General features: G+C 38.6%; 11 protein-coding genes, 1 long non-coding RNA gene, 3 other non-coding genes and 5 pseudogenes across 22 annotated transcripts in view; 12 read left to right on the plus strand and 8 right to left on the minus strand.

Moving 5' to 3' along the window:
• Positions 1-3,596: 3,596 nt before the first annotated feature.
• Positions 3,597-3,703, minus strand: LOC147944509 (small nucleolar RNA R71). The gene has a single exon (XR_015558707.1). It is a non-coding gene; the product is annotated as a small nucleolar RNA R71 (small nucleolar RNA).
• Positions 3,704-22,319: 18,616 nt separating this feature from the next.
• Positions 22,320-24,074, minus strand: LOC147944510 (uncharacterized). The gene has a single exon (XM_087512617.1). It carries the CDS (start codon positions 24,072-24,074, stop codon positions 22,320-22,322), a length of 1,755 nt encoding a protein of 584 aa, XP_087368743.1.
• Positions 24,075-28,651: 4,577 nt separating this feature from the next.
• LOC147944511 (uncharacterized) lies at positions 28,652-30,835 on the plus strand. Its single transcript, XM_087512618.1, has one exon. The coding sequence runs from the start codon at positions 28,652-28,654 to the stop codon at positions 30,833-30,835; it is 2,184 nt and encodes a 727-aa protein (XP_087368744.1).
• A 7,601-nt stretch (positions 30,836-38,436) lies between these two features.
• LOC109133041 (defensin-like protein 266) lies at positions 38,437-38,930 on the plus strand. Its single transcript, XM_019245572.2, has 2 exons — positions 38,437-38,501; positions 38,654-38,930. Exons 1-2 carry the CDS (start codon positions 38,444-38,446, stop codon positions 38,848-38,850), a joined length of 255 nt encoding a protein of 84 aa, XP_019101117.1. The 5' UTR covers positions 38,437-38,443; the 3' UTR covers positions 38,851-38,930.
• Positions 38,931-41,924: 2,994 nt separating this feature from the next.
• On the plus strand, positions 41,925-45,886 carry LOC147944512 (uncharacterized). The gene is made up of 2 exons (XR_015557604.1): positions 41,925-42,238; positions 42,443-45,886. It is a non-coding gene; the product is annotated as an uncharacterized LOC147944512 (long non-coding RNA).
• A 69-nt stretch (positions 45,887-45,955) lies between these two features.
• LOC104787519 (uncharacterized) lies at positions 45,956-48,129 on the plus strand. 5 transcript variants are annotated; one of them, XR_015557601.1, is made up of 6 exons: positions 45,956-46,461; positions 46,723-46,836; positions 46,941-47,138; positions 47,215-47,300; positions 47,400-47,534; positions 47,898-48,129. XR_015557601.1 is itself a non-coding variant. In XM_087450939.1 (4 exons), the coding sequence occupies exons 1-3, from the start codon at positions 46,290-46,292 to the stop codon at positions 47,121-47,123; spliced, it is 378 nt and encodes a 125-aa protein (XP_087307065.1). In that variant the 5' UTR covers positions 45,956-46,289; the 3' UTR covers positions 47,124-47,138; positions 47,400-48,129. The 5 variants fall into 5 exon arrangements, 1 of the variants encoding a protein (XP_087307065.1); XR_767952.3 differs by having other exon boundaries at positions 47,032-47,138; XR_015557602.1 differs by lacking the exon at positions 47,215-47,300.
• Positions 48,130-48,864: 735 nt separating this feature from the next.
• LOC104787520 (uncharacterized) lies at positions 48,865-55,961 on the plus strand (annotated as a pseudogene). The gene is made up of 11 exons (XR_015598091.1): positions 48,865-49,652; positions 49,791-50,655; positions 50,762-51,009; positions 51,665-52,046; positions 52,131-52,264; positions 52,410-52,432; positions 52,655-52,680; positions 52,779-53,020; positions 53,111-53,198; positions 53,287-53,457; positions 55,441-55,961. The product of XR_015598091.1 is annotated as an uncharacterized LOC104787520 (transcript).
• A 375-nt stretch (positions 55,962-56,336) lies between these two features.
• On the plus strand, positions 56,337-56,855 carry LOC104789543 (uncharacterized protein At4g04775-like). Its single transcript, XM_010515223.1, has 2 exons — positions 56,337-56,510; positions 56,577-56,855. The coding sequence occupies exons 1-2, from the start codon at positions 56,337-56,339 to the stop codon at positions 56,853-56,855; spliced, it is 453 nt and encodes a 150-aa protein (XP_010513525.1).
• Positions 56,856-57,667: 812 nt separating this feature from the next.
• Positions 57,668-58,186, plus strand: LOC147944513 (uncharacterized protein At4g04775-like; annotated as a pseudogene).
• Positions 58,187-70,229: 12,043 nt separating this feature from the next.
• On the plus strand, positions 70,230-70,703 carry LOC104787521 (defensin-like protein 266). Its single transcript, XM_019245567.2, has 2 exons — positions 70,230-70,294; positions 70,430-70,703. The coding sequence occupies exons 1-2, from the start codon at positions 70,237-70,239 to the stop codon at positions 70,624-70,626; spliced, it is 255 nt and encodes an 84-aa protein (XP_019101112.1). The 5' UTR covers positions 70,230-70,236; the 3' UTR covers positions 70,627-70,703.
• An 18,368-nt stretch (positions 70,704-89,071) lies between these two features.
• On the plus strand, positions 89,072-89,561 carry LOC109133038 (defensin-like protein 266). The gene is made up of 2 exons (XM_019245569.2): positions 89,072-89,140; positions 89,293-89,561. The coding sequence occupies exons 1-2, from the start codon at positions 89,083-89,085 to the stop codon at positions 89,487-89,489; spliced, it is 255 nt and encodes an 84-aa protein (XP_019101114.2). The 5' UTR covers positions 89,072-89,082; the 3' UTR covers positions 89,490-89,561.
• A 12,310-nt stretch (positions 89,562-101,871) lies between these two features.
• LOC147944514 (small nucleolar RNA R71) lies at positions 101,872-101,978 on the minus strand. Its single transcript, XR_015558673.1, has one exon. It is a non-coding gene; the product is annotated as a small nucleolar RNA R71 (small nucleolar RNA).
• A 1,228-nt stretch (positions 101,979-103,206) lies between these two features.
• On the minus strand, positions 103,207-104,259 carry LOC147944515 (uncharacterized; annotated as a pseudogene).
• A 2,165-nt stretch (positions 104,260-106,424) lies between these two features.
• Positions 106,425-107,576, minus strand: LOC147944516 (uncharacterized; annotated as a pseudogene).
• A 299-nt stretch (positions 107,577-107,875) lies between these two features.
• LOC147944517 (uncharacterized) lies at positions 107,876-111,050 on the minus strand. Its single transcript, XM_087512619.1, has 9 exons — positions 110,755-111,050; positions 110,234-110,417; positions 109,949-110,023; positions 109,581-109,756; positions 109,132-109,323; positions 108,771-109,046; positions 108,605-108,681; positions 108,128-108,476; positions 107,876-108,041 (listed from the first exon to the last, which is right to left on the minus strand). The coding sequence occupies exons 1-9, from the start codon at positions 111,048-111,050 to the stop codon at positions 107,876-107,878; spliced, it is 1,791 nt and encodes a 596-aa protein (XP_087368745.1).
• A 3,010-nt stretch (positions 111,051-114,060) lies between these two features.
• LOC147944518 (small nucleolar RNA R71) lies at positions 114,061-114,167 on the minus strand. The gene has a single exon (XR_015558677.1). It is a non-coding gene; the product is annotated as a small nucleolar RNA R71 (small nucleolar RNA).
• Positions 114,168-132,567: 18,400 nt separating this feature from the next.
• On the plus strand, positions 132,568-135,105 carry LOC104787523 (receptor-like protein CLAVATA2 pseudogene; annotated as a pseudogene). The gene has a single exon (XR_015557605.1). The product of XR_015557605.1 is annotated as a receptor-like protein CLAVATA2 pseudogene (transcript).
• A 656-nt stretch (positions 135,106-135,761) lies between these two features.
• Positions 135,762-138,632, plus strand: LOC104787525 (protein TRIGALACTOSYLDIACYLGLYCEROL 3, chloroplastic). The gene is made up of 10 exons (XM_010513130.3): positions 135,762-136,213; positions 136,431-136,562; positions 136,917-137,012; positions 137,089-137,166; positions 137,257-137,318; positions 137,432-137,507; positions 137,600-137,707; positions 137,864-138,039; positions 138,127-138,211; positions 138,303-138,632. Exons 1-10 carry the CDS (start codon positions 136,028-136,030, stop codon positions 138,339-138,341), a joined length of 1,038 nt encoding a protein of 345 aa, XP_010511432.1. The 5' UTR covers positions 135,762-136,027; the 3' UTR covers positions 138,342-138,632.
• On the minus strand, positions 138,612-139,815 carry LOC104787524 (ycf20-like protein). Its single transcript, XM_010513129.3, has 2 exons — positions 139,360-139,815; positions 138,612-139,217 (listed from the first exon to the last, which is right to left on the minus strand). The coding sequence occupies exons 1-2, from the start codon at positions 139,497-139,499 to the stop codon at positions 138,755-138,757; spliced, it is 603 nt and encodes a 200-aa protein (XP_010511431.1). The 5' UTR covers positions 139,500-139,815; the 3' UTR covers positions 138,612-138,754.
• A 1,134-nt stretch (positions 139,816-140,949) lies between these two features.
• The window catches only part of LOC104787526 (protein MICRORCHIDIA 3-like), a 3,790-nt gene continuing 2,361 nt past the window's right edge, over positions 140,950-142,378 (plus strand). Inside the window, exons 1-2 of one of the 2 annotated variants that reach the window (XM_010513134.3) lie at positions 140,950-142,118; positions 142,377-142,378. The exon at positions 142,377-142,378 is cut by the window's right edge and continues 74 nt beyond it. In XM_010513134.3, the coding sequence (XP_010511436.2) occupies positions 141,908-142,118; positions 142,377-142,378 (213 nt within the window). In that variant the 5' untranslated portion in view covers positions 140,950-141,907. The remainder of the gene's footprint in view (positions 142,119-142,376) is intronic. The other variant, XM_010513133.3, reaches the window with a different exon arrangement.

Below are 142,378 nucleotides of genomic sequence, written 5' to 3' on the forward strand. Positions count from 1 at the left end.
GGTGGATCGATGGAATGATTAGTATGCTCAACAAATGAGAAGGTCTTCACAGTGAGGCTTGATCGACGGTCTGAGCGTTTGTTCGTCCTCCCCTGGTGGTTTCAGGAGAAGCCTCGTTTGCCTTTGTCAGATTCGGCGACGTCCTCATCTCTTAGGTGTAGCTTCTTGGATCTGTGGCCATGGGTTATTGTTGTCTCCTGGTTGAGGAAGCTGACTTTCCCGTGTTTATCTTGTACCATCTAGCTAGGGTTAGGTGTGTAGTGTTGTAGAAGTGGTTGAAGTTTGGCCCTTGTTTGGGGAGTCTTGTGGTTTGGTTTGAGTCTCGATCTTGGGTTTTTTCATTGCGGTAGGAGCGGTCATTAATGGGTTTTGTGGTTGCAAGTTGATGGTTTTAATTCCGTAGCTAGTAGTTCCACGGTATGACTTTGAAAAATAATATATCAGCTTGACCCTTCCCTTCGTTTGCTTCCGTTCATGTGCTTCTCGTTGTTTTGAAGCCGCTTATGTTGTTTGGTTGTGATTGCGTTTTATCTGCCTAACCATTGTCTTGTCCATCACCCTTGGTCTACTTTTCCAGCCTTTGATTCCCTTAAGGTTGTTTCCTTTCTAAGTTTAGGCTTCGGTTTGTTTAGAAGTTATGCTAGTCTTAGGTGTTTGCAATGGGCTCTTCTCTGGTTTGTTTGTTCGTTGTGGTTGATAGCTTCTTCGTTCCATCTTCATGCTCTTTTGAGTTTGGTTGTATCGAGAGGTTAGGCTGCGCTCCTTGTCCTTTTTTTGCAGATCTGGTGAGATATGACTGCATTTTGGTAAGGCTTCTACACAAACGATTCTGGACGTTATTTTCATCATCGTCGCATTCGGAAGCGTTTCGAGTCTTTGCTTGCCGGGTTATGAAGTCTTTGGTTTTGCTATAAGAGATTGGTTCTCTTCATGATAGGAGGTGGTTGTTCTTAGCTTGGGATTGGTTGTGGGCATCCTTGGTAGTTGATGTTCATATATTTTACCCTGTTTTCCCTTAGTTTATTCACATCTTTTGCATCTTTTGCTATCCATTTTGACCATTATTGTGTAGCTTTAGGACCAATCATGCATTAGAGTTTAGTTGCATTGCATTTGCATCTTTTCATGCATAAACAGATGATTTTGGAGCTTAAGGAGCATGGAAGCAATGCTGAGGAGAAGTGAAGCAATCATGAAGGGAAAGCAAGAGAGTTAAGGCTGAAACAACAAGGTCCGGAGTCCAACTCGACCGCACACTCGACCAGACACTCGACCGTGTGCTGAGGAGGACTCGACCGAGTGGAGAATGCACGAGAGAAGCTAGCTCGACCTGCCACTCGACCGAGCACAGGTCAAGTTGACCGAGCCGTTGACTATTTTGTCTTTTAGTATTTTTAGGGCTTCCACTCCCTCTCCTATATAAAGCCTTGTACCTGCAGCCACCAAAAGAGTCCAGCTTTTTAGATATTCTCTGAACCTAGTTTTTACCCATCTGGGAATTATTCCTTTTACACTTTTTTTTTTCTTAGATCTTGTACTTGTTCTTAAGGAGAAAAAGACTAAATTCTTCAATATTGTTGGTTTCATAACTTTCTTAATATTGAGAATACGAGTTTGATTCTTTCTCCAATATTGTAGATCTTTGTTTCATCTTTCTAATGATGCAAGTTTTGTATTTTTCTGGGTTTTTGACTTTGTTCATCATGTGTTCTTGTGAGTAGTTCTCTAGGATCTTGAGGATGGGTTATGCTGGATTGATCTTGTGGTTTGTTTGATTTGGTCAAGCTTGATTGTTGTAGATCTCTTCTAGGCTAGATGTTCTTAATGCTGATCCTATATCTGAGAAGGTAGTCTTTGATTTCAAGCATCTTAGCATCACACCAATGTTTAAGGAGCATAGATAAGGCTAGATCTAGAGCTTACCATTAGGCTTGCTAAGAGATTAGAGGTCTTGTTTGGTTTGAGATGTATTGCTTAATGCCTGCTTGTGTAGATTCTTTACTTTGTGAGAACAAGTCTAGAGATGCATAGGTTTGATTGTTTCTTGCCATGAGAGTGGATGAAACTTGTCTTAGAATAATATGTCTAGAGATTAGCTCAAAGTTTGCTTGAGATTTGTTGACCAAGTTAGATAACCACAATGATTAGTTCAGCCCATGAATCCCTCCTCAGGACCTTCTTTGTTTATTGATTTTTAAGTCTTAATCCTGTTTCTAGCTTGTTGTTTGATTCGTTCTTGTGTTGCTCTGTTTTTCTAGCATTGCTCTATTTCCCAGATTTAACCAGCTCGACCCTGCATTCGATCTACACTCGATCGAGTGCTTGCTCGAGTTCATCCCCAGAACTCTTGTTTATGATTTGTAGTTGTCCTGTCTTATTTCTTGTTTCATTCTGGTTGCATTTCTGTTGCATTTACTTAGTGTCCTGTTCATTACTTGTCTTGCATTAGTTCATTAGCATAGTTTCTATTTCTGTTTTTATTTCATAACTGCTGCAATCATTCTGTTCCATTTGCATTTAGCTCTTAGTTCTTGTAGTTTTACTTTCTGCATTTTACATTTTCATAATAGGATTGTTAGTGACAAACATCCTTTACATTTGGCTTGACTTAGTCTCATATGCATGTCTTAATTGTTCACAAACACTCAGATAGGATTGACACCTCTTATACTGCAACTGCATAAGGGGAATTGAAACACCTTACCATCCATCCATTCATATCTCATTGCATACATTCATCATCATTCACCACCACAAACAAAATCTTGTTTCAATTTGGCGCCGTTGCCCATTTGAGTGTGTTTTTGTGACATTTAGGATCCATATTAGTCTAAGATTAAGTTCGTTTATACACTTGTGAAGTTGCTGGACTCGAATCTTCTGTTGCTGGGTTGTCTTGAGTTTCAGGTACCCACTCGACCAACCACTCGACCACCACTCGACCGAGCAGTGATCGAGCACTTGATCGAGTCAGAAGCCGTGTACATTTGGACACCACTTCCCAGTCGACTCAACCACCCACACGAGCCTGAGCTCAATTGTGAACCTGTTCGAGTCTGTACTCGCGTTTGTTGATGCACACAAGGTCTAAGGGGAAAGACAATCTTCATAGGCCTATTGACAACATCCATAGACTGCAAAAGGGTTTGGGAAACCAGAGAAGAAGGGTAGTTCAAGTTCAGCAAGAAGATCAAGTGATCATGGAGCAACAAGCTAACCATGAGCAGAGACCTAGGCACATTGGTGCTGGAGATGCACCCAACACCCACAACCAAAGAGCTGGTATTGTGCCTCCAACAGTAGCAAACAACAATTTTGAGATCAAGAGTGGATTGATCTCCATGATTCAAGCCAACAAGTTTCATGGGTTGCCAATGGAGGATCCACTAGATCATCTTGATGAGTTTGACAGAATTTGTGGTCTTACAAAGATTAATGGAGTAAGTGAAGATGGATTCAAGTTGAGGCTCTTCCCATTCTCACTTGGAGACAAAGCTCACCTTTGGGAGAAGACTCTTCCTACTGGAGCAATAACCACATGGGATGCTTGCAAGAAGGCTTTCTTGGCTAAGTTCTTCTCAAATGCTAGGACTGCTAGATTGAGAAATGAAATTTCTGGGTTTGCTCAAAGGAACAATGAGAGCTTTTGTGAAGCTTGGGAGAGGTTTAAAGGGTTCCAGACTCAGTGTCCTCACCATGGCTTCAGCAATGAGTCACTCCTTCGCACCTTGTATAGAGGAGTGCTTCCCAAGATCAGGATGCTTCTTGACACAGCTTCTAATGGCAACTTCCTCAACAAGAATGTGGAAGAAGGATGGGAATTAGTTGAGAATCTTGCTCAGTCTGATGGAAATTATAATGAGGACTATGACAGGACTATAAGGAGTTCCTTAACTGATCAAGAGGACAAGTACAAGAAGGACTTGAAGATGGTCAATGAGAAGCTTGACAAGATCCTTCTTAGCCAACAAAAGTCAATCCACTTCATTGGTGAAGAAGAGGCTCCAGTTCAAGAGGGGGAGACTGAATTTGCTGAGTTGTGCTACATGCAAAACCATGGAGGATTCAAGGGCTACAACCAAGGAGGTTTCAAGAACAACAATCTCTCTTATAGGAGTACCAATGTAGCCAACCCTCAAGACCAAGTCTATCCACCCCAACAGCCTCAACAACAAAAAAACTATGTCCCCAAACAACAACATCAAGTGTTCCAGCCTCAGTTGTGTCCCCCACCAGGGTTTCAGACTAACCAAGGCCAAGAACAAGACTTAAGAGCTATGATGCAACAGTTGTTGATTGGGTAAACACAAGGCAAGATTGAGGAAGCCAAACAGTTTGCTGAGTTGAACCAAAGGATCACATCACAGTACAATGACCTTAACATGAAGTTTGAGGGTCTTAACTCTAGAGTGAAGTATATGGAGAGTAACATTGCCTCTACTTCAGCTCCAAAACCCAGCCAACTCCCTGGAAAAGCTGTTCAAAATCAAAAGGAGTTTACTGCAAAAGCCATCCATATCTCTGATGGGGAAGTCACTGAGGACAGTGAAGTCCAAGTTTGGGGGAATTCATCAGTTACTGAAGCCCCAAGTAACGTTTGTGCAAAGCAACTGGAGCTCGCAAGCGAACTCGACCAGGGACTCGGCCAGCCACTCGAACGAGTGCATGCTCGAGTGGTCGATCGAGCTGGAGACTCCGAAGCTGTCAAGCCTGCTAAGTACATTCCTCCTGCTTACAAGCCTCCACTACCATTCCCAGGGCGTTTCAAAGCACAGAAGATTAAGGAACTAAGGGAGATCATTGAGAAAAAAGAAATGTTGGCTAAGCAACAAGAGGAAGTAAGGGTTTTGAAGGAAGAAGCTGTGGTTGAGAAAAAAGAGGAAGTGTTAGCCATACAAGAGGTCATCATTGCTTACCAAGAAGAGGAGAGAGGACCTGCCTTGGAACAGTATGAACCATATCCTCTCTATAGGGATTTTCTGCTTGATTTGTCAGAGAAGAAGGCACAAGCTCAAGATGAGAAGGATCTTGAGAACCTTGGAGGAGTGATCATCCCAATTAAGCTTAAGGATCTAGGACCATTCTATCTGCCTTGCACAATCAGCTACCTTCACTACAACCAATGCCTTTGTGATTTACTTCAACTAGTGTGATGCCATACTCCATAGCTCAAAAGCTTGGGAGAACTGATTTCAAATCCACCAACCTCCATGTATGCCTAGCTGATGGGTCAAACAGAGAAGTAGTTGGAAGGTTGGAGAATGTCCCAATCAAGATAGGGAAGGCAAGGGTTCATACAAATTTTGTGGTATTGGAGAAGGACAAAGAACCTGAAGATCCTATCATCCTTGGGAGGCCATTCTTAGCCACTGTTGGAGCAGTCATTGATGTCAAGGAAAGTCTTGTGACCTTGAACATTGCTGAGGGTATAGTTATGATCGTTCAACATCTATAACCCAACCAACCTTCCTACAATTGATGATCAGCCTTTTACTATCAAGGACAAAGGTGGTCAAGAAGGTCTAAGTGATAAGGCAACTCCAAAGGCTGAGCTAGCACTTCAAGAAGATTCTGTGGAAAAGCTTAAGAGGTCAGTTCAAGAGTTGACTAGTATGGTTGAGGATCTCCAAGTCAAGCTGAACAAGAGGTCTTTGAGGAAAGCAAGACCAAGGCTCAAAATCAAGAAGAAATATAGTTTGTGTGTTAAGGGTGAGGTTATCAAGGATCAACTTCACAGTGACCAAGAGGCTCCAGGGAGGATTTCATCACCTCCTTGGTATCTAGACCAAGTCTAAGAAGGAAACCAAAGTCAAGCTAAGTGACTCTAAACAAGCTCACTAGGGAGGAAGTCCCTAAGGTATCCTTTGTAAATATAGTTTAGTTTCCTTGTAGTTTTGATGTGTTTTCTTTTATGTTTGTGTTGGACAGGCCTTTTAATATAAGTGTAGATGGGTAAGGAGAGATTTGGACTTGGAGAAGGAGAAACGCAAGCCCACTCGACCAGCCCACGAGAGGTACTTGACCGAGTTGGAAAGGAACTAAGGCCCATTTGATCTTCAAATCGCTAGAACGATCGAGTGGAGGGAAGAACAAGAAGAAAATTTTGAATTTTCAAACTTTGGTCAAGGGAGCTCAAGCACGTGCTGGTCGAGTGTGGGGTCGAGTGGCAGCAAAAAGCAGGTCAAAGATTCCCAATTCAAATTTGAATGGTATGGAACTCTCCACCCTTGTCTCCTTGTTCCCTTAGCTTCTTTATATAGAGCTTGCACGAGATTATACCTCTCACACTCTCTCATTTGCTCAGAACAACTAAATTCAAGTTTTAAAATCTCTCTCAAAGTTCATCTTTTGCTCAAGCTTTGTTCTTTCAAGTTTTTGGGTCACTAACCTATTAACTTTGAGCTTTGAGTCTATTTCCTTCAGTTTTTTTTGAAAAATATCTTCAAAGATCACCAGGAAGTCTTAACAAACCGCTGCAAGCTCCATGGAACGTCGTGATGATGGCCTTGAATCAAGAGGAGAATCTGGGAGAACCACTCGATGCCCCACTCGGTCATGCACTCGACCTTGTGGTGGTTCGAGCAGCCGGTCGAGCCAGATGCCGTGTCCAAGGAGAGAGTCAGTTGAGGAAGATTCTGAGAGGACTGAAAGAGAGGAGGAAAGGGAGCCAACTCTCAATGAGTTTATGAGGAGACACAAGGCCAAAGGGAAGACGCCAGCAGTTGAGGTTGAGCAAGAGGAGAGTGAAAATGAGAGTGAGGAAGAAAGTGAAGAAGAAGAGTTAATGGATGATGGAGAGGCAGAATCTTGTGGGTTGTCAAAGAGGCAGCTTTATGATGCTTTCATGAGAATGGAGTTCCTGGGGACTAGGTATCCACACAAGGAAACCATGGAGAAGCTAGCCGTTGATGAAGATGTGGAGTATCTCTTTGAGAAGAGCAACCTAACCAAGTTCATGGAGCTTTGCATGGAGGGCTACAAAGAAGAAAGTTGTGAGTTCCTAGCCACTGTCAAGCTGACCACATATGCAAGGAAAGATGCTGAGTTTGGAGCTGGTCACATTGCTTTCACAATCAAGGGGAAGAGGTATGATCTTTCAATGAAGAAGTTAGCAAATGTGTTTGGATTTGAGGTTGGGAGCAATAGGAGTTTGATGATTCCAAGAGAAGAACTCTATGCTGTGTGGGAAACCATTGGGGACAACAAGCTCTACTCATCCTCCAATTCCAAGAGCTCAAGGATAAGGAGCCCAGTGCTAAGGTACTTCCACAAAGCTCTTGCCAACACCTTCTTTGCTAGGAAGGAAACTGGGAACATCAATGAGGGGGAGCTAAAGATGATTGACTTGGCTCTCAATGGAATCATCTTTCAAGCAAGAAATGGTACCATCATTCTTGGGAGCACTGTGGAGACTGACTTAGCAATGATGCTCATTGACTACATGGTTCACTTGAGAAGTTGGGTAGGCAAGTTGGAGAACAAAGGGTCAAGAGGAGCACTAACCATTGGAGGCATCATTACTCCAATCCTATAAGCTGCTAAGGTTCCACTAAGAGGAGAAAGGGTCTCACCAAGATGGATTGACTCAAGCTACCTCACCTCTACTCTCATCCTAGCCAAAGAGATGCATCAAAGGAATCACATCTTCAACTTTGAGCTTCCAACACTTGGGAAAAAGCAATTCATCTTGCCTAACCAAGAGCTCACCACCATTCAAGAAGGAGCCAACATTGACTTTTGGCCAGCTGAGGAGCACTTGTTTGATGGAGTAGTTCAAGCTAGAGTTGAGGAAACTGGGAATGCACAAGTAGCTGATGGGGAGGAGCAGTTCTATTTTGAAGACTATGAGCCCAATCCAAGGGATTGTAGAGGAGTGAGGGAGAATACCAAGAGGTTGACTCTTTTGCAAAAATGGAATAAGTGGCATGGGAAGAGGTTTGATAAGCTGAAGAAGAAGGTGACCAACATGGCTAAGTCTATCAAGAGCTTAAAGAAGGAGATTACTGAGTTGAAGAGTGGAAATTCTTCACCTACACCATCAAGCCTTTTGAGGAGAAGTAGCTCAACTAGAGCACTTTCAAGAGTTGCGAATCCTGTGGAACCAGCTAGGGCTTCAATGTATGAGCCAAATCAGAGGAAAAGGAGCTCAAGTACCCGAGAACAACAATTTTCGAGGCACTCGACCGGGTCACTCGAGCACGCACTCGACCGAGCACCCCCAATGCACTCGGCCGAGTTCCAGCCTAGATCACCCTATGGCTTCCCACCTCCAGCTGCTTATCCAGGTTATCCAAGTTACCCTCCCATCCCACCTCAATACTTCATGGATCCAGCCTCTACCAGCAGTTTTACCAGCAACAAGGGCAAAATTTTGACACACGCGGTCCAGCTCGACCCCCCCACTCGGACACGCACTCGACCGAGTCATGGTGGATCGCCATCGTCGAGCTGCCCCAAACTCCCTCTCCAAGTCACCAACAAGACCCCAACTACTCCTATGACAGCATGCAGATGGATGTGGACAACTTCTTCCAAAATCCCTAAGGTACCACCATCACCTTCACTTGTAAATATCATTGCATTTCATATTTGTGTTTTGTTTTTAGTCTTGAATCCTCTTACAAATTTCTTTCACACAGAGGACTGTGTAATTTAAGTTTGGGGGAGGGTTTGAGATAGCATTTGACATTGTGTTTTGTGTTCTTATTTCAAATTTTTAGCATCCTCATATTAGTATTTGCATAAGCATCTAAGGCATAGAAAAACCATAAGAATTTGAAAAATTTTAAAAAAATCTTTATAAAAAAAGAGTGTTCATGTAGTTTGCATTGTATTTTAGGATCTTGTTTAGCATGTTTCATGTAGGATTGTATAATATTTTCATTAGGGATCTATGATGAGTATTTCCTTGTTAGCTTGCTTATTCACTAGACTAGAATCAATGCCCAAGTTAATAGTACTTTGATGCTAGTTGAGTGGTCAGAAGCATAAGATTGAACCAAGTCTTGAATTTCTGCATTGCATTTGGTCTAAATTGAAGCATGTTGAGATTTGAAACCATTTCCTACTTATAAGAACTTAATATTGACTTATAATTATCAATATGTGCATTGCTTTAAACTCATGGATACCATATACATACTTGGATCATCTTTCTCCTTTTTACCACTCTTGTTGATCCAAGTAGCTGATTTCCTCGTTAAGAATCAGTTCCCCTACCCCTAAACCAGCCTTTCTTTCAAGCCATGTTTATTCTTGTGTGTGTGAGGCCTATTTTTGGGATTGAGCTTGGTAGAAAGTGTTAGGTTTGAACTGACAAGAGTAAGACCTTGTGTAGTTCTAGTTTGCATTTTTCAAACTAGATAGGACTAGGTGGTTCACTTGTTGGGTTTGGGACTTGGCTGTTATGAAAAGAAAAGAAAGAAAAGAGAAAGAAAAAGGGTAGAGTCTTTAAGAGGAGATTGTGTTTAAGCAAAGTCTAGTGAAAGGATAGGAAGTAAAATATTGTTCAAAATGGTTCTAGCTAAAGAAAGAAAAAGAAAGAAAAGAAAAGTCTAGCAAAATGCTTATATGTCTTAAGGCTAAGAAGGAAAGAGAACATAGCAAATAAGTAAGAATCCCCCATCCCACTAGAAAGATCAAATAAGAAACATCTCCTAAGACTTGAAAACTAAAAGAGAAAAGGGTGAAAGAGAAAAGAAGAAGTTAAAGGGTAGCACTAGGATCATTTGGGTTTAGATTGCTAGGATAAACACTTTGGGTGCCTTTGGGTAGACAAGGTTTTATTCTTGTATGTGTCTAGGTGTTCTTACCTTTAGCATTCTTCTAAAGCTCAATCCATTTTCATGAGAGAACCTTGATATTGATAAGCCCTACTCTAAAAAGAGACCATCATTGTCTCAAAACCTTTATCTCCAAGCCAAATGAGTTTAAGCATTGCATAGAATTGATTCATGTTCTTGATTAATGAATGTTAAAGGAAATGGTTGATTTGAATGCATGTGGATATCTTAGGCTCAAATCAATAAAGGTAGTGATATGCTTGTCTAAAGTCTTTAAGTACAACTCATTCAACTTGCATCTTAGTATTAATAACTTGGACATTGATTCTAGATGGTCTATTTGCAAGCTTTAGGAGCTGAGATCCCACTTTCAAACCTCACTTACCTTCTTAAGTCTTGCTTATTTGCTTGAGGGCAAGCAAAGACTAAGTTTGGGGGTGTTGATGTTCATATATTTTCCCCTGTTTTTCCTTAGTTTATTCACATCTTTTGTATCTTTTGCTATCCATTTTGACCATTATTGTGTAGCTTTAGGACCAATCATGCATTAGAGTTTAGCTGCATTATATTTGCATCTTTTCATGCATAAACAGGTGATTTTGGAGCTTAAGGAGCATGGAAGCAATGTTGAGGAGAAGTGAAGCAATCATGAAGGAAAAACAAGAGAGTTAAGGCTGAAACAACAAGGTCCAGAGTCCAACTCGACCGCACACTCGACCAGACACTCGACCGTGTGCTGAGGAGGACTCGACCGAGTGGAGAATGCACGAGAGAAGCTAGCTCGACCTGCCACTCGACCGAGCACAGGTCGAGTTGACCGAGCCGTTGACTATTTTGTCTTTTAGTATTTTTAGGGCTTCCACTCCCTCTCCTATATAAAGCCTTGTACCTGCAGCTACTAAAAGAGTCCAGCTTTTTAGATATTCTCTAAACCTAGTTTTTATCCTTTTGGGAATTATTCCTTTTACACTTTTATTTTTCTTAGATCTTGTACTTGTTCTTAAGGAGAAAAAGACTAAATTCTTCAATATTGTTGGTTTCATAACTTTCTTAATATTGAGAATTCGAGTTTGATTCTTTCTCCAATATTGTAGATCTTTGTTTCATCTTTCTAATGATGCAAGTTTCGTATTTTTCTGGGTTTGACTTTGTTCATCATTTGTTCTTGTGAGTAGTTCTCTAGGATCTTGAGGATGGGTTAGGCTGGATTGATCTTGTGGTTTGTTTGATTTGGTCAAGCTTGATTGTTGTAGATCTCTTCGGCTAGATGTTCTTAATGCTGATCCTATATCTGAGAAGGTAGGGTTTGATTTTAAGCATCTTAGCATCACACCAATGTTTAAGGAGCATAGATAAGGCTAGATTTAGAGCTTACCATTAGGTTTGCTAAGAGATTAGAGGTCTTGTTTGGTTTGAGATGTATTGCTTAATGCCTGCTTGTGTAGATTCTTTACTTTGTGAGAACAAGTCTAGAGATGCATAGGTTTGATTGTTTCTTGCCATGAGAGTGGATGAAACTTGTCTTAGAATAATATGTCTAGAGATTAGCTCAAAGTTTGCTTGAGATTTGTTGACCAAGTTAGATAACCACAATGATTAGTTCAGCCCATGAATCCCTCCTCAAGACTTTCTTTGTTTATTGATTTTTAAGTCTTAATCCTGTTTCTAGCTTGTTGTTTGATTCGTTCTTGTGTTGCTCTGTTTTTCTAGCATTGCTCTATTTCCCAGATTTAACCAGCTCGACCCTGCACTCGATCTACACTCGATCGAGTGCTTGCTCGAGTTCATCCCTAGAACTCGTGTTTATGATTTGTAGTTGTCCTGTCTTATTTCTTGTTTCATTCTGGTTGCATTTCTGTTGCATTTACTTAGTGTCCTGTTCATTACTTGTCTTGCATTAGTTCATTAGCATAGTTTCTATTTCTGTTTTTATTTCATAACTGCTGCAATCATTCTGTTCCATTTGCATTTAGCTCTTAGTTCTTGTAGTTTTACTTTCTGCATTTTACATTTTCATAATAGGATTGTTAGTGACAAACATCCTTTACATTTGGCTTGACTTAGTCTCATATGCATGTCTTAATTGTTCACAAACACTCAGATAGGATTGACACCTCTTATACTGCAACTGCATAAGGGGAATTGAAACACCTTACCATCCATCCATTCATATCTCATTGCATACATTCATCATCATTCACCACCACAAACAAAATCTTGTTTCAGTAGTTCTCATCCAAGTGTTTGAGGAGAAAAGTTTTTTCTTGCATCCTAAGACTAGTGTATCGTGTAAGGGTTTATGCCTAATTCTTTGTTTTAAGGGTTCATCCTCTGTTTTGGGTTTAATTTCTCTACTTTGTAATTTCTACCTTGGTTTCGTTTTATGTCTCCAGGAACTTCTATTTGTTCGCCGGCTAGTTTCTCTCTTTTGGGCTTTAGACTCTTGGGATATTCTTGTTTTCCGCTAGCTAAGTTGTAATTCACCATGTATCCTTCCAAGTTTTATAATATCAATTGACAAAAAAAAAAAAAACATAAATCTAATAATCGTATCTTGCATATTTCTTTTAGATTTTACTTTTTAGTTTTTCTTAAGTCTGATCTGAATTTCACACTTTATCTTGCAACTAAGATATGGACCCATATGGCAATCATCACTTCTCTCTTTTCACTCGCTAGTCATCTCATACGAACATTAGACACTAGTGACAATCATCAATTTGCTTGCATACATTTTTTTAGCTAAAAAGGTTCTTGTAAAAATATATTATGTTCAAGCTGTATAAATCCTCCACCATGGCTAAGACCATGTTTGTACCGTGACGATCAAAGTTATTAATAAAGATACAGATATATATATACATTATAGAAATCCATTAAATCGAAGAAGATTTTACAAATTCATGATACAAAGAAAATAGGGTTTATATGATTCATCGAAGTATCAAATCATAACGCAACAAATTCAAAATCCTAGATCGCTGTAGAAACTGAGGTTTCTCACAAGGAATTTGTTTAGAAGGGAAATAAATTCAATAACAATCTCTTGAAGGACTTAGATCAAAGTAAGCAAGAAGAGAAGAAATGAGATCTCTTGAGGAACAAGTTTGGTATTGCTCAAGAACAAAGAGGAATTTAGGGTTTTTAATTAATGATTGGATCCTCTTACAATGAGAGGATTGCCCTCTATTTATAGGTATTCAAGGATCTACAGAATATATTCGAATATACTGGATATATTGACTTTCCTAACTGGATGGCGAGTTAATAAGGAAAGTCTCTCCTTTCTCGCTAGGTCAGCCGCTGGGCGAGTTGAAGTGCCGAATTCGTCTCCTCGTCCATGGGCCTTTCAGTGTTACTGGGCCTTCAGAGATGAAGTCCAAACCTAGGCCGAATTCCCGGTTTAGATAACCGGTTCTTTAACGGGTCTAGATCGGTATGTTGGGGGTGCTAATTCCCGCACCAACAATTAGTCCCCCCTCAGTTCGGTACATTCAGAAGTTAATTCGAATGACCGGACTTTAAGAGAGAATATCCGATTTAGTCCGTAAAAAGATCCGAATCTAGATATTTCTGGATTGTCGCGCCGCTTCGCCCTCCTCTAGTCAGGCGACACGTGTTCGATACGTCACATCTGTCAACTCGGAAGCCGAAACGTCGCGTAGGTTACGGTAGGCAATTATGACTCCGCGTAGGGTTGCCGCCCACTCCCGTCTATAAATACTCGGTATCCACCGAGTGTTTTCACTTTTTGCCGCTTCGTCAAAAAGGTTATCACTTTGTTCTCTCTCTCTTCGCCTTTCATTACGTTGTTATTCATCAGTTTTCCTACACTCTTCGGCGATCTGCATTATTTTTCACCTCGGTCATGGTTTCTTCATCGGCAACCACAAGCGAACCGTTGATCCGCAAGAACGCCAGCAGGAAATCTCCGAACGTTGTCAGTTCGGTCTGAGGCGAGATGTCGAATAGACCAGAAGAAGCCGAATGCTCTTCAAGGCGCAGATCCAACGAGATTCCGATCCCATTTTTGATTGACGAAGATGATCGTGAAGGTCACGGAAACGCTACACCAGATTCCGATCTCCCCCCTGACAACCTAGGTGGCAGATCGGCCGAACTTGCTCCTGACAACGTTATGATCAACGACCTCTCACCTCTTCGAGATCACCGAGGTGACATCGGGGGCGAAAAGACGACGAGTACTAGTAAGTCAGTTGGCGATTTGTTGAACTCGTGTGGCCTGGCCAATTCTATTGTTCATGTTATTATTCCCGGAGAGCACCAGCGTCTGTGGACTCCGCCTCTCGGGTATATTTGCCTGTATGAGGGATTCTTTTCCCAATGCCGGTTGTTCTTCCCTCTTCCTAACTTGCTCACCCAATACGCCCATCGCCGAAAAATTCCGATATGTCAACTCACCCCGGGAAGTATCTGCAACTTCGTCGCCGCCCTCACTCTCGCGGCCGAAGCTCAGGTGTTCCTCGAAGTCGAATGCTTCGAGCAGTTGACGAACTTCAAGAACAGCCAGGGCAGCAAATTGTGGATGGTTAATGCAAAGCCAGCTCATAACTTCCTTCCGGGAGAAAAAGTTAGTAACTTCAAAAAGTTGAGGGCTCGCTACTTCTTCGTCCGAGTCTACAAACGCTCTTTTGAAAATCCGAAACGCGGTCGCCGAAGAGTGTGGAACGATTCGCCGGGTATCACCTCGTTCCTTATTCTGTTAAATCGGACAATATCGTGCTGACCTGATTTCGTATTTTCATATGTTTTGCAGATCGCCCTTCCTCAGCTTGGAGATTATCTTCCAGATTCAAACGCATCAAGAACACTCTCCTCGGTGTAGCAGACCGTAGCTGGGCTCAAATCTCACGACGCCGCATGGAAGCAGCGATGGGTAAGGCAAGAACGCAGTTCGCCAGTTTTGCAAGCTCACTGGGTCAAACTTCCGAGGTCCCGCCAACCACAATTGTCGCTGCCGAGATGCTTCGTTCCGTGGACCGAAACGATGAACCAACCGTCAACCCCGAGCCAGAGCAGACGGAGAATGAATTCATCGATGTCGAAGATGAGGACGAGCTCCCGGCTGCTGACGAAGAAGACGAAAACGTGGCTCCCAATGACTCACCTCTTCCTCCACCGACTGAGCTGATCGTCTCAGTGCAGATTGCTGCTGAACCCGATGACGGTTCAAAGAAGAAGAAGTCCAAGAAGGACAAAAACAAAGAAAAGGGTAAAGGAAAAGCCTCCGCCCAAGGAAAAGGTCAGAAACGCTCCGTGGAAGAGGCTGGTCTCGAATCATATGACCGCTTCCGAGTTGAACGCGCGGCTGGTCGAACCGACCAATTTCGTTATGACTATTTCGGGGAGACGCCTCTTGTGTGCAACAGAGAAGCCTCCGCGGAGTTATGCAGGCAACTTGCGCTATCTTCGGTCATGATGCCGCCAGTCGATAAGCTCGAGTTCAAAGACCAATTCGCCTAGGCCGCCCAGTCCGCCCTTCAGGTTTGAATCGCACCGCTCTCTTTATTACTGACTTGAAAAACCTGATTCTCATTTCACCTCGTTCCGAAATGCAGACCGCCGCCTATATGTCGGTGCTCACTTTGATGTACGATAGGCGTGTTAAATCAATGACCCTGGCAGAGGCCGAATTCGAGAAGATGAAGGAATGCTTGGAAAATCTTCGCGAAGCGAATAAGTCAAAGAACGAGAGGATCAAAGAGCTAAAGGATCTCCTTGCGAAGAAAGAGCATGACTGTGAAAACCTGGAAGGCAGGGTTGCGGAGCTGGAATCGCATGGGAAAGTTCTGGAGGAAGAAAAGGCCAAACTGTCAAAGCAGTTCGATGATCTCGGGGTGAAATTCGAGTCCGAGATGAGGCGACTTCGCCTAGATCGCCAGGCCAAGGTAGAAGGCACCACGAAGAAAGCGCAGCACCGTCTCGACAAAGTGAAGGACTATCTGCATGATCAGGAGATGGCCCGTCCGAAAGAGGATGTCCTCAACCAGGCGAACGGATTTGGGGAGATTATGGACTACCTTCTGAAGAATGGTGCATCCATCCCGGACAATCTCGTTGCCGAAATCAAGAAAAAGCGGGAGGTCGCCCAAACCGAAGTGGAGGCGCTGGATCTCGTAGAGTTTGAGGAAGGCGATCTCGACATGTCTCCCGATCAGCTCGGCTTTGGACTGCTTCAATCCGGGGATGTGGCTCTGGACTCCGTTCCACATCCGTACGGCTCCAATGTTGGGCTTTTCCAGGCCGGTCTACCCGAAAATGTCCCCTAAGAACATTTCCTGTTGTCTTTTTTTTTTTCTTTTTTTTTGTATTGTCCTTTTCAAGATCCTGTGACATTGCTGCCTATTCGGCGGCCGACTTCTGTTTTTTGGAAATTTTCCTTTGTTTCGCATGGAATATCGCCTTTTTTATCCATCAGAAGAAATGGTAATTTTCTAACATCAAAATTGGAAATATTTCGTCTAGGATTAGTATAAATATGATTGCTCCATGTATGACTTTACCGTAGCTTCGACGAAATAACTCCAAGATGCCGAGTTCTGTTGGCAGCACCGCGTCCTTAGCCGAGGTTAAGAGCGATGTCCCGACGTTTTCAAACGCGGAAGCCATTGAGCAGGGGATGCAGTTCTACCCACATATCCGAGCTCCCTGGATGTTAATGTTTCGTGTTAGTCCGGAAAAGAGGCTGGAATTAGAGACCTTTTTCTCCCGCATTGAAGAGCGCCATTCCGAGTACCGCGAGCGATTAGCTGCAATAGAGCAGTCGCGAAGTGAACTGCTTTTCAAACTTAAGTTGCTTGAATCTCACCCAAGGTTCTGGATCGGGAATGGTCTGGACAGAGTGGCGGATTTGCCGCAGTGCTTGATCGATTACTGCAACTAGTGCTATCAGTCGGAGAACTCGACTCCCAACGAGCCAAGTTTTTCTTTGAGCAGCGAGTTCATGCCTTCCAAGGTGAAGACGTTTTATGTGAGCAATCGCGCCAACAATATCGAGGCTGCTGCTGCTCATGCCTTCGTTCGTCAGGTAACAAACTTTGGCTACGTCAATGCAAATTTATTATAGCAACTTGTTTATTGACCAATGATTTTGTGCGTAGATTGAATCTGTGCATCGCGAACAATGCCACAAGCTGTATTATCACCGCATGAAGGCGAATGAGATCGACGACCGTCTGGCGACACTGGATGCCGAGATCAGCTCCTTAAGGGCGAAGAGAGGGAAATCCATCGCTCGTATGGACGAGGCCGAGCAGAAGATCAGAGCATTGGAGTCGCATCCTGCAGATTGGGAGAAAACGGGACTTCAACTCCTATGGCCCATGCCAAAGCGTCTTCAAGCTGACACCAGGAAGGTCGCCGCCGGTCTTGATCTTTGACGGATGACGTGCTTTTGGCGATCCGATCCTTTCGTTATATTTTATTTCTTAATTTTCGGTCGAATTTATCTTGTGATGACAATTCAGCCATGCAATAAAGCTTCTTTTTTGTTTTAATTGGAAATTCAAACGAGGCGAGACGTCTCTTGGCTTACACTGAATAATCCTTTGTGATGCCTCGGCTTACTTTCTTTGCCCCATTTCGGAAGATGGAAAAGCGAAATTTACAACTTTGGGTCCGGCTTACATTCGTCCGATCTGGAACTTACGAAACAATTCAAAAGAATTCTCTAAGTTCGGTTTATCTCTCGTCAAGGAGTTATCGAGACAATTCTGAAAGAATTCTCTGGGCTCGATGTGTCTCGCATTGGAGACTTAGAATCGAAACAATTCCAACGGAATTCTCTAAGTCCGATTTATCTCCCGCTGGAGAGTAGGTCGATCACCTGGCCGAGATGTCGAGTAGTTCGGTTCCGAACTGGGTAGACGTAGTCGTCTTTTTTTTTTTTTTTTTTTTTTGTACTCATTCCCGAGGCGTAACCGCTGCATTAAATACAGACGCGGTTTCACACTGCAATTTGATTGGCGGAAGAGTCTCGGGACGCAGCGCGTATCTGCCCACGATCTGATTGGTGCGAGATTTTCGGGACGCAGCATTTATCTCCCCCGTCCCCGCCTATAAATAGGTGAAGAGAAGGTTTGCTGAGCATCTCTCATCCAAACTTCCATAAGATCAACTGCAAAGTATGCCTACCACGACACGATCTGCATGGTTAAGGCGAGCTCGAGAGCTGACTGCTGCCGGAGTTAGCGGATTCGACCCGGAAGCGTCAAATATCGCCCTTCCCATAGAAGAGGCGATTCCGCCTCCATCCCACGAACTCGCCGTGGGGACTGAAGAGGATCCCTTACAAAGGGAGATACGCATCTACCGAGCTCGTTGTCAGCGGATGAGTTCGTATATCAAGGCGTTTCGTCTGAAAAGCGATCTCGTCTGTCAGCTCTGCCGCTTGGAAGGAACCATCGCGGTTCTCGACGAGCTCATTGCCGGAGGCCTCTATTTGGCGGGCTGGCGCATGACCCGACTACTCGCCGATCGCGATCGATGTGATGAGGAGGTCGTCAGGACCTTGTTACCCGATCTGCCGGAGGGTGATTACGAGCCGCTGGGTGAATCGGAGAATCTGCATGTTGTGGAAATCCCGATCTACAGGGGCCGCATAGAGAGGTTACGCCGGTACATCCTCCACCTGGAGGCCACGGATCGTTATTTTCGAGAGAGTCATACCGTGGAGGGTCCGCTTGCGTTCCTGGAGGAGATGGCGAACAGGGGGGCAGAGGTGCCAGCAGGCCGGCTAGAAGGGCTGAGGCGGGAGTGTCAACACTGGCGGGCATATCTGGAAGGTATAGCTGTCGAGGAGCCGTTGGAGTCTGACCTCTCGAGCTCTGCGCCTGTGAATCACCGAGGAGGTTGAGATCACAGGAGGGAGATCGCACTTCGCATCTGCTCCCCGGGACTAGAGAGACCTATCGTAGCATTAGATCGCCACCCCCTTTTTTATTGCTTGTAGTTCCTTCTCTTTGTTTTATGCTCCATCTTTCTTAGGCGATACGCCGATGTCGAATACTCTTTGTATGTGGCGAGATGGCAGGAATGAAATGGAATAACAAGTTCTTTTAGGATAAAAGGAATCTTATTATTTTTTCTAGCTGTGCCCTTGAAATCTCGTGAAAGAAACCAAGGGCTGCCTACGTACCCGAAATCCGGGATCAAGCCAGTCGTAGTTCGTAGTGTACATACCAAATTCTAAGCCAAAGGTCTAATAGTAGTAACGTTTGAGGTGAGCCGCATTCCAAGAATTTTTGATCTGCTTGCCTTCCATGGTCAGGAGCTCGTACACTCCTGGGCGAATTACCTTGGAGATGAGATACGGCCCCTCCCAGCGAGCACCGAGTTTGCCAGCGTTGATCTCCTTTGTATTCTCGTACACTTCACGTAATACCAGGTCGCCCTCATTGAACCTACGCTGGCAGACAGCTTTGTTGTAGTATTTAGATGCAGCGTTTTGGTAGTTCTGGATCCGGATGAGAGCTTGATCGCGCAGCTCCTCGGCGAAATCGATGTTATCTAGCATCATGCTGTCGTTGAGCTCGGAATCGTTGACTAGCATAGCGCGGCGCAAAGTAGGCACTCCGGCCTCGGCTGGAGCCAGAGCTTCGATGCCGTATGCTAACGAAAACGGGGATTGCCCCGTGGCCCTGCGAGGGGTAGTCCGGTAGGACCACAGCACGCCGTCGAGTTGGTCTGCCCACGCTCTTTTCTTGAGTCGAGACGCTTTTTCAGCCCGTCTATGATGGTTTTGTTGGTCGCCTCGGCTTGGCCGTTTCCCTGAGGATATCGGGGGGTCGAGGTGCTCAAGCGTATTCCCCATTTGCCTAAGAAGCGTCTGGTGATCATCGAGGTGAACTGTGTCCCGTTATCGGTGACGATCTCGTAAGAGAGCCCATGACGACAGATAATGTTTTTCCAAATGAAATTGGTGACGTCGAGCGATTGTATCTTGCTGAACGACTCCGCTTCCACCCATTTAGTGAAATAATCGGTCAGGACCAAGAGGAATTTCTTTGACCTCGATGGGGGTAATGGGCCGACGAGATCCATCGCCCAACGCATAAAGGGGTACGGTGCGGTGACTGTGTTTAGCAGCTCGGGAGGGACATGTTTCATCTGCCCGTGGCGTTGGCAAGGCTCGCATTTCGCTGAAAATGCCTCACAATCGGCGACCATGGTTGGCCAGTAATGACCATCCTTCTTGATTTTCAGCGCGAGTGCACGCCCTCCGTTGTGGTTTCCTCCATCGCCTTCGTGGACCTCCGTCATTATTCGTTCTACTTCCTCTCGGTCGACGCAGGTGAGAAGGACTCCGGACGAACTGTGTCGGAATAGGCTGCCTCCCATCATGGCGTAGTGTGCGCATCGAGCTTTCAAACTGCGAGCTTGCCAGCGATCCTCTGGGACCTTGCCGTCCTTGATGTATTTCTTTATTTCGAGCTGCCAATCATCTGGTGGTTGTACCGCTTCCACGGGCTCCTGAACGGGTGGATCAACTTTCATTGGGTCCACGGCGGTGCTGATGGCGTATGTCATCTCGGAGTGGTCGATGCTAGGAGCTTCGATACACTCGATCGGGATTGTCCGTCGTAGACTCGGGTCGGGACAATTTGCCAGGGCGGCGAGAGCGTCTGCTGACGCGTTCTCGCTCCTCGGAACTTTGGTTAACTCGAACGAGGCGAACTGTGCGGAGATAGTCCGGAGTAACTGGCGATATGCCTCCATGCACCCGTTCTTCGCGTCGTACTCCCCGCTAAACTGGCTAACCACTAGCTGGGAGTCGGAGAACACTTGGATGTTAGTTACCCCCAGGCCTTGAGCTAATCGTAGTCCAGCTAGGACGGCTTCGTACTCAGTCTCGTTGTTTGATGCCTTGAAGCCAAGTTTTATTGCTTGCTCGAGGACTTCGCCCGTCGGAGATCGGAGTATAATCCCGACGCCAGATCCTTGGTTGGAGGAGGAGCCGTCAGTGAATAAAGTCTAGGGTTCCTCCTTTGGTATGGTCTCTTCGAGGTCGGGGGACAGTTCGGTGATGAAGTCCGCAAGCACTTGCGACTTTAGGCTCGGGCGAGAACGATATTCGATATCGTACTCGCTTAGTTCAATCGCCCACTTCGCCATTCGCCCAGATTGAAGGGGACTATGAAGGACCGTTCGGAGTGGCTGGTCGGTTAACACGACAATGGAGTGCGACTGGAAGTAAGGTCGTAGCTTCCATGCGGCGACGATCAAGGCGAGGGCGAGCTTTTCCAAGGTTGGGTAGCGCGTCTCCGCGTCATTGAGGGCCTTGCTTGTGTAGAATATTGGGCGCTGATCACCGCGGTCATCTCGGACTAGCACCCCACTTACCGCCGAGCTGGACACCGAGACGTAGAGGTATAGTGTTTCGCCCTCCTCGGGCTTCACGAGCACTGGCTGATTGGTCAGGTACTGCTTAAGCTGTCCGAAGGCAGCTTCACAGGCATCGTCCCAATGAAGCTGATAAAATGGGAGACACTTGTCCGTCGACCGGGCGATGAAACGGTTCAGCGCGGCAACCCGACCTGTTAAGCGCTGTACCTCTTGTTTATTGGTTGGCGATGGAAGTCCCAGCACTGCTTCGATCTGTTTTGGATTCACCTCGATTCCGCGCTCTGTGACGATATATCCTAAGAATTCGCCCGAGGTAACCCCGAAAGTGCACTTGGTGGGATTCAACTTCATCTGGAATCGGTCCAGGATGTCGAAGCATTCGGCGAGGTGCTGGATGTGTTGGTCTGCTATAAGGGATTTGACCAGCATGTCGTCAATGTAGACTTCCATCGTTTTCCCTAACAGGTCAGCGAACATCGTGTTGACCAGGCACTGGTAGGTCGCCCCTGCGTTTTTCAGGCCGAATGGCATCACCTTGTAGCAGTAGTTTCCTCTATCCGTGATGAATGCGGTTTTCTCGCGATCGGCTGGGCTCATCGCGATCTGGTTATATCCAGAGAATGCGTCCATGAATGAGAGGAGTTGGTTGCCCGCTGTGGCCTCCACGAGTCGATCAATATGAGGTAACGGGAAGCAGTCCTTGGGACATGCCTTATTGAGGTCGGTGAAGTCAACACAAACTCGCCATTTGCCGTTCTTTTTCTTGACCACCACCGGATTGGCTAGCCAGTCGGGGTACTGTACCTCCATTATCTGATCGGCCTTCAAGAGTCGCTCGACTTCGTCCTGCACCGCTTTTGCTCGATCGTTGCCGAGACGTCGTCGTTTCTGCCGAACTGGTTTGAAGGTGGGATCGATATTCAGTTTATGGCATGTGACTGAAGGATCGATGCCTACCATATCCTTAGTGGACCAGGCGAACGTTGAGGATCGCGATTTCAGAAACGCTACTAGTTCGGTCTTGAGTTTTTCATCGAGCTCAGCCCCGATCCCGACCGTCCGAGAGGGGTCTACTCCGTTGATGTTGACTTGTATGATCTGGCACCCCGTGGCCTTTAGCCGATCTCGCTCTGGTTTGTGAGGATCAACGATGTGATCCTCAGCCTGTAATTGCTAGGCGTCGTCCTTCCGCCTTTGCTTCTTCTCGAGGATGGAGCAGGTCCTGGCCATCTTCTGGTCGCCATACAGCATATCAATTCCCGCGGCCGTTGGGAATTTCAGGCAGAGATGGTAGGTGGAAGGAACTGCTTGCATAGAGTAGATCCAGGGCGAACCTAAGATGGCATTGTAGATTGGTGGGGCGTCTATGACCACGAACTTTGTCTTGCGCGCTACGCCACCGGCTTGGACTTGTAGTTTCACGTCGCCCATCGATCTTTTAGCGACGCCGTCGTACCCGGTCAGCGTTCTGCCTCCTGGTTTGACTTGCTCTGGTGTGACGCCCATTTTCTCCAGTGTTTGCGAGAACAGGACGTTAACCGTGCTACCGGTGTCCACTAAGACGCGTTCTACGTCGAACTCGCCCATTCTGACTTCCACCACTAGGGGGTCGTTATGAGGGTGGTGGATCCCCTTGGCGTCTTCTGCCGTGAACGCGATGGGGTCTGTGCTTAGCGCCTCTTCTTCGGAAATTGCCTGGACATTGCAGATCTGACGCGCTCGCTTTTTCAGGGCTCGTACGGAATCTGGGCATTCATCGGTCTGACCGATGATCATAGAGATACGACCCCGAGGTGCCGCCTGATCGCTCTGCTGTCCCTTTTGACGCTTGGACGGCGTCTGGAGGACTTCCACTGGCGCCGGCGCCTGTTGCTCAGCGGGGGGTGGTTGCTGCGGAGTATCTGGTGCGTTATCGGATTGTTTGGTGCCCTTCTGACCTCGGCCAGGGTTGGATCGCCCGAACCTTCCTCCTCGACCTCTACCGCCGCGGCCACCGCGAGAAGCCTTCGGCTGATAGACAGCTTTGATTTCACCAGATAGGTACTTCTCATATAAGTAATTGGATAGGTGCTTGCATTCAGCCGTTGAATGGCCGCCGAACATATGGAAATCGCAGTACAGCTCTTCTTGTGCATCGGAAGAAGCGGTGTTCTGTCCTTCGTCTTCGGATATCGCGTTGACTACTCCGCGCTTGGGGTCCCTCAGGTCGTGATGCTTCCGAGGTTCCTGATAGGTTTCCCGATTTTTTTCTTTGGCCACGGCCGGGCGAGGAGGAGGGAGCTTGTTAGCTCGCTTCTCCTCGTCTTCCTCCACATAAGCGACGCGAGATCCTCGGTGAAGGGCTTCGTCCAGGTCGGTGGCTTCCCTGATATTGAGATCTACGTGCAGTCGGGATCCGGGAATGAGTCCCTTCTTGAAAGCAGCGATTGCGACGTCCTCAGCGACCGTTATGGTGGCGTATTTTTCCTTGAATCGGGTGAGGTACTTTCGCAGGGGTTCGTCGGGCTCTTGGACTATTTCCCATAGTTCGGCGCTGGAAGCGTTGCGTTCTATGAACACCCGATAATTTCGCAGGAAGGCTGTCGACAGTTGTTCGAAACAGTCGATAGTGCCCGGAGGGATATGGGAAAACCATATTAGAGCGTTCCCGATCAAACTGTCGACGAACAGTTGGCATTGGCCGGCGTCCTTCTGCTCCTCGGTGAACCTAGCTTTTGCGATGGTAGCCATGAACGAGGTCAAGTGCTGCATTGGATCCTTCGTTCCATCGTAAGTTGGGACCCTTATCTTTACGTTTGGGACGTATGTTCCTAAGATGCGCTGAGTGAATGGAGACCGCTGCGTTGCCTCGAACATTCTGTCGATCTCAGGTGCTGAGCTCACAGCTCGGTGGAGGAGGGACCCCATAGCTTTGATCCTGAGGTCCATCTCCTCCAGCTCGGGGCAGGAGGGTGTGGCCGGATTTCTCTGAGAGGATTGCCCCAGCTGAGGCTGCGTCCCTGATGCCAGTACGGATGGCACGTGCTAGTTCGGGAATCGGAAAGTCGAAGACGGCGGGTCGCTGAACAGGCGGCGGTTTAGAGGATCGTTCCCCGAACCTCCTGTGGTGGTGCCTCGTTCTGTTGACGTGGCGGGGGTGCGCTGTGTCCCATCGCGTCCAGCCGTTGATTTGTTGCGGAGATAGCCTGGAAGAGGTCCCTGGATACCGTCCCGAACACGTGACGGAGGTCGTCCATTGTGACGAACTGGGATGGTTGGGCGACTCGCGCAGGCGATCTCTGTCCATCGATAGTTCCATTGACTGGTGGTGCCTCGTCGGACTCCTGATCCCCCTGGCGGGATATCTCAACTTCCTCCACTTCGTCGGCAAGTGTTGCGGACTCATCTGCTGGGTTGGCCGAAGTTCGGCGGATACCCGTCCGCACGTAGACGCGCGTGGTGGGTGCGGCGACAGGTGGGTCCGCGGCGACGTCCTGAGAGTTGATCTCTCGGTTGGTTGGGTCGTCTTGTCGTGGGGCAGTTGCGTTGGCACCGTTGTTGAGGATTGAAGACATGGTGTTGGCTCTTGCTTTTGATGAGATCTAGAAGAGAAGTGTTTTGTAGAACTTAGTCCCCCTCCTTCTAGCGCCAATTGTAGAAACTGAGGTTTCTCAAAAGGAATTTGTTTAGAAGGGAAACAAATTCAATAACAATCTCTTGAAGGACTTAGATCAAAGTAAGCAAGAAGAGAAGAAATGAGATCTCTTGAGGAACAAGTTTGGTATTGCTCAAGAACAAAGAGGAATTTAGGGTTTTTAATTAATGATTAGATACTCTTACAATGAGAGGATTGCCCTCTATTTATAGGTATTCAAGGATCTACAGAATATATTCGAATATACTGGATATATTGACTTTCCTAACTGGATGGCGAGTTAATAAGGAAAGTCTTTCCTTTCTCGCTAGGTCAGCCGCTGGGCGAGTTGAAGTGCCGAATTCGTCTCCTCGTCCATGGGCCTTTCAGTGTTACTGGGCCTTCAGAGATGAAGTCCAAACCTAGGCCGAATTCCCGGTTTAGATAACCGGTTCTTTAACAGGTCTAGATCGGTATGTTGGAAGTGCTAATTCCCGCACCAACAATCGCGATTCTTGCAGAAGAAGAAAGTGGAAACTCTCGGATCACCGTAATACTATCGATTCAATGACTTCATAAGTAAATAACCTATCAACATAAGGCCATAGGAGAAGCTGGGGATAATCATCATCAGCTCTTTCAGTCTCATCAAGTGTGAAAAGACGGTTGCTTATAGAGGAAGAAAGCGCAGATTGGTTGATGAAGAGCAAGAGGATCATGATGCTGATTATGAAGCTGATTCCATATGTATTCACCATTGTTGAAGAAAAGCTGGGGGTTTAGGGTTTTAATCGCTGTTCGAATTGGAGAAAGGTTTTTGAAGATTTAGTTTGTAATTTGTGAGGTCGTTTATGTGGATATACTCATATATATATAGACAATGGAGTTCTTAGTTTGTTCTCCTATTTTAATTAGGATAAAAAAAAATTATATGTATAAATTTGATTTGGAGTGGGATTAATTAGTTTATCTTTACCTGATTTGGACTGTTTCAAATTTGACATCAGCTGCATTCTCAAAGCGTATCTAACTAACTCTTTACATTCAATTTCGAAACCATGTTGTTTCGAAACCATGATGTTATTCTGATATCTCTTTCTTTATCAGAAACTAAATTTAAAGTAACTAAATTTGAAGTTTTTTATAGTCAATCCTTTTAAAATATATAACACTTAGAACAAAAAGAGTTTTTTTAAAAAAACACAAACATTTAATTAAATCAAAAATAACTGTTGTTTTACTGGAACAATAATTAGTTTTTAGATTATAGATTTGTGTTTTTAGTTTTTGGATTTTACAAAAATAAACAAAAAATAAATAAATAAAAAGTGCCATAACAGTTTTTTTCAGTAGAACAAAAAAAAAATCCTATAGTAGTGGCCCTAATTTTTTTTTTTTTTAAGTTTTTGTTGCACCAGTCAGACTCTTTATAATATACTAGATAAGGACCGTCCGATATACGGGTTAAAAATTTTGTTAATAAAATTAAATTTATTCAATAATCTTTTCTTTATAAAGGTGAGTATTTACATTTTTTCTAGAAACAGCCATTAATTTTTGTGGTAGGTTTTGAATTTTTTACATTTTTATTTTTTAAATTTTTAATAAATTTAGAATTGACATGAGTCAACATCTAAATGATACAGCTGACACGTATCACGATCTTGTTAATGAGTAATTTTGATATCAAACTTTATATAACAGACGAGAAAACAATCAGACAACCGATTCTTTAGCTAAATCGGTTCTCCTCCCCACCCCGGTTTGTAACAATTGATTTAATGAAATTTCCGGTTTGACAAAAAAAACAGTTATTTATTATTACTTATGTATAGATTTCCTTTTTATGATAGGTTCAGTACTTTTAATAAGACACTAGGGGATAACCCGTGCTACAGCACGGGATTAAAAAAAATTTTTACTAATTTTTTTTTTTAATTTTCTTTTTTCTTGTCTGAGTTAGGTATTTCAACTTATTTTCGAAGTTTATATAGTGTTTAAAAATAAATAGTTATGGTTATACACTAATTCAGTCTCTTTATATAATCTTATACTATGCATAATATAGCTGCTTACAAAATCAGACAGACAAAAAGTATATTGAATAGTAGCTATGTAAGAGGGTATATATTCGACAATATCGGATCGTAGGTTCGTAATAGATTACGCACAAAGCAATATTGGACTATAGTTTTGTTGGTTTGTGTTCTAAGATTCTAATTAATAATAATAATTTGTGTTTATGAATGTTTAATATCCAAAGTAAACAATAAGAAAAAAAAAAAAAAAAGAATAGTAACAGTAGAAATGACTCATATTGATGTGAGCGCCGGATAGGAAGCTGACCAACACACGCCGGACACGACCGAGACGCCTGACCAGGACGCACCGGACGCGGCCAAGACGCCTACTTTGAACGCGGCCAAGGCACCAATAGTTCTCCCGGAAGCCACGACTCGATCAAGGAGCTCAGCTGATGAGGACATCGAACCACCAAGCCATATTATCCAAGCTCCATATGTGCCAAGCGGACCAATGACTAGGACCAGGAGCAAAAGCATAGAAAATAAGTTCAACATCTTTCTGGAGCAGCTGGAACATGAAGGACTGATCCCCCTTGATCAGTTTGAAGCCATTCGCCTAACCCCATCGGAGAGCTCCCAACTAAAGGCCGTCTTCAACGAAATACCTCCGACGATTCAGGACGAGCCAGGAGATGAGCCATATATCAAATTAAAGCTTTCTGAGTCTAGTTTTCGTAGAACCAACGAGCGTCGAGATAACTGCTATAAATCTCCAGATATGGACCGAACAGTAAACACATGTCCAGTGGACTCTCTAATAAGCAATAAGGTTAAATGGGCTTTATTCACCCCCAAACTTGAAGCCCACTTAAGCACGTGTTATTTGGCACTAGAAGACATCTAGAAGGCTCTCTCACTCGTCCAGAATATCCCGAGATCGAAGAAGAATCATGTCATGAAGTCAAGATATCAAATTTGCCTTAATCGACACCCTTGATATTCTCCTTTCTACACAACGTCTCTTTCCTTTATTTTTCTGATTTTGTTCTGGTTTTCCTTGTTCTTCTCTTTGCAGGATTTATGTGTTTTTCCTTAGAATAAGTTATGAACCTGGCTATATAATGCCTTGAGTTGTAGTTCTTTTTTTTCGACCTTTTGATTAATAAAAATTGCTTGTTTCTGTTTCACAAAAGAAACCATTGCTCTCTAATTCGTGAGTGTGTCTGAATTCTTGAGTGTTCTAAGAAGTATCAGTAGACTTTTACATCTATTGTGGTTCTTATCAATCCACCATTCATCTCCACTTTATCTGGGTTAGTTAGAGAGATCCTTAGACCAGCTAACGACTCATCCTTGTTTGGGTTCAAGATCATTTTGTAGCCAAAGCTCATATCATTTTGGTATCAGAGCTTTAAAAGCTCCTAATTTATCAGGTGATTTTGTTCCTTTCGTTTAATTTTTTTTTTCCAGTTTCATTATTTAAAAAAAAAAAAAACCATTTCATCTGTTTTATTATCACAGTTTTATAAAACTCAAAAACAAAAAAAAAAATCTGTTTTCGTTCTTGTAGGAACCCAAAAAAATTGCGGTTGCTTTTTTTATTTTAACAAATTCATATACAAAAACAAAAAAAAAACAAAAAAAAAACAATCAGAAAACAAATATTAAAAAAATCTGTCTGCAGCACTCGTTCGAAATCTGTTTTGTGTTACTTTGTTGCCTTTATTTGCTCTGGTCTTTTTCACTTGTTAGAATTTCATAGAATTTTTTTTTTTTAACATAAACGATTTGTGGTACAAAGACATATTTCTTTGTGTTCTCTCTTACCAAAGAATTTGATACTTTGCATCTTAATTCTTTCAGGTGGGATGGGTGACAACACCGGTGATCCTAACGCTGCTATGATGCAGTTACTACAAGCCATGCAACAACAACTCACTACCATGGAACAACGCTTAAACCAAATCGAACAACCTCGTGCAAACCATAACCAAAGACGAGAGAATGGTGTCGTTCATGAAGATGGTCAAGAGACTGACTTCAGTGATGATGGAGGACCACAAAACAACCGTCGACGACGTCAAGCTCAACGACATAACCAAGAAATGGCAGAGGAAGAAGACCATACGAGGTCTAATTCTATGGATATGAAGCTCAAGGCTCCTACGTTTGCTGGAAGGGTAGATCCTGAAGCTTATCTTGAGTGGGAGCAGAGAATGGAGCACATCTTTGCTTACTACAAGTACACTGACCAAAAGAAGCTAGCCTTAGCCGTAGCTCAACTTACCAATCACGCTTTGTCTTGGTGGGATCGTGAAGTTAATGATAGGAGGAGAAGTGATGCCCCTCAAGTAACCACATGGAGGGAAATGAAGCAGCTGATGAAGAAGAGATATGTTCCCATCTACTACCACCGAGACCTTCAAAAGAAGTTCCGGAAGTTGATTCAAGGAACAAGGAGTGTGGAAGAGTATTTCGAAGAATTTGAGCACTTAAGGAATAGGCTGGAGCTTGACGATGATGCCGAGACCACCATGGCTCAGTTTCTTGATGGATTACAAGAAAAGATCTCTCACAAAGTAGAAATGCATCCTTATCACGACCTGCAGGACATTCTACACCACGCTATACAAGCCGAACAACACATCAAGAAGAAGATGACAACCATGGGGAGAACTAAAACTACTCAAAATTGGGATCAAGGTCGTGCCAAGACTCCTTTTGCATCCACCTCTCAAGTCAGACCCTCGGATAAAGAAAAAGCTGTGGCTATTGACAATCGGTTCAAGTCTAAGCCAACCGAATCCACCCAAAGTAAGTTCCCTAGCCCTAACAATTCAAGAACTCGTGATATAACATGTTTTAAGTGCAAGGGAAGAGGACATATGGCTAAAGATTGCCCCAACCCAAGAGTTATGATTCTCACGGATGCGGGAGAATACGTGTCACAAGACGAAGCAGATCTCACCAAGGATGATGTTGTAGTTGAAGAGGTCGATTGTGAACCTGAATATGGAGAATCCCTGGTCATAAGGCGTGTCTTGAACCTCACGGTTCATCCAGATGAGCTAGCTCAAAGGGAAAATATTTTCCATACCCGCTGTACCATCCAAGAAAAGGTATGTAATCTTATTATCGATGGTGGATCATGTACTAATGTTGCTAGTGAGTATATGGTTTCAAAACTCAGCCTTGGACGGACTAAACATCCTCATCCATATAAACTAAGATGGCTTAATGACAAGGCTGAACTGCGAATCACGGATCAAGTACAAGTACCATTCAAAGTGGGAAAGTATATGGATCAAGTCTTGTGTGATGTGGTTCCTATGCAAGCTTGTCACCTTCTACTTGGTAGACCGTGGCAATTTGATAAGGATACCATGCACCATGGGCGTAGTAACATGTATTCTTTTGTCCATGATAAGAAGAAATACAATCTAACTCCTCTCACACCGAACCAAGTGCATGAAATTCAAGTTAAGATGCTTAAAGAGAAGGGTTCTCCTTCTAAGAGTAATTTTCTGATCAAGCCTAGCTACATAGCTAAGACACTCACTTGTAATGAACCGGTATTACTAATGATGTTTAAGGAAGTTTTGAGCGCAGGTTTTAGTGCTTTGGAACAAGATCTCCCTAAAGAGGTGAAGGATCTTTTGAACCGGTTTGCTGAGACATTTCCAGATGAAATTCCAGCTGGTCTACCTCCTATAAGAGGAATTGAACATCAAATAGATCTGGTTCCGGGTGCCCCATTGCCCAATAGAGCCGCTTATCGCGTTAACCCGGAGGAAGCTAAGGAATTGGAGAAACAAGTGAAGGATCTTTTAGACAAAGGCTATGTGAGGGAAAGCCTAAGTCCATGTGCTGTACCGGTCCTTTTGGTGCCAAAGAAAAATGGAACTTGGAGGATGTGTGTAGATTGTCGAGCTATCAACAACATTACCATCAAATACCGACATCCAATCCCAAGGTTAGATGATATGCTTGATGAATTATCTGGATCTAATTGTTTTCAAAGATTGATCTTAGGAGTGGCTATCATCAAGTAAGAATGAAGGAAGGTGATGAGTGGAAAACGGCTTTTAAGACCAAGCAAGGTCTCTATGAGTGGCTAGTCATGCCATTTGGGCTTACAAACGCACCAAGCACCTTCATGAGGCTTATGAACCAAGTTCTAAGGCCTTATATCAGTAAGTTTGTAGTGGTATACTTTGATGATATACTTATTTATAGTCATACATTTGATGATCACCTAATTCATTTAGAACAAGTTATTAAAACGCTTCAAAAGGAAGGTCTTTATGCCAACCTTAAGAAGTGCACCTTTTGTACTAATGAACTTGTCTTCTTAGGTTTTATAGTGAGTTCACAGGGACTGAGAGTGGACGAAGAGAAAGTCAAAGCTATACAAGAATGGCCGACACCAACCAACATTAGTCAAGTGAGAAGTTTCCATGGCTTGGCTAGTTTCTATAGGAGATTTGTGAAGGATTTCAGCACTCTTGCTGCACCCCTAACTGCTGTGATCAAAAAGGACGTGGAGTTTAAGTGGGGAGAATTCCAGGAGCAAGCATTCAAAGCACTCAAAGATCGGTTATCGAATGCACCAGTTTTAGCTTTACCAGACTTCACTAAAACTTTTGAGATTGAGTGTGATGCATCAGGTTTAGGTATTGGAGCTGTGCTTACTCAAGGAGGCAAGCCAATAGCTTATTTCAGCGAAAAACTCAATGGAGCAACACTCAACTATCCCACGTATGACAAAGAGTTGTATGCCTTGGTCCGCGCCATGGAGACTTGGCAACACTATCTACTCGCTAAGGGGTGTGTGATTCACACGGATCATGAGACCTTAAAGCATCTACGAGGGCAAACAAACCTAAAGAAAAGGCATGCAAAGTGGCTTGATTTCATAGAGACGTTTCCTTATGTCATTAAATACAAGAAGGGAAAAGACAATATCGTAGCCGATGCGCTTTCAAGACGACATGCTCTCATCTCTACAATGGATGCAAAGGTTCTTGGTTTTGAATTGATTATACCTTTATATGAGGCTGATCCTAACTTTGCAGAGAGCTATAAGAATCCAGGCAAGGGAGGTCACACATCATTCTACATTCACAATGGCTATCTCTTCAAAGATAAACGACTATGTATCCCGCAATATTCTTTAAGAGATCTTATAGTCCGAGAAGCTCATGCAGGAGGCTTGATGGGACACTTTGGAGTGGAGAAGACTTTGGCCATGCTTAAAGAACATTTCTTCTGGCCTCACCTTAAGAAATCTGTGGAGACTTTCATTTCAAGGTGTATCACTTGCAAGAAAGCAAAGTCTAAAGTCCAACCCCCACGGTTTGTATCTTCCCTTACCGATTCCTACTTCTCCTTGGGTTGATATTTCCATGGATTTTGTGCTAGGTTTACCCAAAATCAGACACAAGGATTCAATATTTGTGGTGGTGGACCGTTTTTCCAAAATGGCTCACTTTATACCGTGTGCTAAGACCAACGATGCAACCCAAACAGCAGACCTCTTCTTTAAAGAAGTTGTAAAATTGCATGGAGTGCCATAGACTATTGTTTCCGACAGGGACACCAAGTTTCTCGGCCACTTTTGGAGGACCTTATGGAAGAAATTAGGCACCAAGCTACTATTCTCAACCACGTGCCACCCCCAAACTGATGGCCAAACCGAAGTCGTCAACCGCACGCTTGGAACACTTCTGAGAGCAACAATAGGGAAAAATCTTAAAACTTGGCTTGAGGCTTTACCTTTTGTTGAATTTGCTTATAATAGAGCTATCCATAGTGCAACACTAATGTCTCCTTTTCAGGTTGTCTATGGGTTCAATCCCAATACACCTTTGGATTTAACACCACTTCCACAAAAAGACTTTTTAGCCTTAGATGGCGAGAAAAAGGCCGAGGAAATCAAGAAGCTCCATTTAAAAGTTAAGGAGAGACTTGAGAAAACCAATGAGCAACGAGTTAGAGCAGCCAACAAGAGCAGGAAAAAGTTACTTTTGAAGTCGGAGAATGGGTGTGGCTACACATGAGACCAGAGAGATTTCCCAATCAAAGGAGCTCTAAACTTTCACCCCGTGGAGATGGACCATTCAAAATTTTGGAGAAGATTAATGACAACGCCTACAAGCTGGATCTTCCAGGTGAGTTCAAAGTGTCAAATACGTTCAATGTCTCTGATTTGGCTCATTTTGATGCAGGAGAAAACATTTCAAGGTCGAAACCTCATGAAGAGGGAGGGAGTGATGAGGACATCAAACCACCAAGCCATATTATCCAAGCTCCATATGTGCCAAGCGGACCAATGACTTGGACCAGGAGCAAAAGCATAGAAAAGAAGTTCAACATCTTTCTGGAGAAGCTGGAACATGAAGGACTGATCCCCCTTGATCAGTTTGAAGCCATTCGCCTAACCCCATCGGAGAGCTCCCAACTAAAGGCCGTCTTCAACGAAATACCTCCGACGATTCAGGACGAGCCAGGAGATGAGCCATATATCAAATTAAAGCTTCTGAGTCTAGTTTCCGGAGAACCAACGAGCGTCGAGATAACTGCTATAAATCTCCAGATATGGACCGAACAGTAAACACATGTCCAGTGGACTCTCTAATAAGAAATAAGGTTAAATGGGTTTTATTCACCCCCAAACTTGAAGCCCACTTAAGCACGTGTTATTTGGCACTAGAAGACATCTAGAAGGCTCTCTCACTCGTCCAGAATATCCCGAGATCGAAGAAGAATCATGTCATGAAGTCAAGATATCAAATTTGCCTTAATCGGCACCCTTGATATTCTCCTTTCTACACAACGTCTCTTTCCTTTATTTTTCTGATTTTGTTCTGGTTTTCCTTGTTCTTCTCTTTGCAGGATTTATGTGTTTTTCCTTAGAATAAGTTATGAACCTGGCTATATAATGCCTTGAGTTGTAGTTCTTTTTTTCGACCTTTTGATTAATAAAAATTGCTTGTTTCAGTTTCACAAAAGAAACCATTGCTCTCTAATTCGTGAGTGTGTCCGAATTCTTGAGTGTTCTAAGAAGTATCAGTAGACTTTCACATCTATTGTGGTTCTTATCAATCCACCATTCATCTCCACCTTATCTGGGTTAGTTAGAGAGGTCCTTAGACCAGCTAACGACTCATCCTTGTTTGGGTTCAAGATCATTTTGTAGCCAAAGCTCATATCATCAGCAACGGCAACCAAGCAGCGGATCAACCTCTTCGTACAATCGTTCATGCAACAACAGCCGGCCAATGAAGAGCTTGAAGGTTCAGTTCGCGTAGCCTTCACTCTTACCCACCAGTGAAGGTAAACAAAGTCACTAAGGTGAGGAATTGTACTCTTTTTCCTCACTCCGGGTTTTTTCCATTGGATTTACCGGAGGAGGTTTTAACGAGGCAAGGAGCCTAGTGCAAAACTTCTAAGGTCAAGTCGCTTCCCACGTCAAGGCCAAAGGCGGTTATCTTTCTTTCCTTTGGTTTTTGGTTTAATTTGAACTTGGAATATTCTCTTTTGAACGTTGAGAGTGTTTTGTGGCTAAGATTGTTAGTCAAAGGAGGCGACGTGTTCTATTTGCAAAGAGAACACGTCAAAGGACGATGTGCGGACCAAGATGAGTCCGCGTGTCCTTAAGCCCTTCCTTAACCTAGCTATTTAAACCCCTCTTAGCTCTCTTGTAGTTCTTTAGATTTGAATGAAAATAAAACTTTTCTCTAAGAGAGATTCTTTGATCTTGTCTCCTTCCTTTCATTAGTTCAATTCGGGATTGTCTAAGGGAAAGAACCCTAGCTAACTTCGAACCGGGTTCGTTGCTAGCTAGCTACCGTATCAAGAGGAGAGCCAAACCTCTTGTGTCGTCACTCAATCCACATCTTCTTTCATTGTTTCATTTCATCTCGCAACCTCCATCGCATCTTACCGCAACCACTCTTAGTCGCTTCCGCATCCGTTCTATCCATACCGCATCCGTCCGACCCGATCGTGGCCTCACGACCATTCTTTCGATCGGCTCGTTTGAATCACCTCATATTCACTTTCCTTCGTTTGTTTCGTCTCTAGTTTCGATTCCTCAAGCCTTGTCCGAGGAAAGTTTCGCGCATCTCGTTCTGTCTGAAGACGCTTCCTTCGACCGTTCCGCATCCACGACCTTCGATCACATCAGCTTGGTATCAGAGCTTCAAAAGCTCTGCAAGGTTGTTTCGTTCTAAAACTTGTTCCTTTTGTTTAAAGCTTCGATCTTTAGCTTGTTTGTTAGTCTATTAAGCTTAAAATCGTTTCGCTTGTTCCGATTAGGTTTTTGGTTTAATTTGGTGCATGTGTTGTGTTGTTAAGTGTTTGTCTAAGTTGTTTAGCGTTTGTTTTGTTCATCCTTTTCATCTTAGTGTTCATCCGTGTTCTTGCATAGTTACTTTTAGATCGATAAAGCTAGCATCTTGTTGCATAAACGTGTTTTTACTTTTGGTCATAAAGCATTTCTTGTCGCGTAGTACTTTTGCTTTACTGCTTTTGTTTAGTCATAGGTTTGAATTTGGTGAGCTGTTCTCAATCATTTGGTGACGAGATAAATATCTTTGTGTGGTCCTCGAACGTTTGATACTCACGCGTTTAAGTTTTTGTTTTTGTCTTGCGAGGTTTAAATTCAAACTCAAGTCGCACCTCAACGCTACACGTCACCACAGCTGATACGTACAATGGCCGATGAACCACCTCCAGCACCACCAGAGATAGGAGTCACTCTCGCAGCTCTACGCGAGTTCATGACAACAAACGTATTTGCTTGAAACCCTTGAGCTGCACACAAGTTCAAGAAATGCAAAGTAGGTTGTCTAAAGACTCGGACGATAAAAAGACTTTTTAATTCAGTATGGTGATGTTAGGAAGTCCATTAGAGACTCTAACAAACTGTTACTGATGGTCTTTCGAGAATCATTGCTTTCAGGTCTCGAAGGATCGATAGACGCCTTACTGTAGGTGATACGTGACATCCTTAGGCGTTTACTGTAGGTGATACGCCAAGCATTTTTGTATGGTTTTAGATCTTTCAAAGGAGTGTAAGAAAGGGGCAGAGCCATCATTTTGTGTAACGAAGTAAAAATGTATTCTTTTAGTATAATATTCCAATAGGAAGTTCTCAATATATTTATAGTGAAATTATGTAGATTTAGGTTATCACTTAGAAGTTAAGATTTGATATGTCAAATATACGCAAAATATATTTACTTGCTTGATTCGTTACAACTGCGAAATGAATATTCCTTTGAAAAATTGATCGTAAAAGATTAGAGAATAATTATAATCTCAAAAATCAAGGAATTAAGTAAAATCTGGTAACTTGAATATTCGTTTTCTACGATTTTAACTGAATCATAAAACTTTCCTTTTAAAAGAATATTTGTTATGATCTGTTTCGGTAATTAAGCAATTATCCGAATTTTTGGTAATTAAAATTTATAGTTAGCCTTTAAATACATTAAACGAAAATGAAATCAGAGTGTTTGCCTATAACGAATAACTCTGTTTGGGATCTTAAATAACTAATCTTGAATGAAAAAATATACTGGATCCGTGAATGATTAATCTGGAGTACAAACAGATCCGCGGTTTTTTTTTCTTTTTGTTGTCGGATATTTTAGGATCCGCGTCCCGACTCATAATTTTTTAAGTGATCGGTCGAGGGTGTAATGGTCATTTGTCTTAAACGAAACTATAGGTTAATTAGATTAAATTTTGTGATTCTCTAATCATTTTTAATGAAAAACCTACCAAAACCAAGTCATGGTCCATTTTTGAGTCTAGGGAGTACACTTGCTTTAATAATATAGATGTTCTCAATTTCTTTATGCTGATAGATAAATTTTTCCTATTTGCTTTTGGATTAGTTTTTTTTTGTTTGGTAAATATTTTTTTTTAACTTTTTTCTAGCAATTAACTTAGACATGAATCAAAATTTATTAATTTAGACATTTGACACATGTCGTGATTATGTTAAACAGTAATCTGGACACGTATAAAAATCTTAGATATTTGATTGACATGTGTCACGATCTTGTTAACTAGTAATTTTAATATCAAACTTTATATAATAAGATACTAATTGTTGACAAAGTTACCAACAATTACTAAATTGTTAATTGTTGACCAACACCGTATAATTACATCTATGAATTGACTATCATCATTATAGTATTTTTGACATTGAATTTGACTCACTTCATTTGTGATGATTGAATTTGACTCATTTCATTTGTGATATAGTGTGCTTTAAGTTGTGTTGTTTGCATATTCATTTTTCTAGTCAAGTACACCAACGTACCACGTTATTACTGATGACATTTAAACTGTTTACGAGATTCATGCGCAGGCGAAATTGTTCCAAAAACTTCCACACTTAACAAAATTAAGAAGCATGCATCTTTTTTAATCTTTAACAGCGACTAAAAACCCCAAATAAAATTATCACTAGCTACGTGATATTAACTTCTAGACCATGTTCTGTTTTGTGCTCTTCAACGAACTTGATGTCATAGTTTCTTATCACTTCCACAGCCGCTGTCTTCATCAGTCAGCAAGAACGTTAACTTTTTCCCCAAGCTGGACCAACGTTAAACGCCAAGACCTTATCCTTATATGAAGGTTCATGTCTTAACCTTTCCACTCATCCACTGTATGAAATCCATCTTCCACGTCATCTCCTCAAACAAATTTCCTCATCGAGTACTCTTTTCCCACTTGGAAGCACGTCTGGCTTTGCCAGTGACTTGCGGTTAAATGGAGCTGGTGGGTATAACCTTAGCGTCTAACACACAGCACCGTCTAAATATCTTCGGGATCAAACCTCAGCATCTTCCTGTTAATATATATCTTTTCGGATCTTGTTACGTTTATTGCTTCAGGCTTCTTGGACAGTGGCCAGAAGAACCAACTGAGAGCTGAACTGGTTGTGTCTCTTTTTTTTTTTTTTTGTTAAAAGGCTTAACTGGTCTTGTCTCTTGCCGCTATCAAGTAACCCAAAATAGTGTCTCTGACGAATTTATCGCTATTCGGTTTCATGTGCTTATATTTAGTCGTGTCCAGAGTCATGTAGTATGTCAAAACGTCGATGTCCTCTTCTCTTGAGTGATGATGACTCCCATGACAGCAAAAAGAATCGTAAGAGTTTTTTAAAGAGCGATTTAGGTTTAGAATCGGAGAAAAACGAACGATAAAGATAAGTAAAATCTTACACATTAAGTGCCTTCTTTATATTAATTAATTAATTATGTAATTTTTGTCACCGTTCGTTTTTATAGGATATATATATATATGTATATTTTAAACAATTAAAAACATAAATTTCCGAATTATACATGATTAATGGGAATATCTTAATTGATATTATCAAACGTTAATCGGAGATTTTTTTCTTTCAAAAGTCAAAGCTATATATAGAGAGTTGATGTCAAAATACAGTATATGAAAATCTTCCAAATCTTCTGCATTAAACTTGTCGATGCAATATCTTATACATATCATAAGTTTATACGTTTGTATAATGAGAATCAATATTTGTTTCAATTGGCAACAAATCAGCTTATTTCACACGTACAATATATATATATACATCTGTGTAATGAGAACAAGTATTATCATCAGAAATGGAGAAAATGGTGTTCATGAAAGTTGTTTTTTTTGCCTTGTTGTTGTCCTTCTCATGTGAGTCCATCTTTCAACTTTAAATTTAATTCCATTGTCTTTTTAATCTTTAACGATTAATTGTAATGATTCACAGTTGCCGATCTTGAAGATTCATACTATCTTATGTGTATATATGTCTTAATGTCTTCTTTTTTATAATGATTATATAGGTTTGATGGAGGGAGAAGCAAGAGTTAGTGGAAAAATGAAAGATGTAACAATACAACGTGGAGGATCTTGCAACAACGACAATACTTGTCACGATACATGTCCGGGATGTAAGAACACACAATGTATTTTCAGCCAGTGCGTTTGTTCTCAATGTAACACTCCACGAACAAGTTTACGTGCTGAATCTCATATGTAAACTTATTTGATTATTTCTATTATTTACCCAAATTTGTGATGACAAGATAATAATAATAAACATTTTTGTTTTTATGTGAGTATTTTTCTCATCGTATAAGTCAACCTTTACAAAAATCAATTAACCATAGACCTCTTATAAAATGTAGAAGTAATGTGAAGTGAACTTAGTGCAGTGGCAGGAGGTAAGTCCATTTGTAGAAGGCACCATCACATCCGGGATTGAGTCCTGACTCCTACGAATGTAGGAATCTGGCTAATGGGCCGGCTAGTTGTGCCCCAATGGTTGACAAAAAACAAAAAAAAATGTAGAAGTAATAAACCCTTGCATCTCTTAAAAGTATAAGACAATCTTATAAAACATCAGACAATTATCATAAATACCATTTAAATGAGTGTTTTTTTCCGAAAATATAATTTTCCCTTTTTTGATATAAAGTCCAAAAATTTTGGTTCGTTTAAAATTGTAAATTAATGTTTGGACGTGATTATCATTATTATTTTGTAATGGATATGTTACATATCATATGTACTTTGTTTAAGCAAAATGGAAAAATAAGCGTTTGATCAAATTAAAAACAAAAAGAAAACAAAAAAAACCCAACCTTGGAAGCAATAGGCGGAGTACCGTGCATTGTACGGGTTTGTTTTGTTTTATTTTAACATTGATATTTTTATAAAATTATTGGTTTTTGTTTGTTTTGTAATTAATTACTAGAGAGTTTCCCGCACACTTGTGCGGGCAAAAACCTTTTTAAAATAAGTGTTATTTAATTTTTTTTTGGTAAAATACATTACTAATTAAATTCATTTATATATTTTTGTGGGTAAATATATTTTCACAAAATAGTTCAACTAATTTAACAAACCAAAAAGTAAATTAATTATAAAACTAAAAAGAATTCCAACAAAAATGTAAATGGAAAAGAATTGTCCAAAAAAGACGCTATGTTTTAATCTTCAATAATAAAAAACGGAAATAATTTTTCTAATATAAACATAAAGTAATATAGTTAGGGGAGTTACCCGCGAGCATTCGCGACCAAATGTAATTAACAAAAATAATTTAAAATATTTGTAGGTTAGCATCAGATAACTTACCATTCGTGGACATTATATTGGGGTATGACTGCAATAAATATAGGTTAAAATATATGCTAAAATCAGTTTAATAAATATTAATATTTTAAAATTATAACTACAGTTAGAAATTCAATTAATGAAAATAGTAAAGGATATCAATAACATCCCACCATAGATAAACAATCAAAATCACATAATAGTAAATCCGATTCATTAGAATCTAATGTTGTGACTGAGCTGAGCGCCTTTATATTGATAACAATTTTAAAAATAGAAAGTTTCTCGAAAAAAATATTTATAATAGATTATAGTATTTATTTTTCATTTTTTTAAATGGTAAAATGGGATATGAATATTTGATTTCCAATTTTTTTCTAATTTTTGTTTTAAAAAAAATAATCCATGTTTATTTTCAATAGTTCTTTTTTTCTAATTTGTTTTCTTTGATCCTCCTCCTAATTATAATCGTCAGGATCTTCTATCATATTTAAAGTCTTTGCTCATCCTTTTAGTGATGGAGTATCTAGCCGAAAAAACATTTATTTTTACCGGAGATTTGTAGCAACCTTATGAGATTTTTTTCGGAATTATAGAAAATTGTGACATATCTTCAACTTAGATAAATATTTGTAGTATATCCTCTTGAATTTTTTTAGTTCCTTCTATCGAAGTCAAACTTTCATAATTATATGTAGAAATTTAATATTTTCAAACATAGAAATTTTTCTCGAAACAAATATTTACAATATATTATAATCTTTATTTTTTATTTTTTTAAATTTTAAATGGGATATGAATATTTTGGCTTCTTTAGTTAATATGAAATTTGGCAACCAAAGGCCTCGATAGTTCTACTATTTTCTTATCTGCTTTCTTCCCAACTGGAAATGTAGATTGTATACATTCGATAAACCTCCACACATTTGTTAATAGAGACATTTGAAAATTTCCTTGGGATGTAATCATCACTTTCCACTTTGTAAATGTAGAAAAGTATATAATGTGTAGGGTTGTAATCGTGCAACCAACGTTCTACGATCAATTATATAAGCTTGATCGGCTGATAGTTCCATATTTTAGTTTGTTTACATATTTTACTTATTACTGATTTTTTTGAAATATTTTCAAAACATGGGTATGAAGATGATATGCTATATGGTCAACTTAATTATAAGTCAACAGAGTAACTTATTTTTGATCCGAAAAGAAAAACGTCAAGTCTGGTTTAGGAGGAAACTTATAATTGTAGTGAACAACACGCAAATTAACATTTCTTTCTAGACAAAGACGACTTCTTAAACCAAGCCAACGGGGTGACACAGAACCATGTTATAATTTTGAGAGAAGAGAATAACAAAACAGAGTAAGAGACCTTTGTCTCTTTTAGAAGATAAGAACAAATATTAACTTTGATCAACTAAAACTTGTTACATACATCAACAACAAAATTGTTTTATATAGAAACAAACAGACACTACATCATAATAAGATGTGTCTCTAAGTACTTGTGACTCTTGGATGAAACATCACAAACCAAAACATTGCGACTCTAAAACACAATTATCAACCAACACTCCCCCTTAATAGAGTTTCCCGCTAACTCCAATCTTGCTTTAACGTTCTTCAAACCTTGTTGTGCTTAATGAACTTCTCTGTTTCCAGGGAATTAATGACATCTCTTCTCCTTCTGGTTAGAGCTGACTCTTTTTCTTTCAAACAGGTTGTTGCACCGTGTGAATTTCTTTCTCAAAAACATCACACTTTTTTTGATAAGAAGCCTTCTTTTGTTTCGTACAAATAGACGACTTCTCACGTTGGAACCCTTGGTTGTTTTTTTTCACTTTTTTTTGTTACCTGCAATCCTTCTCCAAGTATCCTTCAAACTTTCACCATGTGAGTTTCGTCACGTGTTTTCCGTGATCTTCATCGGCTGATCTTGCAACCTTGTTCCACTCCTTTTTCTCTAAGTGAACTCTTTTCTTATTGCCTTTTGCAACTGGTTGCTTCTACCTTTTCTCTCTTATGTAAGCAGCTCCTTTCTTGCTTGATGGCTTTCTTTGGTCACCATCACATTCACGTCTCTTTGACGTCGCATGCGTGAAACGTTTTCATGTCTTCTTCGGTTATCTTATCAACCGGTTTATGCTCCATTTTTCTCTGAGGTAAGCATCCTCATTTTGTGCTTGTGCTTGGTGTCTTCCATTGATCACCATAAAATGCTCCATTTTCCTTTGAGGTAGCATCCTCGTTTAGTGCTTGGTGTCTCCTTTTAATCAGCATAAAGTGCTCCATTTTTTTTTTCTAAGGTAAGCATCTTTTTTTGCTCCATTTTTTTTATGAGATAAGCATCCTCCTTTTTTGTTTGGTATCACTCTTTGAACACCATCACGTCTCCTTTGTTGAGTGGTCTTGCTCTGTTCATCCAACAGGCAGCTTCTCCGTGTTAACGTCTTTCTTTCAAACTCAACACCACTTTTTGCTAATTCGTTATATTCGTTTTCTTCAAACAGTGGCTTCTCCGTCTGGTTCCGTTGAAGAAATCTTCTGATTCTCAACTTCATCGAGTGATGTCTTCTTTGCATCCTCGTGATATACCAAGACAACAAAGTTTCAGAACTCTCCATTCACAATTTCATCTCCACATCTATGGTCTCCATTGCCTTTTTGAGAAGATTTTCTATCTCCTTCATCCCTTTGGAGCTTCACGCACTACTTGTGAAAATAATGGTGCTGTTTGTGAACGTTTGTGAAGGTTAATAGTACTCTCTCTTGTCACCACCATCATTTCCTATTTCGATCTTCTTTTCTTCTTCTTCTCACCCTTGGTTTGTTGTCTCCATATTTCTCTTCTTCTTGCAGCGAAATTTCTCTTATTTTTGTCTTGCTTTGACAGGCTCCAAGACCAACAAAAGCTCTGATACCATGTTATAATTTTGAGAGAAGAGAATAACAAAACAAAGTAAGAGACATTTGTCTCTTTTAGAAGATAAGAACAAATATAAACTTTGATCAACTAAAACTTGTTACATACATCAACAACAAAATTGTTTTATATAGAAACAAACAGACACTACATCATAATAAGATGTGTCTCTAAGAACTTGTGACTCTTGGATGAAACGTCACAAACCAAAACGTCACGACGTAAACGTTGCGACTCTGAAATACAATTATCAACCAACATTCCCCCTTAATTGAGTTTCCCGCTAACTCCAATCTTGCTTTAACGTTCTTCAAACCTTGTTGTGCTAAATGAACTTCTCTATTTCCAGGTAATTAATGACATCTCTTCTCCTTCTGGTTAGAGCTGACTCTTTTTCTTTCAAACAGGTTGTTGCACCGTGTGAATTTCTTTCTCAAAAACATCACACTTTTTTTGATAAGAAGCCTTCTTCGGTTTCGTACAAATAGACGACTTCTCACGTTGGAACCCTTGGTTTTTTTTTTCACTTTTTTTTGTTACCTGCAATCCTTCTCCAAGTATCCTTAAAACTTTCACCATGTAAGTTTCGTCACGTGTTTTCCGTGATCTTCATCGGCTGATCTTGCAACCTTGTTCTACTCCTTTTTCTCTAAGTGAACTCTTTTCTTATTGCCTTATGCAACTGGTTGCTTCTCCCTTTTCTCTCTTACGTAAGCAGCTCCTTTCTTGCTTGATGTCTTTCTTTGATCACCATCACATTCACGTCTCTGTGACGTCGCATGCGTGAAATGTTTTCATGTCTTCTTCGGTTATCTTATCAACCGGTTTATGCTCCATTTTTCTCTGAGGTAAGCATCCACATTTTGTGCTTGTGCTTGGTGTCTTCCATTGACCACCATAAAATGCTCCATTTTTCTTTGAGGTAGCATCCTCTTTTAGTGCTTGGTATCTCCTTTTAATCAGCATAAAGTGCTCCATTTTTTTTTTCTGAGGTAAGCATCCTTTTTTGCCCCATTTTTTATGAGGTAAGCATCCTCCTTTATTGTTTGGTATCACTCTTTGAACATTATCACGTCTCCTTTGTTGAGTGGTCTTGCTCTGTTCATCCAACAGGCATCATCTCCGTGTTGACGTCTTTCTTTCAAACTCAACACCACTTTTTGCTAATTCGTTATACTCTGTTTCTTCAAACAGTTGCTTCTCTGTCTGGTTCCATTGCAGAAATCTTATGATTCTCAACTTCATCGAGTGATGTCTTCTTTGCATCCTTGTGATATACCAAGACATTGTTGAACAAAGTTTCAGAACTCTCCATTCACAATTTCATCTCCACATCTATGGTCTCCATTGCATTTTTGAGAAGATTTTCTATCTCCTTCATCCCTTTGGAGCTTCACGCACTACTTGTGAAAATAATGGTGCTGTTTGTGAACGTTTGTGAAGGTTGATAGTACTCTCTATTGTCACCACCATCTTTTCCTATTTCGATCTTCTTTTCTTCTTCTTCTCACCCTTGGTTTGTTGTCTCCATCTTTCTCTTCTTCTTGCAGCGAAATTTCTCTTATTTTTGTTTTGCTTGGACAGGCTCCAAGACCAACATAAGCTCTGATACCATGTTATAATTTTGAGAGAAGAGAATAACAAAACAGAGTAAGAGACCTTTGTCTCTTTTATAAGATAAGAACAAATATAAACTTCGATCAACTAAAACTTGCTACATACATCAGCAACAAAACTGTTTTATATATAGAAACAAACAGACACTACATCATAATGAGTTGTGTCTCTAAGAACTTGTGACTCTTGGATGAAACATCACATACCAAAACGTCACGACTTAAACGTTGCGACTCTGAAACACAATTATCAACCAATACTCCCCCTTAATTGAGTTTCCCAGTAACTCCAATCTTGCTTTAGCGTTCTTCAAACCTTGTTGTGCTTAATGAACTTCTCTGTTTCCAGGTAATTAATGACATCTCTTCTCCCTCTGGTTAGAGCTGACTCTTTTTCTTTCAAACAGGTTGTTGCACCGTGTGAATTTGTTTCTCAAAAACATCACACTTTTTTTTGCTAAGAAGTCTTCTTCTGTTTCGTACAAAAAGACGACTTCTCACGTTGGAACCCTTGGTTCTTTTTTTTCACGTACATAAAGATCATATCATTTTAACCAAAAAAACAATAATTGTGCAATATATGTTACTTTAAAAAGTAATAAGCATATTCTTATGAATAGATTTTCTATAATCAGTATTACAGAATATATAATTTATTATGATCACTTGAAGATTACATTGCACAAAAAGTTAATAAAACAGAGAAGATATTATCAATCTTACGATACAAAATAATGCCTATATATATAGAAGAAATAAACCAACCAAGCGCCCGCATGTGACCATAAGGATCAGCGTAACCTTAGTGGTTCATATAAGGTGGTGGTGGTGCTTCTTGTCCATACCCTTGACCGTAACCTTGATTCTCATACGATTCGTGTACGTATCCTTGGTTCGTATATGGTTCTTGTACGTACATAGGATTGAGACGATTGGCCTTGCATGTAATGTTGTTGTTGTTGACCGTATACTTGTCCTCCTGGTGGGTGGTAATATCGGCTGTGGAGGATAACCGTAACCGTTATACTCCGTTTTCTTCATATCCACCATAGCACCACCGTCTCCTCCGACCGCAACTTCTTTCTTCTTTTCACCGCCACCGTCGACTTTCTTTTCTCCGACATCTTTAATCTCTTTCTTTTCAATAGCACTTTTGTCTTTCTTCTCTCCCCTGGCTGGAGCCGCCGCGGGTGGTGCTCCGTCGTCTTTTTTCGCCAGAACAACTTCGACGGTGTGTTTAAGCTTCTCATTAAGATAAGGAGTGAGCTGTTTTACGTCAATGATCCCCTTTACTATAACTAAATCCTTGGCGCTATCAATGGAGACTGAATTCACCCTTGTAAATAAAAAAAAAGTCAAAGATAAATTAAATAAAAAATGTAAGTAAATTAATAGAATAATTAAGTTAAGACAAATTGAAGCAAAATTATTACAAATTTAGAAACACACAAAATGGTGTAGCAATGGTTCACACAACATAAAATGTCACATATTGTAGTAAAAAGTTACTTACAGAAAAACACAATAACCTGTCCCTTTTTACAGTGGTTAATTGCAGACAAAAAAAGAGAAAAGAAAAAAAAGTTAAGACCGACTAAGGGGAAAAAAAAAAAAAGAGGAGAACGGCTCAACCATTGTCTTAAATCCTTCAGATCTGTTAATTTGGCTTTCAGAATTAACGGAACTGTTCTCGATTTGTTGTTAATCCAGATTCAGATATTGTGTTTTTTTTTTATTGCTTAGAGATCTTATTTTCAAAATCTGTGTGTTCATGCGAATCAGGTTATTTTAATTTTTTTGTTTGAAAATTTCGAAAAGATGAATCACTTTGCGGTACAACCAAACACGTTCGCAGCTGGTGGAGATTTGAGAAGCTCTGTTTCAGTTGTTGAAAGAGATCAACCACCGTCGTTTGCCCAAAACCATGTCGTATTGGGCTCTGTAACTACCATAATCATCATCCTTCTCGATCTCTCCGCTGCTACTTCAGGTTTGAATTATTCAAATCCACACTCCTCAAAAAATTGATTCTCATCCTCTGATTGATTCTCGGGCTACTTAATTTACTTATTACCACATGTTATTTAGTTCATAGCCAAGAGTTCTCTATCCGATTCACCTTGTTCTTAGGCTATGAATGAACTCAGTTTTTTGGGCAATTGCAGTTTGTATGTATAGATCTGTTACCAATCTGTTTTAATTTTAGTTTCTAAATCTAATAATCTGGAATTTTGGACTCTCCAAATTGCAGGATTGGGCGGATCTTTTAAGACCACACAACCAAACCACTCGCCACAAGGTCCCAGTGGCTTAAAGAACTCAAGGCTCAACTCGGCTCTCCTCAGTGTAACCAAAGTCACCGAAGGTACTCAAAACAAGCTCTCTCAAAGCATATATCACTTCTTTATATCATTCTGTAAATTATGACTATTAATACTTCTTTGTTCTTCATATGTTTTTGTTGTTTAGTTGCAGGGATGCAACTGTCTGTTTATGCAGCTGTCTGTTTATCTATCTTCTAAACTTTGACTTGTTAAGTCTTTTTGTTGGGAAAATGCAGGACTGAGGACCACAAGAAGACAGGTCTTGAGTAAGAATGGGTCTACTCAAGCTGGAGGACATCGTGACATTGAGTTCAAGAGAATCTGCTAATGAGCTGAAACAGAGGTGAATATTGTTTCTTTCAGTTTGATTTGCATTTTATTTGTGGTTATTGAATTGTTCTTTGAGTATTGCCTATTAGTCTGGAGCTGGGATGTAATTATCGTTTAGAGCTTGTCATTGGCTATCTCGTGGAACTCACTTTTCTGTGATTACATTAAGTTGCAGGTTGTGTATCCTCATCTCGTGGAACTGACTTTTCTGTATCATGTTTAATTCTGCATTTTGATTAATAAAGCTCTCTTTTGTTGTGGCTATATCTGTTAGTTCTTCAAGAAACTACAAGAAAAGAACAAGAAAGAGGATGTTGTAAAAGAGCAGTTGTCTTGCGACTTCAAGGCAAATCACAACACTCACTTAGCATCTGAAGAACACAAGGAGAACACACAAGTTTGTTTTCAGGTAAACTATAAACCTTGTTATAAGACTCAACTTGTATATTCTACTTCTCTATGTTGGGTCTAATATTCCTCTAATTAAAATTGATTAATATAACACAAGAGATGTCCCATGATGCTACTTTTGGATTTTTATTTCTTTTGAGTTTCCAATATGAGTTATGGTTACGCACCATCACCGTAACATGTGAGTGACTTCTCACTTCTTTTTATTTCTTACTTGAGTTTTGATAATTGAATAAAAACTGTTTACTTAAACGGTTTGATGCGTATATGCAGTGACAATGTGGACAGAGTTATTTTCCTTGGAGTAATTAGATATCTTCTGCAAACCATACTAAACTTCTATTTTTTACTCTGTTTACAGAAGCTACAAAAGGTCTTGAAGAACTAAGGCATTCACCTCAAGCAAAGATGATGAAGTGATGTTGAGCAAGAACTTAAAAGAGAGAGCTGAAGAGATTAAAGAAGAGTAGTTGATGTTTTTGTATACATTGAAAAATAAAAATTTTATTTAAATTATAATAAGTTTTGTTTATATTTTTTGTCACTTTTTAATAACAATGAGTTTCAACATTAAATTAGACATATTTTCCCAATTTGTAACAAGTTTATGACAACTAACTGTGTAGCTAACTGTGTAACAAATAGCTACAACAAAAAGGTATCAAATAGTAACAATTTGCTACTTTTCAATTAATATCTAAATTGTAGCAAATTGCGACAATTTGCTACGAGGGAAAAATTTGCTACTACCAAATAGTTATTAATTAATTTTGTTGTAAATCTGTAACAAAAAAATTTTGGCTACAAAAAAACACCTTATACCTATAAATATATCCGTAACAATACAAAACATTTTTACTAGTGTTTAATCGCTGTTCGAATTGGAGAAAGGTTTTTGAAGATTTAGTTTGTAATTTGTGAGGTCGATAATGTGGATGCTCATATATATATAGACAATGGATTTCTTAGTTTGTTCTCCTATTTTATTTAGGATAAAAAAAATTATATGTATAAATTTGATTTGGAGTGGGATTAATTAGGGGGAAATTGGAAATAAAGGATATTTTTTTGAAAAAATGTCCATATACACTTTGTTTTTCTAGGTTTGGTCATATAGGTTTTATAATAATCAAAATCCAGTTTTGCCCTCAATTTATAAAAAATCTTAAGAAAGAGAAAATATATAAAGTTAATATATAAGTGATTGTTAAATTTTTTCCTAAAATAATCAGAAAACAAAACAAAAACCTAAACCTCTAATTGGAAAAGAGACTTCATTTTTTACCCAAACCCTTTTCTTTTCTCTTCTTTCTTGTTTTACCAAATCGTAAAAAAAAACAAACTTCGGTGATATCGACAGCGGTGGTGACTGGGTTCCTCTGGTGGTCGTGATTCATCGACGGAGGTGTGTTTTTATACTTCATTTACTCATCTGGGCAAAGCTTTATTTTTGTTTCGTCCTCCTTTTTATTTGTCTTCCTCTTGTTATAGCGAATCATCAATTTTAGTTTCCTCACACTAATCACTAAATTTCGTTTGCTTCTCTTTATAGCATATTAAATTCTTCAGCATATTGTAGTGTAAATCTTTGTAGTTTTATCATACTGATTTTGTTAGTTTTAAAAGTCTCAATTTTAATTGCATGTTGATTTGTTATGCTCTTGATTTACATTACTTCTTCCTCCATGTTTGATCTTTAGTCGATAACTTCCGGTGGAAAGTCTGAATGTTAAATGGGTAAATTTCTTAATTTTACCAAATCGGGTAAACAAATTCCTGAATTTTAAAAGACATCTAGATTTTTTTTAGTTTTAAAAATCTCAATTTAGTTAGTTTTAAATTTCTGAATTTTAATTGCATATAGGTTTCTTGTGCTCTTGATTTTACATTCCTTCTTCATGTTCTTGTTTTCATTTTGTGTGAATGATTACTAGACAAATGTGTTGTATGATGAGATGAGGTTTGAATTTTTATCTTTACTAGTTGAATCATCATCATGTTTGGTTTCTTGGTTCTTTGATTGTAATAAGTTTTTATTTGACATGTGAGGTGCACTTCGATTTAGTTAGCTTCTACATGGATGAAAAATCAGGATCAATCGGGATGATAAACGAAGGTACTTTCATATATTTTGAAATAATAAATTAACTCATGGTAATTGTGATTCTTGATTATTGTGATTCTTGTCATGCGAGCTATACTTAACAACTCTTAATGTTGTGTTTGATTAAATTTTTCTTAATCTATTGTTTAGGCGTTGAAAAGGAGTGTCCTAAACGCATTTTCAGATATGGTGATGAACCACAAGTGAAGCAGATAAACAATAGCTGCAGAATGTCTATCTTGACAAGAATCAAGGATGCTTTGCCAACCGAGTATGAGCAAGTGAAGAGTGATACTATCTTTGCAAATTTGTTTGCCATCTACGAAAATGGTTTAGGGTACTCTGCTCGTTTGATACACAGCATCATGTGTAGGCAGTTGATCACAGATAAGAAACATGAGCTTTGGTTTGTGTTTGGAAGGAACCCAATGAGATTTTCGATGCAAGAATATTATGCAGTCACTAGACTCAAATGCAATGATGATTTCAGGTTAGATTTGAAATCTTGGAATGAAGACAGTTGGAAGAAGGACAAAGGTTTTTGGGCTAGATTATTGAAGAGAGATGGGGAGATTACCATTAAGAGGCTGATGGATGTACACCTAGTAGAAGCTCCAAGTGGGAACCTGAAGACAAGCTAAGATTCATATACATCATAGCTGGTTTGGTAATGGCTAAGGACGAGAAGAAAAAGATCCCTCTCTCATACATCAAGTTGGTGATGGATCTTGATAAGTTGAGAGCTTACCCTTGGGGTTTACATTCTTTTGACTACCTTGCGACCTCGATCATGGACACAAGAAAGGAGTTGAAGAAGACCAACAGTTATATTCTTAATGGCTTCTCCTTTGCACTTCAAGTATGGGTTATGGAAGCAATTCCAGTGATTGGAGAATTGTTGGGAGAAAAGATCAACAAGGAATTCACAAACGGTGCTAGATGTTCTAACTGGAAGGGAGCTGCAAAAGTGTCTTATCAAGACATTATCATCATAGAGCGATCATTTGGACCAAAGGTTAGTAATTTATTTTCTCTATTCTTCTTTAATTGTCATGGTCTGAATATGGTTCTGTTTTTTTACTATTGCTTAACCAAAATTTTTGTTACTATTTTTTTGGTAGGATATCGTCTATCCATACATCTCGTGGTCAGGAAATTTTGATATAATCGATGATATAGAGTTTTTTAGGCGTGATGAGATCAATGATGTGGGAGTCAAAAACATAAACGATTTGGTGCGATCTGGTTACGATTTTAGAGACCATGAGTGGGGTCATGTTGAAACTAATGATGTTGAAGAAGAGAAGATAGAGGAGGTTGTAAATGAAGATGAACATGTTGAAAAGGAAAGTGATGGAGACAATTAGGGGTGTCAATCGGGCTGGCCCGGCCCGGCCCGGTCCAAAACCCGTAAAGCCCGCATATGTTTGAGCCCGGCCCGGCCTGGTCCGAAATATTTCTGAGCCTATATTTCAAAGCCCGAGCCCGGCCCTAACAGGGCTATACGGCTTTTCGGGCTTTTTCAGACTTATCTTACCGATAAAAAATTCAAACTTATAAGCCTCAAAAAATAGTGTTTGAAGGTGCACTATAAAAAAATCAATCAAAAAATTAATAACTCATCTATATTCATTACAACCAACTTAATTTAAAATAAAAAGTTTAAGACTAAACAAAATTTTGATACTTTAACCAAATAAACTAATATATAATTCATATAAAATATCATGGATAAATTTTTTTAAAGTATTAAGTATGGTTAATAAGTAAATATAAAAACTAGGATTAGAGTTTAAAACTTTAATTACAATAAATTATTAATCAAATATTGCAATCAAACAAAAATGTTAACAAAAAAAATACAAATATATTTGTTAAAGGGCTTTTCGGGCTGGCCCGAGCCCGGTCGGGCTAAGCCCGAAAAACCCTATAGCCCAAACGGGCTGAGCCCGAAAGGCCCAATTTTTTCTGGACATATATATTTAAGCCCGAGCCCGCTATTTTTCAGGGCCAGGCTGGGCCAGCCCACGGGTTTTGGCCCTAATTGACATGCCTAGAGACAATCAATTGTCTGGGTTGGAGAGTAGCGAGAAGAAGCAAGATGTAAATGTGGGAGCATCAAGCACAAAGAAGAGAAAGACAAAGCAGATTGATCATGGTGCAGAGAGTCGAAAAATGCAACTCCTATGTCAGCGAGCCGCAACGTCGGGCAGTCATGGCTTTGATGAAGAAATGAAGTCATTCATTAAAGGTATGTTTGAAGCTTCTTTCAAGCCTTTTAAGGAAGAAATAGGCCAGCGATTGAAGAAGATGGAGGAGGATGTATCAGAAGTGAAGGAGATACTATCGACTCTAGCATCAACTTCGACACAAGCCACACCACCATCCTTTAAACCAAAAGATGTGGTAAGTCAATAAATAATTTATATGCTTTGGTGTTGTATATGTAATGATTTTGTCAAACTTATTGATTCTTATTTTTGACACAAGGGAAATCACCATCCGTTCAACCAAAGAGTTTGGTACGTAAAAAGTAACTTGGTAAAACTTGTCTTCGATTTAATGTTTTGGAAATCGGCTATGTTTTTTTTGTTTTTTTTTGTTTTTTTTAAACATTCGGCTTTGTAAGTTATTTGAAGATATTTGGCTAATTGTAAACTTATGTATTGTATTGTAAACATTAAACTTTTTTTGGATGTATTTGTTTGTAAACATTAAACTTTGTTTGATCTTTTCATGGGCTGCCTGTATGTGGCCCCCTTGTAAAAGAGGGTTTCAACTAGATTACCCCTGTACTTTAAGGCTCTACCTATTTCCCCCTAAACAACATATATTCTTCCCAATTCCACCTATATTAATTAATTTCTATCTAATTAACCAAAATAAACTAAACTGTAATAAATCAATTCTATATCTAATTAACCACAATAAATTAAACTGTAATAAAACGCAAAACGTTGATTTATTACAGCTTAATTTATTTTGGTTAATTAGATAGAAATGAATTAATATAGGTGGAATTGGGAAGAATATATGTTCTGTAGGGGGAAATAGATAGAGCCTTAAAGTACAGGGGTAACCTAGTTGAAACCCTATTTTACAGGGGGCCACATACAGGCACCCTCTTTTCGTTGACAGGAAGACAACTTTGTTTTCGATGATTTGTTCACCAAAACGGGTGCCATAAACCTTAATATCGAGAGTCAAGATTTATTGAGCACTCAAGATTTCTTAGAGAAAACATTAGGACATCTTTCATAAAAACCTCGTGTACCCGATGTTGATCCTACAGATGCGGGAAAGTATGAGGAAGATGCTGATTTGGTTTTTGTATCCGATGTTAGATGGAATGCTTTGGAAGCATGGCAAAGGAATTTTGGGTACGTCTTCTAATTTTTATTCTAAGCATCGATTTTATAATTGTCCAGTTTTTAAAATTTTTAGCTTACTGATTACTATTTGTTTCATAGTTACGAGCAATTTAAGTTGGGTCCATCGGTAATTAATCATGAATTGCTTGATCGTGTCATTTCTCACAACAAGTGGCTGCACAATCAAGTAAGTATAAATTTGATTTTTTCAATACTTAATTTGTTCATTATTTTACCATGGTTAAATTTAAATTTCACTGTTATTTGTTTTCAAGGAAATGGATGCGATGATGTATTTATTCCGGGAGAAAACATCTTTAAGTCGAATGAAGTCAGACCGCGTGGGTTTCATGAATTGCATGTTCAATGAGAGAATAAAAGTGGAATACACCAAGTACTTGAAAACAAAGCGGCAGCACAAATGGGATCGTAGACTTCTCGATTATGCTAATTGATATGATATTGGGGAGCATCAGGACATGTTCTCATTGTTTGATGCGTATCTTCTCAACCACTAAGAATTTGTGCATCAAACCAGTTGGAAATTGTGCTCAGCTCAATTACAAAACTCCTCGAAGAAGAATCAGATCAAACAGAGTTCAGAGGAAGGAGTTACGCAATTTACAAACAGGTGATCTCCAGCTTACGCGAATTCAGACATACTCTCATTCAAAGGAGGATTATGACCAGACCAGATTGAATTAAGCTACAAACCAAATTGTTCTAGAATCTTGGTCCATCAGAGAAGCCCAACAAAGTGGAATCAGCCCAAAATCAAGAAGAAAAGAGAGATTTTCGTCCATTCTCAAAATAGCATTTAATTATGTGGTTTTCTCTCTCTTGCACTCATTTTAGAGTTTGAATTTCAATTCCCAAGTTGCTGCATTTCCAAGTTGCTGAATGTTATAGGGAATTGTTGTATCTCCTCTATATAATGAGGCTTAATTCATGAATAAAAAATAAGTTTTGTTGTTGAGTAAAAATCAGAGAAGTTTCTCTCTTTCAAGATGTGATATCTTGTAATTTTTGGAACTCCATGTTCATGGTGCGTCATATCTATGTTCATGGTTGGTTCAGACTTATTATAGATCCTTTCACAGATCTTTGTGGCGTCTCTCGATCCATTCCTTGTTGGTGTGTCATATCCAGCAAGTTGTCGATCTCTTTTGGTGTGTAATATCCAAGGAATCGATCCACCGGTATATCAGGAGTCTTCCGCAGCTCTTGTGCGACCATTCGCTTCACATCCTTTGATCCTTTAGACTTCACAGTCTCTTGGATGCAAAGTTTATCCCTTTCACCACCTTAGAGTGTCGACTCCTTGGGAGAATCATATCAAGTGGTATCAGAGCAACACTCTAAGCTTGGTCTATTATTCTGTCATCTTCTCATCTCTCCATCTTCTTTCATTCAGTTTCTCATCTCTTCATCTTCTATTTCTGTTTTATTTTTATTTCTATATTTTATCAAAAAAAAAAGAAGGAAATGGAACCAAAAAAAAAAAAAAATAGTATCCGGATTTGAGGGCAAATCCTTTTTCAAGAGGGAGAGTATGATATGATATTGGGGAGCATCAGGACATGTGCTCATTGTTTGATGCGTATCTTCTCAACTACTAAGAATTTGTGCATGAAACCAGTTGGAAATTGTGCTCAGCTCAATTACACAACTCCTCGAAGAAGAATCAGATCAAACAGAGTTCAGAGGAAGGAGTTACGCAATTTACAAACAGGTGATCTCCAGCTTACGCGAATTCAGACATACTCTCATTCAAAGGAGGATTCTGACCAGACCAGATTGAATTAAGCTACAAACCAAATTGTTCTAGAATATTGGTCCATCAGAGAAGCCCAACAAAGTGGAATCAGCCCAAAATCAAGAAGAAAAGAGAGATTTTCGTCCATTCTCAAAACAGCATTTAATTATGTGGTTTTCTCTCTCTTGCACTCACTTTAGAGTTTGAATTTCAATTCCTAAGTTGCTGCATTTCCAAGTTGCTGAATGTTATAGGGAATTGTTGTATCTCCTCTATATAATGAGGCTTAATTCATGAATAAAAAATAAGTTTTGTTGTTGAGTAAAAATCAGAGAAGTTTCTCTCTTTCAAGATGTGATATCTTGTAATTTTTGGAACTCCATGTTCATGGTGCGTCATATCTATGTTCATGGTTGGTTCAGACTTATCATAGATCCTTTCACAGATCTTTGTGGCGTCTCTCGATCCATTCCTTGTTGGTGTGTCATATCCAGCAAGTTGTCGAGCTTTTTTGGTGTGTAATATCCAAGGAATCGATCCACCGGTATATCAGGAGTCTTCCGCAGCTCTTGTGCGACCATTCGCTCCACATCCTTTGATCCTTTAGACTTCACAGTCTCTTGGATGCAAAGTTTATCCCTTTCACCACCATAGAGTGACGACTCCTTGGGAGAATCATATCACTAATGGTGAGTTTCCTTCTCACGGAAAGGCAGGAAAACAATGGGGTATAAATGTTGACAGGATATACGCTCCGATTTGCGTAAACGACAACCACGGATTTCTGTTTGCGTTAACTTCGCCTTAAGAACTGTTGAAGTCTTCGACTGTGCTGGACACAAGAATAGAAGGTATGTCGAGTGTCTCGCAACGTGCATCCCAAGGATTTTGAAAGAAATTAATGCAAAGGTGAATGGAAAAGCATATCTATTGACACAATATGAAATCATAGACATGAAGGTGATGTCCGAGTTGAATAAGTCGCATAGCGATTGCGGGGTCTATGCATTGAAATACATCGAGTGTCATATGCAATCTCTAAGTTTGGATTTGATGACTGATGAGAACATCAAATATGCGCCTTTGAAGATTGCTGTCAATCTTTGGGAAGCTGCAAAGGATCCACTATTACTTGAGCGTATGAAGAACTATGTCCCTCCCAAGTTTGAGTCTCATAGTATCGAAATTGACTGATTTGTTTCATCTTTTTAGTATGTCTTTAGTTTGACACATTCTACGACTTTGATTTTTTGTTTGTTTTAGCTTAATATTATATATGACTGTGGTTTCATCTTTTTAGGATGTTGATGGTTTCTTCACCAAGTCTATCAAACCAATAAACATACTTTCAAGTCTGGTTTAATACCAAACCGGACTTTCTTTAATTTCATTTAATACCAAACCGGACTTTCTTTAATTTCGTTTAAAACCGAACCGACTTTCTTTAATTTGGTTTAAGAGCTAATCATAAATTATAAACTTAACCCGATTCTTTACAATGAAACACATAAATCCCAAATTTTAAGAAACCTAATATCGACCTAGTACCCTATCGATTGCGAGAAGAAGATGAGAAATGTATCAAGCAATTCGATTGGATCAAATAATTCCCGTGCAAGAGTAAGAGTGGTTGGTGTTCCAAGGAGATGTTGGTGCGGGGAAGGAATTATAGCACTTATATCAAAGTCTGATCCCAATCCTTACCGGAGATACTATCGTTGTGGATTTGTTGTATCAAACAAGGTAAATTGGTTTGTAAACACGTTTGTATATTTTTTATTTTGATTATAACAGTTGGGCTTCTTGTAGCTTAGGAACGATGATCACACCTTTAAATGGTTTGATGAGGCTTTGGTCAATGAGATGGATACACTAACTGCAAAGAATGTTGAGTTTGAGAAGCATCTGAAAGATTTCAGAACTGAGAGATTGGAGTTTGAGAAAATTGTGTACAAGAAGATGGAAAAGGAGATATTTGAGAAGATAGAGGATGCTTTGGCTGAAGCAAAAACCAGAAATAAGAAGATGATGGTGATCTTAGTGATATTGTGCATGATCATGATTGGATGCAGCAAATTACTAGGTTGAGGGTATGAGTATGCTCATGTTTTTTTTTTCTTTTTCTTTTTTGGAATTTGTTAGCTTTTTTCCCTTTGGACATTCACCGTGAACACTTTGGTTTGTGAGCCTATCACAATGATCATATTTTTTTTCTCGAATTTGATAGCATATGATAAAGTTTAAACAAAAACTAGAAATGAATAATTCAACCACAAACTAGGAATAATGAAATGTATCAACCAGACTTGAAAACTTAAGAGTAAAGAAAGTTTAAAGAAAAACTAGAAATGAATAACAAAGAAAAAAACAAGCCACCTTACCTATATTGGGACAAGCCACCTTTCCTAGAAAGTTTGAAGATTGCTGTCGATCTTTGGGAAGCTGCAAAGGATCCACTATTACTTGAGCGTATGAAGAACTATGTCCCTCCAAAGTTTGAGTCTCATAGTATCGAAATTGACTGATTTGTTTCATCTTTTTAGTATGTCTTTAGTTTGACACATTCTACGACTTTGGCTTTTCTTTTGTTTTAGCTTAATATTATATATGACTTTGGTTTCATCTTTTTAGGATGTCGATGGTTTCTTCACCAAGTCTATCAAACCAATAAACATACTTTCAAGTCTGGTTTAATACCAAACCGGACTTTCTTTAATTTCATTTAATACCAAACCGGACTTTCTTTAATTTCGTTTAAAACAAAACCGACTTTCTTTAATTTGGTTTAAGAGCTAATCATAAATTATAAACTTAACCCGATTCTTTACAATGAAACACATAAATCCCAAATTTTAAGAAACCTAATATCGACCTAGTACCCTATTGATTGCGAGAAGAAGATGAGCAATGTATCAAGCAATTCGATTGGATCAAATAGTTCCCGTGCAAGAGTAAGAGTGGTTGGTGTTCCAAGGATATGTTGGTGTGGGGAAGGAATTATAGCACTTATATCAAAGTCTGATCCCAATCCTTACCGGAGATACTATCGTTGTGGATTTGTTGTATCAAACAAGGTAAATTGGTTTGTAAACACGTTTGTATATTTTTTATTTTGATTATAACAGTTGGGCTTCTTGTAGCTTAGGAACGATGATCACACCTTTAAATGGGTTGATGAGGCTTTGGTCAATGAGATGGATACACTAACTGCAAAGAATGTTGAGTTTGAGAAGCATCTGCAAGATTTCAGAACTGAGAGATTGGAGTTTGAGAAAATTGTGTACAAGAAGATGGAAAAGGAGATATTTGAGAAGATAGAGGATGCTTTGGCTGAAGCAAAAACCAGCAATAATAAGATGATGGTGATCATAGTGATATAATGCATGATCATGATTGGATGCAGCAAATTACTAGGTTGAGCATATGAGTATGCTCATGTTTTTCTTTTTTCTTTTTTGGAATTTGTTAGCTTTTTTCCCTTTGGACATTCACCTTGAACACTTTGGTTTGTGAGCCTATCACAATGATCATATTTTTTTCTCGAATTTGATAGCGTATGATAAAGTTTAAACAAAAACTAGAAATGAATAATTCAACCACAAACTGGGAATAATGAAATCTATCAACCAGACTTGTAAACTTAAGAGTAAAGAAAGTTTAAAGAAAAACTAGATATGAATAACAAAGAAAAAAACAAGCCACCTTACCTATATTGGGACAAGCCACCTTTCCTAGAAAGTTTGAAGATTGCTGTCGATCTTTGGGAAGCTGCAAAGGATCCACTATTACTTGAGCTTATGATGAACTATGTCCCTCCAAAGTTTGAGTCTCATAGTATCGAAATTGACTGATTTGTTTCATCTTTTTAGTATGTCTTTAGTTTGACACATTCTACGACTTTGGTTTTTTTTTGTTTTAGCTTAATATTATATATGACTTTGGTTTCATCTTTTTAGGATGTCGATGGTTTCTTCACCAAGTCTATCAAACCAATAAACATACTTTCAAGTCTGGTTTAATACCAAACCGGACTTTCTTTAATTTCATTTAATACCAAACCGGACTTTCTTTAATTTCGTTTAAAACAAAACTGACTTTCTTTAATTTGGTTTAAGAGCTAATCATAAATTATAAACTTAACCCGATTCTTTACAATGAAACACATAAATCCCAAATTTTAAGAAACCTAATATCGACCTAGTACCCTATCGATTGCGAGAAGAAGATGAGCAATGTATCAAGCAATTCGATTGGATCAAATAGTTCCCGTGCATGAGTAAGAGTGGTTGGTGTTCCAAGGAGATGTTGGTGTGGGGAAGGAATTATAGCACTTATATCAAAGTCTGATCCCAATCCTTACCAGAGATACTATCGTTGTGGATTTGTTGCATCAAACAAGGTAAATTGGTTTGTAAACACGTTTGTATATTTTTTATTTTGATTATAACAGTTCGGCTTCTTGTAGCTTAGGAACGATGATCACACCTTTAAATGGGTTGATGAGGCTTTGGTCAATGAGATAGATACACTAACTGCAAAGAATGTTGAGTTTGAGAAGCATCTGAAAGATTTCAGAACTGAGAGATTGGAGTTTGAGAAAATTGTGTACAAGAAGATGGAAAAGGAGATATTTGAGAAGATAGAGGATGCTTTGGGTGAAGCAAAAACTAGCAATAGGAAGATGATGGTGATCTTAGTGATATTGTGCATGATCATGATTGGATGCAGCAAATGTTATACTAAATTCAGGAATAGTTTTTGTTCTAAATAGTTTAGGGGCCCGAAATATTAAATTCTACAAAATTCAGAATTTGTATTCTACGGTTTACTCTATGTTCTAAACGTTTTAGTATAATCTTTCTATGGTTTACTCTATCCTCTAAAATCATTAGAATATATTTTATTCTTTTTACTCTATCTCTGAAAAAATTAGTTGACATCTACTACGGAAAAGTAGATTGTATACTCTGAAACTTTTAGTGATTGCTAAATATAGAAAGTGAATATTTGGAATAGGAAACTCAATATTTATCTAATAATTAGGTAAAATCGTAATAATTTGTTAAGATTGTGTTCTACGAAATTTAGAAATAGTTTTCTAACAATTTTCGAAATTTTTAAAACAACCCTAATAACAACCCTAATCGTTTAGTGCACTAGCTTATGGTGTGTAAAACCGTTTTCTCCCATTTATTTTCACCATTTTTGAGCCATCGCAATGCACATCTATGTTAAGAGTGGAGAGTGGAGATTGTTTGACAATCATGAGTGGAGATTTATTATTGATGAAGACAATTGTGGAAGATTACTAACTTTGGAATCGAGTACAACACATGAAGAATTGAAGATTATGGTTTCAGAAGCCTATGGAGTGCCTAGTATGGTTGATATGGAGCTAAGTTTTTTACCCACAGATCTCACTGCTGATTGTCCTCCTGTCGTTATGATGAATAATAGTCAGGTCACAAAATTTCTTTCATACTATAAAAAAAAAGAAAACCGTAAATCTGTGTGTGACATTCAATGGTGGTGTTGAGGATGTTGGGAGCAAAGTCTTATTGGATTTGAATAAAGAACAGGGGTTACAAGTGTTGAAGATGGCGATGGTAGACCGAATGAAAAGCTAGCTTTATTTGTGGGTACTGATGATGCCAAACGGAGGGATGTTTTAGGGAAGAAACATCCGACAAAAACGCCGGTTATGGTGTTGGAACGTCGTTCAAAGGTGTGAGCGTAAGGAAGGGTCAATATTTCAAAAGCAAAGAAGTGTTACAAGCAACAATGGAGTTGTATGCTATGAGGTACAACTGTGACTACAGGGTTACAAAATCTGATACAGTATTCTAGTGTATACGCTGCATGAGTAAAGGGCCATTTCATACCCGTACACACTCCGAAAGTGCGAATTGCTACCTGTACAAATAAGGAGTGCCAATTTATACATGTACCCTAAGACATTTCAAATTTCATACCTATACTCACAAAATTGAGCCAATTTCACAGTCCACGTTAACGGAATTAAGTCAACTGTTAGAAATGCTGACTCAGAGTCCACGTGTGTATTGACTGCCATCGAAAATGCAAAACGACGTCGTTTTGTTTTCTTTGAAAAAAAAATTATGGAATATCCACACACTGGAGGTTCGAACCCACGACTTCTTCCATGTTTAGCATAGAACTTAACCAGTTAATCCCACAACAACTCTCAAAAGAATCATACAAACTTATTAATATAAACTTAAGGTAGCATCCATCAAAATCGAAAAAATGTAGAAATTCTCACTCCCGCGGGTCGAACCCGCGTCTCAGTATAGGACTTAACCAACTGATCCCACAACAATACTCCATTATAACATACAAATTTATCTTTATAAACCTATAAGGTATCTAAGTCCCAATTAAATGAATTTGAATTGGGGAAAAAATAAAAATCCTAGGGTTCTTCTTCTATCAAATATAACTGATAAATTTATAAATTTATATTTAAATTATAAATTTATAATTTTGTAACTGAGAATTAAATATAAATTTATAAATTAAATATAACTGAGTATATATTTATAAATTTATAAATTATCAGATACATGAAATGTTTAAAGTTTAAAGTTTAAGGTTTAAGGTTTAAGGTTTAATTATAAATTTATATTTAATTCTCAGTTATATTTAATTTATAAATTTATATTTAATTCTCAGTTATAAATTATAAATTTACAAATTTAACAGTTATAATATTAAGCTAAAAAGATGAAACCAAAGTCATATATAATATTAAGCTAAAACAAAAAAAAACCAAAGTCGTAGAATGTGTCAAACTAAAGACATACTAAAAAGATGAAACAAATCAGTCAATTTCGATACTATGAGACTCAAACTTTGGAGGGACATAGTTCTTCATACGCTCAAGTAATAGTGGATCCTTTGCAGCTTCCCAAAGATCGACAGCAATCTTCAAACTTTCTAGGAAAGGTGGCTTGTCCCAATATAGGTAAGGTGGCTTGTTTTTTTCTTTGTTATTCATTTCTAGTTTTTCTTTAAACTTTCTTTACTCTTAAGTTTTCAAGTCTGGTTAGTACATTTCATTATTCCCAGTTTGTGGTTGAATTATTCATTTCTAGTTTTTGTTTAAACTTTATCATACACTATCAAATTCGAGAAAAAATATGATCATTGTGATAGGCTCACAAACCAAAGTGTTCACGGTGAATGTCCAAAGGGAAAAAAGCTAACAAATTCCAAAAAAGAAAAAGAAAAAAAAAACATGAGCATACTCATACGCTCAACCTAGTAATGTACAAAATGTTAGAACACATCATCTTAATTTTTCAGAACAGCAGAAAACATTTTCTAAATTTTTTCTATCAAATTTTATCCATAAAAAAAACAACTTATACATTTTTTTTGTTTTTGAAAAAAATTTATATTACCTCTACTATTGTATATCTACTTATTTTCCTATATTTCACATTTTTAAACTTGTTAAATTTGGGTTTTTCAATTCCTATGGATATTTTTGGTAAAAATGACCATTTTAAAAAAAAGGTGTATATGGTCAATTTTTTTTTTGTGATCCATTATTTCCAATTTTCCCAATTAATTAGTTTATCTTTACCCGATTTGGAATGTTTCAAATTTGACATCAGCTGCATTCTCAAAGCGTATCTAACTAAATTTGAAGTTTTTTTATGATCAATCCTCTTAAAATATATAACACTAAGAACAAAAAGATTTTTTTTTTTTAGAACACAAACATTTAATTAAATCAAAAATAACTTTTGTTTTACTAGAACAATAATTAGTTTTCATATTATAGATTTGTGTTTTTAGTTTTTGGATTTTACAAAAATATACAAAAAATAAATAAATAAAAAGTGCTGTAACAGTTTTTTTTTCAGTAGAACAAAAAAAAATCCTATAGTAGTGGCCCTAAAAAAATTTAGTAGATTTTTTTCTTTTTTAAGTTTTTGTTGCACCAGTCAGACTCTTTATAATATACTAGATAAGGACCTGTCCGATGTGTGGGTTAAAATTTTTGTTAATAAAATTAAATTTAATAAAAATAAATTATAATATATTGTACATTATTTATAAATTTTATTTTTGCTATAATATACTATTTTATACACAAATCTTTTATGTATGTTACCATTAAATGTGTATTTTTTACACCTAGGTGTATTGTATGTTATAAATATATTATTTACCACTACGTAGAAAATGTCTATATAAACAAATTAAGCCAACTATTATATGTCTCTTTACTTTCACTTTTGCATAGTTTCTTTAATCACTAAAATTGTTGGCTCAAAAAACATTTCGAATAAAAAATAAATTATAACACAATAGTGTATGACTAACCATGCAAAGAATCTCAGTTCTGCCCTCCTCTTATGAAGAGAACCTTGCGTCCAACCTCCTCCACTATGGAAAGAACCTTGGCTCTGCCTTCCTCCCTTGGGAAGATAACTTTGCGTCCAACCTCCCTCACCTTCTTCCCTTGGGGAGATAACCTTGCGTCCAACCTCTCTCACCTTCATCCCTTTGGGAGATAACCTTGTGTCCAACATCCTCCACCATAGATAGAACACCATAGAGAGAACCTCGGCTCTGCCCTCCTCCTATGTGGAGAGAACATGTTCACGTATTTTAGCTATCTCAAAGTGACTTACTCCAACAACCAATAAAACTAAATACCATTTTCCAACGTCTCAAAATCTTTTGATAGTAACTAATGTTAAAATTCTCAAAGTATTCGTGGAAGTTTCTTTGACACACCATGATGTAGCCTCTGTCCTCGAGCTCTTATGGATCTATCAACAACGATTTATGTTTTTTCAATCTATCTATCTATCTATATTTGTTGTAAGCTTGTATTTGATTATTTTATTTGGTATAATTAAAATAAAACATATCCTAAGGATGAGTTAAAACCAAATTAAAATAACTGTATCAAAACCTAACTTTAAGCATAGACTTATAAAAAAATAAAAATCAAATTCATTCCTGGTTTCTATCTATCTATATATCTTGGTTTCTTTCGTTGATCATCAATTGGTTCTTGACGTTCATTACGGATTTCGCTTTTGGTTCCGTAATTTTCATCGTCTGAACTTGTCTAAACACATAAAGACAAACCATTAATATGTTAAATGGAATAATATTTTGTATTTAGCAAACATAAAACATCATAATATATATGATATGTACCTTTATTTGGTCTATAATCTCCGAGAATTTAAAAGTTTGATATGATGCATCAAAATCAAACTTTTTAACTTGAATCTCGAATAAATAAGTATCTCCAACAATTGAATGCACACATGTGAGAACGTCTTCTAATTGTTTTTCGCCCAAATTACTTTTTATCTATATGAACAACATTATTCATACAATAAAACAATTATAATTTGTAGCTTTTACGATTTCTGCAGTTGTTCCAGTGAGTTTTTCTGCATCTTTATCAAATATAACAAAAGATAATATCTGGTAGTAAATTATATTTGTACCAGCTGTAACAGGGCTGAAAAGACTCCATCTTGTAGGTCTTTAAGGAGTTCTTCCAATTTCATTTTAAATACATGACATTTTATATGTTCGTTCACTTCTTCCCATTTTGGATTTGTTGTTCTAATAATGAAAAGGACTGAATTTCCATACCTTCTACATATTGCCATGTACCATGAAGATGGTAAAATTATTTCTTGGCCTAGTCAATCTTGAAATGTATTTGGTATGCATAATTCTCTCGTATTGTAACATATGACCTCTTCGTTGTATATCCTTCTCTATATGGAAAGGTTCTTTCCATATAACATTCTTCACCATATAGAAACAATAAAGGATATTTTAGATACATGTACAATAGATGTAAAGAGCTTATGTATTGTGGTTTGTCCATTTTTGGATGCTCTATTATATCTTCTTCACAATTTGGAATAGACATGTCACCCACAATAGGTCCAGCTATCTCGTCTCCTTGTGGAAGGTCAAATTGTCTACCACGTTCTTTATTTTTGATTAATCTGATTAAGTATTCTTCAATTGTTCCGGATTCGTATCTATCTCTAGCAATTCTGAACATTTTAGCTAACTCATTGTATTCGTCAGACATTTTATTTAATCCGCTAGAATACTTTCATTTAACTCATTATCTTTTTTCTTTTGGCAAGTGCATTAAGACTGATTTTATAGTTCATGAGCGGTATCATATATTTATAGCTGTGCAAAACGTGGTAGACCTCCTTCGACTGGTAGTAGAGATTCAATTTTGTGGTAATTCTGGCTATGCATATGAAAAGTGAAAGGACCATTTCCTGAATTGATATCATAATAAAATTTTCCACCCATTGATGTTAAAACAAACATTGAATTATATACTCGTATATTGTTCCAAAACAATGTTGAACCATGCCTCTAGTGTAGCTCTAAGCCGCAGATGAGGTTCATCTCTAAGCGCCTTCTCCATCATAACAATCTGATCATTATTCATAATAGTTTTATTCCTTTTGTTGGCTGAAGTTTTATTCTTTTCACAGTTTCGGTTTCCATCTCTAGTACTCATGTTTGAAAATTCTAATTGAGTTTGATACATTGGAATGACCTCTTCCTCTCTCTATATATATGACAAAGATATGAAAGACTACATATCTTTATATTTAAATTCTTTTTCTTTTAGGATTAGGCCAAGAATTTAATATAATGTATGATTGTTTTGTATAAATATAATTATTGTAGAAGGATTTTCTTTAGAAACTCCATGTATCTTTATCGTCATATTATTTTTATAATTTATTTTATGATTAGTAATTTTTTTATATCTTAATTTTTTGAAAGATTCCTTTTCTTTTAAAATTAGAATATTGTGTAAAAATTGACACTTGTAACGATCTTGTGAGTTAGTAACTTTTGAAATTGACATGTGTCACGATCTGGTGAGTTAGTAACTTTTGAAACCATACTTTATATAATAAGATAACAGTCTTTTTGAATAAATTATTTGAATGATGAAAAAAATATGAGATGATCTATTTTTTTTTTTTCAACAATCTTTTCTTTATGTAAAGGTGAGTATTTATTTTTTTCTAGAAACAGCAATTAATTTTTATGGTAGGTTTTGAATTTTTACATTTTTATTTTTAAAATTTTTAATAAATTTAGAATTGACATGAGTCAACATCTGAATGATACAATTGACACGTGTCACGATCTTGTTAATGAGTAATTTTGACATCAAGCTTTATATAACAGACGAGAAAACAATCGGACAGCCGATTCTTTAGATAAATCGTTCTCCTCCTAATGCGGACATCGATCCTACCATCCAAACCGTTGAATCAGTTCCTGTACTACATCTTGTACCAGAAGTACGAGAAGGCCCTATGACACGTTCGAAGGCTAAACACGAGAAGGCCCTATGACACGTCCCTAGAGCTGAAGGACGTCAACTGGTCTGTACCACCATCATGCCACCATAACGGATATGATCACATTGGCGAAGAAGAGCTTGCAGAAGCCTTCACCCAAATGAGCCTTGATCAAACCAGTTCCCCAGGTATGATCCTCGTTTGGCAGGTCAAGGAACCTCAAGAATTCAAGAAAAGACATTGGAGCTGCCAGAGACGTGTGATACAAGCTACACCTCCAAAAGCGATCAAGGTAGTGAAGATCAAGACCAAGACATAGAGGACATGGACGAGCATCAAGAGACTGATCAAGATACTCTAGAGGAACCCCAGGAGGACCCCTACTCCAATAAACAAGCCAACAATCAAGTACAAGACAAGAACTCTAAAGTAGCACATGGAGTAGTACAATAAGTGATTCAGAGAACATCAATTGGGCCTAGATCACATCCAGGTAAGTCTTATTCAATATTTTCGATCCTTGCAGGTCCCACCAACCCCAACAACGGCTAGAAGACTTCCTCATCAAGAGAGATCAAGTCTACTTTAGCATTTTCTTTTATTAGCTTATTTACTTTCCAAAAACAATGGTTTTGTGTTTGATTTTATTTGCTTTCCTTTGTTGCATTTTCTGCATTTATTTTCGGCCTTAAGGCTAGCTGAAGGACTCTTGTAAAGTCCCCCTGCAGCAGTTGTACGAATTTTCACCCTTTGTTATCAATAAAATACTGAATTTTCTTACTTCTTCTCTTTAAGAGTTCTTAAGAGAATAAGCTTGTTCTTTGTCTTGTGTGTCAGATTCCACAAGGCTGAGTTTGTGTACTGTATCAGAGACCAATCACATCTATGTGGTGTACTTCAATCCGCCAGTACTTCCCCTTTTTACGGATCCCACACGAGAGAAGCGACCGCCATCGTGTCAGATCTTCATCATCGATCATCCTCCCTTCACAAGAGAGAAGCGACCGCCAGCTTGTGAAGCCATCATCTCTATCCCGGTATAAGTCTCACCACCGAGTCTTGTATCACCTCCCCACCCCGGTTTGTAACAATTGATTTAATGAAATTTACGGTTTGACAAAAAAAAACAGTTATTTATTATTACTTATGTATAGATTTCCTTTTTATGAGAGGTTCAATACTTTTAATAAGACATGTGCTCATTTTTCTTATGCTGATAGATAAATTTTTCCTATTTGCTTTTGGATTAGATTTTTTTGTTTAATAAATATTTTTTTATTTTACCTTTTTCTAGCAATTAACTTAGACATGAATCAAAATTTAAGTTCGTTAATTTGACACATGTCGCGATTATGTTAAACAGTAATCTGGACATGTGTAAAAGTTTTAGATATTTAATTGACATCTGTGACGATTTTGTTAACCAATTACTAAATTGTTAATTGTTGACCAACACCGTATAATTACATCTATCAATTGACTATCATCATTATAGTATTTTTGACATTGAACTTGACTCACTTCATTTGTGATGATTGAATTTGACTCATTTCATTTGTGATATAGTGTGCTTTAAGTTGTGTTGTTTGCATATTCATTTTTCTAGTCAAGTACACCAACGTACCTCATGATTACTGATGACATTTAAACTGTTTACGAGATTCATGCGCAGGCGAAATTGTTCCAGAAACTTCCACACTTAATAAAATTAAGAAGCATGCATCTTTTTTAATCTTTAACAGCGACTAAAAACCCCAAATAAAATTATCACTAGCTACGTGATATTAACTTCTAGACCATGTTCTGTTTTGTGCCCTTCAACGAACTTGATGTCATAGTTTCTTATCATTTCCACAGCCGTTGTCTTCATCAGTCAGCAAGAACGTTAACTTTTTCCCCAAGCTGGACCAACGTTAAACGCCAAGACCTTATATGAAGGTTCATGTCTTAACCTTTCCACTCATCCACTGTATGAAATCCATCTTCCACGTCATCTCCTCAAACAAATTTCCTCATCGAGTACTCTTTTCCCACTTGGAAGCACGTCTGGCTTTGCCAGTGACTTGCGGTTAAATGGAACTGGTGGGTATAACCTTAGCGTCTAACACACAGCACCGTCTAAATATCTTCGGGATCAAACCTCAGCATCTTCCTGTTAATATATATCTTTTCGGATCTTGTTACGTTTATTGCTTCAGGCTTCTTGGACAGTGGCCAGAAGAACCAACTGAGAGCTGAACTGGTTGTGTCTCTTGCCGCTATCAAGTAACCCAAAATAGTGTCTCTGACGAATTTATCGCTATTCGGTTTCATGTGCTTATATTTAGTCGTGTCCAGAGTCATGTAGTATGTCAAAACGTCGATGTCCTCTTCTCTTGAGTGATGATGACTCCCATGACAGCAAAAAGAATCGTAAGAGTTTTTTAAAGAGCGATTTAGGTTTTAGAATCGGAGAAAAACGAACGATAAATATAAGTAAAATCTTACACATTAAGTGCCTTCTTTATATTAATTAATTAATTATGTCATTTTTTTTTTGGTGTGAAAGAGGAGACAAAGTCTCCTATGCTTTATTATTAAAAAGAGAAATATTACCAACGGACATTACGTGGGATGGAAGACCCATTAAAATCCTCTAACATGACAGACCGAACAATATCGGGACACACAGTAAAAGAATGATAACCAAGCGGTAAAGAAAAAGCATAGTTCGCTAACCCATCAGCAAGATGGTTAGCTTCCCTATACACGTGAGAAATGCGGACTATCCAGTCCCTCGAGATCAAGCCATAGCACAGAAGTACTAGGAAAGACAGAGGATCCCTATCTGAAGAAAACCAGCCACTACCGCCGAATCCACCTCCAGCTCCACACACGTCGCACGGTACTCCCAAGCAATATGTAAACCGTAATAAACGCCCCACAATTCCGCCAAAGGGGCAGAGCACATCCCAATATGTAAGCCAAATCCAATACACCACACCCCCTCCGCGTTATGCAACACACCTCCTGCCGCAGCCAAACCAGGGTTTCCTCGAGAAGCTCCATCCGTATTGAGCTTCAGCTATTTCCCTGTCGGTTTGGTCCACGAAATTAACCTCTCCACCCGAGTAACAGTCCTCCCCTGTAACCGTGACCGCTCATGAGCCTGAAACACCTCCTTAGCCAAATCTTTAATAAACTTTACGCGATCCCTGCACTTGCCATTAGTACCAAACACATTACCACAACGCCACTTCCATCCCCACCAAATAGCCATCACAAACAAGGTGGACCACGGACTCTCACACAATACCCCATCATCCCGGAGATTATCATACACCCATTCAATCAAGGATTGAGTGAAAAAACTATCCCGACGTCGGCGCGGAATGATGCGGCTCCACACCCTAGACATCACAGGACAATCACGTAACACATGAAGAATTGACTCCTCCCCACCTTTACAAACCTGACATAAACCATCATCACCGAGTTGTCTCCATTTTCTCTCGATATTGGTCATAATCACTTGATTAACTCCAAGCCACAAGAAGACCTTCACTCGTTCCGGAGCAATCACCTTCCATACATGGTCAAACAGTTTACTAGGATCTGGTCTAGGCGTAACATCGCGAGTCAACAAACTTTAAGAAGACCGAACTGTGAACTTCCCATCAAGACTCTCACCCCAAGAAATTCGATCTCTCGCACCAGTAACATTGTCTAACACTACAGAATACAGTAGGATTTTATCACCGTTCGTTTTTATAGGATTATATATATATATATTTTAAACAATTAAAAACATAAATTTCCGAATTATACATGATTAATGGGAATATCTTAATTGATATTATCAAACGTTAATCGGAGATTTTTTTCTTTCAAAAGTCAAAGCTATATATAGAGAGTTGATGTCAAAATACAGTATATGAAAATCTTCCAAATCTTCTGAATTAAACTTGTCGATGCAATATCTTATACATATCATAAGTTTATACGTTTGTATAATGAGAATCAATATTTGTTTCAATTGGCAACAAATCAGCTTATTTCTCACGTACAATATATATATATATATATAAATATATACATCTGTGTAATGAGAACAAGTATTATCATCAGAAATGGAGAAAATGGTGTTCATGAAAGTTGTTTTTTTTGCCTTGTTGTTGTCCCTCTCATGTGAGTCCATCTTTCAACTTTAAATTTAATTCCATCGTCTTTTTAATCTTTAACGATTAATTGTAATGATTCACAGTTACCGATCTTGAAGATTCATACTATCTTATGTGTATATATGTCTTAATGATTATATAGGTTTGATGGAGGGAGAAGCAAGACTTAGTGGAAAAATGAAAGATGTAACAATACAACGTGGAGGATCTTGCAACAACGACAATACTTGTCACGATACATGTCCGGGATGTAAGAACACACAATGTATTTTCAGCCAGTGCGTTTGTTCTCAATGTAACACTCCACGAACAAGTTTACGTGTTGAATCTCATATGTAATCTTATTTGATTATTTCTATTATTTACCCAAATTTGTGATGACAAGATAATAATAATAAACATTTTTGTTTTTATGAGAGTATGTTTCTCATAGTATAGGTCAACCTTTACAAAAATCAATTAACCATAGATCTCTTATAAAATGTAGAAGTAATGTGAAGTGACCTTAGTGCAGTGGCAGGAGGTAAGTTCATTTGTAGAAGGCACCATCACACCCGGGATCGAGTCTCGGCTCCTACGAATGTAGGAATTTGGCTAATGGGCCGGCTAGTTGTGGCCCAATGGTTGACAAAAAAAATGTAGAAGTAATAAACCCTTGCATCTGTTGAAAGTATAAGACAATCTTATAAGACATCAGACAATTACCGATCCCACACGAGAGAAGCGACCGCCATCGTGTCAGATCTTCATCATCGATCATCCTCCCTTAACAACAGAGAAGCGAACGCCAGCTTGTAAAGCCATCATCTCTATCCTGGTATAAGACTCACCACCGAGTCTTGTATTATCTGGTATCAGAGCACAGATCACGCTGTTCCTGTAACGCCCCCAAACCGTCTTATGACTACGTAGTCCAACGGACAGCCACAGAACGCCACTATGGGAACTGCACCGAGGTGGTCCAATCGAGGGACAAAAGCTGCAGAATTCCCGACCGGTCCTCCCTAGCACAATTCCACCCGCAACCGAGACTACTCAGGCTTTGCAACCCTTGCGGCCTGGTGCGTTGTGTTGGCCCGGACAAGGCTGGAACCAAACGAAACCACACAACTTAAATAAAAAGGACTTTAAACTTTACTTACTACATAAAATAAGTTCATAAAACATTAATACAAAAATGGCGCCAGGCCTAAGGCCAAAATACGACAAATTAAATTTTACAAAAATGACTTGCAAAGGCAATGCAATTCTACACCGGCTGGCCTAACGTCCTGCGCTCCATCTAAGGCTTTTCCCCACTAAGGTTACCTGCAAAACAAATTATGGACTCTTGAATGCTAACACTCAGTGAGTTCGGAAACCTACAAGAAACCAAACTCAACCCCAACCCCAGCAAGCAACACACATCATGCAAGCAAAGCAAATATGAAAGCCTAAGTTAACAACAAACAAGTCTAAGCAATCAATATGCAAGACTAGGCTATCAACATGCAAGACAAAGCTATCAACATGCAAGCCTAAACAACAATCACACAATCAGAGATAGCAATGCTGAAGATAGTGAGCTACGCAAACTAATCTTGCAAGCAATCAACAATCAAGCAAGCAAGCAATATAAGCAATTAAGCAAATAAACAAGCAAGCAAGCAAACTACAACTACAACAATTTACTTGAATAAAAGAGAAAATTAAATTAATCTTTTAAACAAGTTTTAGTTATGGGCCCGGTATGCTTCCTCTCCTCAAGACCCTTGTGAACACCCGCGCTGCAGCCACAAAGGCACGCAACCGGAACATCACTCAAGCTACACCGTCATGTAGACAGCTGCGGCCAGGGTAGCGAGCCCAGTAACCTCCAAGCTCTTCGTAACCAACCCTACAAACTCACGAACATGGGTTACATGAACGCGGGTGTATATGGTATGGAATCATGAGGACACCCATACCAAGTCTTACTACGCTAGCCAGAATTTTTCGCGGACTAAACACATTAAGACCTATAACAATTTTGATACCTTGAGTTTTATGGTTTTTAAGCTCATAAATTTACAAGTATCCTTACCGAATTCAAGCCCTCCGGCACTAGAATCCTGTGTACGGACATTTCACCTCGCACACGGTCTAGTACCGAGACTAACCTCTTAGAAAGCGCAATTAAACAAGAAATTGAAGCAAGAAAATCAAGTAAAATGCAAGTATACTACATGCAACTTCAGAAACTAGAATGAAATCTAGAGACTAAGCTAAGCATACAAACATCCCTAACATGCAAAGCACAAAGCAGTCATGCAACACAAACAAGCAACATGCAAGCATAAGAAACTAGAGAAATATCTAGAGACTAAGCTATGCACACAACAACACTAACATGCAACATGCGACTTCAAAGTATCTAGAGAAATATCTAGAGACTACTTGAGTTCTTATGGTTTTGCTCATGCGAACCATGCACTAGATGGATGTCGATAATTCCCCATCTAGTCCGGTAAAAAGAGCATGAACTCACACAACAACACTAACATGCAACCTGAGAATCTAGAGGTCATCCAGAAACTAAGCGTAAATCAACAACATGCAGGGCATACAAGCAACATGCAACACCAACCATCAACATGCAAGTCTAAGAATCTAGAGAAATATCTAGAGGCTAAGAGCTAAACATGCAACAACTAACATGCAATGCAAACAAGCAATCATGCACAACACACAAGCAACAAAGAAACTAGAATGAAAACTCTAGAGACTAAGTGCTAGACAAAATCTCACACCAACATGCAAGGAAACAAAGAAACAAGACTTAACTATCTAGAAATTTAATCTAGAAGAAAAGAAACGAATCTACCCCAAAACCCAACAAAAATGCCTAGATTTAAACCATAAATCCTAAGCAAAAACCAACAAAACCCCACCTATCATGTGTCATATCACATGCATCGAAACTCACCTGGACTTGGCTTGAAAGAATCGATCTAACAGCTTCTAGTCCTAGCTAGCGACGTGGAAGAGAAAAGCTTCTAAGCAGACGCAGCTACAAACTCGCGGAAAGGAAGACTCTAAGAAAGAACTCTCTCTCTTGCTCTTTCCCTAGCTCTCTCTCTCTAACTCTCTAACTTTCTTATTTTTGGACTAAGAGAGAAATGAACAAAAAATGGCTTCTCAAAGCTCCTAAGGTCTCTATTTATAGTGGTTTGATGAGAGTTTGGGCGGTGGAGTTGACCAATGCATGAGGGGTGTTTGTTGTCTTTGAAGCCTCTTAGTGAATGTTGTTAACACTTGTGAGAAATTGGCATTAACACTTGGCCACAAAGATTTGTTTAATCTCCACTATCCCACTTTGATTTGTTTAATCTCCACTAACTCCACTTTGATTTATTTAATCTTCCACTAACTCCACTTTGATTTATTTAATCTTCCACTAACTCCACTTTGATTTGTTTAATCTCCACTTCCTCCACCTTGATTTGTTTAATTCTTGATAAAACAAGATTTTCTTATTCTTGTTGGATCGGCTGGCGTCCCTCGGTCATCTCTCGGCGACACTGGATCCTTCTTGGTACTCTCGGCAACTCTCTCGGACATTCTTGGCAATTCTTGGCAGCTCTCGGACATTCTCGGTAATCTTGGACTTTCTCGGTCCTTTGCTGTATGTCTCGGACGAGTCGGACGGTACGTCTCGAACAACTCGGTCATCTCTCGATCCGTTCAAATTTTCTCGGACTTTTTTTCAGCAATCCTTCTGCTCTCCTTGCTGGCTTCCTTTCTTGGTCCTTGGCCTTGAGTTTTTATTTTGAAATTTTACCCCTTGGTGAGGGTCATTACATTCTCCCCCCCTTATAAGAATTCGTCCTCGAATTCTAGGGTCTTCTCCTCCTTTTCTTATGATGCCGACGCTTCTTGACATCTACGTCTCCATCCTGCTATTACCGTGATCACCATTACATTAATACCTCCGTTGTAATACTCCTGGAAGACTGAACTTCCTCTACTTGCCTTGGCCATTACAAGTCTTCTTGACTTGTTCGATCTTTGGTTGTTCTTCACACCAGTAATTGAGCTTCCTCCTTCGCTCCTCGGCTCTCTTGTTGACAAGGTCTACTTCTATAAACACTTGTTCCACTCACGCCATTGGCTGGCGCCATTGGAAAGCTTCTTCATCTCCAACATCCGTCTAGTTCTCCACACTTTAACTTCTTCTGGTACTAAGGTTGCTTCCTAGGTGTACCACGACATGTCTACTCCTTTAGACTCCTTAGCTCAATGCTTCTCTTTCTTCAGCTTTTTCTTGACTCTTCTCTTTTCCTCCGACTTACAGCCTGGTTCACTCCACCATCTTGATATGCTCATCATACGACTTCGTATTCTCTCATCTGTTGGCCACATTGACAACAAAATTTTGTTCCTGCGGCTCCTTTAACCTCACACTCCTTTTTACTTCTCCTATTCCTTTAGATTCGCGCTCCTTAGGATTTTAACATCTTCGACTCCTTTAGCTTCATACTCCACAAGACTTTAACTTCTCCAACTCTTTTAGCTTCGCATTTCACATAGCTTCTCCTCTGGTCCTTCTTGGTTTCCACACCTTGGTCTGATAAAATATATGCTCTGGTTCCTTTAATCTCCACGCCTTGGTCCGTTTAAAACTCTTCTCTGGTTCTTTTAGTCTCCACGCCACTGGTTCGATGTAATGCCTTCTCCGACCTACTTGGTCTCATCTCCATATATTGGAACTTCTATATACTTGATTTATTTGATCATTGGACTTGATCAAAGGATCTTGGTCCCTACCAACAACTTCCTCCTCTTCATCGTTTGTCTCCATCTCCAAACTCCTTGGTTTTTCCTCCACACTTTGTTACCTTCTTTGTTCTTTTTCCAAGTTTGGTTCGATAGAACCGCATAGAGCATAAAATTTGCTTCACCTTCATCGCCACTCATTATTTTCTTGCACCCTCTTGCTCATGCTTAGTTGGTTTTCTCCTTGATTTCCTTCTTTGATTTCCTTTGCCATTCATTTTCTCTTCTTCTTATTCACGCTTCTACTTGGTCAATTCTTTCGAACACGATCTTGTTTTAGCCACCACTCCAACTTGATCCACCAAACTCAACACTCACAGGTTCCACTATATAGCTAGGAAAAGGTTCAACCTAGAATACTAAGGTTTCCCTACACGGCCTAGCACTAAGGGTTCTTCAAAACGCTTAGCTAGAAGGCTTCCTACACACAACATCTAGAACTTGGACTAGCACTAACAAAATGCTAAAAACAAGCCTAGACAAGCAACAAGCACAGCAAGCAAATAAACACCAAACAAACAAACACACAAACACACAAAGAGGGAGTTAGAGCCCATACTTACCTTCCCGATCGCCGCACAGTTCCGAAGGTCTAAGGTTTAACTACCTAATAGAAAGGATACACACGATCCCTTCCTACTTGCTGCTTCAACGGTTGCTCTCCTTTGTAACTGGTCAGTGGGGGATCTCTTGCTTCTTGAACTGCTTCTACTACGTTGATCATTGGGCAGGCAGCCTTGTAATAGCCACACTTGCCACAGTTGAAACATATGATGTGAGATGGAACTGGCAGATGACTCTTCCCTGTTCTCTTACACTCACGAAAATAATGTCCTCGCTTTCCACCTGAGTAACATACAACTCCTCCTCTTTTCTTTGATGTTGGGCTACGCCCTTCTTGGTTAGATCGACTCCTCTTTCGATTTCTGCCAACACTTGGCACCATCTTTTCCTTATTATTTCCATGGTCTTGACGCATGGCTTTCTTCTCCCTTTCCAATCTTTCCCCTACATTCACAGCATTTTCAGCCGATCCGTCAGTTTGCTGGTAAGCTACAGACCTTAGTCTACTTTGGATGTCTGCTAGCAGTGGCTGTACTAGGTGATGAACCACAACCACTTCATCTTCTCGTCCTTGGTACACATACCTTCGTAGTCGAGTAAAAATTGACTCCAACTCTCGAACGCTCCTCTCGCCTTCTTCTAAGTTCGTAAACTCAGTCTCCAATTTATCTTCGGCCTCTGGTAGAAATATCTCCGTTCGAACTTTCTTCGAAAATCTGTCCATGTTGGATTCCTTCGACCATAATGTCTCTTCACAATTGTCCACAAATCGCTTGCATCGCTCTTCAAGTAGTAGACTGCAATATCTTTCTTGTAGTCTTTTAGGCATCAAGTTGCATCGAAATTCTTCTCCATGTTCTGCAATCATTGATCTGTTTCAAACGTGTTTGATCCTTCTCTAAAATACTCGGTTCCCAAATTTTCATAATCACCACAATCTTCAGGAAGCTCGGGACTTCTGATTCTCTTGGCTGTGACACTTGCTGTCGCATAAGCACTGGTATCTCCTGGAACATCGCTAACACAGGGTCTCGTGCTTCACTCTCTGGACGTCTTGGCTCTTCACGTACTCTCCTTCGTTTTGGCGGCATACTCCTTGGCTTAAATGGTTCATGGTTTATAGATCTCACTCCAAATGGTCTTTGACCGAAACTTGATGGCTGTCGAATAGGATTTTTATCCCGCGGACAACACCAATCTCCTTCCTTGTGAGAACCAAACTTCTTTTCTCTCATTTATCTTGATCTTGCTCCGAAACTTGATTGATATAAAGATTCTCGTGACTTACTTCTTTTGGAACTCGACCTTCATGTCGCTCGCTCGTCATTCTTTCTTGGTTTTGTCTTTCTCTCGACATTATGTTGATCACTGTCCATCGGTTCTTCCCTTTGTTCTCCATCGTCATACTGATCTTTCTCCATCGGTTCTTGCCTTTGATCTTTGGCATCATATTGATCACCCTCCAATAAATCTTCGACATCGTATTTATCACCCTGCAATGAGTCTTCGACATTCTTCCCCATCGGCTCTTGAATCACCCCACGAACATCCCTCTTGACCTCAATGATCTGACATCTGCACAAGCATCCAAGGGTAAGTCCTAATCCCATCTACCTAAAATGCACAAGGACGTGCCGGTTTCCTAAAATTGCCTTTGCGACTCATTACTCGATAAAACATGTGAAACTGCATTTTCCACGAGCATCATAACCATACTCTGATACCACCGTTGTAACGCCCCCAAACCGTCCTATGACCACGTAGGCCAACGGACAGACACGGAACGCCACTATGGGACTGCACCGAGGTGGTCCAGTCGAGGGACGGAAGCTGCAGACTTCCCAACCGGTCCTCCCTAGCACAATTCTACCCGCAACCAAGACTACTCAGGCTTTGCAACCCTTGCAGCCTGGTGCGTGTGTTGCCCCGGACAAGGCTGGAACCAAACGAAACCACACAACTTAAATAAAAATGACTTTCAACTTTATCTACTTCGTAAAATAAGTTCATAAAACATTAATACGAAAATGGCGCCAGGCCTAAGGCCAAAATACGACAAATTAAATTTTACAAAAACGACTTGCAAAGGCAATGCAATTCTACACCGACTGGCTAAGCGTCCTGCGCTCCCTCTAAGGATTTTCCCCACTAAGGTTACCTACAAAACAAATTATGGTGTCTTGAGTGCTAACACTCAGTGAGTTTGGAAACCTACAAGAAACCAAACCAACCCCAACCCTCAGCAAGCAACACACATGATGCAAGCAAAGCAAATATGAAAGTCTAAGCTAACAACAAACAAGTCTAAGAAATCAATATGCAAGACTAGGCTATCAACATGCAAGACAAAGCTATCAACATGCAAGCCTAAACAACAATCACACAATCAGAGATAGCAATGCGAAAGATCGTGAGCTACGCAAACGAATCTAGCAAGCAATCAACAACCAAGCAAGCAAGCAATATAAGCAATTAAGCAAATAAACAAGCAAGCAAGCAAACTACAACTACAACAATTAACTTGAATTAAAGAGAAAATTAAACTAAACTTTCAAACAAGTTTTAGTTATGGGCCCGGTATGCTTCCTCTCCTTAAGACCCTTGTGAACACCCGCGCTGCAGCCACAAAGGCATGCAACCGGAACATCACTCAAGCTACACGGTCATGTAGACAGCTGCGGCCAGGGTAGCGAGCCCTGTAACCTCCAAGATTTTCGTAACCAACCCTACAAACTCACGAACATGGGTTACATGAGCGCGGCTGTATGTGGTACGGAATCATGAGGACAGCCATACCAAGTCTTACTACGCTAGCTAGAATTTCTCGCGGACTAAACGCATTAAGACCTATAACAATTTTGATACCTTGAGTTTTTATGGTTTTTAAGCTCATAAATTTACAAGTATCCTTACCGAATTCAAGCTCTCCAGCACTAGAATCCTGTGTACGGGCATTTCACCTAGCACACGGTCTAGTACCGAGACTAACCTCTTAGCAAGCGCAATTAAACAAGAAATTGAAGCAAGAAAATCAAGTAAAATGCAAGTATGCTACATGCAACTTCAGAAACTAGAATGAAATCTAGAGACTAAGCTAAGCATACAAACATCCCTAACATGCAAAGCACAAAGCAGTCATGCAACACAAACAAGCAACATGCAAGCATAAGAAACTAGAGAAATATCTAGAGACTAAGCTATGCACACAACAACACTAACATGCAACATGCGACTTCAAAGAATCTAGAGAAATATCTAGAGACTACTTGAGTTCTTATGGTTTTGCTCATGCGGACCGTGCACTAGATGGATGTCTATAATTCCCTATCTAGTCCGGTAAAAAGAGCATGAACTCACACAACAACACTAACATGCAACCTGAGAATCTAGAGGTCATCCAGAAACTAAGCGCAAATCAACAACTAACACCAACCATCAACATGCAAGCGCAAATCAACAACGAAACATGCAACAACTAACATGCAATGCAAACAAGCAATCATGCACAACACACAAGCAACTAAGAAACTAGAATGAAAACTCTAGAGACTAAGTGCTAGACAAAACCTCACACCAACATACAAGGAAACAAAGAAATGAGACTTAACTATCTAGAAATTTAATCTAGAAGAAAATAAACGAATCTACCCCAAAACACAACAAAAATGCCTAGATTTAAACAATAAATCCTAAGCAAAAACCAACAAAACCCCACCTATCATGTGCCATATCACATGCATCGAGACTCACCTGGACTTGGCTTGAAAAAATCGATTTAACAGCTTCTAGTCCTAGCTAGCGACGCGGAAGAGAAAAGCTTCTGAACAGACGCAGCTACAAACTCACGGAAAGGAAGACTCTAAGGAAGAACTCTCTCTCTCTCGCTCTTTCCCTAGCTCTCTCTCTCTCTCTAACTCTCTAACTTTCTTATTTTTGGACTAAGAGAGAAATGAACGAAAAATGGCTTCTCAAAGCTCCTAAGGTCTCTATTTATAGTGGTTTGATGAGAGTTTGGGCGGTGGAGTTGACCAATGCATGAGGGGCGTTTGTTGTCTTTGAAGCCTCTTAGTGCATGTTGTTAACACTTGTGAGAACTTGGCATTAACACTTGGCCACAAAGATTTGTTTAATCTCCACTATCCCACTTTGATTTGTTTAATCTCCACTAACTCCACTTTGATTTATTTAATCTTCCACTAACTCCACTTTGATTTGTTTAATCTTCCACTAACTCCACTTTGATTTGCTTAATCTCCACTTCCTCCACCTTGATTTGTTTAATTCTTGATAAAACAAGATTTTCTTATTCTTGTTGGATCGGCTGGCGTCCCTCGGTCATCTCTCGGCGACACTCGATCCGTCTCTGTACTCTCGGCAACTCTCTCGGACATTCTCGGTAATTCTCGGCAGCTCTCGGACATTCTCGGTAATCTCGGACACTCTCGGTCCTTTTCTGTATGTCTCGGACGAATCGGACGGTACGTCTTGGACAACTCGGCCATCTCTCGATCCGTTCAAATTTTCTCGGACTTTTCTTCAGCAATCCTTCTGCTCTCCTTGCTGGCTTCTTTCTTGGTCCTTGGCCTTGAGTTTTTATTTTGAAATTTTACCCCTTGGTGACGGTCATTATAGTTCCCTTGCCAGGTTTATCTTTTCCATTTACTTTCATTTGATTTGTAGCTTTTGTTTTATTTTATTAATATATATATATATATATATTAAGAACCATAGTTTGTCGCAGATTTGTTTCTAGGTTGTTTAGTTTTATTTACAAACCATAAATCAAAAAAAGAAAAAGAGTTTGTTTCCATAAGTCGTCTGTTTCACTGTTTCAGTCTCTGCATTAGTACTTGAACTAGTTCATCTCGCATTTTAAAAAAAAAATTATTATTGTATCCTTTTCAGCTTTTGTTTCATTTCTTTATTACTGCTTATCATTCGTAAAATTTCAAAAAAACAAAAAAAAAATTTCCTTTATTTTCTTTGAAATTTCCTTTCTTTTAAACTTCTGTCATACGTTGATCCTTGTTGTTTTTGTCTAAGTACAGATCCGTTCTAGACACTCACTATGGGAGAAAACGCAGAAATACCCCAAGACTCCATGACGCAAATGATGAGAACCCTCACAGAGCAGTTGAGAGGACTCGGCGATAGAATCGGACGTTTGGAGTAACCTCAGGCTAGGTTTAACGTTGGACCAGATCCAGAAAGAAGGAATGTCCGCGATGAGGAAAACGAATCCATTGACATGGATGATGAAGATGATCCACCACCAGCGGAGAGTGGATCCTTTGATGCGGAACCGCGCTAGAGAGGTAGAACCACAAGAACAAAACCGAGATGTCAAACTAATACCTCCTACTTTTGCAGGAAAACCTAATCCGGAGGTTTACATGGACTAGGAGAGTCGAATGGAGTACATATTCCAATGTTATGGCTATGGAGAAGCTTGAAAGGTAGCCCTTGCATCGGCGCAGCTCACCGACAATGCCTTGTCATGGTGGGATAGGACGGTAGCCGATAGGAGGAGGCAGCAGTTTGCTACCATCAGCAGTTGGGGAGATATGAAGTATCTCTTGAGGTTGAGGTATGTCCCTGATCATTATCAACGAGACTTACAAAAACGTTTTAGAAAATTGTCTCAGGGAACAAGGACCGTGGATGAGTATTTTGAGGAGTTTGAGAAGCTCATGAACTCCTTGGAGCTGGAAAAATCGAGTGAGTCCCTAATGGCTCAATTCATTGATGGCTTACAAGAGCGTATAGCCCGAAAGGTGGAGACATCGAACTACAGCAGCCTGCATGAACTACTTCACAAGGCTGTACAAGTGGAGCAGCAAATCCAGCGTAAGATGTCTTTAAGGAACCGTACTAGAAACAACACGCCTTGGAATGCAAGCAACAACCGGAGCATGGACAAAGGCAAAACCGTAGACAACGACTCTAGGTTCAAGAACAAGTCTAGCGAGGCACCTAAAACCTCTAAACCCGAACCAGGTAAGTTCCCTAACACTAGTCAATCCCGTACCAGTGACATTACTTGTTTTAAATGTCAAGGTAGGGGACACATGGCGAGAGAATGCCCAAACCAAAGGGTGATGATTGTCACCCCTAGTGGAGACTATGAGTCCCAAGATGAGCAAGATGAGTACCAGACTGATCTGGAGAATGACGTGGAGTATCCCGATGCAGGAGAACTCCTTGTGATCCGGCGTATGCTGAGTGTGCTTGTCGACCCCGAGGAGAAAGTTCAAAGGGAAAATATATTCCACACTCGATGCACAATCAAGAACAAGGTATGTAATTTGATTATTGATGGAGGTTCTTGTACTAATGTTGCTCGCAAGTATATGGTGGACAGGTTAGGTCTTCAGAAAACAAAGCACCCGAGGCCATAAAAACTTAGGTGGCTTAACGATGACACCGAGCTGAAAATTGCTGAACAAGTTACTGTATCATTCAGCGTTGGGAAATACCAGGATCAAGTCATTTGTGATGTAGTTTCAATGAGGGCAGAACATCTTCTCCTTGGAAGACCATGTCAGTTTGATCGAGCTACAACTCACGACGGTCGAACAAACCATTACACTTTCACGCACAATGACCGTAAGTTCAACCTTGCCCCTCTAAGTCCTTCTGAAGTTCATGAGTTGCAAAAACACATGAACAAAGAGGTCGAGGTAAGGACTTCTAACCTTTATTTGAGATCCAACGAGATTTGTAAAACCATGCGTGCCCAGGGCACCGTGCTACTAATGTTGTTCAAAGAATGTTTAAGTAGAGGTACAAGTGAGCTTGAACTACCCGCTGAAGTACAAGCTGTACTAGATCAATACAAAGACGTGTTTCCAGAGGAGATACCCCCAGGATTACCTCCTATTCGTGGCATTGAACATCAGATCGATCTTGTACCAGGTTCTGCTTTACCTAACAAACCAGCTTACAGAATGAATCCAGAGGAATCTAAGGAGCTAGAGAAGCAAGTGCGTGATCTCATGGATAAAGAGTACATCAGAGAGAGCCTCAGCCTGTGTGCAGTACCAGTTCTGTTAGTTCCAAAGAAGGATGGTACATGGAGGATGTGTGTAGACTGTCGAGCAATCAACAACATCACCATCAAGTATCGACATCCCATTCCAAGACGAGATGACATGTTGGACGAGTTAAGTGGTGCAATCGTCTTCTCCAAAATTGACTTGAGGAGCGGCTATCACCAGGTCCGGATGAGGGGAGGAGATGAGTGGAAGACTGCGTTCAAAACCAAGCAAGGTCTCTATGAGTGGCTTGTCATGCCATTTGGGTTAACCAACGCCCCAAGCACTTTCATGTGACTAATGAACCAGGTTCTAAGGTCATTTATTGGTAAATTTGTTGTTTTTTATTTTGATGACATACTTATTTACAGTAAGTGTCATTCTGATCACATTAAACATCTTGGGTTAATTTTAAAAATGCTTCAAAAGAAAGGCCTTTATGCTAACCTAAAGAAGTGCTCCTTTTGTACTGATCAGTGTGTGTTCTTAGGTTTTGTAGTGAGTAAACAGGGCCTACAGGTGGATGAGGAGAAAATAAAAGCAATAAGAGAATGGCCTACTCCCACTTCGATTGGACATGTTCGCAGCTTTCATGGTCTCGCAAGCTTCTACCGGAGGTTTGTCAGGGATTTTAGTACAGTGGCTGCACCAATGACTGCCGTGATCAAGAAAAACGTGCCTTTCTCATGGGGAGAAGCTCAAGAAAAGTCCTTCAACACCTTGAAGGAGAGGCTCACGCAAGAACCAGTCTTATCCCTTCCAGATTTTGAAGTTTGTGTTTGAAGTAGAGTGTGATGCATCAGGTTTGGGAATTGGAGCTGTACTACATCAGAGGAAAAGACCCGTGGCTTTCTTTAGTGAGAAGTTGAGTGGAGCTACGTTGAACTATCCGACCTACGACAAGGAGCTTTATGTCTTAGTTCAAGCACTGGAAACGTGGCAACACTACTTGTTATCCAAGGAATTCATCATTCACACCGATCATGAAACCCTTAAGCATCTCAAGGGTCAGACTTCACTTAAGAGGAGACATGCTAAGTGGTTGGAGTTCATTGAGACATTCCCATATGTGATGAAGTATAAGAAAGGCAAGGAGAATGTGGTTGCTGATGCTTTGTCAAGAAGGCATGCTCTTATAGCTACTATGGAGGCTAAGGTAATGGGTTTTGAGCATATCAAAGAGTTGTACAAAGATGATCTAGAACTAGGAGAGTGCTACAAGGAGTATGGCAAAGGAGCATATCAAGCATTCTACCTGCAAGATGGGTTTCTATTTAGAGACAAGCGGTTGTGTATTCCTCAAGGTTCCATGCGAGAATTGATACTTACCAAAGCACATGGTGGGGGTTTGATGGGTCACTTTGGTGTCGACAAGACCTTGGCCGTGGTAATGGAACATTTCTTTTGGCCCCATCTCAAGAAAGACGTTGAGAGATTTTGTGCTCGATGCATTGTTTGTCACAAAGCAAAATCCAGGTTACATCCTCATGGTCTTTACTTACCATTACCTATTCCTAACGCCCCTTGGGTAGATATTTCTATGGACTTTGTCTTAGGGTTGCCAAAGATCAAACACAAGGATTCAATCTTTGTTGTTGTGGACCGGTTCTCCAAGATGGCACACTTCATCCCGTGTGACAAGACCAATGACGCGACTCAAACCGCAAATTTGTTCTTCAAGGAAGTGGCGCGCCTCCATGGAATTCCAAGGACTATAGTCTCTGATCGTGACACCAAGTTCTTGAGCCACTTTTGGAAGACACTTTGAAGAAAGTTAGGTGCCAGGCTTCTATTCTCAACAACTTGTCATCCCTAAACGGATGGAAAAAACTGAAGTGGTAAACCGAACTCTCTCTACTTTACTTAGAGCCACTCTTGGTAAAAATATGGCAACATGGGTTGATTGTATTCCTTTTATCGAGTTTGCTTATAATCGTGCTGTCCACTCGGCTACAAAACTATCTCCTTTTGAGATAGTCTATGGAATTAACCCTTTGTCTCCATTAGATTTAGCACCATTGCCTCAGATAGAACAGGTTTTCCAAGATGGGCTAAGAAGAGGAGAAATCATCAAGAAGTTACATGACAAGGCCAAAGCAAATTTGGAAAAGAAGAATACCGACAACAAATGCAAGGCAGATCCGGGAAGAGAGGAGATGTTGTTCAAACCAGGAGATTGGGTTTGGTTGCATATGAGGCCTGAGAGATTTCCAACACAACGAGCCTCTAAGTTATCACCAAGAGGCGACAGTCCATTTAAAGTTCTTGAGAAGATCAATGATAACGCCTACCGTTTGGAGCTACCAAATGAGGTAAAAATTTCTCACACTTTTAATGTAGCTGACTTTTCTGCTTATGATCCAGGAGATTCAGTTTTGAGGACAAAACCTTCTGAAGAGAGAGGGAATGATGCGGACATCGATCCTACCATCTAAACCGTTGAACCAGTTCTTGTTCTACATCCTGTACCAGAAGTACGAGAAGGCCCTATGACACGTTCGAAGGCTAAACACCTAAAGAAGAGGTTTAACCTAGCCGTTCAAGACATTGTAAGCTCCCTAGAGGTGAAGGACGTCAACTGGTCTGTACCACCATCATGCCACCATAACGGATATGATCACATTGGCGAGGAAGAGCTTGCTGAAGCCTTCACCCAAATGAGCCTTGATCAAACTAGTTTCCCAGGTATGAAACCTCTTTTGGCAGGTCAAAGAACCTCAAGAATTCAAGAGAAGACATTGGAGCTGCCAGAGACGTGTGGTACAAGCTACACCTCTGAAAGCGATCAAGGTAGTGAAGATCAAGACCAAGACATAGAGGACATGGACGAGCATCAAGAGACTGATCAAGATACTCTAGAGGAACCCCAGGAGGACCCCTACTCCAATAAACAAGCCAACAATCAAGTACAAGACAAGAAATCTGAAGTAGCACATGGAGTAGTACAAGAAGTGATTCAGCTAACATCAATTGGGCCTAGATCGCATCCATGTAAGTCTTATTCAATATTTTTGATCCTTGCAGGTCCCACCAACCCCAACAACGGCTAGAAGACTTCCTCATCAAGAGAGATCAAGTCTACTTTAGCATTTTCTTTTATTAGCCTATTTACTTTCCAAAAACAATGGTTTTGTGTTTGATTTTATTTGCTTTCCTTTGTTGCATTTTCTGCATTTATTTTTGGCCTTAAGGCTAGCTGAAGGACTCTTATAAAGTCCCCCTGCAGCAGTTGTACGAATTTTCACCCTTTGATTATCAATAAAATACTGAATTTTCTTACTTCTTCTCTTTAAGTGTTCTTAAGAGAATAAGCTTGTTCTTTGTCTTGTGTGTGAGATTCCACAAGGCTGAGTTCGTGTACTGTATCAGAGACCAATCACATCTATGTGGTGTACTTCAATTCGCCAGCACTTCCCCTTTTTACCGATCCCACACAAGAGAAGCGACCGCCATCGTGTCAGATCTTCATCATCGATCATCCTCCCTTCACAAGAGAGAAGCGACCGCCAGCTTGTGAAGCCATCATCTCTATCACGGTATAAGACTCACCACTGAGTCTTGTATCACCTCCCCATCCCGGTTTGTAACAATTGATTTAATGAAATTTCCGGTTTGACAAAAAAAATAGTTATTTATTATTACTTATGTATAGATTTCCTTTTTATGAGAGGTTCAATACTTTTAATAAGACATATGCTCATTTTTCTTACGCTGATAGATAAATTTTTCCTATTTGCTTTTGGATTAGATTTTTTTGTTTAGTAAATATTTTTTTTTAACTTTTTTCTAGCAATTAACTTAGACATGAATCAAAACTTAAGTTCGTTAATTTGACACATATCGCGATTATGTTAAACAGTAATATGAACATGTATAAAAAATTTAGATATTTAATTGACATGTGTCACGATCTTGTTAACGAGTAACTTTGTTATGTAATAAGATACTATTGTTGACAAAGTTACCAACCAATTACTAAATTGTTAATTGTTGACCAACACCGTATAATTACATCTATCAATTGACTATCATCATTATAGTATTTTTGACATTGAACTTGACTCACTTCATTTGTGATGATTGAATTTGACTCATTTCATTTGTGATATAGTGTGCTTTAAGTTGTGTTGTTTGCATATTCATTTTTCTAGTCAAGTACACCAACGTACCTCATGATTACTGATGACATTTAAACTGTTTACGAGATTCATGCGCAGGCGAAATTGTTCCAGAAACTTCCACACTTAATAAAATTAAGAAGCATGCATCTTTTTTAATCTTTAACAGCGACTAAAAACCCCAAATAAAATTATCACTAGCTACGTGATATTAACTTCTAGACCATGTTCTGTTTTGTGCCCTTCAACGAACTTGATGTCATAGTTTCTTATCATTTCCACAGCCGTTGTCTTCATCAGTCAGCAAGAACGTTAACTTTTTCCCCAAGCTGGACCAACGTTAAACGCCAAGACCTTATATGAAGGTTCATGTCTTAACCTTTCCACTCATCCACTGTATGAAATCCATCTTCCACGTCATCTCCTCAAACAAATTTCCTCATCGAGTACTCTTATCCCACTTGGAAGCACGTCTGGCTTTGCCAGTGACTTGCGGTTAAATGGAACTGGTGGGTATAACCTTAGCGTCTAACACACAGCACCGTCTAAATATCTTCGGGATCAAACCTCAGCATCTTCCTGTTAATATATATCTTTTCGGACGTTTATTGCTTCAGGCTTCTTGGACAGTGGCCAGAAGAACCAACTGAGAGCTGAACTGGTTGTGTCTCTTGCCGCTATCAAGTAACCCAAAATAGTGTCTCTGACGAATTTATCGCTATTCGGTTTCATGTGCTTATATTTAGTCGTGTCCAGAGTCATGTAGTATGTCAAAACGTCGATGTCCTCTTCTCTTGAGTGATGATGACTCCCATGACAGCAAAAAGAATCGTAAGAGTTTTTTAAAGAGCGATTTAGGTTTTAGAATCGGAGAAAAACGAACGATAAATATAAGTAAAATCTTACACATTAAGTGCCTTCTTTATATTAATTAATTAATTATGTCATTTTTTTTTTTGGTGTGAAAGAGGAGACAAAGTCTCCTATGCTTTATTATTGAAAAAATAAATATTACAAACGGACATTACGTGGGATCGAAGACCCATTAAAATCCTCTAGCATGACAGACCGAACGATATCGGGACACACAATAAAAGAATGATAACCAAGCGGTAAAGAAAAGGCATAGTTCACTAAGCCATCAGTAAGACGGTTAGCTTCCCTATACACGTGAGAAATGTGGACTATCTTGTCCCTCGAGATCAAGCCATAATACAGACATACTAGGAAAGACAGAGGATGCGAATCATCGATCCCTGTCTGAAGAAAACCAGCCACTACCGCCGAATCCACCTCCAGCTCCACACACGTCGCACAGTACTTCCAAGCAATATGTAAACCATAATAAACGCCCCATAATTCCGCCAAAGGGGCAGAGCACATCCAAATATGTAAGCCAAATCCAATACACCACACCCCCTCCGCGTTACGCAACACACCTCCTACCGCAGCCAAACCAGGGTTTCCTCGAGAAGCTCCATCTGTATTGAACTTCAGCCAATTCCCTGTCGGTTTGGTCCACGAAATTAACCTCTCCACCCGAGTAACAGTCCTCCCCTGTAACCGTGACCGCTCATGAGCCTGAAACACCTCCTTAGCCAAATCTTTAATAAACTTTACGCGATCCTTGCACTTGCCATTAGTACCAAACACATTACCACAACGCCACTTCCATCCCCACCAAATAGCCATCACAAACAAGGTGGACCAAGGACTCTCACACACTACCCCATCATCCCGGAGATTATCATACACCCATTCAATCAAGGATTGAGTGAAAAAAGAATACCGACGTCAGCGCGGAATGATGCGGCTCCACACCCCAGACATCGCAGGACAATCACGTAACACATGAAGAATTGACTCCTCCCCACCTTTACAAACCTGACATAAACCATCATCACCGAGTTGTCTTCGTTTTATCACCGTTCGTTTTTATAGGATTTTATATATATATTTTAAACAATTAAAAACATAAATTTCCGAATTATACATGATTAATGGGAATATCTTAATTGATATTATCAAACGTTAATCGGAGATTTTTTTCTTTCAAAAGTCAAAGCTATATATAGAGAGTTGATGTCAAAATACAGTATATGAAAATCTTCCAAATCTTCTGCATTAAACTTGTCGATGCAATATCTTATACATATCATAAGTTTATACGTTTGTATAATGAGAATCAATATTTGTTTCAATTGGCAACAAATCAGCTTATTTCACACGTACAATATATATATATATATACATCTGTGTAATGAGAACAAGTATTATCATCAGAAATGGAGAAAATGGTGTTCATGAAAGTTGTTTTTTTTGCCTTGTTGTTGTCCCTCTCATGTGAGTCCATCTTTCAACTTTAAATTTAATTCCATCGTCTTTTTAATCTTTAACGATTAATTGTAATGATTCACAGTTACCGATCTTGAAGATTCATACTATCTTATGTGTATATATGTCTTAATGTCTTCTTTTTTATAATGATTATATAGGTTTGATGGAGGGAGAAGCAAGACTTAGTGGAAAAATGAAAGATGTAACAATACAACGTGGAGGATCTTGCAACAACGACAATACTTGTCACGATACATGTCCGGGATGTAAGAACACACAATGTATTTTCAGCCAGTGCGTTTGTTCTCAATGTAACACTCCACGAACAAGTTTACGTGTTGAATCTCATATGTAAACTTACTTGATTATTTCTATTATTTACCCAAATTTGTGATGACAAGATAATAATAATAAACATTTTTGTTTTTATGTGAGTATTTTTCTCATAGTATAGGTCAACCTTTACAAAAATCAATTAACCATAGATCTCTTATAAAATGTAGAAGTAATGTGAAGTGACCTTAGTGCAGGGCAGGAGGTAAGTCTATTTGTAGAAGGCACCATCACACCCGGGGTCGAGTCCCGGCTCCTACGAATATAAGAATTTGGCTAATGGGTCGGCCAGTTGTGGTCTAATGGTTGACAAAAAAAAATGTAGAAGTAATAAACCCTTGCATCAGTTGAAAGTATAAGACAATTTTATAAGACATCAGACAATTATCATAAATACCATTAAAATGAGTGTTTTTCCAAAAATATAATTTTACCTTTTTTGATATAAAGTCCAAAACTTTGGTTCGTTTAAAATTGTAAATTAATGTTTGGACGTGATTATCATTATTATTTTGTAATGGATATGTACTTTGTTTAAGCAAAATGGAAAAATAAGCGTTTGATCAAATTAAAAACAAAAAGAAAACAAAAAAACCCAACCTTGGAAGCAATAGGCGGAGTACCGTGCATTGCACGGGTTTGTTTTGTTTTATTTTAACATTGATATTTTTATAAAATTATTGGTTTTTGTTTGGTTTGTAATTAATTATTAATTCTGTGTTTATTTCCTTTGAGAATGGACTTATTTTTTTCCATTTTTTCTTGGGCAATTTGGAATTTGTTTATTTTTACTTCATTATGTTTAGTTTTAATATGTAAATATTTCCTCAAACTTTTTGAAATGATCAAAGAAGTAATAACCCATTATAATAATTAATAAATTCTATTATTGGTCATCTTTGTTTTATTGAGTTTAAAAATATATAAAGCATATATTATCTCTATTATACAATTAGGACATGTGGTTTTGTGATGTAAAACCATATTAAAGTAGATTTATGGTGAAATTTGTGATTGCAAGATAGTGTTAATATTTTCATGTCTTTTTAGCACTTCTACATCAAGTTTTCTTGTGGTATTTGGATTGTGATTTTCGATTTTGAAAAAATGTTAGGTAGTTGGGGGTTGTCCGCTCCAAATGAAAGAATATATGCTTTTATAAATTTGTTAAATTATTGATTAAACATACCTAAGATTGTTTAGTCGATGTCACAAAAGTTTTGTATCGAAACCATGACTTATTTTTTTTTTATTATTGTGTATCATTTGGTTGTAGTATGTGGCCTTTGGAGAAGAGACTGTGTAGCTCATGTCGCTTTCTTGTCATGTATACGGTGTTGATTGGTGTTTGCGGGTGGTAGCGGTTGCTAGCGATTGGTACCAATTACACAAATCGCTCACAATCGCTCCAAATCGCTCCCAACCGCTTCAAACCACTGAATTTCAAAAGCTGCTTCCCGTAAGCGTTTGCGGTTGCGGGAGATTGCATATGGAATTTTTTTTTTTTTCAAAACTTGAAACAAATCAATGATAATGAAATATTTTTTATATATATCTTTTACCTAACTATTTTATTCATTAAGGATGAGAGAAAATGAAGTACGGATACGATTGAGAATATTAAAAAATAAACAATTGGAAGAAAATAAGATTTCAAATAACAATAACCCAGAAAACTTGATGTAAATTTAATGGTACATCACATGTAAGTTAAAAAAATCTAAATAAATATAACATTTTATCAGAAAATTTAAGAAAATAAGATTATTTGTGAAAAATATAAAAACAAATCACAAATGATTCTTCTCAACTCTCGTTTGATCATTACTACCAATGCAAATACTGCCCCATAAAACTTATTGAGTGTGTGAGATTTAAGAAAGAAGATCTACGATCTAAAACACATGTTTTGTCATTTATCAAAATACTTGGTTAAAGTTTTGGTAAAAAGCCAAATACATAAAGTAATAAGTATTTCAATATGAAATTTATTTGTTTTTTAATAATTATTTTAGTACTTTTTAATGAATTTTAATAATAAATCAAGTTTAATAAAAATTTTGGTATTTTAAAAAATTTATATAATTATATATTACATTTCTTATGTTTTAACCGCTATTGCACCCGCTGGTCAACCAGTCGTAAACTCCCGCAAACACACCCATTTTAAGACGCTAAACCAGTCATTCAAAACGTTTAATAACGCTTGAAACCGCAACCATCCGCTTCCACAATCTCCCGTAACCACAACTAATGATATGATCGTGGCTAGCAAGGAGTCAGAAGCTGCAAAGAAACCGGATCTTGGGAAGGATCACTCGTTCAAGAGCTAATGAGATGGCCAAGGAAGCTCATTCACTCATAGCTGACGGGTCATTCAATCTACCGAGGATCCAAGTCTTCAACATATCCACCTTGAAGACTTCACCCGGTAATGATAACTAGATAACTTAGGTGTGAAGTTTGTACTCTTTTTCCCATAGCTGAGTTTTGTCCTAATGGGTTTTCTCAGTATGGTTTTTAATGAAGCAAATGGATCACTACGTCGAGTTATCTTGAAGTCATTACCAATGGGGAATAATGTACAAGTCACCATGACTTCTGTGCTAATACAAGTGACTTCTGTACTACTACAGGTCACCTAGACGCTTCGTTGTTTTCTTATTTCCTTTACACGCCTTGTTGTTTTATTTTGAACTTCCTGTTGTTTGGAGTGTCGAGCCTTAGGGTTGATTATAAAAACCCAATAGCGACGCCTCCTTGTTTGGTAGCGAAGAAGTTTTATGTAACAAGTATTGTTGAACCTTTCTTCTCTCAATCAGAACTCGTGAATGCGTTCATGATTCTAAGTTTCTCAACACTTTGTGATTAAGAAAATCTTCACTCTGTTTTTGAATCCATATAACCATCCAACACTTCTCACCATCGAATCATTGCACTTCTCTCTCGAACCTCACCTGCCGTCAATCGCAATCCACTTGTGCATCATTACCATCAATTCACGTCGCCTGTTACCTGTCATCAGCCTCCATCAGAGTTCCATACTAGGGAAATCGTATTATGTGGTAACAGAGCCAACTCTGTGCCAAAGGATGAGCGATTCTAAACCCTAATCTCGTTTTGTGTTGTTTTGATTTTGTTCAATTGTTTTAATCTTTTTCGTGTTAGTCTTTGCTGCTTTTAGCTTTCGTTGTGAGTCTTGTTTAGTTTTAGGATTTGTTTTTGTTGTTCGTTTGTGTCTAGATTACGAGTCTTAGAGTTTATTTTGTTTCTTTCACTCAAGGAACGTTTTACTTCGAGTTTTCTTCTTTATTTTGCAGGTACAATGGAGCTTTCTCCAGAAGCTATGGAAGCTTTGAACCAAGCCATGGCTAAGCAAATAACAGAAGCAAACAAGACAATGTCTACTCAGTTCCAGCAAAAGATGGAGCAGCTCAATAACAAGTTTGAGAAGCAGATCAAAGAGATAGCTCAAGCAACTAGCGCTTCAGATCAGAGTTCTTCAGAACCGCCTAGTCCTAATGAGGCTCTCCGCTTAGCTAAAGGGAAGGCACACGTGGGAGCTTCTTCCAAACATACACGGACCAGAACAGCTAAGTCACCTACTGGGGGGAGAGAGACTTGTTTCAATCAGAGAAGAAACACTCAAAGCACAGAAAGAGAGCATCGCAGAACTGGTAGAGATCCTACATGTCCACGACGAGCTGAACAAGTAGCTGGGCATCGAATATACTTTGATACAGATAGAGAGTATTCAGAAGAAGATGAAGCTTCAGATCATAGCCAAGAGACAATGAGGAGAAACAGAAACAGAGATCACGGCAGGGATTATGATCCTTTGAGGCAGCAGCTAAATCATCTCAAGATTCAGTATCCTTCGTTCCATGGTACCAATGATCCAGAGACTTATCTAGACTGGGAAAGGAAGATGGAGTCGAACTTTCAAGTTCAAGGTACCTATGAGTTGAACAAGGTGAAGATAGCCATATCTGAATTCAATGGCTATGCTTTGTTGTGGTGGGAGCAGTTGGGACTCACTAGACATCGATAGAGAGAGCCTGCTATCACTACATGGGAACAGTTGGTCACGCAGATGAGAAAGAAGTTTGTGCCTACACACTACCAGAGAGAGATTCTTAACAAGCTGAGGGGTCTCACTCAAGGCACTAAGTCTGTAAGAGACTACTATCAGGAGCTGGAAACGCTTATGATCAGGGTTGATCTGAGGGAAAGTGAAGACATGGTTATGTCTAGGTTTCTTGGAGGTTTGAACAGAGAGATTCAAGACAAGATAGAGCTGCAGAACTATGAGGATGTGCAAGAAATGGTACACAAGGCAGAGCTAATTGAATCACAGATCAAGAGAAAGGGAGTGAGGTCAACGTTTACGCCTAACATTCCCAAGCCAAGAGAGTTTAGCAAACCCGCCTTCACCAAGGACAGCAAACCCGCGACAGCCACAGTCAAAGAGGAAGTTAAGATCGATTTCAAGCCCAAGGGTAGCACCTCTACAAGTCATATCATGTGTTTCAAATGCCAAGGAATGGGGCATTATTCCAGAGACTGTTCTAACAAGAAGATGTTTTTTCTTCAAGAAGGAGGAGAGATTGTGCCTGTAGACAGTTCAGAGAGTGAACCAGAGTCTGAATTCGGTGAAGAAGGTGAACCAGCAGTCATGGGAGAAATGTTAGTAGCACGCAGAGCTTTAAGTGTTCAGATTCATCCAGATGATAGAGGGCAGCGTGAGAACCTCTTTCACACCCGGTGTATGGTTCAAGACAAGGTTTGCACCTTGATCGTTGATGGTGGTAGCTGTACTAATGCTGCTAGTGAAGAGATGGTACAGAAGCTTAATCTCAAGACCACTTCACATCCAAGACCTTATCAGCTACATTGGTTGAATAACAAAGGAGCTTTAACAATTTCGCAGCAAGTGGTAGTGAAACTCACAATTGGGAAGTACAAAGATGAGCTGCTTTGTGATGTGATTCCGATGAAGTCCAGTCATATTCTTTTGGGAAGACCATGGCAGTTTGACAGAAGAGTGTTTCATGATGGCTACACCAACAAGTAGTCATTTGAGTTCAAAGGACGCAAGGTCACTGTTCTACCACTTACACCCAGCGAGATCTACAAGGATCAGCTTCACATGAACCGCAAGGATACAGAGAAAGTGTCTCACAGCATGTACATCAATCACAGCGAGTTCAATAAGCTATTTGACCAAGAGATGACCACATTCATGTTTGTCTACAAAGAGACACTCGCTAGTACCAAGCCAGCAGAAGAGCTTCCATGCGAGATGATAGAGATTATAGAGGAGTACAAGGATGTATTTCCAGAAGAGATACCTCCAGGCTTGCCTCCAATACGTGGGATAGAGCATCAGATCGATTTGGTACCAGGTTCAGCTCTACCGAACAGACCAGCTTACAAAACCAATCCTGTAGAGACTAAAGAGCTTCAGAAGCAAGTAGAAGAGTTGATGAACAAGGGACACATCAGAGAGAGTCTCAGTCCATGCGCAGTACCAGTCTTGCTCGTACCAAAGAAAGATGGTTCATGGAGGATGTGTGTTGACTGCATAGCTATTAACAATATCACACTGAAGTACAGACATCCGATCCCGAGATTAGATGACATGCTGGATGAGCTATGTGGGTCAACAGTCTTCTCAAAGATCGATTTGAAGAGTGGGTATCATCAGATCAGAATGAAGGAAGGAGATGAATGGAAAACAGCTTTCAAGACCAAGCAAGGGCTCTACGAATGGCTAGTCATGTCATTTGGTCTCACCAATGCTCCTAGCACCTTCATGCGTTTAATGAATCATGCTCTCAGACCTTTCATTGGCGTCTTCATGGTTGTGTACTTCGACGACATCCTCATCTACAGCAAAGGTCTAGAAGAACACTTAGAACACATCCCCCAAGTTCTTAATGTTCTTCGTTCTTAATCCCTCTTTGCTAATTTTGCTAAATGTTCATTCTGTACTACTGAGGTTGTCTTTCTAGGCTTTGTTGTCAGTGCAGAAGGAGTTAGAGTGGACGATGAAAAGGTCAAGGCTATTAAGGAGTGGCCAACACCCAAAAACGTGGCAGAAGTCAGGAGCTTTAATGGACTAGCATGATTCTACAGGCGATTTGTCCAAGACTTCAGTACTATTGCAGCGCCACTTACAGAAGTTATCAAGAAGGATGTAGGGTTCAGATGGGAGGAAGCACAAGAGAAGGCGTTTTCAACCTTAAAAGAGAAGCTTATCACTGCCCCTATTCTCTAACTTCCTGATTTTATGAAAACTTTTGAGATTGAATGTGATGCCTGCGGAGTGGGCATAGGTGCTGTTTTGATACAGGATAGGAAACCAGTAGCTTACTTCAGTGAGAAGCTAGGACGATCGACGCTAAACTATCCTACATATGACAAGGAGCTGTACGCTTTGCTTCGGGCTCTTCAAACGTGGCAGCATTACCTGTGGCCAAAGGAGTTCGTTATTCATACTGATCATGAGTCCTTGAAGCATCTCAAAGGACAACAGAAACTCAACAAGAGACATGCCCGATGGATGGAGTTCATAGAGACTTTTCCCTACACGGTTAAGTACAAGAAAGGTAAGGATATTGTAGTCGCAGATGCATTATCCAGGAGGTACACTCTCGTTTCTACTTTGTCTTCTAAGCTTGAAGGATTTGAGAAAATAGTAGAACTTTATGAGACTGACATCGATTTTGCTGAGAGCTATGGCAAATGCTATAAGTTTTCTTCTGAAAACTATTATAGGCACGATGGATATCTATTTTATAAGGATCGATTGTGTATACCAAGAGGATCCATAAGAGAACTGCAGATTAGAGAAGCTCACGGAGGTGGACTAGCTGGACATTTTGGAGTGTCAAAGACTCTACTTGGACTGCAAGAACACTTCTATTGGCCTCAAATGAAGAAAGGCGTTGAGAAAGTCTGTTCTAGGTGCCATATCTGCAAAATGGCAAAGGGTAAAGTACAGCCAAACGGCTTGTACACTTCTCTCCCTATCCCTTCTCAACCTTGGACTCATATTTCTATGGATTTTGTTCTTTGCTTACCTCGAACCAGAAATGGTAGAGACTCGATTTTTGTTGTGGTTGACAGGTTTAGCAAAATGGCTCACTTCATTGCCAGTCACAAGACGGATGATGCTGTTATTGTAGCTAACTTGTTTTTCAGGGAAGTAGTACGTCTGCATGGAATACCTCAAGTAATCGTTTCAGACCGAGATACAAAGTTTCTAGGACACTTCTGGAGAACGCTATGGGCTAAACTCGGAACCAAGCTATCATTCTCAACCACATGTTATCCGCAAACAGATGGACAGACCGAAGTGGTGAACAGGACGCTATCTACACTCCTTAGGACCTTAGTAAAAAGCAATCTCAAGTCATGGGAATAATGTCTACCACACGTTGAGTTCGCATATAATCACGCTAAGCATTCTGGTACTCTGTTCTCTCCTTTTAAAATTGTTTATGGTTTTCATCCACAGTCACCTCTAGACTTGATTCCTTTACCTTTAAGTGTGAAGTGTAGCTTTGATGGCAAAGAAAAGGCTGAACAGGTCAGGAGGATACATGCTAAAGCTAAGGAGAACATAGAGAAAAGAACCAAGCAGTACGAGAAACATGCAAACAAGGGCAGAAAGGAGCTCGTTTTCGAAGAAGGAGACTTGGTGTGGATTCATCTACGCAAGGATAGGTTCCCAAAAGAGAGGAAAAGCAAGCTTCTACGACGAGCTGATGGTCCATTTGAAGTCATCAAGAAGATCAACGACAACGCCTACCAGATTGATCTTCAAGGTAAGTATAATATATCTTCAACATTCAATGTTTCTGACTTGCTTCCTTATTATGCAGATCCCGATTTGAGGACAAATCCTTTTGAAGAGGGGGAGGATGATATGATCGTGGCTAGCAAGGAGTCAGAAGCTGCAGAGAAACCAGAGATCGTGGGAAGGATCACTCGTTCAAGAGCTAAGGAGATGGCCAAGGAAGCTCATTCACTCATAGCTGACGGGTCATTTAATCTACCGAGGATCCAAGTCTTCAACATATCCACCTTGAAGACTTCACCCGGTAATGATAACTAGATAACTTAGGTGTAAAGTTTGTACTCTTTTTCCCATAGCTGAGTTTTGTCCCAATGGGTTTTCTCAGTATGGTTTTTAATGAGGCAAATGGATCACTACGTCGAGTTATCTAGAAGTCATTACCAATGGGGAATAATGTACAAGTCACCATGACTTCTGTGCTAATACAAGTGACTTCTGTACTACTACAGGTCACCTAGACGCTTCATTGTTTTCTTATTTCCTTTACATGCCTTGTTGTTTTATTTTGAACTTCCTGTTGTTTGGAGTGTCGAGCCTTAGGGTTGATTATAAAAACCCAATAGTGACGCCTCCTTGTTTGGTAGCGAAGAAGTTTTATGTAACAAGTATTGTTGAACCTTTCTTCTCTCAATCTGAACTCATGAATGCGTTCATGATTCCGAGTTTCTAAACACTTTGTGATTAAGAAACTCTTCACTCTGTTTTCGAATCCATATAACCATCCAACACTTCTCACCATCGAATCATTGCTCTTCTCTCTCGAACCTCACCTGCCATCACTCGCAATCCACTTGTGCATTATCACCATCAATTCACGTCGCCTATTACCTGTCATCAGCCTCCATCAGAGTTCCATCCTAGGGAAATCGTATTAACTGTAAATGCTGTGGTTGAACCAGTCAGGCCCGTAGTCGTTTGATTTTCAATAGGAGTTGGTTGTGTGGTTGTATTGCTTGCATATAGTATGTAATCAATTTGGGTTTTGTTCTTGAGATAAGATTTGCTTCCGTAGTCGTTTGATTTTTTGTCATGCATTTGGTATACTTATTTGTAGAGAAATGTTATTATTTGTTACTGTAATTATATCTCATTTAATTGTCAATATTCTTTGTATTAAATTTTAATATTACCGTTGATTTGTTTTGTTAAGAATATTTTTATATTTAGTTTTTATTATTGTGTAATCAATTTGAACCTTCAAAACTCAGTGTCTAATTTAAGCATTCAATTTTGATTACGAAGCAAAAAAACAAACATGTTACTGTTCTATTATTAAGTTTGGTTTTGCTCTCATTCTATTCGTGCAACTGAATTGTTTTCCATATGCTTTTACCTGAAAGGGTGTCTTTTGTTTTTTTATGCTTTTCATGTTTTTTTTGTTTATAAAATTTATTTGTCTTGGTTTTGAATATTAACTAGGATTTAACCCGCGGTACACCGTGGGACAATATTTTTAATTTTAAAAGTTTAAAATTTATATTCTATTTATTTGTTATTTTATTATTGTTTTATTAATTTTAAAAATATAAAATTTTACAGGTATTTCATATAAGTATTCAAACTATAGGATTTTTGTATGGTTTTCAAGGTTTTTACTCGTGTGGTATATGTATAGTCTAGTAATACATTTATCTCCTGGTACACATCTAAAAGTGTTTTTTTTTTAAAAACAATTCTACTTAACTCCCTATATGGGATTAATGCCAACCTATCTCACCAAAATCAAAATAAGTTTTTGCGTAAAAAAAATAATCAAAATAAGTTTTTTTTATCAAGTTTAATTATGTTAATTGTTTTACCAAATTAGCATATTTTTATAGTTTATAATTTTTCCATGTCAATATATATAGTTTATGATAATTAATAAAATTTTAATTTTTTTGGTAATTTCTCAAAAAATAAAAAATTAACCAAATTATATGGGGGTTTTCAACATATTTAATGTGATATTTTATAATTGGATTTTCGGTTTAGGAAATTTATTAATGTTAGTATAATTATGGAGATTGTAAACTATTGTTATGGAAAATTTGTTGTATATCATTTAAATTTGAGAGATTCTAGCATCCATAAAAATAGTTTTGAAGATTTAATGGGTTAAAATTTTAATGGGTAGGGTTGTTTTTGGAAAAATCGGAATGTATAAATGTTGTTAAGATTTTATGGCAATAAATGTAACAAATGTTGGTCAATTTAAGAAAATTTAGTATTTGAGTTTCTCTGCAATGTTATTTATGGAATTGTTTTAGGGGTCAATGTTGTAAAAAACAAATTAAATAAGTAAAATTTAAAGGACATAAACCAAAATGTACTTCAAAAATATTAATATAGATTGTAATTATCATTTTTGTTTATCTTACTTGATAATGGTGTTATTAGTTGTTATATATTTTTAGTATTTTATGGGTTGTATATTGTTTTGGCAAATATTGTAATTTACTTTTCAATGAATCGAGTTTAATTGTATCAATTTGTAGCTGTTGTGTGTAGGTGGTGTAACAAATGAATAATTTATTGGCATGAATGTGAATTCAATTTTGTCCTCTTAATCCCAAGGACTATTAAACATATTATTATTACTAAAAAAATCATAATGTTGTTTTAATTCTTTTAAAATTTCATTTAGTTTACTTAATTTTGTTTTTGATTTAATTATTACTTTAAACATTTTAAAAGAATACTTTAATGCAAAAAAAAAATAACATAAATTTGGACAAGTGGCAGTCTCTCAATTGCTTACGTGACAGTCTCTAAAATAAAATTTTAAGAGTGATTCTCTACTTTATTATATAAAATCTATTTTAAATATGAGACTAAATCACCTAATAGAGCATCGGTTCTTGAACTGTTGGGATTTAGAAGTGGATGTGTTGCTTATGGTGTAGGAGAGTTTAGACATACAATATTTTATGGAAATCTTTGGTAATTTATTTTGGATATAATAGTAAGGTAGGATTTCAGTTAAGTATAGATGCCATTAGAAACAACTTTTTGATTTTAAAATCTAAAATAATTGTATGTAAGTTGTAATAGGTTGATTCTGAAAAAAAAATTTTAGGGACAATAGAGATAAATTTTCCAAAAAAAAATAATTGTATGAATATATCATACAGTATCTAAAGTTAAAATTTAGAATTAAAATTATTGTATGATACATATCATACGATCAATTTTGGGTGTTAAAAGGTTATTAGGAAATGGTTCCATAATGGTAACAAAATTGTCAAAAGAATTTTAAAGACCACAAAAAGGTGAGCACATGTTCATTCATTGAGTCAGAGAAGAGCCCTGAGGCTGAGATGGGCACATGTGTTTCTTTGTCTATATACGAGACAATGGAAAAAGAAAAACAATTCAGTATATTTGGAAAAAGAAAATATTGGGTCGATTACCCCATCCTTAGGAACACTTAGGAGTCGATTATCCCATCCTTAGAAGCTTTCGCATTTTGATTGTTTACATTTTTATTCCTTACTTGATCCCTTATCCGAACAGGTACACGATCACTTGCTTCGAGTATACCCTCGAGCTGTTCATACTTCCTTTGCTTACTCGATCACCCCACCCGATTCTGTAATCGAATGCTTGCATCGAGTGCTTAGGTCGTGTGGTTTCTTGTTTATATTCTTTCTTTTATTGTTCTAGGATTGTTAGATAAAACCCCTATTATTGCTTGGCTTGACTTGCTTGCTTCTGATCATATCTTATCTGCTAGCATAACGACCATTTGGATTGATAACCCTTTGTACTACAACTGCATAGGGAATTGATACCCTGGGTGAAAATCCTGTTATCAATTTGGCGTCGTTGCCATTTGGTTGAATTTAATTTGCTACGTTTAAGATTTCAGCACTTGCTAGATCAAGTTCTGTTATACATCTTGGTTCATTACTGACTTGTTCACTTTCGTGTTTGTTTGTTTTGCATTTCAGGTACGACCTGAGCACCCACCCGACCCGTCACTCGATCATCTGAATCGGGTTGACCTTCGTGTACTCACTCGGTTCACTGATTGTGCATGAAAAAACGATCCAAGGGTAGCCAACACTTGAGTCCTTTCATCGACAACATCGACAGACCAAGGTTACTCCGTCAACAACAAGTCCAGCAACCACAACCACCAACAATTGAGGAGACAATGAACAATCAGAATGGTCCACCAGCTCCTCAAGAGAGGACCAACATAGGAGCAGGAGATGCTCCATCTACTCACACTCAAAGACATGGCATTGTGCCACCTGCTGTTCAGAACAACAACTTTGAGATTAAGAGTAGTCTCATCCAGATGATACAAAGCAACAAGTTTCATGGATTGCCAATGGAGGACCCATTGGACCATCTGGATGAGTTTGATAGGCTTTGTAGCCTAACCAAGATCAATGGAGTTAGTGAAGATGGATTCAAACTCCGGCTTTTCCCATTCTCTTTGGGAGACAAAGCACACATCTGGGAGAAATCACTCCCCAAAGAGTCCATCACCACTTGGGAAGCATGCAAGAAGGCGTTTCTAGCCAAATTCTTCTCCAACTCCAGAACCGCAAGACTGCGAAATGACATCTCCAGCTTTGTTCAGAAGAACAATGAGACGTTCAGTGAAGCTTGGGAACGTTTCAAGGGATACACTACCAGATGCCCTCATCATGGATTCAACAATGCTTCATTGCTTAGTACACTTTACCGAGGAGTGGTCCCTAAGATACGGATGGTTCTGGACACCGCAAGCAATGGTAACTTCCTCAACAAGGATGTTAATGGGTCATAAAGGAAGTTTTAATTATGTAGTCTTAACTAAAGATCTATGTCTTCGGATATTGTTGTGGTTTTGTCAATTTCGCATATGGTTGTGGTTATGTCTATAAGCTTTAGATAAATGTTACAGGACACTAGGGGTCATGTGTTCAAGTGGACGGATACATGTATGATTCAAGAGATTGAAGACTTGATACAGAAAGTTAATAATCTTGAAGGAGCTTCGATGAAAATGGAAAAATATTTCTGTTTGTGAATTAGAAATTGGCATTTTGACAATGGATACTCGTGTATGTTAGGCTGTGGTTGAGAAGGAGGTTGGAGAGTTGAAAATGCAGCTTTGTAGCTTGTAGAACATTGTAGTGTTTGCTTTGGTGATGATTTTCTTCTTTAGGTTTATCTTTTGAATTTTGTTTTAGTGAATGTATGATATAAGACCTTAAGTGTTGTAGTGAACGAATGATGTATGATGTTGTATTGAATGAATGATCATATTGCTTCTTTTTAAAAAAAAAAAACCCATAAAAGACATACAAAATTATGAAAACATGTTAATATTGTTCTCTTAAACCAAGTCTTAAGAAAACCAAATACATATCATATTGTTTTAAGAAATCCATAACAAGGCATACAAAAAGAAAAAGAGACCATAAGTCTCATAACAAGCATACAAATTAGAACACTACAAGAAAATCATGTATTCTTAGCATCGGGAAACCGCTATCGAACGATATTATAGCGTTTTCGTAAATGCTCTATCATTGCCCGCGATAATAGGTCTGACACATTAGATAGCGCTTTACAGTGTGCTATTTATTGGTAATATAAAATAGCGTTTGTACACGTGCTATATTCGTTTCTATAATAGCAATTTTGTTTTGTTATTTTATTTTAATTAATAGTGTTACTTAATGTTATAATTTTTTTTAAAATAGCATTTGTATTATGTTATTTTATGTCGTCAGTTTAACTGATTTTTGATTAATTTATTATTTTATGAATTTAAATATAAAAAGGTTAAACCTTAAAAATCCTAAACACATTATGAAATCAAATTTTACAATGTTCTAAAGGCATAAACTAATAAATCAAAATCCAACCACACAGCTCAAAGTACACCACAATTTCACACAAACACAAGTTTATCATTAGGCCACGCAACTGTTGTACATAAAGCATCAAAAACTAATTACACTTCTGAATTTGGTCTCCACACTTTTGCAAATCCAATCTTTGATACTTCTATCCATACCTTGCTAGCGTTCGGACCTAAGGGGACAAAGTAGATTTTGTCGTCTGGATTGGTTGAACAAACCATGCCTTCTACACTACTTGTCATGAATTATTACAATCCAACAAAATGCACTTTTTCCATCTGATTTGGTGGTGTTGATGCTGCAACTTACAGTCTATAATCCAAACAATTCAGACACTTATATCAGAAGTGACCATCACCAATAACAACAAATATAAACTTAAGCAATAGATAGAATTGTTACCCCAGGTAATGTTGCTGCAGATGATGGTCTTGTTGGAGGTATAATATTACTCAGCAATATCTTCTTTATTGGCCATGCGATAAAGGCATCAAGTGCATCACCCATCTAGACCATATCATCAGTAGGTCTCCACAAATAAGCGTCATGTTTAACGACCTTCTCAACCTTTACGATTGCAGTATTAGGTCCGAGACAGATATAGTTGGCCTTTTCTTTCAGATCACTTGACCACAAACGAACCTCAGCAACTACTACATCCTCCGAATTCCAATCCAAGATGATGATTTTTTCAAGTGATGCCTAAGTCATTCTACAATCTCATAATAATTTAAGAGTCAAAGTAAAACATTACCGATGAACCAGCTTATTGATTTTCAAATGGGGATGTCGCATCATTGCCCCAATATAATTTTATCAGCTGGCCATGCAATTTTTGTTCCCACAGCATCCCCAAGTGAGACAACCATGGTGGTTGGCCTCCATACAAACGCATCTTTGTTTGTTACAGATTTGACAACGACAACTGCCGCATTAGGACCAATTGCAATGCGACCAATCTTGTAATTTGGTTCGGCTGAGCAGAACTCTCCTTCCCCGACAACAACATCATCTTCTAAACACCAATCTAGAAGTTGACACCTAGTTAAAATTTTACTACCATTACTAGCCTCCGATGCAGAAAATCATCAGACTATGGAAAGAATAATAAAGTTGATACAAACACAAACACTACAAGAAAATTGAGTTTTAATAGCACTATAATATAGCGTTTGTGGCGATAATGCTATGGTTATAAGACCTGTTTATTTTAGATAGTGTTTGTATATTTGTAAACGCTATGATATATTGTTATTTTCGTTTCACGTGTTTTTTAGTTTGGATGGGTTATTTTTAATAGCAATACCTAATTACAAACGTTATGATAGTGTTAGGCGGTAAGCAAAAATTTTAGTACCGCCACACTTAGAAAAATTTAGGCTCCAAAACTTTTTTCCCCAAAAGAAATCCCAATCGACAAAAATTTTGCGACAATAAAATCTCCAAATACTCAGAACCCTAAAATTTTATTTTTCTTCCTCTCTCACACAAATCTTGATTTTCATAATCTTTGCCGAATCTCACTCTCTCCTACACAAATCTCAATCACAATACCTAATCCCAGATCTAAAACTTTATGTTCCTTCAAACCAAAACACTGTAATCCATTTTCCCCTTTTGTTCGATTGTTGTAGATTCTTCCGGTAAATCGGTTGCTCTCTCTTTCTCCAAGCTTGGAATATTAAATGTTTTCCAGTCTTTTTGCATTCCTCCGATTCGCAGAAAGATAATGAATATTATGGTTAAGGAAGCTTCCTTATACAACCTTAAGGATCTTGTTGATAAGTTCATACCCGCTCGAAGCTATTGGCAAGGAGAATGACAAGGCTAACTCAGAGCATCTACCCTCTTCATAAGGTTTTCATCCGTAAAGTCAAGATCCTCAAAGCACCCAAATTTGACCTTGGTAAGCTTTTGATTGGCTAATATGTAAATGTGAGGATCACAGTTTATTTTAATATTAACCGTTGATAAGATTAGATCCAACAGACACAAGTTTAATGTTTATTTTTATTTTATTTTCTCTTGTCTTACTCGCCTCCGCTGTCTTCTCTTCTCCATCTTCCTCTGATTCTCCCTCACGCAGTGTGTAGCTTCATCTTCCTCCTCGTCTTTTCCCTTTTATTTTTCTCTTCAGTTCATCTCTTTCCTTCTCTTTCTCTCCGCCGCAATGGAATCGAGTATTTCATGTCGTTGCTTCTAGATCTGGTAAAGAAAGTTTTTTCTTCTCTGCAATTTAGTTTTAACAACTTGAATCTCTTTCTTCCATGTAAATCTAGCTTAGATTTTAGTGAACTGTATGTATGTGTTAAGTAAATATGTTGTGTTTGTTGCAGATCCACTAAAACTATTTGCAAAAGATTTGACTTCTGTTATTTCGAGTAAGATTCAATCAATTGACTAATATTTTTTTTTTAAGAAGAATTATATGAATCGATTTTTATTTAAGTGGGACTGTAAATTTATGTGGTCCAATGTGTTTGATTGTATTTGGCTAAGACTCTAATTTCTCTTGGTGGTTGATTATGCAGGAAATATTATATTTTACAAGAGACATCTTACTGGGAAATATTGGGAGATTCAGAAGAACTATGAAGTATGAACATCAAAGAGTGTGCAAAGGAGTCAAGATATGACAACATAAACTCAAAACAACCTTCGGATTCAGCTCGAGAAACTGAACGCTCAAATCATTTTTTGCTCATTTCCATCGTCTTTATTTTCTTTCACGTCATTAGACTTTATTGTATTAGTTAATTAACTTAATTTTGACATCTATACAAAAATTGGTGCACTTGTAAATTTTTATAACTAATAATATTCATTTTTTCTTGTAAATTTAAATTGGTTTTTTTGGAATTTATAATTATGTACTGGAATTAAATAAAAAATATAATAATATCAGAAAATAAGATTTTAAAAACTTTGTTTATAATATCAGTAATAACAAAACAAATATGCTATTAAAAAATATTTAATTACAGACCAAAAAACACTATTGTATATGAAAATTCTATAGTGGGAATAAAACACACTATCTAAAGTGTCTGACCTACAATGACGAGCGCAGATATAGCGTTTGTTAAAATGCTATGGTATCGATAGATAGCGTTATTGAGACGCTATTAAAACTCAATTTTCTTGTAGTGAAACATACAAATTGGCCTAATCATCAAGCACACAATTGAAAATTAACTATACTCACCTTCTTCCCTTTAGCCAAGTCACGAACTACATTTTTGAGATCTTAAATTTTGGTGATCAATTCTGCTTGTGTTGCTTCGAGCTTCTGGACATGGGCGTCTCTAGCCTGAATGAATGATAGCTTTGTAGCAGTAACCCCTCTGCCCATACCTCTAACCCTTCCAAACTTGTCTTTCACTAAGACTTGACTGACAGCATCCTCTTTAATACTAGTGGTAGATGTGGAACCCATTTCACTATCAATGGATTTGATTTGTTCCTGCCACAAAGAGTTAAAGAGGATTATTGTATGCTATACGAAGAAGAATTATTAATTGAGTGAATTGATTTATGATCCCATTTCACTTACAATTGTTTCCGCAAATTCTTGTCTCACTGGTTTTCCGTCCGAATGAGTGTGTCCTGCTATCCAAACTTTGCTCCTACTCACCTTGGACGGGTCAGAACTCTTCTTCTTCTACAAATAACAAATGATGCATGTTAAATGCAAATATCAGAAAATAACTCAGTAAGATAATTTGACCATACCATCTCATGAGCAAGTCGAGTCAATCCTTTGCGGCTGGTGGTGTGGGGAATCTGTGCCTTCCTGAGTTGCCTAAATCTTTCACTTCGAACCTACCAAAAATCAAACCGACTATCAAAATATTTTCAAAAAAAAAAAAACAACATTGGTCTACAAATGAATAGATAGGCGTACACAAACCTTAAATTCTTCACTAGTCTCATTCTTTACCTAATTTTTCCATAATGACGCAGATTGTAAGTTACTTGGTTTTAAATCAAGTAACTCTTTCTTACTTGTTTGTCGAACTTTGGAGAGAAGTTTAGATTTAGAAGCCCGCCAAAGACCACCCATCTGCTTAAAAACACAATCTTTTTGCCACTCTTCATTTAAATTGAACCTTCCCTATCAAATATTCACATGTAAACATTAATAAGTTTGAGTACTATTATAAGTTTTTAATAAAGTAGACTTGTGTAAGATTACAGAGAATACCTGAATTTCTTCCCATAGAATGTCTTTGATTGTATCGTCCAGATGCCTCCAATCGTCCAGTACAACTGGAATATGCTCCCTCACCAGAGGACCAACAAATGAGGAGAGTGTAACTGATCGTTTACCAACATGTTGACCAAGAGTTGTGAAATCAACGTCAACCTTGTCCTCATGGTGTTTAGCAACTCCACGCATCTTAGTTGGCCCTCTTGTTTTCCGTTTTTAGTATTTACCTCACTATTTTGAGGTTCTCCACTTAATGGTTGCACTTCCGGCTGGGATATGTCTTCATGATGAATTTCGTACTCGATCTGGTGTGACATTGCTTCCTGATTGTGCTGAGAAGTGTCAGTGTCATTAGTTGGGGTAAGGCCTAAATTACGGTTACTCCGTCTCGTCATTACAATACACTTGAAACACAACTGACTTTCGAATGGTAAGAAAAAGATGAAAACATTAAACATACGACTAACTGCAATCTTGTAATTCTATCCTTATGATTCCATTACTAAGACTCCTTCACAATCTTCTCTAACATAGAAACTTTCATCATCAGAAGACAGGTCCCCCAAATCTTCGGTTTGAGGTATGGATAAGGGTGCAACAAGAAACTCCTCCTCTGTCTCTAACTCATGAACCCTCTTGGTGGCGCCCTCATAACTACAGACCAAGGTGATGAATCATTTTCTCTAGAATAAAAAACTTGCTTGGCTTGCGATGCCAGGATGTAAGGATCTTGAATATACGTTGATTGGTTGACATTGAAGTTCACAAGTGTAAATCCTTCTTCTTCTTTCACACCGTTTCCTTTGTTGGCCCACTTACACCTGAATAGAGGAACCTGAAACTTGTCGTAGTCCAGCATTATGATCTCTTCTATAACTCCATAGAACACAACTATGTCCGCCATATGTTTAGTGTCTCTGGCACTAGATCTACACATGCTAAAGGCTTCATATGCTACTCCACTGTTCTGAGTCTTACGCATTACATCCTCAGCGTGAAATCGATGCCCATTGATAATAAACACTTTATATGTTTCAGCTGTATGTCTTGGTCCATAAGCTAACCATCTCAGTTTGGCGGAATGATCTTCTGAGTTAGCAAGGATCTAATGACAAAGATAAAGAAAAAGTAATTAGTAGTATATATGCTCATGGTGTTCAACGGATTTAAAGGAAAAATAATGATATAATATCTTGTTTTTTACCCATTGTGCGAACCTCTCTGCATGAAACTTCCATAACAGAGTTTCACATCTAGCACATAATCAGTAACTTGTAATTCTTCCAAATGCATACTTAAAGAAAAACACAATAAGTTAGTTTATACACAGTAAGTAAAATAAAATAAAAATTTATGGATAAGTAACTATAGGGATGAACTTACTCAACATATGGATTCATCATTTCCATGTTCATTAAAACATATCGATGGGCTATGTCTCGCTCTTTATCACTAAGAACAACTTGGGCAGCCTTATTTAATGGACGACCTTCAGAGGACTCAACATCCTCATTACGGTTTGTTGTTTCTTGAAATATTACAGAATTCTGGAGGAACTCCATGCAGAATGCAATACATTCTCCAGCCAAATATTCTTCAGCCATACACACTTCTGGCCTTGCATAGTTCTTTACATACGACTTTAATGTTTTCATGTACCTACATGATAAGCATAAACATGTTAGTTACTAATTGTGTACAACACAACAAATACACACAAAGGCAAATGAAAACTTTTGAGTACCTTTCAAATGGATACATCCAACGAAAGTGGACAGGTCCACCCAAACGTGCCTCTCTTGTTAGATATATGGGAAGGTGGAACATGATATCGAATAGAGAGGGAGGAAAATATCTCTCTAGTTGGCATAATGTCTCTACACACTCAGCCTCCAATGTTATAAGCTTCTCAAGATCAATAACTCGTTGACACAATCTGTCAAAGAAACTGCACAATCTAGTAACTGCAATCCTTGGTCCATGTGGTAACAAGCCTTGCAAAGCAACTGGTAAAAGGTTTTGCAGAAGCACGTGATGATCGTGAGACTTCAATCCACTAATTAGTGGAGGATCCACAGAAACACAATTGGCGATATTCGCACAATATCCATCATGTCCTCTGAATGAACTTAACCTCTTACAAAATATCTTTTTTCTTCTTTGGACAGCCAAAAAGAAGCTGGAGGTAAGTACTTTCTCTTCCCTTTGTTCTGAATGTGTAAGTTTCCACGGATCCCTATATCTTCCAAGTCTTTCCTTGCTTTCAAACCATCTTTTGACTTAGCAGATTGCATAAGAATAGACAATATAGCATCAGATACATTCTTCTCAACATGCATCACATCAATATTGTAACGAACCGACATATCCTAACATATAAGATAAAGACCAAGTCAAAAAGTCAATTTCAAAAAGAATATGCAAGTAGTAAGTTATTGAAATCTACTAGATTCAAAGGCTTAGTAAATATTTACCTTCTAATAAGGTAACTCGAATAGGATGGACCGTTTCTTCCACATCCAATTATCATTGTCTTCATCGTTTTCTTCGTCCAAAGGCACCTCATCTTCAGATACTCCTTTTCGTTTCTTTTTACTTTTTTCCCCAAACGGTTTTGCAAACTCATTTTTCAATTCCTTGAGTATATTAAAAATTTATGCTCCACTTTGAATTCTACTCGCACTCCCTTCCTCCACAGTGTTGTCAAACCATTTTTTTCTTCTTCTATAAGGATGCCCAGGTCTAAGTCTTTTTCTGTTTCCCAAATAAACATGCTTTCGACTGAATTTCAACCACCTAAAAAGTGTATCCTTTCCACACACATTACACGCCTATTTGCCTTTCACCTTACACCCAGCTAATGTTCCTAAAGCAGGATAATCAATGATACTCCACAACAACGTTGGTTTAAGTGTAAAATTCTCCTTCATAAATAAATCGTAAACCACAAGTCCTTCATTCCACAATTCCTTTAGGTCATCTATCAACGGAGCTAGATAGATGTCAATCTTGTTGCCTGGTGATGTAGGTCTTGGGATCAACAAACTCAACATTATATTCTCTGCTTTCATACACAATGTTGGATGCATGTTATAGTTAACTAAGAACACGACCATGTGTTGTATGTGTTGTTCTTAAGGCAGAAAGGATTCATCCCATCTGTAGATATACCAAGGCAGAGGTTTCTTGGTTAAGCTGAAAACTCTGGCCATTTATCAGTCACATTGGCCCACGTTAAAGAGTCCACTGGAGGCCTCATTGTACCATTTGAACTATTATTGTTGAAATGCCAACGAACCTCTTCAGCCGTACTTTTGGATCTAAATAGTCATCTCAATCTGTCTTTGATTGGAAAATATCTTAATACCTTGGCTGGTATCCCCTTTTTCTCCTCACCAGTTTGCTTATCCCTCTCCCATCTTGAAACACTACACCTTGGACAGCTTTCCATAGCCTTGTATTCCTCCGGTATAGAATATAATCGTTCTTACATGCATGAATCATATCATATCCGAAGCCAAACATCTTCAAGAACTTCTTTATCCCATATGTTGATTGCGGGAGAACATTATCTATGGGAAGCATATCATGAATCATAGTTAGAAGCTGATCAAAATAGTTCTCTGACATTCCACTGTTCACTTTGAGGCGGTAAAGCCCCATAATTGCAGACACCTTTGTGTAGTTGGGACAGTTGGAGTATCGTGGAGTTTCAGCATCATTCGAGCTTCTTCCTAAACTCAGACTCTTCTTCACTACCACCATCAACAACTTCTGCCTGATCTACAAAGTAACTCGTTGGTTGTAAATCACCATCAAAGAAAGCTGTCCTAATCAAGTCATAAGCATCTAAGTCAGCTTTTGGATCTTCAGCTGACTTATCAGTCCTAATATCCCCATGCTTACTCCAATATGAATTTCTCTTGTATTTCTGATCCATACCCCTAATCACTAAATGACCCAACACTGTAGCTATCGGCTGATGGCACATATTGCGGCAATCTATACAGGGACAAAACATGTCACTAGGATTACCCAATCTCAGTGCAGATGCATGCACAAAATTAGTTGCCCCTGTTGATGTTCATATATTTTACCTTGTTTTCCCTTAGTTTATTCACATCTTTTGCATCTTTTGCTACCCACTTTGACCATTATTTCATAGCTTTAGGGCTAATCATGCATTAGAGTTTAGTTGCATTGCATTTGCATCTTTTCATGCATAAACAGGTGAATTTGGAGCTTAAGTAGCATGGAAGTAATGCTGAGGAGAAGTGAAGCAATCATGAAGGAAAGGCAAGAGAATTAAGGCTGAAGAACCAAGGTCCGGAGTCCAACTCGACTGCACATTCGACCAGACACTCGACCGTGTGCTGAGGAGGACTTGACCGAGTGGAGGATGCACGAGAGAAGCCAGCTCGACCTGCCACTCGACCGAGCACTGGTCGAGTTGACCGAGCGGTTGACTATTTTGTCTTTTAGTATTTTTAGGGCTTCCACTCCCTCTCCTATATAAAGCCTTGTACCTGCAGCCACCAAAACAGTCCAGCTTTTTAGATATTCTCTAAACCTAGTTTTTACCCTTTTGGGAATTATTCCTTTTGCACTTTTATTTTTCTTAGATCTTGTACTTGTTTTAAGAGAAAAAGACTAGATTCTTGTATTTTGTTGGTTTCATAACTTTCAAGATATTAAGAATTCGAGTTTCATTCCTTCATCAATATTGTAGATCTCTGTTTTATCTTTCTAGTGATGCAAGTTTCATTATTTTCTGGGTTTTTGACTTTGTTCATCATGTGTTCTTATGAGTAGTTCTCTAGGATCTTGAGGATGGGTTAGGCTGGATTGATCTTGTGGTTTGTTTGATTTGGTCAAGCTTGATTGTTGTAGATCTCTTCTAGGCTAGATGTTCTTAATGCTGATCCTATATCTGAGAAGGTAGGGTTTGATTTCAAGCATCTTAGCATCACACCAATGTTTAAGGAGCATAGATAAGGCTAGATCTAGAGCTTACCATTAGGCTTGCTAAGAGATTAGAGGTCTTGTTTGGTATGAGATGTATTGCTTAATGCCTGCTTGTGTAGATTCTTTACTTTGTGAGAACAAGTCTAGAGATGCATAGGTTTGATTGTTTCTTGCCATGAGAGTGGATTAAACATGTCTTAGAAATATATGTCTAGAGATTAGCTCAAAGTTTGCTTGAGGTTTGTTGACCAAGTTAGATAACCACAATGATTAGTTCAGCCGATGAATCCCTCCTCAGGACCATCTTTGTTTATTGATTTCTTAGTCTTAATCATGTTGCTAGCTTGTTGTTTGATTCGTTTTTGCATTGCTCTGTTTTTATTGTGTTTCTCTGTTTTTACGTTTAGTCCAGCTCGACCCTGCACTCGATGTACACTCGATCAAGTGCTTGCTCGAGTTCATCCCCAGAACTCTTGTTTATGATTTGTAGCTATCCTGTCTTATCTCTTGTTTCATTATGGTTGCATTTCTGTTGCATTTACTTAGTGTCATGTTTATTACTTGTCTTGCATTAGTTCATTAGCATAGTTTCTATTTCTGTTCTTGTTTCATAACTGCTACAATCATTCTGTTCCATTTACATTTAGCATCTAGTTCTTGTAGTTTTACTTTCTGCACTTTACAATTTCATCATAGGATTGTTAGTGACAAACATCCTTTGCATTTGGCTTGACTTAGTCTCATATGCATGTCTTAATTGTTCACAAACACTCAGATAGGATTGACACCTCTTATACTGCAACTGCATAAGGGGAATTGAAACACCTTACCATCCATTCATTCATATCTCATTGCATACATTCATCATCCATTCACCACACATAAAGTCTTTGTTTCAATTTGGCGTTGTTGCCCATTTGAGTGTGTTTTTGTGACATTTATGATCCATATTAGTCTAAGATTAAGTTTGTTTATATACTTGTGAAGTTGCTGCACTCGAATCTTCTGTTGCTGGGTTGTCTTGAGTTTCAGGTACCCACTCGACCACCACTCGACCGAGCAGTGATCGAGCACTTGATCGAGTCAGAAGCCGTGTACATTTGGACACCACTTCCCAGTCGACTCGACCGCCTACACGACCCTGAGCTCAACTGTGTACCTGTTCGAGTATGTACTTGTGTCTGTTGATGCACACAAGGTCTAAGGGGAAAGACAATCTTCATAGGCCTCTTGACAACATCCATAGGCTGCAAAAGGGTTTGGGAAATCAGAGAAGAAGAGTAGTTCAATTCAGCAAGAGGATCAAGTGATCATGGAGCAACAAGCTAACCATGAGCAAAGACCTAGGCACATTAGTGTTGGAGATGCACCCAACACCCACAACCAAAGAGCTGGTATTGTGCCTCCAACAGTAGCAAACAACAATTTTGAGATCAAGAGTGGATTGATCTCCATGATTCAAGCCAACAAGTTCCATGGGTTGTCAATGGAGGATCCACTAGATCACCTTGATGAGTTTGACAAAATCTGTGGTTTTACAAAGATTAATGGAGTAAGTGAAGATGGATTCAAGTTGAGGCTCTTCCCATTCTCACTTGGAGATAAGGCTCACCTTTGGGAGAAAACTCTTCCTACTGGAGCAATAACCACATGGGATGCTTGCAAGAAGGCTTTCTTGGCCAAGTTCTTCTCAAATGCTAGGACTGCTAGGTTGAGAAATGAAATTTCTGGGTTTGCTAAAAGGAACAATGAGAGCTTTTGTGAAGCTTGGGAGAGGTTCAAAGGATTTTAGACTCAATGTCCTCATCATGGCTTCAGCAATGAGTCCTTACTTAGCACATTGTATAGAGGAGTACTTCCCAAGATCAGGATGCTTCTTGACAGAGCTTCTAATGGCAACTTCCTCAACAAGAATGTGGAAGAAGGATGGGAACTAGTTGAGAATCTTGCTCAGTCTGATGGGAATTATAATGAGGACTATGACAGAACCATAAGGTCATCATCCAATGACCAAGAGGAGAAGTATAAGAAGGATTTGAAGATGGTCAATGAGAAGCTTGACAAGATCCTTCTTAGCCAACAAAAGTCAATTCACATCATTGGTGAAGAAGAGGTTCCAGTTCAAGAGGGGGAGAATGAGTTTGCTGAGTTGTGCTACATGCAAAACCAGGGAGGATTCAAAAGCTACAACCAAGGAGGTTTCAAGAACAACAATCTCTCTTATAGGAGTACCAATGTGGCCAACCCTCAAGACCAAGTCTATCCACCTCCACAGCCTCAACAACAGAACAACTATGTCCCCAAACAACAACATCAAGTGTTCCAGCCTCAGTTGTGTCCCCCACTAGGGTTTCAGACTAACCAAGGCCAAGAACAAGACTTAAGAGCAATGATGCAACAGTTGTTAATTGGGCAAACACAAGGAAAGATTGAGGAAGTCAAACAGTTTGCTGAGTTGAATCAAAGGCTCACATCACAGTACAATGATCTGAATATGAAGTTTGAGGGAGTGAAGTATATGGAGAGCAACCTTGCCTCTACTTCAGCTCCTAAACCCAACCAACTCCCTGGAAAAGCTGTTCAAAATCCATCCATATCTCTGATGAGGAAGTCACTGAGGACAGTGAAGTCCAAGTTTAGGGGAATTCATCAGTTACTGAAGCCCCAAGTGACGTTTGTGCAAAGCAAATGGAGCTCGCAAGCGCACTCGACCAGGGACTCGAACAGCCACTCGACCGAGTGCATGCTCGAGTAGTCGATCGAGCTGGAGACTCCGAAGCTGTCAAGCCTGCTAAGTACATTCCTCCTGCTTACAAACCGCCTCTACCATTCCCAGGACGTTTCAAAGCACAAAGGATCAAGGAATTAAGGGAAATTATTGAGAGAAAGGAAATGTTGGCTAAGCAACAAGAGGATGAGAGGGTTTTGAAGGAAGAAGCTGTGGTTGAGAAACAAGAGGAAGTGTTGGCTATACAAGAGGTCATCATTGCTTACCAAGAAGAGGAGAGTGGACCTGCCTTGAAACAGTATGAACCATATCCTCTCTATAGAGATTTTCTGCTTGATTTGTCAAAGAAGAAGGCACAAGCTCAAGATGAGAAGGATCTTGAGAACCTTAGAGGAGTGATCATCCCAATTAAGCTTAGAATCCAGGGCCATTCTATCTGCCTTGTACAATCAGTTACCTTCACTACAACCAATGCCTATGTGATTTGGGAGCTTCAACTAGTGTGATGCCATACTCCATAGCACAAAAGCTTGGGAGAACTAACTTCAAATCCACCAACCTCCATGTATGCCTAGCTGATGGGTCAAACAGAGAGGTAGTTGGAAGGTTGGAGAATGTCCCAATCAAGATAAGGAAGGCAAGGGTTTATACAGATTTTATGGTATTGGAGATGGACAAAGAACCTGAAGATCCTATCATCCTTGGGAGGCCATTCTTAGCTACAGTTGGAGCAGTCATTGATGTCAAGGAAGGTCTTGTGACCTTAAATATTGCTGAGGGTATAGTTATGAAGTTCAACATCTATAACCCAACCAACCTTCCTACCATTGATGATCAGCCTTTTACTATCAAGGACAAAGGTAGTCAAGAGGTTTTAAGTGATAAGGCAACTCCAAAGGCTGAGCTCTCTCTTCAAGAAGATTCTGTGGAAAAGCTTAAGAGGTCAGTTCAAGAGTTGACTAGTATGGTTGAGGATCTCCAAGTTAAGTTAAGCAAGAGGTCTTTGAGGAAAGCAAGACCAAGGCTCAAAATTAAGAAGAAGTATGGTTTGTGTGTTAAGGGTGAGGTGATCAAGGATCAACTTCACAGTGACCAAGAGGTTCCAGGGAGGATTTCATCACCTCCTTGGTATCTAGACTAAGTCTAAGAAGGAAACCAAAGTCAAGCTTAGTGACTCTAAACAAGCTCACTAGGGAGGAAGTCCCTAAGGTATCCTTTGTAAATATAGTTTATTTTCCTTGTATTTTTGATATGTTTTCTTTTATGTTTGTGTTGAACAGGCCTTTTAGTGAAAATGTAGTTGGCTAAGGAGAGATTTAAACTTGGAGAAGGAAAAACGCAAGCCCACTCGACCAGCCCACGAGAGATACTCGACCGAGTTGGAAAGGAACTAAGGCCCATTTGATCTTCAAATCGCTAGAATGATCGAGTGGAGGGAAGAACAAGAAGAAAATTTTGAATTTTCAAAATTTGGTCAATGAGCTCGACCGTGTACAGTCGAGTGTGGGTTCGAGTGGCAGCAAAAAGCAGGTCAAAGATTCCCAATTCAAATTTGAATGGTATGGACGCTCCACCCTTGTCTCATTGTCCCCTTAGCTTCTTTATATAGAGCTTGCACGAGATTATACCTCTCACACTCTCTCATTTGCTCAAAACAACTAAATTCAAGTTTTAAAATCTCTCTCAAAGTTCATCTTTTGCTCAAGCTTTGTTCTTTCAAGTTTTTGGGTCACTAACCTATTAACTTTGAGCTTTGAGTCTATTCCCTTCAGTTCTTCTTGAAAATGTCTTCAAAGATCACCAGGAAGTCTCAACAAACCGCTGCAAGCTCCATGGAACGTCGTGATGCTGGCCTTGAATCAAGAGGAGAAGTTGGAAAGACAACTCGATGCCCCACTCGATCATGCACTCGACCGAGTGGTGGTTCGAGCAGTCGGTCGAGCCAGATGCCGTATCCAAGGAGAGAGTCAGTTGAGGAAGATCCTGAGAGGACTGAAAGTGAGGAGGAAAGGGAGCCAACTCTCAATGAGTTCATGAGGAGACACAAGGCCAAAGGGAAGAGGCCAGCAGTTGAGATTGAACAAGAGGAGAGTGAAAATGAGAGTGAGGAAGAAAGTGAAGAAGAAGAGTTAGAGGATGATGGAGAAGCAGAATCTTGTGGGTTGTCAAAGAGGCAGCTTTATGATGCTTTCATGAGAATGGAGTTCCTGGGGACTAGATATCCACACAAGGAAACCATGGAGAAGCTAGCCATTGATGGAGATGTGGAGTATCTCTTTGAGAAGAGCAACCTCACCAAGTTCATGGGGCTTTGCATGGAGGGCTACAAAGAAGAAAGTTGTGAGTTCCTAGCCACTGTAAAGCTGACTACATATGCAAGGAAAGATGCTGAGTTTGGAGCTGGTCACATTGCTTTCACAATCAAGGGGAAGAGGTATGATCTTTCAATGAAGAAGATAACAAATGTGTTTGGATTTGAGGTTGGGAGCAATAGGAGTTTGATGATTCCAAGAGAAGAACTCTATGCTGTTTGGAAAACCATTGGGGACAACAAACTCTACTCATCCTCCAATTCCAAAAGTTCAAGGATAAGGAGCCCAGTCCTAAGGTACTTCCACAAGGCTCTTGCCAACACCTTCTTTGCTAGGAAGGAAACTGGGAATATCAATGAGGGTGAGCTCAAGATGATTGACATGGCTCTCCATGGGATCATCTTTCAAGCAAGAAATGGAACCATCATCCTTGGGAGCACTGTGGAGACTGATCTTGCAATGGTGCTCATTGACCACATGGTTTACTTGAGAAGTTGGGTAGGCAAGTTGGAGAACAAAGGATCAAGAGGAGCACTCACCATTGGAGGCATCATTACTCCAATTCTACAAGCTGCCAAGGTCCCACTTAGAGGAGAAAGGGTCTCACCAAGATGGATTGACTCAAGCTACCTCACTTCTACTCTCATCCTAGCCAAGGAGATGCATCAAGGGAACCACATCTTCAACTTTGAGCTTCCAACACTTGGAAAAAAGCAATTCATTTTGCCTAACCAAGAGCTCACCACCATTCAAGAAGGAGCCAACATTGACTTTTGGCCAGCTGAGAAGCACTTGTTTGATGGAGTAGTTCAACCTAGAGTTGAGGAAGCTGGGAATGCACAAATAGCTAATGGGGAGAGGCAATTTTACTTTGAGGATTATGAGCCCAACCCAAGGGATAGTAGAGGAGTGAGGGAAAATAGCAAGAGGTTGACACTTTTGCAAAAATGGAACAAGTGGCATGGGAAGAGGTTTGACAAGCTGAAGAAGAAAGTGACCAACATGGCTAAGTCTATCAAGGGCTTAAAGAAGGAGATTGCTGAGTTGAAGAGTGGGAATTCTTTACCTACACCATCAAGCCCTTTGAGGAGAAGTAGCCCAACTAGAGCGCTTTCAAGAGTTGTGAATCCTGTGAAACCAGCTAGGGCTTCAATGTATGAGCCAAATCAGAGGAAGAGGAGCTCAAGTACCCGAGAACAACAATTTTTGAGGCACTCGACCGGGTCACTCGAGCACCCACTCGACCGAGCACCTCAAATGCACTCGGCCGAGTTCCAGCCCAGATCACCCTATGGATTCCCACCTCCAGCTGCTTATCCAGGTTATCCACATTACCCTCCCATCCCACCTCAATACTTCATGGATCCAGCTCTCTACCAGCAGTTTACCCAGCAACAAGGACAAGATTTTGGCATCCGCGGTCCAGCTCGACCCCCCCCCCCCCCACTCGGACACGCACTCGACCGAGTCACGGTCGATCGCCATCATCGAGCTGCCCCAATCTCCATCTCCAAGTCACCAGCAAGACCCCACATACTCCTATGACAGCATGCAAGTGGATGTGGACAACTTCTTCCACAATCCCTAAGGTACCACTATCACCTTCCCTTGTAAATATCATTGCATTTGATGTTGTGTTTTGTTTTTAGTCTTGAATCCTCTTACAAATTTCTTTCACACAGAGGACTGTGTGATTTAAGTTTGGGGGAGGGTTTGAGATAGTATTTGATGTTGTGTTTTGTGTTCTTATTTCAAATTTTTAGCATCATCATATTAGTATTTGCATAAGCATCTAAGGCATAAAAAAAAACCATAAAAATTTGAAAAATTTTGAAAAAATCTTTATAAAAAAAAGAGTGTTCATGTAGTTTGCATTGCATATTAGGATCTTGTTTAGCATGTTTCATGTAGGATTGTATAATATTTGCATTAGGGATCTATGATGAGTTTGCCTTGTTAGCTTGCTTATTCACTAGACTAGGATCAATGCCCAAGTTAATAGTACTTTGATGCTAGTTGAGTGGTTAGAAGCATAAGATTGAACCAAGCCTTGAATTCATGCATTGTATTTGGTCTAAATTGAAGCATGTTATGATTTGAAGCCATTTCCTACTTATAAGAACCTAATATTGACTTTCAATTATCAATGTGTGCATTGCTTTAAACTCATGGATACCATATACATATTTGGATCATCTTTCTCCTTTTTACCACTCTTGTTGATCCAAGTAGCTGATTTCCTCATTAAGAATCAGTTTCCCTACCCTTAACCAAACCTTTCTTTCAAGCCATGTTTATTCTTGAGTGTGTAAGGCCTATTTTTAGGATTGAGCTTGGTAGAAAGTGTTAGGTTTGAAATGACAAGAGTAAGACCTTGTGTAGTTCTAGTTTGCATTTTTCAAACTAAATAGGACTAGGTGGTTCACTTGTTGGGTTTGGGATTTGGCTGTCATGAAAAGAAAAGAAAGAAAAGAGAAAGAAAAAGGGTAGAGTCTTTAAGAGGAAAATGTGTTTAAGTAAAAGTCTAGTGAAAGGATGGGAAGTAAAAAAAATTTCATTGAAGTTGGTTCTAGTTAAAGAAAGGAAAAGAAAGAAAAGAAAAGTCTAGCAAAATGCTTGTAAGTCTTAAGAATAAGAAGAAAAGAGAACCATAGCAAATAAGTAAGAATCCCCCATCCCACTAGAAAGATCAAATAAGAAACATCTCCTAAGACTTGAAAACCAAAAGAGAAAAGGGTGAAAGAGAAAAGAAGAAGTTAAAGGGTAGCACTAGGATCATTTGGGTTAGATTGATAGGATAAACACTTTGGATGCCTTTGGGTAGACAAGGTTTTATTCTTGTATGTGTCTAGGTGCAATCCATTTTCATGAGAGAACCTTGATATTGATAAGCCCTACTCTAAAAAGAGACCATCATTGTCTCAAAACCTTTATCTCCAAGCCAAATGAATTTAAGCATTGCATAGAATTGATTCATGTTCTTGATTAATGAATGTTAAAGGAAATGGTAGATTTGAATGCATGTGGATATCTAAGGCTCAAATCAGTAAAGGTTGTGATATACTTGTCTAAAGTCTTTAAGTACAGCTCATTTAACTTGCATCTTAGTATTAGTAACTTGGACATTGATTCTAGATGGTTTATTTGCAAGTTTTAGGAGTTGAGATCCCACTTTTAACCTCACCTACCTTCTTATGTCTTGATTATTTGCTTGAGGGCAAGCAAAGACTAAGTTTGGGGGTGTTGATGTTCATATATTTTACCTTGTTTTCCCTTAGTTTATTCACATTTTTTGCATCTTTTGCTACCCACTTTGACCATTATTGCATAGCTTTAGGGCTAATCATGCATTAGAGTTTAGTTGCATTGCATTTGCATCTTTTCATGCATAAACAGGTGAATTTGGAGCTTAAGTAGCATGGAAGTAATGCTGAGGAGAAGTGAAGCAATCATGAAGGAAAGGCAAGAGAATTAAGGCTGAAGAACCAAGGTCCGGAGTCCAACTCGACTGCACACTCGACCAGACACTCGACCGTGTGCTGAGGAGGACTCGACCGAGTGGAGGATGCACGAGAGAAGCCAGCTCGACTGCTCGGTCGAGTTGACCGAGCGGTTGACTATTTTGTCTTTTAGTATTTTTAGGGCTTCCACTCCCTCTCCTATATAAAGCCTTGTACCTGCAGCCACCAAAAGAGTCCAGCTTTTTAGATATTCTCTAAACCTAGTTTTTACCCTTTTGGGAATTATTCCTTTTGCACTTTTATTTTTCTTAGATCTTGTACTTGTTTTAAGAGAAAAATACTAGATTCTTGTATTTTGTTGGTTTCATAACTTTCAAGATATTAAGAATTCGAGTTTCATTCCTTCATCAATATTGTAGATCTCTGTTTTATCTTTCTAGTGATGCAAGTTTCATTATTTTCTGGGTTTTTGACTTTGTTCATCATATGTTCTTGTGAGTAGTTCTCTAGGATCTTGAGGATGGGTTAGGCTGGATTGATCTTGTGGTTTGTTTAATTTGGTCAAGCTTGATTGTTGTAGATCTCTTCTAGGCTAGATGTTCTTAATGCTGATCCTATATCTGAGAAGGTTGGGTTTGATTTCAAGCATCTTAGCATCACACCAATGTTTAAGGAGCATAGATAAGGCTAGATCTAGAGCTTACCATTAGGCTTGCTAAGAGATTAGAGGTCTTGTTTGGTATGAGATGTATTTTTTAATGCCTGCTTGTGTAGATTCTTTACTTTGTGAGAACAAGTCTAGAGATGCATAGGTTTGATTGTTTCTTGCCATGAGAGTGGATTAAACATGTCTTAGACATATATGTCTAGAGATTAGCTCAAAGTTTGCTTGAGGTTTGTTGACCAAGTTAGATAACCACAATGATTAGTTCAGCCTACGGATCCCTCCTCAGGACCTTCTTTGTTTATTGATTTCTTAGTCTTAATCCTGTTGCTAGCTTGTTGTTTGATTCGTTTTTGCATTGCTCTGTTTTTATTATGTTGCTTTGTTTTTACGTTTAGTCCAGCTCGACCCTGCACTCGATCTACACTCGATCGAGTGCTTGCTCGAGTTCATCCCCAGAACTCTTGTTTATGATTTGTAGCTATCCTGTCTTATCTCTTGTTTCATTCTGGTTGCATTTCTGTTGCATTTACTTAGTGTCATGTTCATTACTTGTCTTGCATTAGTTCATTAGCATAGTTTCTATTTATGTTCTTGTTTCATAACTGCTACAATCATTCTGTTCCATTTACATTTAGCATCTAGTTCTTGTAGTTTTACTTTCTGCACTTTACAATTTCATCATAGGATTGTTAGTGACAAACATCATTTGCATTTGGCTTGACTTAGTCTCATATGCATGTCTTAATTGTTCACAAACACTCAGATAGGATTGACACCTCTTATACTGCAACTGCATAAGGGGAATTGAAACACCTTACCATCCATTCATTCATATCTCATTGCATACATTCATCATCCATTCACCACACATAAAGTCTTTGTTTCACCTGCCTGAAACTCAAGGCTGCCCCTTCAAGTGAAAATAATTTCAAAGGTTGATTCTTAGAAAAGGAAAAATATATAACAGAAAGAAAAAAAAAAAAAAAAAAAAAAAAAAAAAAAAAAAAAAAAAAATTTCATACCTTGGAAGCCAGACCCAAGACTTGTCCATCTTACAAAACCACCAAAACTCGACCACAACACAGTGTTGAATCGACCACGAACACAGGGTTGTCAAACCATATCAATCAAAAACACATATCGAAGAGAACAAGAACTTAATAAAAAACTGAAACTCCTAAATAATTACTCACCAGACGAATAGATCTAAGTCTTTGCGAACTTAAAAATTCTCTGTAAAATTGAAAAAAAAAACGCTAATCAGATCTATATACCCACACATAACATTAACTCGATAACATTTAGAAAAATATTAAGATTGAAAACGCAAATTTACAGTACCATAAACTCAAACGAATCTTGAAATCTGCATGCAAAAGAACAAAAGAAATGAATCACCTTCAGTTTGATAAGAATACCAAACAGTGAAAACGATTTGATAAACGATTCGATTAAACAAAAGAAACGAATCACCTTCGGTTTTCAGAAATCGACGAGTGATGCTTTGAGTGAGGCTTGACAGATTAGAGATGGAAAACTGAGAAATCCGACGAGTGAGGCAACGAGTGAGGCTCTGAGTGAGGCTCCGAGTGAAACCAAATGAATGAGAAATCCGACGAGTGAGGCTCTGAGTGAGTCCAAACGAATCCCTTAGAAATCGACAAGTGAGATTAGAGATTGAAAACTGAGAAATTAGAGACTGAAAAAAGACAAATTGACTGAGACAAGTGAGAAGGTGAGGCGTTTGGAAGTGACTGAGTCGAAAGAAAATTCTAGATCTATTTCTTCGTATTCCTTTTTATTTTTCTTTTTCTTTTTTACAAATGGCGGGCAATAAAAAAAAAATTCCCGCTTTCCATTTCAATAGCATTTTTTATGATATATGCTATTAATTGATACCCGCGAAACCCAAAAACTTTCCGCGTCAAATTTTTTAAGTTTGACCGATGCATTTATAGCGTCTACTTATAAACAAATGTTATCTATAATTTCACGTTTATTTAACATAGCATAAAGCGTTAAAACATTATCTTCTTATGCTATAAATACACGATTTTCTTGTAGTGGAAGTTAGTCTTGTGTTACTTTTGTTGTTTGTATTGCTTGACTTTCTTCACTTGCTTGACTTCCTTGAGTTGCTTGAATTGATCCTTCTCCTGCATTTGATGGCTGCTGCTTCTTCCTTGGTGTCTTCCTTGGTGGTTTGTATCTCTCGACTCTAGCATTAAGACACTTTAATTTGTTGTGTCCAGGGTAATCACATAGACTACAATTCATGATCCTATTCTCTCTACTAAGCTCCTTCTTCTTTTTTGTAGGAGACTCATGCCTTGCTTTCTTCCTCATCAGCTTTGGTTTCTTATACATTTCATGTTTTCAATCTGTTCAACTAAAGCAGCAGGTGGAACCACAACAGAACCAGATCTATGCCAGAACAATACCATTAACTGGTGCAATTGAGTCACTAAAAATACATTGCTGCCTCGAGTTCAAATACCAGTCGCTAATATAATCTTCACGATTAAGCTTATTCTCGGTGATAACACATAAAGCATGGCGACATGGAATCCACTCATATCCTATCTTCTACAAACACATGTCCTCAGCCGAAGATTCACACTGTAGCCTACACCAGACTCACAAACATCAAATCTACCTTCTCCACTTGGGACAAATGTGCAGTACTTTATGTTTTTAGCTTCTTCTTCCAAGAACGCAGTGTGAACGCATACATATTACACACGTGGCAATAATTTTAAGGTTTTTTCCTTTTTTTTCTTGACCACAGCCCCAAAGATTTTCTTTTTCTAAATTGAGCTTCGTTCATCATCTTCTCTCTTGTCACTCTCATCCATTCATTCTCTTCGAAACTCTTCTCTCATCCACTCTCCAATTTGGGCGTTGCAAATTTGCATTTATCGCAAATATGTTGCAAAGTTTACAATGAACTAACTTCTTGTTATATTTGTCGTATTAATGCAACTTACTATTGTAGTAAATTTGTTGCATAATTGTGACACACATTTGCAACTTTAAATGGTTACAACTTATTGTCACATAAAACATGTAGCAAATAACATTACAATTTTCTAACAAATTAATTTATTGCTATATTTGTTGTAATATTGTAACCTTATTTATGCAGAAAATTAGTGATGTAATTACGACTTTGAACAATATGAAGAAATTATTGTTACAAATTTTCGTCGCGTAGTTTTATTGCATATTCGTAGATGCAATTCATATTACAACATTAATTTTAATCACAGTATTTTGCTATATCATTTGTTCGGCACATTAGCTATTAATTTAATAGATTTATTTATTTTTAAATTAAAAATATATATCTTCATGACTAAAAAGTAAAAGAAATAATTCAATTATTAAATAATCACATATTAAAATATTACAGTAATGCATAAATAAAAATAATTACACAAATGATGTGAAATAAATTTTCTTAAGTATTTTTATTTCTTCTTATCACAGATGAGGTGTTCTTAATGGGTTAAAAACACCTAAAACGGCTGCAATGCCTCCTTGAGCTTAGCCTTCATTTTCCATAAGACTCATCTAAATATATTTATTAAAAATAACAAAGTTAGTATATTAAACTACAACAAAACTTATACCACTTACGACAAAACTTTATTACTAATCAGAACCTTTAATAAAACTGCGGATTAATGGAGAACTCTATTTACCTTTGGAGAAGGTATGTTGCTTGCTAACGTGTTGTATTGATAGATCTATGGAAGCACATTTTTAAGCTAAAAAAACTACTCGAAAATAGAAAATAATCTGTAAAGTAATATTTTATTGAACGTTTTGGATTTGTATAGTTATCCAAATGATTAAGATAGATATGGTAAAATGAGGTAACGGTGGTGGGTGAGTAACAAGGACAAATATTAGTTATCATGTTGATTATACCTTATATGTATACATATATATATATATATATATATATACTAGGTACTATCCCGCAGAAAATCCCGCGGAAAACCGCGAACATTTTTTATGAAATTTTGTAATAATTTATTTTGTTATTATGTTATTTGTAATGGTTTGTTATTAAAAATTTGTTGATTATATTATAATTTTTGTATTTTAAAATGTTTATTGAATACCTGTCAATAAAATATTTGCATGTAATGAATAAAATTATTTAAACCTTTGTGAAATCTTTGTTATAGGTTGTGAAGTAAGTAAAAAGATATAACTAACATATAAAAGAAAATCTTAACTGTTAGTTTTTTTAAGTACAAATTAGTTTTGATTCTAACAGATTTTTTTTTTACTTTTCTACAATTTATTTTATTTGATGTTTTTCCTATTTTTGTTTTTTTAATTAGAAATATTTATTTAATTAATTATTTAATCTTAATTAAGTTTTTCTAATGGCGATTGAATGTAATTTTTTACACATTTTAAAGTTAGTTTTATATTTGTACTTCCAAATTAATCTAATAAGATATAAATTAGTTTAAAGAAAAGGGAATATAATTGTGTATAACTATACTATACGTATATGATTATAATGTATTTGAGATGTCAAAGACAATAGCATATTCGGGTGACTAACGTGGACCAATATATGATTATACATATACAATATATGGTTATAGTGTTTGAGATGTCATATACATATACTATACTTCATGATTTTCCAAGTATAAGCAAAACGAATAATTGATATATTTATATATTGGTTTACCTTCTACAGTTGTTATTGAAACTAACAAAAGAGTTATTTGATTTAAGAAGATGTAACATAGAAGTCCACTAATAAAAAATCTAGAAAAAAATTAGCAAAATAACATATTTTTATGGAAATATAAATTGTTGTAAATACAGTGGCAAAGATGTCACATATTTTGTCACTTGTATATACTAAAATTTTCTTGCAAAATAATCACAACTCTAATCGTTGAATATTTATTGTAAATTTTGCAAGACAATTTTGCATGTTGCTATAATATTGCTAATTTGTAACGGAAAAATGCAACATAAACTTTTATTGTTATTTTGCAATAAACTTGTAATGAAATTGTGACATGCATTCATTATTGCAAAAATATAGCAAAATTTGTTGTAAAATTTTAACAAATACAATCATTGCAAAAATATTGTTGCAATAGCACTATTTTTTGTAGTGATCTCTAATTTCTCTCTTCTCAAACATGGAGCAGTTTGAGGCGGATCCATACTATGCTAATCAGAAGAGGGTGAGGAAGTTAGACGTGTTGCGAACAGCCATAGGCTATGGTGATTTGGGCATGCCTCTAATATGCACGTGTGGCAAACGAATTGTCGAAGAGATTTCTCCAACAGAAACAGAGAAAAAGAGATCGTTTACTTGCGTGCAGTATGAGGTAAATCAAATTAAATCAAATACAATTGAGAGATCTGAGTATGATGTTTGTTCATTGATATATTGTGCAGGATTATGGATTGTACAGGCGAAAAATTTGGGTTGATGCAATTGAAGAAGAAACGAAAAGCTTAAGGAAGGATGTTGATAACCATTGGGAGAGATTGAGGGAATTCGAACCCCATCATACACAGATCTATAATTTGAAGCTGCAGCTTAAGGACAAGAATGGCAAGATTGCCAAACTAAGGGAGGTGGTGGCGTGTCTTTCTAGTCGAGTCGATCTCCTTGAAAAATTGTGTTATGATTGATATTATCTTCGTTGGTTGGTAACCGGTTTAGAACTTGTTGAAAGATGTTCCTTAAGGAAGGATGTTCCTATCTTTTTCTATAAATTCTCTTGGTGAATGTTGTTCCTTAAGGAAGAATGTTTTATTTTTTTTCTATGAATTCTCTTATTGAATGGTTATGTTTTGCAAAAAGATACGAAGTTTAACATAGTTTAACATAGTTTTACTTAGTTTTACTAGTAATACGATGGCAAATCCAGGAAATAATATAGTTTACATAGTTTTACTAGTAATACGACAAAAATAACATAGTCTTCACACCGGATTAGTCTTGGACATTGTGGTGATTCGGGTGTCAATGTTGTCTACGGCACTCCGTTTACCACCCCTCTTCTTCTTCTCTCTTCCTTCTACTACTTGCGAAGTAATCGGATGCTTGTTTGGTGGATCTACAGGGAGCTCATCATCTTCATCTGCAGGCTCTTGCTATGAAACCAAATATAGTTAACACCTTATACTCTAGTATTACCAAGTATTACTAGAGTCTCTTACCTTTGATTTCTTTTGTTCCTTCACATATTGTTCCAACGGTTCAATCCATTTTTCAAGCCCATCAATCTTGGCCGAAATGTTATCGAACTGGATTTTCATATCCTGCTTCATGGTGTTTAGAAGATCCGCTAATTCAATAGTATCTACCTTGGTTCTTCAATGGCGTCTATTTCCTCGACCACCACATTCACATTGTTTTATCCTAACCGAGAAGCCACATCTGATGTGTACATCTCCTCAAAAAATACAAATAATCCTCTATGAAGACGCCACATCCAACTGGAAACAACGACATCATGGGTATCGTCTTCCTCAGCTTCTTCCATGATTCCATTGAGAAGAGGAATTTCTTCATCAATAGATGGAATCACACTAGCAATTTCCTATGTAAACGATGAACTTTATATACATAACAAACCAATTTATACAAAGGATAAGTAACTTCAGTTGTTAGGATAACTAACCGTTGTTGTACCAACTTTATCAGTTATTTCCTGAAGAGGATACCCTTTCTGCCCGGTTTTCTTAAACATTCTCCTGCACATCCTAGGACAGTTTTCATCCGGATCAGGAATTTCTTCAATGTATTGGTTCCCCAAATTTGGAATTGCCTCAAATAGTAAAAACTACACAACACACATATAACTAAAATTAGCTTTAATTATAAGAAATATCAACAATGAAAAAGACTTCAAATTTTAAAACTAACTCACCTCCAACAAGAATACAGAAACCTGGAACAGGCCATAACGCACCCTTTTTCTTCACGACCCCTCCAAAATGTCTCATTGTATGGGAAATCGAATTTATCATGTGATCGAATGATAATCTCTCCCAAGGAAATGTTTTACAAAAATCTAGATCACTCACCGCTCTTAGAAAAAAATCATCGACACCCGTATCATCTTTCCCCGAGTCTTTTGTCTGGCCTACAATGATGCTTCCTAGAAAGAAGAGGACCGGCATCTTCAAACTATCACGAGAACGATCTGGTTCCATTTCCTCAAGCTTTTATCTCACGTCTTCAAGTCTAACCTTTTTTTCATTTCCAAAATACTTTGTTTTCAAGACGTTACTGCCGGCTTTCTTATAATGAAGTGGATAGCTCCGACAGTCTAATCCAGACAATCAACGCGTGTTCCCTCAGACTATAACAGATTGGTACATCATTTACAACAAATCATGCTTCCTTATTTTGTTCTATTTTTGCCGTTCAAAGAAGGAGCATCCACATTTCCATAAGCTTGTGGTTTGGGTCCCTTGGCAAGTGGAAAATGTGATTGAATTATGGATGCTTCTCAAACCAATTCCTCTCATAACTAGTCAATGGATGCTTCAAGCATTCTAGCATTGTCAAAGTTTCATAAATATGACACCTTGTCGATAGCTTGATTTTCTTGTTGTACTCACTAGGCTTGAAGTGCATTCTTAAAGGTTGCATCGCTTCTGTTACAAAACCAGTTTTACCTAGTTATACCAGTTTTACACACACAAGTTGTACCAGTTCTGCCAGTTTTACACCCGATAGTTGTACCAGTTCTGCCAGTTTTACAACCACTAGTTCTGCTAGTTTTACACACTAGTTCTACCAAGTGTTACCAGTATTACTTAAATTTCAAAATCCAAATCAATTCCAAATGACAAAGCAAGAGACACACTAGTTGTACTTACACTTGAATCGATGTGGTCGCTCTCACTTTGGCTTGTACTCCTTCTCGAGTTAGTTTCCAAGTTTGAACTTCCCTCTGTATCTTCTTCTTCTCCTCCTTCATCGTCTTTTTCTTCTTCTCCTGCATGATTTTCTTCTGCTTCATCGTCTTTTTCATCTCCTTCATCGTCCTTTTCTTCTTCTTCTTCTCCATCGCTTGATTCCACAGAAACGGATCCCTCGTTATCTCCTCCTTCTTCATCATCTTCCTCTCGATTACTTGATTTCAGAGATACGAATTTTGCGTTATCTCCTTCTACTACTGCTGGACTTGAACCCGACTTATTATCTCCTTTTTCTTCTTCCAGAGATACAGATTTTGCGTTATCTCCTTCTACTGTTGCTGGACTCGAACCCGACGCATTATCTCCTTCTTCAACAAACGGAATGGTTCCTCCGAAACCATTTCTCTTTCTTCTTCAACTGGAATGGGTCCAACTATCAAATTTGTCTCGTCTCCTATTGTCGCCAGTCTGAAACTCGACTCACCTTCTTCTTCTTGATTCGCGTTATTCCCTTCTTCATCCACCGGAATTGTAGGTTCTGGAACCCCTCTTTCTTCTTCTACCACCGGAATAGTTTCTCCCAGATTCGAATATGTCCCCATCTTATTCTTCAAATGAGAGTTCCTTCTCGGCAAACCCCCTCTTGTTTTCACCATCTTCTTAATCGATTTAGGGGTTAATTGAAAGATGAAAACCATAGTTCTACTTAGTTTCACCTAAATCGATTGATTTGTTCGAAGAAATAGAGGAGAGAGCGGTTTGTTAAGAATAAAGTTTACAGTTTTCGATTTACTTTTTGTTTTAAATTTTCTGAATATATCCGAGTAAGGTGTGCTCGGGTGGATAATACCCAGGTTTTCTTTGTAATTATCTTGTTTTTTTGGAGATAACACTTTTTTTCTTTTTTGGCAAACATATGTTATCATTTCTTAACGAAAAAGTAACATACAAAGTACATAGGATGATAGCTGAAAAGATAACAAAAGTGGGGGATTCCCAGGAATTAAAACATCAAAGCAACAAAGATAGATAGGGGAAACACATATTTGGAGCTTGACAGCTATGGACCAAAGGCTTGATAGCGTTCTGGAACTTGTGAGATCAAGGTATATCGATGCATCTTCCATGAGCAGGTCAAGGGAAGAGATAATGGCCATTGTCTTGAAACAAAGACTAAGTGGCAAAGGAACGGCCAAAGCTGATACTCTCAGAAAAGCTTCGCCAAAGGGGTGAGCAAGGTTGGTATTGCTCTAAGAGCCGGCCACTGCAAAGGTGGTAGCGAATCTGGGTTTGGGTGAGGGGAGCTTGAGGAGGTTGCGGTAACCGCTACTTCTTTGAGTAGAGATCATAATGCCGCTAGTCAACAGGCTTAATTGAAAGGACTTCAAGAAGTTGATGAGTTGCAAATTGGAGACCATAAATAGTAGGCGATGGAGATAGAGGGGGCTGATGAAGCAGAGGTAACCCGCACTCATTAGAGGTGGGATCATAATGCCAATCTTCATCAAAATAAAACCCTCTTCTAGACGTTCAACCTTTTGTGGGTCTAGTAACAAGGTTCTCAAAAGACTCTTAGACCAAAGTCAACATGGGTTGGTTAAGGTTCACTAGCAGTCTTCGGACTAATGATATCCTTAAGCTAAACAACTGTTTGCTAGATAGGGGAGAGTGGATTTCAGCTTAAACCTAGCTACAAGAAAATCTTGGAATAGTTGAGCTCTTGGTGATACGGAGGATAAAGGTTCAGGGAAAACAAGCAATAGAGATAATCCGATTGGCTCAGATTCACTAACAAAGAACAACAATGCAGGCTTCCAAACCAAGTTATTCAACTGGCCTTGACACAAAGGAGAATTAAGCAAAATCGAAGTAACTAGGGATCTGCTACCGAGTATAACTTGACTTGACCAAGCAGGATACACTAATACTAGCCGATTTTGCCTTGATATGAGGTTAAAGCTCACAGATCTAAGGCTCTTCCAGGTCAGAAATGAACTATAGTTTATCCAAGGGACATTATCTTCCAGGGTTCCGAGATAAGAATGGAGATTAAACCTGGAGAAAGGGTTACCGGAGGAGAAGCAGAGGTCGTCGAGGATGAAGGTTTCTTCGTCAAAAAGTTCACTAGTTCCATCGTCAAAACAGAGCTTCCGTCCAGCTGCATCCAAGCAAAACACTTGGTGAGAGGATCTAGATCCGAGGAGCGGGAAGATGTTAACGTTGACGGCAAGAGAAAGCAGTGAGACAAACGGAAATTGGGCCTAGAGGCACTCTTATGGATCTCGGTAGAGGTATCCGGGGGTTGGGAATTCGATGGGATAAACTCATCGACAAAAGTTATGAGATGTGGAGGAGGAAAGGGTGGTTGAAGCTGACGCATGGGTCGATGTGAGATCTGCGATCTCCGAAAACCTTCGGTAGAGCTGAAACTAGAAAGAAGCATACTACATGGGAAAGGGAGACAGCGGAAATGCAGAAAACAAGTCCTAGCGACGCCAATCGGACTCGGTGCCGCCAGAGAAGAGGATTTTGGTGATTGTGCCAGAAGGAGAGACGGCTAGGGCGAACTTGTAGAAGAATCCAATGGTTTGGAGATAACACTTTAAAACACCACTTTTCCAATTAAAAGAAAAAATCAAAACAATATTGCATTAAATAGAGAGCTAAAATCTCATAACACCCTTTCTATCAAAACAAATTCTCAAAACTCCCTCAATGGTAAAAGGACAATATTACCCTTAATGAAGATTGTTTTAGGTTAAATATAATTAAATAAGTAATTGTTCAACGAAAAACACAGTAGCTTAGTGGTTGTGAGCTCCATGTGCACGCGCGCGCGCCCAGGGTTCGAATCCCACTATGCGCGGTACAACTGGTACAACTAGGGTGCAACTGGTACAACTAGGGAATATATGGTACAACTATGCGAGGTGCAACTGGTACAACTATGGTGCAACTGGTACAACTAGGGGATATATGGTACAACTATACAAGGTGCAACTAGGAGATATATGGTACAACTATTCTTTAAAAATTATTAGAGGGGTAGTTTCGTCCTTTCGTTAAAAAAAGGGGTAATAAGATTAAGTGGGGGTAATGCAGAGATGAATTTCTGGTATAGGGACACTAGAGATGAATTCTCTTAAATAGAGGAGTTTTGAGATGAAAACTCCTTTTCACGGTCTTTATCTTCCACTCACATTTCCACTACCAGGGTCGCGTTGCTTCACTCTCCACTGTAAAGAGAGGTCGCTGCGATTTCTGTAATTCGCCCCTGAGACCTTCTCAATTTACTTTCATTACCACTTTACCTTCTTTAACTTCGTCTTCTCCAGTGAGCTATGAACATACTGAAGATTGCAGATTTCACTCTCTTCTTCCTCTTCTTCGTCTGCTCTCCCGCGTCGCTTCAAGCTCAATCCCAGCTTCCCGACATCGACCCACAAGACAAAGCCTCTTTATTGATATTCAAGGTTTCGATTCACGACCTTAATCGAAGCTTATCGACATGGTACGGCTCATCTTGTTCTAACTGGACAGGTCTAGCTTGTCACAATCCGACCGGAAAAGTTCTCTCTATCACTTTATCCGGTTTGAATCTCTCCGGTGAGCTTCACCCATCTCTCTGTAAGCTCTCTTCTCTTCAAAGCTTGGACCTTTCCCGGAACAATTTCTCTGGAAACGTACCTTCTTGCTTCGGTTCGTTGCGTAATCTTAGGGCACTTAATCTTAGTCGGAACGGATTCGTTGGTTCGATTCCTGACACATTCGTGAGTCTTAAGGAGCTTAGAGAAGTTGTTCTAAGTGAGAATAGAGATCTAGGCGGTGTGATTCCTCACTGGTTTGGGGGTTTCTCGATGAATCTTGAGAGAATTGATCTTAGTTTCTGCTCGTTTCTTGGAGAATTGCCTGAGAGCTTGCTGTACTTGAAGTCTCTTAACTACTTGAATCTTGAGAGCAATAACTTGACTGGTACACTTAGAGATTTTCAGCAGCCGTTGGTGGTTCTTAATCTTGCTTCAAATCGGTTTTCTGGTACACTGCCTTGTTTCTACTCCTCTCGTCCTTCTCTTAGTGTTCTGAATCTGGCTGAGAATTTGTTGGTTGGTGGGTTACCTTCTTGTTTGGGTTCTTTAGTAGAGCTGAGTCATTTGAATCTATCTTTCAATGGCTTTAACTACGAGATATCTCCAAGGCTTATGTTTTCAGAGAAGCTTGTGATGTTGGACTTGAGTCACAACGGGTTTTCAGGTCGTCTTCCTAGCAGAATCTCTGAAACAACTGAGAAATTGGGTTTGGTACTTCTCGACCTCTCTCACAATAGGTTTTCTGGTGATATACCGTTGAGGATTACTGAGTTGAAGAGTTTACAAGCATTGCGTCTCTCTCACAATCTTCTAACGGGAGATATCCCGGCTAAGATTGGGAATCTGACGTATCTCCAGTTCATTGATCTTTCCCACAACGCATTAACCGGCTCGATACCTCTCAACATTGTTGGTTGCTTTCAGTTGCTTGCTTTGATGATTAGTAACAACAATCTCTCTGGGGAAATACAACCAGAGCTTGATGCTTTGGACAGTCTGAAGATACTTGACATAAGCAACAATCAGATTTCAGGTGAGATACCACTTACTTTGGCTGGCCTGAAGTCTCTTGAGATTGTGGATATCAGTTCCAACAACCTCTCAGGAAACCTGAATGAAGCCATTACCAAATGGTCCAATCTCAAGTATCTCTCTCTTGCCCGGAACAAATTCAGTGGAACCCTTCCATCTTGGCTGTTCAAGTTTGACAAAATCCAAATGATCGACTACTCCAGCAACAGATTCTCCTGGTTCATACCGGACGATAACTTAAACAGCACACGCTTCAAAGATCTTCACGCCGCTGGAGAAGAAAGATCTGCAGAGCCACCAGGGAAAGTAGAGATCAAAATATCAGCAGCTGTGGTTGCCAAAGACGAACTAAGCTTCAGCTACAGTCTATTATCCATGGTTGGGATTGATCTCTCTGACAATCTATTACACGGAGAGATCCCAGAAGCTTTGTTCAGACAGAAGAATATTGAGTACTTAAACTTGTCCTACAACTTCCTTGAAGGTCAGCTTCCACGTCTAGAGAAGCTGCCAAGGTTAAAGGCCTTAGATCTTTCACACAATTCTCTATCAGGTCAAGTCACTGGAAACATCTCGGCTCCTCCGGGACTCACACTTCTGAACCTATCTCATAACTGTTTCTCTGGAATCATTACTGAGAAAGAAGGGCTTGGGAAGTTTCCAGGAGCCTTGGCTGGAAATCCGGAACTGTGTGTAGAATCTCCTGGAAGCAAGTGTGATCCGGCTAATATTGATGCATCACAAGAGGAAATATATCAAAACGAATTGGTAGAAGGACCGATATCGATTTGGATATTCTGCTTGAGTGCGTTTATCAGCTTCGATTTTGGAGTGCTAGGTATCTTCTGCTCAGCTCGTGCTCGGAGTTATATTCTTCAGACCAAAGCTTAAAACTCTAGAGATTGATTGATGTGTATATTCAGTTGTAACTCACATATGTATGTTTGTTGGTCTGAGATGAGAAGTGGAAATGCTCGCATTTAACTAAAATCTTGGTTACATTCACTTGTGTATATAGTTTGAACGGTTTCTTCTTATACTCCTTTTGCTATCCATTGTTACATTCACTTGTGTATATTCGCATTTTTTGGTCTGTTTTAAAAATATTCTATACTCCAGTATAGAGTTTAGCGCACCAAATTAGGCTGAGAAAACCCTAACCCTAGTTTGGGTTTACAAATGAGATGGTTAGAGTTTAGATTTTACAAGTAAAACGAAATTATATGTCGGTTTGGGTTCATAAATGAAATGGTTAGAGGATTTAGATTTTACGAGTAGAACGAAATTATATGTCGGTTTGGGTTTATTAAAGAACGGTTTAAAATTTTAATTTTATAATAATGTATACAAATTTTATTTCCTTATTTAATAAGGGGGTGAATGAATAGATTCACCCCTAGGATGAACCCAAGTATTGTTTATATATATATATATATATATATATATATTGAAACTAAGATATCTCCATTTTGTTTGTTAAAAAAAAAAATATATATATCTCCATTTTTTTGTTTTAACATATATAGATTTTTAGAAAATAATTTTTTTTTTTTACATTCTACAGTAACTTTTAACATGAAACATTCAGACTTATTATTAGAAGAAAAGAAAAGAAAAAACAATTGTATTGGATTTTCCAACTTGGTATCCAGTTAAATTCGGGTTATCCGTATACCATTCGGATAAATTGATCAACAATGCAAAGCCAAAAATGCAAAAAAGTATTATTACTACATTCATCATATCTCATTCTCAATTTCGTTTCATCTCACAAAATAAATAAATTACAAAAATGGCAATGTGATTTAATATCTCTCTCTCTCTCACTTTCGTCGGTGAAGGGGAAAAAAGCGAAATTTCGCCGCAAAGTCCACACCTTCGATCGATCTTGATTCTGGGTTTCTCCCAAATTGGTATCGAATTTGATATCTTCAGGATCTCAACCCACAAGAATCAATCATGCTTTCTTTATCCTCTTCTTCTTCTTCTTCGTTGCTTCGTCCGAGTTTACACTGCCATGGTTCTTCTTCTTCTGGTCGGTCCGTCGTTGTACCAAGAAGGAGTGTTATCTCGTTTCGTCGGAAAGTCTCTTGCTGTTGCATAGCTCCTCCTCAGAACTTGGACAACGATGCCACTAGATTCGATGTATTGATTTTGTTTTCACAATGTTGCTATCCATTGTTATGTCTCTTTAGCTCGTTGAATTGTTTTTTTTTTTCAATATATCATGGTAGAATCTGCCTTAATACTTTTAATTTTATATCAAAATGTTCTGCATTTTTTTTGCTGGAGCTTGGGTCTTGTCTGATGTTTGATACTGTGTCTTGTCTAAATGTTTGATAATGTGATGATATATCTGCAGAGTCTCTCTAACTCAGGAGGAGGTATGAGTAAACAGCGAGAGCCTGAGAATGATTCTGATGTTCTTATTGAATGTCGAGATGTCTACAAATCGTTTGGGGAAAAACATATCTTGAAAGGTGTTAGCTTTAAGGTACATTGAGCATCCTTACTACCCTTTCATGAATCCAATGTAAAAAAGATGGTGCTACCCATCTTGTAAGGCGTTAGCTTTTAGGCTTCCTCACGCCTTCTTGTCAGTCTAGACTACCTTAGCGGATTTCTTTGCTACTCTTTTGCCATAAAAGTGTTCTGCTTTGGCTATTTGTAGCATTGTATTGATAAGTAAGCTGTTTTATCATATTTTGAAGTCTTGAAATCCCGGGCGTTGCAAAGAACGTCAGTGTATATTAACTACAATGTTATGTTTTCTCTTACTTGTTTGGATCTTGGGATTTTGAAAGTCACACAAACACACCACATGCTAACCAAATTCTTTTGAATGCAGATTAGACATGGCGAAGCTGTTGGGGTGATCGGTCCTTCTGGGACTGGGAAATCAACCATTTTAAAGATCATGGCTGGACTTCTTGCTCCAGACAAGGTCTGCAACTGTCTCTACTCTATCTGGCAGATCATAACCTTCAGATTATGGATTTTCTTTGATGTTTGGTATGCAGGGAGAAGTTTATATACGAGGAAAAAAACGAGCTGGTTTGATAAGTGATGAGGAAATATCAGGACTTCGTATTGGCCTGGTAACTGCTGTTCTGAGATATGATTCTCATGAGTCGTGGATTATTTGTTTCGAGTTTGTGTATATAAATGGCATTTTTTCTATCTTACAGGTGTTTCAGAGTGCAGCTCTCTTTGATTCTCTATCAGTTCGTGAAAATGTTGGTTTTCTACTGTAAGATGTTATTCTTTAACGTCCTATATGGCCTCATTTTTAGCCAAAAGATTACGGATACGGATGCTTTTTTTGGTTTTAGACATATTGATTGTCTATGGTAATGATCACAGTTATGAAAGATCAAAAATGCCGGAGAATCAAATATCTGAGCTTGTGACACAAACCTTAGCAGCTGTTGGTTTGAAGGTATCTTAATTCAGTACAAACATAGGCTAGTTAAATACCTGGTGAATAGTCCACATCCAGCTTATTTTTATTTTTATTTCTAATAAGATCAGGGTGTTGAGAATCGATTACCTTCTGAGCTATCTGGTGGAATGAAGAAAAGGGTTGCTTTAGCTCGTTCACTAATTTTTGATACAACAAAAGAGGTCATAGAGCCAGAGGTAATCTGAAGATCTACTCATGTTGTTTCTTCTCTAGAGGCTCGACTCCTGCATCTCATAGTTCATGATGAAAGTTTTTAACTTATCAGGTGGTGAAAATTAAGCATTCATTTATGGGTTTTGAAGTTAGTTTAATTATGCGCTGCCTTTTCTTAGGTGCTCTTGTACGATGAGCCAACTGCTGGACTGGATCCAATTGCATCAACTGTAGTTGAAGATCTTATACGGTCTGTTCACATGACGGATGAGGATGCAGTTGGAAAACCTGGAAAAATTGCGTCTTATCTGGTTGTAACACATCAACATAGCACCATTCAAAGAGCTGTAGACAGGTTCTGATTTCAGTCCATATTACAAGATATGGTTTTTGCAGCTCTCACTTCATCCCTGAAGAAAGTTAAGTTTCTTCTTGTATTCAGGTTATTGTTTCTGTATGAAGGAAAGATCGTTTGGCAAGGAATGACACATGAATTTACAACCTCAACAAATCCAATAGTTCAACAGGTCCCTTCTTTTCACATGTTCACATCTAATATCAACATGGACGTACTTGGGATGCAGTTTGAGTCATTCATTTTTGTTTTGTATCTATCAGTTTGCTACAGGCAGCCTCGATGGACCAATCAGATACTAGGGGACGCAATCTGAGACAATTTGGGATGAAGAAATGACGAGACACGGTTGGCACACAACATATGTCTGGATTCTGGCAAATATATATACCTCTGGCTTCCCATTAAGATTTGGAAGAAACCGTCTGAGAGCAATTAGTTCACAAGAAACTTCAGTTCCTCCCAAACAAAGCTTAGCCTACTTGTAAACACTCGTTATTCTTAGAAGAGTAGATCAGGGAAGCATTGTAAGTCGTGAGATTTCACTCTATAATGCATAAATGAGAATTGGGTTTTTATCTACCAAGAACAAAGACTTGCATTTTCATACATACTGAAACTTTAGCAGATACTTGTGAATCTCCAAAACAGTAGTAACAAATGTATATATATACACAAACATAACTCATCTAGAAGAAGAGAAAGATGCTTTATTTCAACTGCCTAACTTGAAAGCATCAACAAAGAGACCTAAGCAAACACCAGCTTTCCAGAAATTCATAAACACAACAAAAGACTGCAACTTCCCTGAAAACATTGAAGAAGACGGCCTCTTATACATAAGCATACCGATTCCTTCGATCGCAGCCACGACGATTCCAGCAACAAGCACGTCCCAGTCACCGGTTTGTCCAAGAATCGTAGCCAATGCATTGGCAGTGTAGAAGCCAAGAAGCAGCAAAAATATCTTCATTGGGAAGTTTTTTCTTGCAGAGTTTATCTTCCCAAGCAGCTGTTTGCCTCCTGCGATCGCAATTCGACCCAATCGAGTGCTACCGAGAACGGTCCTGTCTCCATTCATCTCTTGTCCTCCTCCATCATTATCTCCAGGAACAGGAACAGAAGAACCTGTGTCTAACGCAAACGCTATTTTCCGGTTTGGTCTTGTCATCTGAAAACTATTGAACAAAAATGAAGAAAACTTTTCAATACTCAAACCCTAAGATGATTACGCCTCAAATTCAAAATTTGCAATGCTGAAACCAATGATGATGATTATGCACAGAATCGAAACGTGAAACGTGAAACGCAAAACGGTACCTTTTCATGGGATAAGGAAATGAAGTAAGGGTAATGGAGGAAGCTCTTCGTCTGCTATGGAATACATTTATCATAAAGGAGAGACCTTTATCAATTTCCAGAGCTGGGGAGACGCGTGAAGCTTGAATTTGACATGCCATTAGAAAACAATGTCTCGATTTTTCTGAGATTTAGGGTTTTTTTAACTATGTCACAGCGAAGACAAAACAAAGCTTAGCCCGATTGATCTAAGAGGAAAAAGCAAGAAGCTTAAGTCGAATGAAACAATGGAGATCGGAGAAGATGAGTGTCAGATTTGAGAGACTCAACTCACAGTACGGGTACGGCGTTGAAGGTTCTTTTTTAGTTTCATCCACTTCACACAACTTTTTTACTTTTTTACATTTTACTTCACACAATTTTTTACTTTTGGAACAATTTTTCAAAACCTCTAGAAAGTTAATAAATCTGTTTGGGTCAGCCAATCGGGTTTCAATGGTCGGTCGGTGGTTTAATCTGAATTAGTGTTGGTACTTGCGGTGGCCATGGTTTAGGCCTTTATTAGTGATAACTTTTCTAGTTTTGTTGGGTTTATTATCAGAGTTCAGAGTACAACTTCTTTACATGTGTATCGTTAAAAAAAAGAGAAAATAACTAGAATAAATATATATTGGAATTAATAAATACCTATATCTTTTAAAAATAACTAAGAGTGTTTTCTTTTTGTCTTTTTTTTAATCTCTATAACTAGATAGTGATCCACGCTGTACAACGTGGAAAAATATTTACGTAAATTAGAATTTATTTGTTACAAAATAATAGTAGAAAATATTAACTTCGTAGTCGGTACTACTATTTTGGTTTGGATAAAATATCAAATTTGTTAATTATATATTCGGTCAAGTCTATAAAAAAAAATCCAACAAAACATGTACTAACCCATGATCTGGTATTACAAATTGATGTGATCGTGTTTAGAGATCTTAATATATCAAATTTACAATAGTGATTGGTGTTAATATTAACACCATTGCAGTTATTGGTATAACATGTTAGTATATATCAACTTTATATGTAAAAAATACAATTAGATTATTTATATGTATATTGTCAATATTATAAACTTAATATTGTTTCTACAGTGAATATAGTGTATAAACAATAATTTTTTAGCCAATTAAATTGTTTGTTATTGTTTTTTAAGATTTCTAAAACAATAAATAGAATCTGGAAAAAAAATTATCAAATAATTTCGAAAATATTGTTTTATTATTTTGTAAACAAATATAAATTTTTTTTGTTAGTTATTAGATTAATTAAAATACAATATCATTTTTCGTAACATGCCACATCAAAGATATATGTCATTATTAAATAGTTTAGATATGCAAATATTTAATATTAGTTTTATAAATAAAATTAAGTTATATAATTGTTCTAAATAGTTTGTTATTGTTTCCTAAGATTTATGAAACAATAAATAGACTCTGTTAAGTAATTTTATTACACAATTTCAAAAATATTGTTTTATTATTTTATAAAGGGAAATTACATAGAATATTATATAAAAGTAGGTTTATTACTAGACTAACACGTTGAGATTTTTGACTTACTAGAATAATACATAAAAGTTTGCAAATTACTTCTATACTTGAGTTGTGTGTTTTATTACATTTTATGTCATTTATAATTAAAATTGTCTTTGATTTTGAAGAGAAAGGAACACAAAAACCTTGAAGAATCTATTCCTGATTTTTTTTATTCTCTTAAATTTGGGTTGGCAAAAAAATATGATATTGATTCCTTCTAATTTAATTCATCTTTTTCAACTAAAATCATGACAAAAGAAAGAAATTTATCAGAGCTAGATAATTATTCTGTGAGCTCACTGTTCACTTTTTATCTCAAGAACAGAACAAAGTTGTAGATCTAGTTTTTATTTTGAGTGAGTTTCGTTTTTTTATAGTTGATTGTTGCCATTTTCTTATGGTCGATCGTTTTCCTTTTAAATTGCTCTTGTTTTTTTTTTTTTGTTTAGATCCACCGGCAAAATCACTGAGAACAAAAAAAAAAAAGCTTCTAATTGTTATTCTCTTAATTGTTTCTATTTTTCATTTCTCTTCTTTCTTCTTCTTCTTCTTCTTCATCAGCTCTTTGATTTTTTTGAATCTTGATCTGTGAGGAAAGACTCTTTGAATCTCTCTATCTCTCCGCTCAAGACGTGAATTTGAGGCAAACCCATTACGATTCTCTCCATGTTCAATTTGATTGAAAGCAAATCTCTCCCAGAGGAGTAAGGCGGGAATCTCAAAAATTATGGATTCTGAAAATCCAAATGCGGTCTGGGAGAAGACCACAAGGAAGAAGAAGAAGAAGAAGGAACGGGAAAGAAGAGACGGAATTGAGATCGAGAAGAAGCGGCGGTGAGAAATCGGGATCAGAGAATCTGATCGGATCTGATGTTGGGTTTGGGATTGTATCTGTCAGGAGGAGGAATTAGGGTTTTTTCGGATTCGGTTTCTCTAGTCACTACTGTTGTGGTGGGGCTGCAGCACTACCAAGTTGGAGGATGCAGCTTCACATATCGCCTAGCATGAGAAGCATCACGATTTCGAGCAGCAATGAGTTTATTGACATGATGAAGATCAAGGTCGCAGCTCGTCACATCTCTTACCAAACTCTCTTCCACACCATCTTAATCCTCGCTTTCTTGTTGCCTTTTGTTTTCATCCTCACCGCTGTTGTTACCCTCGAAGGTGTCAACAAGTGCTCCTCCATTGGTATATAAATTTATTTCCTTTCCTTAAGAAGTTGTTTCTGATTTTGTTGTCTTCTTCATTTTTACTGGTTTGGATACTGATGGGCTCAGAAAATGCATGAGCTTAGGCTACTCGTCAAAGAAATTCTAATACGACAATTGGACAGTGTAACTGTTTTACTTGGTTAATAAGATATTGAGCTTGTTTCTAGTTGGGTGGTCTTGGTGTCTTGGTCTTCAACTGGGGGTCTCTAACCAGAGTTTCACCTTTCGTGTTTAGAT

This window comes from Camelina sativa, chromosome 5, assembly GCF_030686135.1.
Source record: "Camelina sativa cultivar CO46 ecotype springtype chromosome 5, ASM3068613v1".
Lineage (NCBI taxonomy): Eukaryota > Viridiplantae > Streptophyta > Magnoliopsida > Brassicales > Brassicaceae > Camelina > Camelina sativa.

Coding starts and splice junctions, on each gene's coding strand:
- LOC104787519 (XM_087450939.1), top strand. CDS start 46,290: ATGAATCACTTTGCGGTACAACCAAACACGTTCGCAGCTGGTGGAGAT. Junction 46,462..46,722: donor TCTCTCCGCTGCTACTTCAG/GTTTGAATTATT, acceptor TCCAAATTGCAG/GATTGGGCGGATCTTTTAAG. Junction 46,837..47,031: donor TGTAACCAAAGTCACCGAAG/GTACTCAAAACA, acceptor GGGAAAATGCAG/GACTGAGGACCACAAGAAGA.
- LOC147944517 (XM_087512619.1), bottom strand. CDS start 111,050: ATGGGGCTTTACCGCCTCAAAGTGAACAGTGGAATGTCAGAGAACTAT. Junction 110,418..110,754: donor AAAAGGGGATACCAGCCAAG/GTATTAAGATAT, acceptor GTTGATCCCAAG/ACCTACATCACCAGGCAACA. Junction 108,477..108,604: donor TGGAAGTTTCATGCAGAGAG/GTTCGCACAATG, acceptor TTGCTAACTCAG/AAGATCATTCCGCCAAACTG.
- LOC104787525 (XM_010513130.3), top strand. CDS start 136,028: ATGCTTTCTTTATCCTCTTCTTCTTCTTCTTCGTTGCTTCGTCCGAGT. Junction 137,167..137,256: donor CAGGACTTCGTATTGGCCTG/GTAACTGCTGTT, acceptor TCTATCTTACAG/GTGTTTCAGAGTGCAGCTCT. Junction 137,708..137,863: donor AAGAGGTCATAGAGCCAGAG/GTAATCTGAAGA, acceptor GCCTTTTCTTAG/GTGCTCTTGTACGATGAGCC.
- LOC104787524 (XM_010513129.3), bottom strand. CDS start 139,499: ATGGCATGTCAAATTCAAGCTTCACGCGTCTCCCCAGCTCTGGAAATT. Junction 139,218..139,359: donor TTTCCTTATCCCATGAAAAG/GTACCGTTTTGC, acceptor TTTGTTCAATAG/TTTTCAGATGACAAGACCAA.
- LOC109133038 (XM_019245569.2), top strand. CDS start 89,083: ATGGAGAAAATGGTGTTCATGAAAGTTGTTTTTTTTGCCTTGTTGTTG. Junction 89,141..89,292: donor CTTGTTGTTGTCCCTCTCAT/GTGAGTCCATCT, acceptor ATGATTATATAG/GTTTGATGGAGGGAGAAGCA.
- LOC147944511 (XM_087512618.1), top strand. CDS start 28,652: ATGGGTGACAACACCGGTGATCCTAACGCTGCTATGATGCAGTTACTA.
- LOC104787521 (XM_019245567.2), top strand. CDS start 70,237: ATGGAGAAAATGGTGTTCATGAAAGTTGTTTTTTTTGCCTTGTTGTTG. Junction 70,295..70,429: donor CTTGTTGTTGTCCCTCTCAT/GTGAGTCCATCT, acceptor ATGATTATATAG/GTTTGATGGAGGGAGAAGCA.
- LOC104789543 (XM_010515223.1), top strand. CDS start 56,337: ATGAGAAATGTATCAAGCAATTCGATTGGATCAAATAATTCCCGTGCA. Junction 56,511..56,576: donor GATTTGTTGTATCAAACAAG/GTAAATTGGTTT, acceptor GGCTTCTTGTAG/CTTAGGAACGATGATCACAC.
- LOC147944510 (XM_087512617.1), bottom strand. CDS start 24,074: ATGGACCTCAGGATCAAAGCTATGGGGTCCCTCCTCCACCGAGCTGTG.
- LOC109133041 (XM_019245572.2), top strand. CDS start 38,444: ATGGAGAAAATGGTGTTCATGAAAGTTGTTTTTTTTGCCTTGTTGTTG. Junction 38,502..38,653: donor CTTGTTGTTGTCCTTCTCAT/GTGAGTCCATCT, acceptor ATGATTATATAG/GTTTGATGGAGGGAGAAGCA.